Below are 144,179 nucleotides of genomic sequence, written 5' to 3'. Positions count from 1 at the left end.
CGACAGACACGTAAGCAGCAGTGACAGAGTGGGGAAGCCTTATCGGGGTGTAAAACCAGTGTTTAGCATTGGCGATGAAGAAGAATATGACACGGGTAAAAACAATACAATGTGTTCAATGTACATCCGTTAATAATCACTAAGCACCGACTTAACTGATGACATCACCAAGCATCACTATTCACGGCTCATTTAATACAAGACTACTAAACTCCAAATGCAGAAATCACAAAGAATTTGTGATTTTTTTAATATGAAATCGGACTTTTAAAAAAATCTCATTTTTCAGAATTTATTAAAAACTCAGAATCTGAAAATCCGGCATCTCAGACCTGTCGAGGTTGCATATAAGTCAATGAGAGAAGTCCCAATGATTTTTTGATGTGCGCTGGGTTTTTGACAATAGCCCGAAGTTTTCAGAGTTTTTGGGCAAAATTCTGAGTTTTCGGGTGAAAAATCTCGAAAATCGGATGAAAAGTAAAAAAAAAAAAAAATTTCTGATTTTTTTTTTCCCCCCTGCAAAATTTTTTTTCGGGAAAGTGTATTAATAAATCAGCCCAAAAAACCCGTGCGGATTTGGTCAGAGTTTTTTTTTTTTTTTTTAGAAAATATTGAGATAAATTCGGACTTTGATAAATAACCCCCTACGTGTTTGCAAATAAAACCCCTATACTGGTTAACCAAGGTATGGTAGCATTTTAGGCAGCCATATATATATATTCTGTCTGTGGCCTGAATGGACAAATACCCTACAAGAGCCAAACGTGGTGAGGACACATCTCCACGATTCCACATTTTATAGGCTAATATTGCAGGAAATTATTTTTAAGTATTAGGAAAACTTAGTTTTAAAGATTGCAAGGTAATTTCCAGTTTTTTTTTTTTTTTTAGCCCTTTCAGGGTAACTCTGTTCTGCTGCATCAGCAACTAGTTCTGCTGTTCAAGCCTCAAGGTCGGCAACTCTGTTGCTTAAAACTTAACTTTCTCTGGTTACCCTAATATACAGTAGCTTTGCGTGCATTCCACTAGGTTAGGGGCCCATTTTTAAAGGAGAACTAAACCCTAAATATGACTCTGGTTAGAAATGGCATATTTTATATAGTGAACTTATTGCACGAGGCTAAAGTTTCAGCTTGTCAATAGCAGCAATGATCCAGGACTTCAAACTTGTCACAGGGGGTCACCATCTTGGAAAGTGTCTGTGACACTCACATGCTCAGTGGGCTCTGATTGGCTGTTGAGAAGCTAAGCTTAGGGCTCGTCACTAATTATCCAGCAGCAGAAAATGAGCTTCCCTGGCTGTAATATAAGCTGATGCTACAGGTTTGCTGATTATTCAATTCTGATGCTAATTGTACTGGTTTCTGTGCTGCCATGTAGTAATTATGTGTATTAATTACTAATCAGCCTTATATTGTGACATTTCTATTCTATGTGTACTGTATATTGTGAGTGGCTCCCTAAGCTCAGTAAGTGACAGCAGCACAGAGCATGTGCAGTGAATCAGCAGAAAAGAAGATGGGGAGCTACTGGGGCATCTTTGGAGACACAGATCTTTACTGCTAAAGGGCTGTGGTTGCCTTGGGCTGGTACAGAATCACAAAACATCATGTACAACATTTCTAGCCTATTTGTTTATTTAAGCTTTAGTTTCTTTTAAAGCAAAGATTTCACTTTCGGCTATTCTTGACTGATATCTCTTCCTTCCAGATGAGGTTGATAGTTCTTCTATGTCCGACGATGACCGCAAAGAAATTGTTAACGTGCAGACATGGATAAACAAGCCTGACGTCAAACACCACTTCCCGTGTGATGAAGTGAAAGATAACGGACACCGGTTCCCAAGGTTTGTGGTGTTATGATTCCAATGTTGAACTGGAGCACTAAGGGCCCACCAACCGGAGCTCTTAAACATTGTCTTCTTGCTGAGAAAAATTCCAGTATCCCTATGTTTAAGAGATTCATGGATTAAGTGTAGCTAATTCACTTAGAATTACTGCATAATTACACATGGTAGCCATTTTCATGTGTATTGGTGAAAACGCCATTTTTAAAGGAATTGTTCTGTATAAAAATAAAAACTGGATTAATAGGCTGCATACCTCCCAACTGTCCCGTTTTCAGAGGGACAATCCCTCTTTTGACAGCTCAACCCGCAGTCCCTTGTTTGTACTGGAAAGTCCTGATTTTCTCTGCACTGAACAGTCCGAAAAAGAAACAATGTTTCTAACTTAATTGGCTTTTGGCAGAGAGCCCTGAACAGCCACAGCTGCAGATAAGATACAATTTTGATAAGATAACAGGTCCCTTGGGAGAAGTTAAGGTGGCCATACACGGGCCGATAAAAGCTGCAGACAGACCAAGTCGGCAGCTTATTGGCCCGTGTATGGGGCCCTCTGACGGGCTTCCCTGATCTATATCTGGCCGAAAGTCGTGCAGATGTCGGTCGGACGGGACTAAAAATCCCGTCGGACCACATCTGTGCGTTTATGCGGTCCTGCAATCTGACCAGCCGTTTACCCATCGTTATGATGGGCCCATGATCGGATTAGCCCAATATCGCCCACCTAAAGGTGGGCATATCGGTGACAGATCCGCTCGTTTGGCGACTTAGCAAAACTGTAATAACTGGAAAAAAAAAACACAGAAATATGTTCAAACTTTCATAACCTGCCAAATTTTGTAAAATGAACCCGGTGATTAGGGGGTGTGGCCACACAAAAAATGGGTGTGGTCAAAAACATTTCGCCACCAGGCAGTAACCAATTAGTGACTTGAGGGAGGACATATGGGGACATAACTGTTGCTTTTGAATCTGAGCTGAATGCTGAGGATCAATTGCAGTTTCTCTGAACATTTATGTCCCATGCGGGACTTCAAGTCACTGACTAACTCAGAGTTAGAGAGCTGAAAAGCAGGAAGTAGTGTTCTGGCTGTTATGTTAGACATCCAGTCACTCCAGCCTTTATACATTAGATATTTGGCTAACTAACTATATTAGATACATTTTTTTCATGTTGCACAGCCTATCTATTTACCCAGTTTTTATTTTTATACTGAACTGTTCTTTTAAGAGACAGATTAGTTATAGAGGGCAGGAAAACCAGAGGAAGCATGGTTTGGACACAGTTCATCCCGACTCTTTATAGTTGCAGCCACTTTATCCAAGAGGAATTATCCGGCACAGAAGTGCATGTGGATGCAGGAAAAACCCTTGCAGGTTTAACTAGTCAGTGGCAAGTGATGTGCAGACAAAACATTGCAGTTGAAGCATTAAAGCAAAATAAAACATGTTTCTGATATAGTTAGTTAGCCAAAAATGTAATGTATAAAGGCTGGAGTGAGTGGATGTGTAACATAGCCAGAACACTACTTCCTGCTTTTCAGCTCTCTTGGTTTACACTGACTGGTTGCCCTGGCTACCAGGCAGTAACCAATCAGAGACTTGAGGGGGGGCCACATGGGTCATATCTGTTGCTCTTGAATCTGAGCTGAATGCTGAGGATCAATTACAAACTCACTGAACAGAAATGTCCCATGTGGCCCCCCTTCAAGTCGCTGACTAACTCAGAGTTAGAGAGCTGAAAAGCAGGAAGTTGGATTCTGGCTGTTTTATTAGACATCTGTTCACTCCAGCCTTTATACATTACATTTTTGGCTAACTAACTATATTAGAAACATTTTTTATTTTGCACAGTCTATCTATTTACACAGTTTTTAGTTTCACACTGAACTATTCCTTTAAACTTGCCATGGTTTTCACTACTTTCCCTTGAACTGCCAATAAATGTTCTTTCTCAGATCAGATAGCAAAGATGGTGCTGACCCCTCTCACGCCAATCACTGGGTGTGTATCTATAGGGAAGGCTAGGGGGTGTTTTTGAGTCCTTTGTGAGAAGCAATTCATCCAGAACAGATCCTCTGACTATATTAGTGATTTGTTTCTTTACTAGGCACTAAAAAGTAGTCTTGGTTACTAGGGATGCACCGAATCCACTTTTTTGGATTCGGCCGAATATGCAAATTAGGGGTGGGAAGGGGAAAACATTTTTTACTTCCTTGTTTTCTGACAAAAAGTCACGCAATTTCCCTCCCTGCCCCTAATTTGCATATGCAAATTAGGATTCGGTTCGGCCGGGCAGAAGGATTCGGCCGAATCCTGCTGAAAAAGGCCGAATCCTGGCCGAATCCCGAACCGAATCCTGGATTCGGTGCATCCCTATTGGTTACTAACAAGCTTTGTAACGGTGCAGCTATGTATTTAATACATGTCAATGTTCATTCATTTACTTTTTTCCCCTTTCCTTAGTCACCTTTTGGTAACGGCCACCCATATGTATTGCCTGAGGGAGATTCTGTCTAAAAAGGGATTTGCCTACATACAGTCTCGGCAAGCTCTCAGCACTGTTGTGAAAATCACATCGAAGAAAAAACATCCTGAACTTATAACTTTTAAATATGGAAGCAGCAACGCCTCCGGGGTAGAAATCTCAGCAGTGGAGAGGTAATTATGACTTTCTGGTTTGTAGAGGAATCGAACACGTTTTGTGTTTCTAAGCTCAAGCAAGTCTTTTAACAAAAAATTGTTGCCTTAAAGGGATGGCTCACCTTTAAAGGGTATGTAAAGTCAAAACAATAAAATCCCATTTTTACTTTCTTTAATGAAAGAGACCTATCTCCAATATACTTTAATTAAAAAATGTGTACTGTTTTTATAAGAAACCTGACTGTATGCAGTGAAATTCTCCCTTCATTTACTGCTGTGGATAGGAATTGTCAGACGGTCCCTAACTGCTCTGCAGGGAAACAATCATACTTATGAACAGCAGGGGGAGCCCCCACCTTACTTCCCAGCCATGCAGAACTCAAGCAGCTTTGTTTGTTTCCCTGTAGAGCAGTCGGCGACTGTGTAGAGATTTGTATTGGATTTTATTTTTGCCTTTACATCCCCTTTTCTGTTTCCAACTCTAGCTGCAGGGACAAAGATCATGGAGACAAATTTAAACAGACAAACTGGGATTCTATTTGGAGGATTATTTTGCTGCAGCCACTGGTTCTGCAGAGTTGGAGAAGGTTTTTGTATTAAACAATACAAAAACAATAAAATCCACATTAGATTACATGACAACACAGGACCCAGTGCAGTCTGTATATTCTGATTATTAATCAGTCTTGTGTATCGGCTTCTGGTAGATATTATTTGACTTGTGCTGATTTGATCATTTATGACGATCCCTAAGCAGCACAGACCACACTGAGCATGTGCAGAGTCTTGGTCTTGCAAAGATGTTTAACAAAGTTACAAGATGGTGACCCCCTGTGGCCAACTTTGAAAGCATAAAACATTTGTTTGATTAGGCTTGTGGTGCAGTAGGTTCATGTTTATGTTTAGTATACAAAATACAGCATTTCTAGCCTTATTCTATTTTAGACTTTACTTCCCCTTTAAGTAAAATTTTAGTACGTCATAGAATGCCCTATTCATAGCAATTTTGCAGTTGGTCTTCGTTATGTATTTTTCTATAGTTTCATAAATTATTTGCCTTCCTCTTCTACATCTTTCCAGCTTTCAATGGGCGCGTTATCGACCCCGGCAGCCAAAAAGATTGCGCTGTAAGGTTTCAATAGCCTTGTTATTGTTACTTTTTATTTATACTTCTTATCTTTTTTTTTTTTTCATTCATTCTATCTTCAATTCATATTCCAGTCTCTCATTCACACCCCTGCCTGGTTGCTAAGGCAAACAGGACCCTAGCAACCAAATAGCTGCAAAATAATTGAAAATAAAAAACGAAAACCAATTGCAAACTGTCTTAGAATAAAGTGAACAGCCCATTCAGCCTAGTGTTCAAAAAGCTTTGACTGGTAGAGTATGTAAAAACCTGTTTGATATTTCTTATTAACCACCTGCTTTTCCTCTAGGTATTTAATCCCTAACGCCGGCGATGCTACCAAAGCCATAAAACAACAAATAATGAAAGTCCTCGATGCCTTGGAAAGCTAACAAGATCTTCATACAAAGACATATTTAAATATATATATATAACATGACTAGATGTGGCAAGCATGGGACCTTTTCTATCTGTTGGTGGGCTAATAAACCGTTTATTTAATTTCCACAAGGGATCTATTTCATAGCGATCGTTTGGCATACGTTCTTTTGTATGATCATTTTGAGACGAGAGTTCCTCAGTGGACCGTTCCACACAAATATAAAACACTTGCAAGACGGAGTGGATGATATAGTATTGATTATATGTGAGGCTAGCACACACAGGATGATCTCCGCTGCAGTATATAATCAATACCTTCTCATTAATGGGAAAACAACACTCAGGTTAGCAAACCTACAGTGACCCATGCAGGACAAATCTGCTCATCTGTCACATGAAGGACTTCTTTTGTTTACTGGACACCCTGTGTGCACTAACATCGTGTCCTTAATGGATTATGTTTGACTTGAGCCAAAATGTAACCTGATCTGAATTGTTGGGTTTGGTCCTGATAGCTCATGTTATAATTAAGAAATATGTGCAATTATTTTATTTTATTTCTTGGGAGTCTTTACATTATTCAAGGAGAACTAAAGCTTAACTATCAAAATAGGCTAGAAATGTTGTACATTATGTTTTGTGCTTCTGTACCAGCCCAAGGCAACCACAGCCCTTTAGCAGTAAAGATCTGTGTCTCCAAAGATGCCCCAGTAGCTCCCCATCTTATTTTCTGCTGATTCACTGCACATGCTCTGTGCTGCTGTCACAGCTTAGGGACCCACTCACAATATACAGTACACATAGAATAGAAATGTCACAATATAAGGCTGATTAGTAATTAATACACATAATTACTACATGGCAGCACAGAAACCAGTGCAATTGCCTTCAGAATTTAATAATCAGCAAACCTGTAGCATCAGCTTATATTACAGCCAGGGAAGCTCTTTTTCTGCTGGATAATTAGTGACGAGCCCTAAGCTTAGCTTCTCAACAGCCAATCAGAGCCCACTGAGCATGTGAGTGTCACAGACACTTTCCAAGATGGTGACCCCCTGTGACAAGTTTGAAGTCCTGGATCATTGCTGCTATTGACAAGCTCAAACTTTAGCCTCGTGCAATAAGTTCACTATATAAAATAGGACATTTTTAGCCTCATTCATTTTTAGGGTTTAGTTCTCCTTTAAGAGAGGGTTAATTGTATTAAAAGCGAAGAAGAACAGAGACACCATAGAACAGTGGCATCCTATAGGAAAATGCTTTGAAGTGATGATGACACAAAGGACTATGGGAAGCCCTTGGATAGGACAGGGGCCAGGAGTCTAATAATTCTTAACACTGTGGCCATACAGGGATAACAATTCCCATGTGCTGTTGCTCTTTGCCTTTAAAGCTTTTAAAATGATACTGACCAAAAGATACTTCAAATAAATCTATTATCTTTTTTTTTTCCCAAGTGAATAGATATTACATTTATGAGACTTACCCTTGTGTCCCTTTATGTTGGCACAGTAATGAGTATACTCTGTTCTTCTAATCAAGGGCCCCAAATAATGTAACTTTTATTAAGGGGTCCCTGAAAAAATATATAACCATGTAGTACTATAACACGGAAGAATGATTAGGAGGAAGCGAAACACTTCCAGTGGAATCCCATATGAATGCACCTTTGATTATTTATGTTTTTTGGACCTTCCATTGGCTTGTACCCCGTGCTGTTTGTCTATGTTTGTTCTAGTGTTTTTTTGGCAAAACCTGTACGATCTGATCCCTGCGCAACATTACTCACTTTTTATAAACCACTATTCTGTCATTCTTCTAGAAGCCCAAACGTGTCTCTTATTCTTTCTAGATTGAGTATAATCGCCTGAGCCCCCCATCTCTGCTGTAAATCTGTAACACCAGCCTTGTCTAAGGATGTTCTGCAAGTTGTAGTTCAGCTGCTGGAGGAGGGATGTGATTGGTCAGTCATGATAGAAAGAGATTAAGCCTATTGGCACAAGCTTGGAAGGCATTCGTGAGTTGGCTTTCTAATCAGTGATGTATAATGTACTGCAGTGTTAGTGGATATAGTGAATAAAGTACCCCCTCCTGTAAATTATAAGGATATTGTAAGTTACCGAGGAGTTTCATGACCATATAAAAGTACGAGGCCGAGTGTTTTTATACAGGTCACGGAACTCAAGGTGACTTCTAATATCCTCATATTTTGCAACAGTGGGTACTTTTATTTATTATAATTAGGGATGCATTGAATCCAGGATTCGGCCTTTTTCAGTAGCATTCAGCTGAATCCTTTTGCCAGGCCGAACCAAATCTAAAGCCTAATTTGCATATGCAAATTAGGGGTGGGGAGGGAAATTGTGTGACTGTCACAAAACAAGGAAGTAAAAAATGTTTTCCCCTTCCCACCCCTAATTTGCATATGCAAATTAGGATTTGGTTCGGTGTTCTGTCGAATCTTTCACTAAGGATTCGGGGGTTCATCCAAATCCAAAATCCCTAATTATAATACACAAGTTTCAGTGAGTCATGTGACAGAAATGACATCACTACTCACTGTTTATAACTGATGACATCACTAGTAACCGTTTATATAGTGAATAAAGTAGCCCCTGTTGTAAAATATAAGGATATTATAAGTTACCGAGGAGTTTCATGACCATATAAAAGAAACGAGGCCAAAGGCTGAGTGTTTTTATACAGGTCATTGAACTCCGAGGTAACTTCTAATATCCTCATATTTTGCAACTGGGGGTACTTTATGTATTATAATACACAAGTTTCAGTGAGTCATGTGACAGAAATGACATCAGAACTCACCGTTTATAACTGATGACATCAGAACTCACCGTTTATATAAGGATATAATTTACAAGATATTCATGGTACATTATCATTCATCTGATGGTTTGGCCTCTGCAAATGAATCTTCATTACCTGGGAGGGATTTGAAAGGGGTGGTTTACCTTCAAGTTAACTTTTAGTATATTATAGAATGGACAATTCTAAGCAAGTTTTTAACTGGTCTTCATTATTCTTTTAATAGTTTTTTTTTATTATTTGCTTTTTCCTTCTGGCTCTTTCCAGCTTGCAAATGTGGGGTCACTGACTCCATCTAAAAAAACAAATGCTCTGTAAGGCTACAAATGTATTGTTATAGCTACTTTTTATTCCTCATCTTCCTATTCAGGCCTCTCTTATTCAAATAAATGCACGGTTGCTAGGGGAATTTGGACCCTAGGAACCAGATTGCTGAAATTGCAAACTGGGAGAGCTTCCGAATAAAAAGCTAATCCATCAAAAACCACAAATAGTAAAAATTTGGTGTGAATTGCAGATGGTCTCAGAATATCACTCTCTACATCAGTGATCCCCAACCAGTAGCTCGTGAGTAACATGTTGCTCTCCATCCCCTTGGATGTTGCTCCCAGTGGCCTCAAAGCAGGAGCTTATTTTTGAATTCCAGGCTTGGAGGCAAGTTTTGGTTGTAAGAAAAGCGGGTGCACTGCCAAAAAGAACCTCAATGTAGGTTGACAATCCACATACCAAATGGCCAATCACAGCACTTATTTGGCACCCCAAGAACATTTTTCATGCTAGTGTTGCTCCCCAACTCCTTTTACTTCTGAATGTTGCTCACGGGTTCAAAAGGTTGGGGATTCCTGCTCTACATCATATTAAAGTTAACTAAAAGGTGAACATCCCCTGTAAAACACAAGTTTGTGGCAGACTCACATTAAATAAAATTGCCCCATGCGCTCCACTGAGGTCCATATTATGATTACTCCATATTTACCCTTATATTTTGTCTGTTTGTAGAAACCCATAGAAGGAAAAGGCCTTGGATACCCTATGGCTTTGTTCTTCCAAACCCAGGTTTTCTTTTGATGCCACTCTCCTAATAATCAGGAGTGTTGTACCCAGTAATCATGGAGATCACTCATAGAGGGAATATTGCTGCAATATAAAGTGGGGCTCATTTACTTACACTGGACAAATTTGCCCCTGTGTTGCGCTTTCGTCCATTCAGCTGTGGGGGAGCGCAGGAGTCGACGCACTCAATTATTGTGAAGGGGGCTGTACTCACACAGATGCATGTAAGCGGCAAATGCAGGTGGGATGCAGCATGTTGCATTTTACCTGCGTTCGACGCATACATGCGTCTGTGTGAGTACAGCCCCTTCACAATAATTGAGTGTGTCTACTCCTGCGGCTGAATGGACGAAAGCGCAGCGCAGGGGAGTGCAGGAAAAAACCCTTGTTCACCTTCAAACAACTAGTTGTTTTTAGATAGATCACCAGTAATAATGACTTTTTCCAATTAATTTCTATTCATGATTTAATATGTAATAAAAACTAGGGATGCACCGAATACACTATTTTGGATTCGGCTGAACCTCCAAATCTTTCGAGAAAGATTCAGCCAAGAACCAAATCCTAATTTGCATATGCAAATTAGGGGTGGGAAGGGAAAACATTTTTTACTTCCTTGTTTTGTGACAAAAATTCATGCAATTTCCCTTCCCTGACCCTAATTTGCATATGCTAATTAGGATTTGGTTCAGAAGGATCCGGCCGAATCCGAATCCTGCTGAAAAAGGCCGAATCCCGAACCGAATTCTGGATTCAGTACATCCCTAATAAAAACTGGCTGTATTTTGATAAGCTTGGGGCCAACAGAAGAATACATTTGAAATGGTGACAAGTTTTGCCTTTTCGCCATGGAATTTCTCCTGCTAAGCGTAGTTTGAGTCTGTGATATTTTATTAGGAAAATTACTGGTATCACTGCATTAAAATAACCTCAAGTAGCAAGAAAACATCTTTAGAGAATATAGTGATAGGTTTTCTACACAGCACCTTTATTATTTGTATTTAAAGCCTGATCACTATTTCATTATTATGTGATCTCCCTGGAAGATTTATTTTATTGCTTTAATGGCACTGCCAAAAGGTCTCAGCAAATGTGTGTTGGCCGCCATCAGTTGTAATGGTTTTAAAGCTACTAAAGTAGGATAAAGGCAAGTTTATTAACATACAGCGCAGTAGCCCACAGCAGCCAATCATTAGCTTTGAATCATACACTGCAAGGCTACTGGCACAAGATGTAGCTCCGTGGGTGGAGGAAACTGCTCAAACTTCCCTACTTTCACTTTGTATGGTCACTGCCTTCAAGCACCTTCCCCTGTAGAGATACAACTCTCCTTGTCTGACTTTGTCTGTGTCCCAGTAGCCTTAGCAACAAAAGGGTTGCCAGGCTGGTGGGTTTCTAGCCAAATTGGGCTACAAATTTAAAGCCAAGGCGGGTTTTGAAAGTACAAAATAGCCAAGGTACGGGTTTGGGCTACTTTTTGGGCCTTTTGCTGGTTTCTACTATGGAAACCAGCCAAAGTTTTTTCTTGCCCTAATGTGCCAAACCTGTGTCTCCCAATGCATGTTGGGTAATGTCGTTTTTGTTTAACAATTTGCCAACTGCCAAGTTTAATGTAAGACTACAATACCCAGCATGTAGGGTTGCCGGTAAATTAGTAATACCCTTAACAAAAGCCCTTAGCCCTCTGCTCCTTTTCTTCACCTTCTGGCCATCGTGTGACATGGCCCGCCCCTTTTTGCACCACAGCCTGCCCCTTTTTGTATCATGGCCCGCCCCTTTTTGTGTCACGGCCCGTCCCTTTTCTTCCCGCCACCCACCACTGGCCATTAAATTTTTTTTTGAAAAGGTGGCAACCCTACCAGAATGCAATGGGACTGACTTGTGTAGAAGTCGGGTGTTACCAGATTTTGGGCTCTGTACTCCTGTCACTCTTACGCAAGCATTCTCGTGTTTTCCGGTGACTTTTCTCAATTTCAGACAATTTTGGGGCAAAAATCTGCTGGCCCCCAAAATGTTCAGGTGTTTGACCAATATTTATTGAAATTGTATGTGTATTAGGGTCCCTATACCTCCTGGGCCCCCCGATGTATTTACACGAATCTGTCCCATTTCACTTCATGGAAAAATATGCAAATCACTAAAAAGGCATATTTTCACATATTTGTTTTTATAGATTTTTTTCACTGCATATATTGTGCTATTTTTGGGCTACTTTTGAAGTGCCTCTTGGCTAGTTTTGTGCTGATTTTGGCCGGTTTTGAAAATTAGATCTGGCGACCCTGTTTAGCAATTATATGGTGGCTGTGAGTTACTATAGCTCTGTAGCTGCTGTATGGCACCTTAATGAGTCCCGAGTAGCACCCTGGAAAATACTGTATCTACTAAAGGCTTTTCAGCTATGTACTGACCAGTAACAATATGTGTTTCCCGCAAGGTTAATGTCAATTCATTTTCTTGTTTTTATTTCCTGTTGTAAATAAAGATTCCTCTGATCTTCTGCAAAGTCAATGTGTTCATTTCTGAATGGTGATGGTGTGTGGGGGGTTTTGTTGGTGGATAAAGAATAAATTCCAAAGTGGATTATATTAACATATGTCCATACTAACGAGTCTATGGAACCCTTAGACACTGGTCCATAAAAATATAAAAATCCACTGGAATGCTACATGTTGCCCGTGGGCCTCCAGCTGGACTGTCCTGATGTAGGTCATTATTCTGGTGTGACCAGATTCACCTTCAGCTCAGATAAGTTGCAGGTGGACTTTTGCTCCCTGTACTATTTCATACATGTATGGTATGCCCATGTCCGTTGTCATATAGGAGCAGTTACATCTAAAAATGAAAGTATTTTAAAGGAATTAAACCAAGAATAGTCGTCCAACCAAGTTAAATTAACTCAACAAGTTATTGATGAGGCCCAAGTGCACCGCCCTGAGCCTTCAGCTATGGGAGTGGTCCAAAACCAGAACGATTTAGAGCAGCCACTCAAAAAGGCAATCTTCCACCAGGCAGTAAAAATAGGTAAAATATTTAGTATGTCAGATAAGCATAGCGATTAGTGTTACACACACTTCATAGGCCTAATAAATATTTTACCTATTTTTACTGCCTGGTGGAAGATTGCCTTTTTGAGTGGCTGCTCTAAATCGTTCTGGTTTTGGACCACTCCCCTATGACAATATAATATACTGTTGCCCTGCACTGGTATAACTGGTGTGTTTTCTTCAGAAAGACTAATATAGTTTATATAAACAAGCTGCTGTGTAGCCATGGGGGCAGCCATTCAAGCACAGGATACACAGTAGATAACAGATAAGTACTACTATAGTTTATATAAACAAGCTGCTGTGTAGCCATGGGGGCAGCCATTCAATCACAGGATACACAGTAGATAGCAGATAAGTACTACTATAGTTTATATAAACAAGCTGCTGTGTAGCCATGGGGGCAGCCATTCAAGCACAGGATACACAGTAGATAACAGATAAGTACTACTATAGTTTATATAAACAAGCTGCTGTGTAGCCATGGGGGCAGCCATTCAATCACAGGATACACAGTAGATAGCAGATAAGTACTACTATAGTTTATATAAACAAGCTGCTGTGTAGCCATGGGGGCAGCCATTCAAGCACAGGATACACAGCAGATAACAGATAAGTACTACTATAGTTTATATAAACAAGCTGCTGTGTAGCCATGGGGGCAGCCATTCAAGCACAGGATTAATTTTAAAATCTGACATGGGGCTAGACATATTGTCAGTTTCCCAGCTTTCCCCAGTCATGTGCTCTGATAAACTTCCGTCACTCTTTACTGCAAGTTGGAGTGATATCACCTCCTCCCTTTTCCCCCCCAGCAGCCAAACAAAAGAACAATGGGAAGGTAACCAGATAGCAGCTCCCTAACAAGATAACAGCTGCCTGGTAGATCTAAGAACAACACGCAATAGTAAAATCCAGGTCCCACTGAGACACATTCAGTTACATTGAGTAGGAGAAACAACAGCCTGTCAGAAAGCAGTTCCATCCTAAAGTGCTGGCTCTTTCTGAAAGCACATGACCAGGCAAAATGTCCTGTTTAATTGTAAGCTGTCTATTTTTATTTTATTTGACCGGCATTTTTTAAAGTTGTGCTCCTCTCTGCACCTAGAGAGAGAAAGAGAGCAAGCAAATGGCCAAATTATTTGTCCCTGCTTTTTGGCATTTTACGTCTTTCTCTCCCTTTCATAAATAAGTCCCAGTGGTAAGTTTTAGTAGAAGTAGTACGTTTTTTTAAGGTGAGGTTAGTGTATAAATTCTTATTTATAGTTCTAGATATTCCTTGCAGGGGGTTCTTTATGCATATTATAAATTAAATAAAATACACTTGCTGGTTCAGGAATGAAATTATAGTGAATTATTTGCAGTGTAAACAGTGCAATTTAGAAATAAAAACGACATCATAAAAATCAGGACAGAATCCCTTTAATGTTGACTTTCAGGCTGGTGCCAGGCAATTATGGGGGTTTTTTCCACCACCGAAGCGGTGGTTAAAGCACCGCAATTCCTTTTATACTGCAATCCGACTCTGCAACAAAACGCCGGCATCAATGGAAATAAGGTAAGTGAATGCATTGTCGGATGGTGTCGCAGCATTTGATCCAACGCAACACGACTGTCGGAACTCGCCGAATAGGGGGTTTGCCCCTGAGGTGAGACGAGCCTTTTTAGCTGCGATCCCCTGCGATCCAGTTTCATTCGTTCAGCCGCACGGGAGCGCAGGAGTAGACATACTGAATTCTTTTCAATGGGGCTGTATTCACAGACGCATGTAAGCACGAAACACAGGTTGGGACACAGCATGTTGCATTTTTCCTGAGTTGGGTGCTTACATGCGTCTGTGTGAGTACAGCCCCATTGAAAAGAATTCAGTATGTCTACTCCTGCGCTCCCCTGCGGCTGAACACATGAAACCGGAACACAGAGGAGTGCAGCTAAAAACACTCGTCTGTTAGAGCCCTAAGAGGCAAACTCCCTAACCGGCGAAAATTCGCCAGCGATTTGCTATGACAACGCCAATTCCCTAAAGTGCAAAGTTGCGCTAGTGTTACTTCGACAATCAAAGCAAAGATGCGCTAGCGTTGCCTAATTTTTATACGGCTGGAAATTATAAAGTTACAGCAAATACATTACACAAGTCCAGGGAACCTTAATAAAGTCAATAGAGTTGTTATATTGCCCTACACATGAGCCCACTGTATCGTTTATGTTCCATATGTTAGAAAATATATGGGGGAACCCGGTTACCCAAAAAAAAATTTACGGACCTTTGCAGACTATCACTCTGAAAAAAGAAAAAGACGCCATCGTTTTTTGGGACTTTGAAGAATTTTGCACTTAAAATTGAGGAAGCCCTATGCACTCCAATACACTTTGCCTGATCTGAGGTGGTGAAGGCAAGTCTGGTGAAAGACGTAACGTTCAGTAAAATCCGCATCTTAGTGAATTTGCGCAGTTACGTCTGTTCGCCAGAGCGAAAATTCGCCTGGCGTTAAGAGTGCGAAGCAACGCTAGTGTCTCTCTCCTTTGTTAGCGAAGTGCTGCCTGTGCCTGTTAGGAAATCGGTGAAATTCCAAAATGACATCACGTTGGCGAATTTTCGCTAGCGTTAGTCACTTTGCCCTTTCGGGAATCTGTTCCTTAATCTTTAAAAGAGACTTATTCCCAAACATTCTCTGTGCCTATTAAAGTTGGACACATACAAACAGAAATTGGCATAGAATATACAGTATGTTTGGAGCATGTGTCCACCAAAGGGGTTACAGAGATGCCTAGGAAAGTGGAAGAATACGACAGTGTGGCACTCACATATAGCGCGTTATCTAGTGCATTTTATGAAGAGCCTTGGCCCAGGGTAGAAGATTAGCAACTAGAATCACTGGGGGAAATTCAACAATTTGGCTCCCCCCCTTACTTACTTTCACCAACCCACTTCATTAAAGGGGTATGTTCACCTTTGAGTTAACTTTTAGTATCATGTAGCGTGCGATATTCTGAGACAATTTGCAATTGGTTTTCTTTTTTATTATTTGTGGTTTTAATATTATTAAGCTTTTTATTCAGCAGCTCTCCAGTTTGCAATTGCAGTAATCTGGTTGCTATGGTCCAAATTACCCAAGCAACCATTGATTTCAATAAGAGACTGTAATAGGAGAGGGCATGGATAGAAAGTGGAGTAATAAAAAGTAGAAATAACAATACATTTGTAGCCTTACAGAGCATTTGTTTTGTACATGGGGTCAGTGACCCCATTTGAAAGAGTTTTAAGAACAATGCAAATAATTTAAAAACTCTAAATAATGAAAACCAATTTAAAAGTTGCTTAGAATTAGCCATTCTATAACATACTACAAGTTAACTTAAAGGTGAATAACCCCTTTAAAGTATGCTCATGACAAACATACCATGCAGAGACTTCATTGGCATATTATTTCCACTGTTCCCCTTTAGCAGTTGATCCTTGAGTTTTTTATTTGCAGAGTAATGGTGGATGATAGGGAGCTGTTGGGGGGAGCTCAAAAAAGATTTTAAGTTAATTAGCGATAGCAACCAATCAGAATTTTGCTTTTATTTGTCTTATAGCGATTGACCAATTGAAGCAAACTGCTAAGCCACTTTGCCTCTCTGGGGTAAAACTGCACCTCTTTTGTTAATTGTTGGTAAGTTCAGAGCAGCTTTATCTGGTTAGGGGCTTAAGTGATCAGGTGTAGACATTTAGATGCAGGCGTTCCAATTGGATATGTGTATAAAAGGCAGAAGGCAGGGCATGTTGGGTACAGACTTGTGTTTTGGTTTCTGTGTAAAGAAAACAGGTAGGTTGGTTGGTGTGCTGTTGTTTGGATAGAGATATATATATATATATATAGTTAATTTAATATTGAGCTGTATGTTATGATGTTATGTAGTGTAATCAGTTGGTTTGATAAAGACTTGCTTTATTCCTTGTCAGCTTCTGTACTGAATCTTGCAAAGGGTTGTTCTGCACAAGCCTACTGAGCAACTTGCTCTATTATACTTTAAATAGATGTCACTGTTCCCAGATTAAGTTATTGTTAAGGTGCCTGAATTTTTTTTCCTTAACTTTGTGTCTAGTGGAATAATTCACTGACTTAAGTCCCACTGGTTTGGCATAGCTTCTGGGATTGTGGTTCTAGGCATCCGTACTAGTTAGCTTTGGATCAAAAGAACTATAACCCCAGAAATGAGTAATAGTTCTGTACTAGTCACATGTGCCACCTGTCCCATGCTAAAGGCAAGATCTTTTTCATATGGAGAAGTAACTCGCTGTATAATCGAGTATATGCATTGGCTAGTTGCAAAGAACTACAAGCTGCTTATCTGGCAGTCTATAGAAATGAGCTTCTACAACATCTGTCACTTATTCTTCCCCTTTCAAAGAGCGTAGGTAGTGGCACTACTGTAGTCCTCTAATTTAACCCCATAGAAACAAACCTTCCTTTCTGATTATTGTACAGGTTGTAACTGTGTAATGTAGTAGCTTCAAGTACAGTACTTGCCACAGGCTATGGAGAGTGACAAACATTATTCAGATAAGCTTTGCAGCATGTACTGGGCTCAATTGACTTGCTCTTCTTAATACTCTTGCAAATTATTTTTAGCTAGATCATTTTTTCTTTAGATTAACTGCTCTGCTTACCCTGATGGTTGGGCTTTGGTCATGGGCATTCAGTTGTGTCCAATTTTACTTTCTTCTCTCCAATATACTTTAACTAAATGTGTACCGTTTTTATAAGAAACCTGACTGTATGCAGTGAAAGTCTCCCTTCATTTACTGCTGTGGATAGGAATTGTCAGATGGTCCCTAACTGCTGAGCAGGGAAACAATCATACTTATGAACAGCAGGGGGAGCCCCCGCCTTACTTCACAGCCATGCAGAACTCAAGCAGCTTTGTTTGTTTCCCTGTTGGAACAGTCGTCGACTGTGTAGAGATTTGAATGGGATTTTATTTTTGCCTTTACTGTTTCCAGCTGCAGAGACAAAGATCATGGAGCCAGATTTAAACAGATAAACTGGGATTCTATTTGGAGGATTATTTTGCTGCAGCCACTGGTTCTGCAGAGTTGGTGAAAATTTGTATTAAACAATACAAACACTATAAAATCCACATTCTTGCTTATTAATCAGTTGCTGTATTGGCTTCTGGCAGATATTGGACTTGTGCTGTTTTGATAATTTATGAAGATCCCTAAGCAGCCCAGACCACACTGAGCATGTGCACAGTCTTGGTCTTGCAAAGATGAAGATGTTGACCCCTTACGGCCAACTTTGAAAGCCTAAATCATTTGTTTGATTAGGCTTGTGGTGCAGTAAGTTCATGTTTGTTTAGTATAAAAAATACAGCATTTTTAGCCTTATTCTACTTTAGACTTGCCCTTTAAGCAATTATGCTTAAAATTTTAAAGTTACAGAAAATGTAATTTATAATGTTGGGGTTCTTAGAAGCTGAGAGCACATTGGCTGTTTGACATTCTTTAAAACTACTATATAAACCACCCACTGCTTTGTTTGTTTTGGGGGGGGGGGGAAGTCCTTCCCCATTACCTTAGTCTCTTTACTATTGTCTTGTACCCAACAGCAAGGCAATATTGGGTCGATCTGAACGGCCCTAGGGCCGAATGATTGGGTTACAATGAAGAGAGTGGGCACAGATGGATTGAGGACTGAATCAACTAGACAATGAGATCCTCGTTCAACAAAAAACCAAACCTCTAAACATTGGCCTGATCTTATCAGGAAGACCTGTTGGAAGCTCCAATATACTGGCAGATCGGCTGCCAAATTGGTATTAAGGACAGCTAGCTAGCTTTAATCTGCCAGTGTATGACCACGTGAAACCAAACTATTCTGTGGTTACTGGGGTCACAGATGCTTGGCAGTCAGAAAGCCATGTTCTTTCTGTGGGTAGACTAGTGTTTAGAATGTCTCCTATTTGTCCTTTACACACCCTTTGGTTGTGATGGGCCCCAACTAGATACCTTCTTACTGCAAACCTGAGTTGTAGAGTATCCACTTTTAATACAACTGGTAACCATACCCGCTACCAAGAATCCCTGGTAAGACTGATACTGTTTGTGTAGGTTGTTTTACTTTGACCCAATGTTCTGTATCGGACGACTTATACAATTACATGACTCTGTAGCCCTTTGAATATTTGGTCTTAATACAACATATTGGGCCCTGTAGCTCAAATGTCTTCATGTTCTGAGGATCCAGGTGTACTCTTTTCTCGGGAACCAATTAAACTGTTTATGAACTATTTCCTGTATGCTACAAATTGTCTAGACTTAAGCCCAATTCAAAATATCTTATCATATAATTTAGAAACTTCCTTTCAGTTAGCAGTATAAACTCTAGAGCCTTTACAAAGTCTTATCTAAATGCACAAACTGACACGAATATTTAATACTATTTCAGAATATATTCAATATGTCTGGCCGTGGCAAAAAGGTGCAGAAGGCTGCTAGCGGCAAGGCCTCCAGATCAGCCAAGGCAGGTTTGCAGTTCCCAGTGGGTCGTATCCACAGGCTTCTGAGGAAGGGAAACTACGCTGTGAGAATTGGTTCTGGATCTGCCATCTACCTGGCCGCCACTCTGGAATACCTGTGTGCTGAGGTGTTGGAATTGGCAGGGAACGCTGCCAGGGACAACAAGAAACTCCGGATCATGCCAAGGCACATCCAGCTGGCAGTCAGGAATGATGATGAACTGGCCAAGCTGTTTGAGGGTGTGACCATCGCTGATGGAGGAGTCCTGCCCAACATCCAATCTGCTCTGCTGCCAAAGAAAACGGTCAAAGGCTCCTCATCTTCACAAGAACCTACAGCAGTTGAGTCCCAGGAATTTTAAGGCTGCACAGGGACTCTGATCTGTAGCGTTAATTATCTGGGGTGCATTTCTCCTAAGTCTGTCTTAATGTTATTTAACTTATAGCTTGCACTAAATCTAGATTTCTTTTTTTAATGTTAATAATAAAAATGGTTTTACCTTGCTATTCAATGTGCCTCTTCTGCAATTACTGTAATGTGTGGCTTCTTCTGGGTGTCTTGTTTCAGGTACAATACTTTAAACTCACAAGCAGTGACCAGGCTTAACATATTACTGGATATGATTTCCTACAGAATTAGCTGCAAATGATAGAGGCACAAAGTATTTGTGACATGCCACCACAGTATGAGTAATATTGCACCAACTTAAACTTTTATTGGTGGAAATAAAGCAATACTGGCTGAAGTAGTAAGTCGGATCACATCTCGCCTATGTTTAGATAAGTAGCTTATAAGAGACCTGCTTGACACTCTTTATCAACTTGACACGTGCACATGTCTCTGTAAGGAGGAGAAAAACATCCACCAAATTCAAGTAACTTTTCACTTGGTCTGCTTTATTTTGTGTAGTTTTTTTACTTGCCTCCTGACTCTTTACAGCTTTCAAATTGGTGGTTGCTAGGGTAATCTGGACACTAGCAACCAGTTTGCTGACTTTGCAAATGGGAGAGCTGCAGAATAAAAAGCTAAATAACTCAAACCACAAATAATATGAGATCCAATTGCAAATTGTCTCAGAATATCAGAATAAACTTAATACAGGGACTGCTCTGATTTGCATCTTCTGATTTTGGTTTTTGTTTGCCTCTTCTGAATTCTTTTTAATTTTTTTTTTTTATATTTTTTTTACCCTCAGGTAAAGGGAGATGCTGCAGGAGGGGGTCTGTCTCCTTCCCCTAAATCAGCAGTCAGGCAGGTTTCACTTGGGCAAAAAGGTTGAAGCTTGGGGGGGGGGGGGGACACCAATGTGTTGCTTATATAGGCAGTATGTCAAGAGCAGAAACATAACCGCTATACGGTAACTAAATTCCCAGTGAATCTTTTATTTCTAAACATTCAATTCAAAGACATGTGAAGTATTGAGGGGTTTTTGCTGCTGACACGGAGTAAAGGAACTAAATATAAAAATGAGTATGTATTCTTATAGAAACCCGGAGTGTTGGCTGTATTTTACTCAGGCTGTTTCCCCTTTGTTTTGGGTACCTAAGGTGGTCCTCCGTAAGCCGTGTGCTTGTTTCCCTATCCAGTGTCAAAGGCAAGTTTCCCAGTAGGTGTTTAAAGGAACTGTAAAAAAAATAAATTGTTAAAGCATACATTCCAACCTCCCTAAATAAAGAGGAACAAAAGTTTTTTTGACCTTGCCCATTTTTGTGACCACACCCCTACCATGTTAATTTTACAAAATTTGGTAGGTTATGAAAGTTTGAACATTTCTTTTTTTTTTTTTTAATTTTTTTTTTTTTCCAGTTTTGCTAATGATGGTGAATTGCCCTTTAAGCTGTGAGTCGAACATTTCCCAATGGACCTGTTATCTTATATTGTTACAATTACTTATTTGTTTATCTTGAAATTGTTCCAAAAGTGTCTTATCTGCACTCTTGGCTCTCTGCCAAAAGCCAATTAAGTTAGAAACTTTTTGTTTCTTTTTCTGGCAGTTCAGTGCAGAGAAAAATGGGACTTTCCAGTACAAACGAGGGAGTGTGGGTTGAGCTTTCGAGGTACTATCCCTCTAAAAACGGGACAGTTGAGAGGTATGAAGTATTGAACAAGTATCGTGCTTGAATGGCTGCTCCATGGCTACACAGCAGCTTGTTTATATAAACTACAGTAGAGTTTCTGAATCCGTGCCAGTACCAGTGCAGAGCAACAGTACATTATTTATTCATTACGTAAAAAACACTAATTTTTTTCTGTTACTGTTCCTTTAATGCCTAGTTTGGATAGATTTACCTATGTTACCTACCTGTAGGGACCCCAAAACTATTGTGCATATGACTTTTCTTTTCTGTCCATTCAGATTCTGCAAGCACCATGCCTGTGTATTGTCATAACCTAGCACAACCCCATCATATTCTATATTATCCAAGATTATTTCATAAATATATCACTCTCACTATTCCTTAATCTGCTGTTGTTCAATACCTTCATTTTCTTTGTTTTTTCTTCTTCTCTCCTTTTTCTTTATAACCCTCTCTGATGTCTCTACCTTCTTTATCTGTTTAACACTTTTCTATATCTTCTGTCTTTCTCGCCCAGCAATCTTTTCTTTTTCAAAAATAAAAAATAAATAAATATAAATATATATATATATTCTGCTTGCAAATAAAATGCAGATGTAAAATAAAATATAGTGTGTATATATATATATATATATATATATATATATATATACTATATTTTATTTTACATCTGCATTTTATTTGCAAGCAGAAGTGGAGAGGAGCAAAAGAAAGTTCTGGGATGCAAAACTCTTGCATTACCTCTGAGGGCAGGGGCGGATTATCGCCTAGGCTATTCTAGGCTTCTCACATGGGTCTCCCCAGCCTACGACCCCCTCTTCCCCCCCCCTGCTGTAACTGAGCCCTGAGCCTGGGGTAGGGGGTACAGACAGAGAGAGAGGGGCTTTACCAACACCGTAGGACAGGGGGACACATAGGGTTGCCACCTGGCCGGTAAAAATGTTGCTTGATGCCAATGTTATTTATAGGGAAAAAACGTAAAAATATAGGAAGCTATTTTTTTCCAGAAAAGGTGGCAACCCTAGACACACACAAAAGAGAGAGAGACCTCTAAAGTGGGGGAGAGACCCAGGAATAGTGAGAGAGACACCTAGGCGTAAAGAGAGAGAGACACACATGGGTGTAGAGAAGAAAGACCCAGGGTTAGAGAGAAGAGAGAGACGGGTGTAGAGAAGGAAGAAAGACCCAGGGTTAGAGAGAAGAGATAGAGAGATGGGTGAAGAGAAGAGAGACCCAGGGTTAGAGAGAAAAGAGACCCAGGCGTAGAAAGTAGGGATGCACCGAATCCACTTTTTTGGATTCGGCCGAACCCCCGAATCCTTTGTGAAAGATTCAGCTAAATACCGAACCAAATCTGATCCCTAATTTCAATATGCAAATCAGTGAGGGAGAGGGGTTTTAAGGATTTGGTTTGGCCAGGCACAAGGATTCGTCCGAATCCTGGCCAAATACCGAACTGAATCCTGGATTTGGTGCATCCCTAGTAGAAAGAGAGAGAGTTGGTCATTCTGTGCCTTTTCAATATGGCGGTCGTGGATATGTGGGGGTGGGGCCGGGCCCCTGTGGAAAGTGTGGCCTAGGGGCCTGAAGTAGTGTTAATCCGCCACTGTCTGAGGGGTTACTATTTCACAAAAAATAAAGTAAAGGGATGGCGTTCCTGTGCATCCCCCCCCCATACCTACAAAAATGGGCGTGGTCAAAAAATATCACCGCGCTACACGCACCAACTTTTTGTCCCTCTTTTTGTTTCCAGCACTGGATTTCTGGATAAGGGACCCGCCTAGTACATATTACAAAGATGATTAAATGTGCCCACTGACAGCTTCCCAGCAGCAGCTAAACCTCCTTCTTCTCTATAAGTTGTCTTTTCCAATGAATACATGTGTGGCCTTTGATCCATGGAAAAGGATCAGTGACTGACATAAACAGAACTGTGTGTGCTTGTGAGGAAAAAACTACACTGCCCAGAATCCTTTGCGGGGGCGGGGCAAAGACGAGATTTCCTGCGTGTCTATGATATAACAGGGCTAGACAGCTCAGTAGGAGACAGTATGCAAGCCGTCAGGAGTATGGCAAGTAAGTGGGGTCAAATCTGCGCTCGACTAGTTAAGGGGAAAAAACAGAAGTGAAGTGATAGAGTTTGTAATGTCTAAGGCATTAATGGGCAGTGAAAAGAAATGGAGAGATAATGGGCAGGGAATGGCTGCTTAGATTTTTAGGAATCATTTGCTAAACTTTCTACAGGTGCAAAAGTGCACGTGTAACCCATAGCAACGGACTTTAGTGAAGTCAGAAATGGCTGCTGACTATTTGTGCAACTCCTGCTGCTCTGGGTTACTCTTATGTCCCTGTGTTAGTCTTATGCCCCTGTGTTAGTCTTTTCTGTACATGTTACAAAACAAGGCATTTATTAGCTGTTGCTGAACCCTTTATGGGCCCCTCGTTGCTCACACAAACCAGGAACTTTCCAGTTACTCATATCAGCTGTGGACTATTGTGACTGGAACTAGAACTGGCCTTCAGGGCAGGAATACCCAGCATCCATAGCAGTCCACTTGTGGATCTGTAACAAACAACATCTATCAACTGCATGCTGGGAGTTGTAGTGAGATGTGAGAGACAACTTTGTGCAACAGTGTAACACTCTTTATCCTCTATTCCCTTAGTCCAGACTTTGTCACCTCTTCATCTACTCTTGCCACCTGACACCATCATGAGATCTTGCTTAAAGGAGAACTAAACCCTTAATGAAAAAAACCCTACCCTACATAGACCCCTCCCTGCTCCCCCAGCCTAGCTGTTACCCCTGGTAAATTCCCCTTTACTTACCCCTCTGTGCAGATTCTGTCCAGCAGAGTTCACGGGTGCCATCTTCCGGCACTTCTGTAATTTTCAGATCTTCTTCCTTGAGTTTCGACGCATGCGCAATTGTCGCAAAATGGAAGACGTGAAGATTACCGAAGAGAAGAAGATGGGGCCTGTGAACACCGATGCTGTGAATCCGCACCCAGGGGCGCGCCACCATTGAGGCCAACTGAGACGCTCGCCTCAGGCGGCAACGCCGGAGAGGTTTCCAAGGGTGGCAAAAAGCCACTCCTGGTACCTCTAAGAGCCGAATTTCCGGGTTTTAACCGGAAATTCGGCTTTACTAATGCGAGAGAGCGCAATTGCGCTCTCTCGCATTAGTGTTCCTGCCTCCCCTCGTGAGAGGTAAGTCGACGAGTGGGGGTGTCATTGCAGGAGTCGCCTCAGGCGGCCCTTAGGCAAGAATCGGCGCTGTCTGTACCGAGGGGTAAGTAAAGAGTTAGGGTCTTCCAGGAACTTTAAAGTGATCAACTGGTAGACCGTAGTCAATGTCTTGGGCACCCCTGCCTTAGTCCATGCACCTGATGGTTTTTCAGATCCATGCAAGGTGCCCTGTGCTTTGTCCACTGAAATCTGAGGTCTTTTTATGATCTACATTATAATCTACATCCATGAAAGAAAAAAAATATTACTTAAATATTATACTGATTAATGAGCACGTATATTGCTATGTTTTACAAGCAACTATTTATTATGTAACCTTAAAGGGATTCTGTCATGATTTTTATGATGTATTTTTCATTTTTAAATGACACTGTTTTACACTGCAAATAATTCACTCTACAATATAAAATGTCATTCCTGAACCAGCAAGTGTATTTAGTTGTAATATTGGTGTGTAGGTGCATCTCAGGTCATTTTGCCTGGTCATGTGCTTTCAGAAAGAGCCAACACTTTAGGATGGAACTGCTTTCTGGCAGGCTGTTGTTTCTCCTACTCAATGTAACTGAATGTGTCTCAGCGGGACCTGGATTTTACTATTGAGTGCTGTTCTTAGATCTACCAGGCAGCTGTTATCTTGTGTTAGTACATTTTGAATTGCACCTTCATTTTTATGGCCTTAAACGCATGTGGTGAGCTTGGGCTATTGGCAACCCCTAGTCCCATGACCACTGTTTGCATTGGCTACTAATAAACCTTACCTGTGGTTGAGTGCAGAACTGTCCTCTCACAGTCTATTAAATATTTGCTTTGGGTACTAGACAGGAATTCAGAAGTTTAGGCATGGTTAGAAGAAGTCTACTAAAGATTAACCTTAATCCGAACTTTGGTTTGTATCTTGTACTATGACCAGAAGATTATACAGAAAACTCTTTTGGATAGTGATGTGAGGGATTGGGCTAAAGCTATAAAACATCAATCCCCAATCAGAGGCTTGTGAACAACATGTCACTCATAAACCCCTTAAATGTTGCTCCCAGTGACCTCAATGCAGGTTCTTGTTTTTTTTAAGTCCTGGCTTGGAGGAAAGATTTGGTGGCATAAAAACCAAGTGCACAGCCAAACACAGCCTCCTATAGGCTTCCAGTCCACATAAGGGCTATTAAATAGCCAATCAGAGTCCTTATTTGGCACCCAGGGACATTTTTCATGCTTTTGTTGCTCCCTAACTTTTTTACATTCGAATGTGGCTCACGGGTAAAAAAAAAAAAAAAGGTTGGGGACCCTTGTTCTAAAATAGCAAGCAACTGTTTTTGTCTGAAAACCAAACATTCGGTAGTTCTTTTGAGCTGCTCAGTGCAATTAAAAAAATAATTATAATAGTAATAAAAAATATATATATATACATACATACGATGTCATTTTGGTATACTGCAGTGTCGTGGTAGTAAATGAGCTAAAGTATGTAATAATAATAATTGAGACACATTTCTGTTATATCTCTTAGTATACTTTAGCTTTATGTAAATGCATTTCTGCATTACATTGACTGGTGTTGTGTCTTTACAGAATTCAAACTCTCCTTGGTCCAGTTCCTTGTGTCTCCTGTGAAATTAGACAACCTCAACAGGGCTTGCAAGCTAATAAAAGAAGCTGCACAAAAAGGGGCTCAGATTGTTGCGCTGCCGGTCAGTATCAAGCTCAGCTCAGAGTTTGCGTTCTCAGGGCGTTGGAGTGTTTAAAGGGATTCTGTCATGATTTTTATGATGTTGCTTTTATTTCTAAATTAAACTGTTTACACTGCAAATAATTCACTCAACAATATAAAATTTAATTCCTGATCCAGCAAGTGTATTTAGTTGTAATATTGGTGTGTAGGTGCATCTCAGGTCATTTTGCCTGGTCATGTGATTTCAGAAAGAGCCAGCACTTTAGGATGGAACTGTTTTCTGGCAGGCTGTTGTTTCTCCTACTCAATGTAACTGAATGTGTCTCAGTGGGACCTGGATTTTACTATTGAGTGTTGTTCTTAGATCTACCAGGCAGTTGTTATCTTGTATTAGGGAGCTGCTATAGGGTTACCTTCCCATTGTTCTGTTGTTAGGCTGCCGGGGGGGGGGGGTGATATCACTCCAACTTGCAGTACAGCAGTAAAGAGTGACTGAAGATTATCAGACCACAAGTCACATGACTGGGGTCAGCTGAGAAACTGACAATATGTCTAGCCCCATGTCCGATTTCAAAATTAAATATAAAAAAAATCTGTTTGCTCTTTTGAGAAATGGATTTCAGTGCAGAATTCTGTTGGAGCAGCACTATTAACTGATGTGTTTTGAAAAAACCTCTAGCCAGTGCCGGGCCAGCCTGGGCAGACGCCCTAGGCAGACAGCTGGTTGGAGCGCCCCACAGTGGCGCACGCACATGAGTGAAAATCGTGTGCGCGTGCATGCGCAAGAGAATCTGTGTGCGCGCTAGTGCCGGGCCAAGCACTTACTGTGCCCAAGGCAGGACGCACCGATCACCACCCTCCCTCCTGGGAAAAAGCAGGGCAAAGTATTAAGTCCTGAGCTGGTGAGCTGTTATAGAAGGGCTGGAACACAGGTAGGCAAGCAGAAGGGGCACATGCCAGCACCCCACCACAGCTGCACCCTAGGCACGTGCCTCTTCTGCCTATCCCTAGTTCCGGACCTGCCTCTAGCTGTTCCGAATGGCTCCCTGACAGCTCCCCACAGCACCTTTTCTGGCTGGGAAATATTTGTTGTGACATATTTAATGGGAGGGGGCAAATGGGCAAATCAGAAACCTGCACTTGGACCTCAGCTTCACTTGTCAGTATGAATATGTCATCAAGTAAATGCATGCCAAGTGCTTTCTGAATGCCATTTATTCTTATGCTCATGATGTGATCCAGTGGCTACATATCACTAAAAGCACATGCGTATGTCCAGTAATGCTTATTAGTAATCCTATGGGCCTCCTAAATTGCTAATCACACCGGGAGGCCCATTTATCAAAGGTCGACTTTCGAATTCATGTGAATTTATTTTTTAACTTTCAACTTAAGGAAAAATTTGAAAGTCTAATATTCGATTGAATGGTTCCTAGCTGAAAATTCTAAATATATCCAAATGGCATTCAAATCGTACGAATCAAGTTTTCCACCGGAAAAAAAAAACTTGAATGTCAGGAACGCTATTAACATCTCCAAATGGCTCAACAGAACTCTGCCATTGACTTGTACATGAACTAGTAGGTTTTTAGGTGGTGAATATCCGAATCAGGGCTGTTTCCATGGTCAAGGCATGTTAAATCTTACATTTGAATAGGGGGATTAAAATTAGAATGTGTGAATTTTGACAAAAAAAATTGAACAATTTGAATTTACTATTCGACCCTTAATTAATCTGCCCTTCAATGTTGTCAAGTACTTCTCTGGTTCATATTATCAGTATTGAGGTTATTACATACCGTTACCATAAATCACTTCTCCGCTGCTACACAGAATAGAGTCCTGCGCAGAACCAATTTATGAGATCCGATCCCGCAGCCCGTTACCCGAACAGCAACTGCATATTTACCCATTTTGATCTGCTACTCGACCTGCAACTGCCTCATCCGCAACCCGGTCCGCAACCTGCTGACCACCATTAAACAGGAAGTGCTGTTGCTGCAAACTGGAAGTTGCATCATCAAAAGTGGGCGGGGAAGTACATTTTTAAAAGAAGAAAAATATAGAAAATATAACCATTTAGATGAGACCAGCAACCCGAAGACCCGTGACCCGCATCTATACCTGCACCCAAAAATCCTACCCTCGTCTCACAGGGTACCCCCTTTCTTTGCAGGTAACCTGCGGGTTCCCGTTCCTCTGCAGGACTATTAACACATAATACACGTTATGCTCGGCTGTACATAGTGAATCTTACATTGTATTTCTATTTTTGTTATTTATTGCAGGAGTGTTTTAATTCACCTTATGGGACAAAGTATTTCCCTGAATATGCCGAGAAGATCCCTGGTGAATCCACTGAGCTTCTGTCACAAGTAGCCAAGGAATGTGGAATTTATCTCATTGGAGGTAAGATTTGACAGGAAAGTTAGTGTTTTGGGTGGGACAGAGACAGTGGGTGAATTCCTTTTCATCCCAGACTTGTAAGGGTTTTAGAAGAGCTCACAATCTAAAGGTCATCGTACAAGTAAACCTTCTGTTTTTGTCTGTTACATTTAATTCATAATTGCACCAGTCTACATTATATAATTTATATTAACCATGGATATGATTTTTAGTGGCAAAACTGTTGTGTAAAATGCCATGACTTGAAATTTTACATTTTTCAGGGGACCAGAAAAAAATGAAAAATCAGGAAAATACATTATACATTGGTTGGACAACAAAAAAAACCCCAGTGTAAAATACAGGGAAACTTAAAATGAGGGGATGTAAAATTCTTCTGGAATCCTTTCTGCAGCCTTATTGTTCTCTATTCTTGTTATAGGTTCCATCCCTGAAGAGGATTGTGGGAAGTTATATAACACATGCGCTGTATTTGGACCTGATGGAACCTTATTAGTGAAGCACAGGAAGGTAATGACAGTTCAGTATTACATATACAGTTATTAGCCGCCGTATCACCCCCCTCCCATAGGGCCACAAAACAGGTCACATTTATTTTGGGTTGAACTTGATGAATTAAACCAGCAAACTGCAAATTTGCAATTACAGTCCCCCAGTTTAACTGTGGTAAAGTCTATGTATACTTCAGCACAAGTATTTCTCATGTCTAATAATCCTGTCTTGCATTAAAGCAGAAGGAAAGGCCTATTTCATTGGGGGTGCCAAAAGTTAGGCACCCCAAGTGATTATATATACTTACATCACACCCCTGGCCGTTGCTCCTATTAGGAGAAAACTGCACTGGTCCGGAGGTTCTTCCACCACAGGGCGATCATCTTCCTTCTTCTTCTTTCTTCAAATTTCCTTGGGCAGACGGATGTGCAGTAGAACAAAATTGCCGACTTCTTTGTTAAAGTTCGGCTTTTTGTGCTACTGCTCAAGCACACCCACAAGAAGAAAGAAGAAGAAGGAAGTCGATCGCTCGCTGAGGTAAGTGAGGGAAGTATATACTGTACAATCACTTGGGAGTGCCAAACTTTTGGCACCCCTAAGTAAACATAGCCTTTCCTTCCTTAAGATATTTGGTCCTGAGCATCCAAAAATTGGAGGGCCTAGCATTTACCATCACGGCCTTTATAATCCAGTTTCATTGTATTCATCAATGAAGGATATTTTCTTACCCATTACTGATAATACATTTGCTTTCTTTTCTGAATGTTTCCCCACAGATCCATCTATTTGACATTGATGTTCCTGGGAAAATACGCTTCCAGGAATCTGAAACACTAAGCCCTGGAGACAGCTTCTCTGTCTTTGATACCCGTAGGTACACATCTAAATGCCTGCGTCCAAATAATTGTGGGTGTGTATGCATAAGATTCAGGGGTCCCCAACCTTCTTCATCCGTGAGCAACATTCAGATGTAAAAAGACTTGGGGAGCAACACAAGTATGAAAAAAGTTCCTGGGTGTTGCCAAATAAGGGCTGTGATTGGCTATTGGTAGCCCCTATGTGGACTTGCAGTCTACAGGAGGTTCTGTTTGGCAGTACACCTGGTTTTTATGCAACCAAATCTTGCCTCCAAGCCAGGAATTGGAAAAATAGGCACCTGCTTTGAGGTCGTTGAGAGCAACATCCAAGGGGTTGGGGAGCAACGTGTTGCTCACGAGCTACTGGTTGGGGATCACTACATAACAATATATTATACTACAAAGTACATTATAGAACTAAATGGGGAGAAAAAGGGCCAGTAAGAATAGGTAGACTCCATTACTTAGACTGATGTCCAACCAGTGCCTCGTGAGTAACATGTTGCTCTCCGACCCCTTGGATGTTGCTCCCAGTGGCCTCAAAGCAGGTGCTTATTTTTCAATTCCAGGCTTGCTTGAGGCAAGTTTTGGTTGCATAAAAACCAGGTGTACTGCTATATAAAGCCTCCTGTAGGCTGCCTCTCCACCTGGGGGCTACAAAATATCCAACCACAGCACTTATTTCTCGCCCCCAGGGACTTTTCTCATGCTCGTGTTGCTCCCGAACTCTTATTCAATTTGAATGTGGCTCACGGGTAAAAAAGGTTGGGAACTCCTGACTTAGAGCATGAGAAAATTGGGGAAGGTCCATAGAGTTTACAAACCAGGATAATTACTTACACCAACTCACTATTCTGTTTTTTTAGAACATTTAAAGGCTCATTTATCAAAGGTCAAATTTCGAATTCATGTGAGTTTTTAAAAACTCCCATACATTCGAAATTCGACCAATCAAAATGTATTTAAAAAATCAAATTTTTCGAACTTGAATGAATAGATTCCTAAAACGCAAATCGAATTTTTCAGCCGCCTTGTAATATATATTACTTCTTCATGTAACTTAGGTACTGGGAGTGGGAGCTTGTGTAATTTATGATTGTAAGTGCTGCGAGCATTGAAGAGAGGCGTTGACTTTTTGGGAAATTCTGTAGTTCTGTAGTAAGGGTACTAGTCCTTACTGTTTACAGCACATACAGAAATAAGTCTGTCGCATAATGAAAAATCCTCCGTACAATGTATCACTTAACTTCCAGTTCTGGTAGAATTCGGATTAGGAGAAGATGTGGAGCACAGATCCTGCAGAGTGAGTCGCCCTATCGCCTTTTTTCAGTGTTACAGTGCCTTTAAGGCTGGGCCTTCGCAAAGTGGAAGAAACAGAAAAGTGGTGTAGTGAAACTACAATTCCCACAGTCTACTGTGCATAAAATGAATAAAGAAGAGGTGCCAGGAGGTTCTTGCAAATCAAACAGAACAGAACAAATGATCCACAGGTTACTTACAGTGTATACGAGCATTTGCAGAATATATTCACAGGCTAGGACAGTACATCAGAGCCAACTGTATATGAATACCCTGAGGATGTAGTCAAGGCAGTACAGCACCTCCAGGCAGAAATACCTCACACGTGGTCTGGATCTCACCCAGAGGGAGGAGAACCTAAAGCCTGACTCCCTATTCACTGTGTCCCTTCACTGTAGGCAAATCTTACAGCCTGGGAAGCTACTCCCTGCTACACCTCCTTGATGGAACACAGCTGCTCTTTCTCTCTTCCCTCACTGTCTCCCTCTCATAGAGAGTCTATAACATTATATTCCTGCCACTCACTAGCCTCATTCACGGGGTCCCTGCTCCCCGACTTCCAAACTAGAGGTTCAGACAGCACCTATTGGCCAATAACTGGGATACGTAAATTATAATTAGATCCATGGGCATCTGCACAGCAACTAGGGAAAGCATGAAGTTTAGGGATTTAAATCTATAGGGGCACATTAACCCTATGGGTCCCTACATTTATTCAGGAATTCCTTATTTACCTACGTGTTCCAGTGTGAAAACTGAAATATCAGTTTGCCCCATCATCTGTACTATACGCACTTTTGCTTCATGTTTGCTGACTGCTGGCCTATACAATTCTAATAAATAGAGACATTGTGTTTGTGTGATAGCTTCAACTGAAGCAGGAGGGTACATTTTCCCATGCTAAAACATTTCTTTGCTAAATAAACCTAATTATTTGGTGAGTGTATTTTTTATTAGCAAGGAAATCCAAACCTTTTATAGGAAAGCCTGTGCCGACTGGTGGGCATTTTCTAAAATGGTCAAAGACTCGTCCTTTTCTTTTTGAAGACAAACTGCCAGGACTTGATGTGTATAAAGGTGATACTGTATTGGCTAACTTTAGTTCCTTTTTCAAGCTGAATATATCAGGAATTAAAAAAAGTTTGCTATGATTAGCTTAGATAGCCAATAAAGGTATCACCTTTATACCACCTTTTTATTTGTTTGTTTTTTTGCTAACACGGTACAACAACTTTACCCGGAATAACTGTGTACCGTATATACTCGAGTATAAGCCGAGTTTTTCAGCCCCCAAAATATGCTGAAAAACTCTACCTCGGCTTATACTCGGGTCAAGCGCAAAAACGGTCGCCGGCGCCTAAGAATAGTCGCCGGCGTCCAAGAATAGTCGCCGGCGTCCAAGAATAGTCTCCAAGAATATTTTCCGGCATCCAAGAATGGTCGCCGGCATCCAAAAACGAGACGCCAGCACCTCCCATGGGAGCAGAAACCCTCAATTTTTTGATTGAAACTTACCAGAAGCTGCTGCATTTCTCACCCTAGGCTTATACTCGAGTCAATAAGCTTTCCCAGTTTTTGGAGGTAAAATTAGGTACCTCGGCTTATACTCGGGACGGCTTATACTCGAGTATATACAGTATATAAATTCTGATGTGTTCTTTGTGTTTGGTTGAAACAGCTTACTGCAAAGTTGGAGTGGGAATCTGTTACGACATCCGATTTGCTGAACTTGCCCAAATATACGCCAACAAAGGTGAGAGCTGGTATGATTTCTGCCAAACTCTGTGTGTCTGATTGTGAGTAATATGGTTGTTTGGAAAGTGACCCCACAAAGCAAGTGGCACTGTGATTCTTGTACACAGAAATGAGCAATAATATTCAGTACTTTGTGCAGTAATCGCAGACACTGCTAAAAAAATGTATAATGTTCATATCCAGCAATATGTTCTTCCATTGCATCTTTACTTTATGCTGATTGTTCTTCAAAGGAGAACTTAAATCCGTTAATCTAAAATCCCATCCCCTTCCTCCCTGTCATGTACCTTGGCATAATTTTGCAGAGTAGCGCAGCAGAGCTCTTCGGTTCTGTATCTTCGGATACTCTTCTTTTCCTTCGGCAAGCTTCGGAGCGTTCTGTGCATGCGCAGTAGGCACGAATACCTGAATGGCCCCTACTGTGCATGCGCAAAAAAGCTCCGTGCTGTCGCTCACTTCTGGGAGGAACCAGAAGATACAGAAGATGGCGACGGAGAGCTCCACTGCGCTACTCTGCATGAATATGCCAAGGTACATGACAGGGACATTTTTTCCACTAAGTTACTAAGGAGGGAGAAAGCAGTGAGGGGGGCCAATGGACGGAAGGGGGTGGAGATTTTTAATTTACGGGGGGTTTAGTTCTCTTTTAAAGCCAGGCTCTGTTTTTTTTAATACAGGCTGCCAGCTGCTGGTTTACCCTGGTGCCTTTAACATGACAACTGGACCAGCTCATTGGGAACTTCTACAGAGAGCACGGTTGGTAGGAGTGAACCCTTGTTTCCTGCTGCTGTGTGTGGGTTTTGTAAAGGAAAGTGTAGAGTAGTAATGTAGGGTCAACCTAACTGTCTCCTTGCCAACCCAAGTTCCAGAATCCTTCTCCATTATTAAAGGGGAACTATCGCAAAATTTAAAATAAGCTTCATCATACTGAAATAAGAAACTCTAAATACAATCAATTAAATATTCTGTATCGTTTCTAAATTAAGTTTATCTTCACTATTTCTTTCTCTGCATCGGTTTCTCTTCATTCTCTCTTCATGCAGCAGTTGGGTGTCAGATATTCATTGACAGTTAGATCCAATATATCTTATAGGGGGGCTTCCTTTCCTAGCAGATGAATTAGAGCTCACTCAAATAACTGATTCCAGTACAAACAAAATCTACTGCCTTTTGCACAGTTTCTGCATGTAGAGAGACATGATGTCTGGTGATTTTAATAGAGTGAGCTCTAATACATCTTCTAGGCAAAAGGAGCCTCCCTATAAGATATATTGGATCTAACTGTCAATGAATATCTGACACCCAACTGCTGCATGAAGAGAGAATGAAGAGAAACAGATGCTGAGAGAGGAATAGTGAAGATAAACATGATTATTTCAGAAACGGTACAGAATTTTAAATTGATTATATTTAGAAAACTTCTTATTTCGGTATAATGAAGCTTATATTAAATTTTCATTTTCGCGATAGTACCTGTTTAAAGGAGAATTCAATCCTAAAGCTAAAAAAACCCCTATCCCCTTACCCTACATAGACCCTCCTCCCCCCAGCCTAAGTGTTACCCCAGGCAAATGCCCCTAAATCTTTACTTACCCCTCCGTAAAAATATTCTGTCCAGCGGAATTCACGGCGCCATCTTCTTCTCTTTGGAAATTTTCTGAATGAGACCGGCGCATGTGCAGTTGGAGCAATTTTTTGCTTAGCGACAACTGCGCATGCGCCAAAACTCACAAAAATTGCAGAATTACCGGTGTCATTCCTAAGATTACCGAAACGGCTGAAGATGTCGCCCGTGAACTCTGATGCCTGATTCTGCACCGAGGGATAAGTAAAAAGTTAGGGGCATTTTCCCGGGGTAACACTGGGGCTGAGGGAGGGGGGGGTCTATGTAGGTTAGGGGGGTAGGGTTTTTTTTTTAACTTTAGGTTTGGATTCTCCTTCCTGACCTGGTTTGATGATATCACAGATAGGAGAGGATGGCACGTTGTTTTCACTGGAGGGTATTCGTTCAAGTTTGTCCAAAGTGGAGGGGCCCTGTTCTAAGTCTGATCTGACACAGTCCAATCCTGTGCCGGAGGCTAAGGTTATCTGGTGATACCTGTCCAAACCACAGTTAAACATATTGGTCCTGTTTCAGCCTAACCTTTAACTACTATACAGCTCACTACTGCAATATGTAAACATTTCTTTTTTTTCTTTTGTTTTTCCTTTTCAGAGCTCTGGACAACCAGGTTTATGTGGCAACCGCATCTCCTGCCAGGGATGAGAAGGCTTCCTATGTGGCTTGGGGCCACAGCACCATAGTTAGCCCTTGGTGAGCAAGCCTGTTTCATGTGTATAAAATCTGCCTACTTACTGTTCCACTTTTATTTAACTTTTGCATCTGTTTTTGTTTGCTTTGTATGTAAATCTGTGTATTCAGTATGTACACCCATTCATTGTACAGCACTGCGGAATATCCTGGAGCTTTATAAATCTACATTGAGACATGATTGGAGTGAAAGCGCCAGCAACATTCTCTCTAGTTCCATGAGAATAGTAATATTTGCGGACACGGAATAAAATGTTTATTTATAAGAGGTATGCTTTTGTTTGCAGGGGTGAAGTCGTTGCAAAAGCTGGTTCAGAAGAAACTGTCCTTTCTGCTGAGATTGGTACGGAGTCCTTTCATATCCTTGGTCATCTAGATACAGTATCTTACATATGTCAAGTTTATGAAATTAAAACAAAATTCATTGTTCCAGGGCTCATTTATGATGCTTTTATCTTAGGGGTTGTGAATTAAATGTAATAACAATGGACATGCTTTCATTTGGGAATTTAGTGACAGGATTAACTTTTGGTGGGGGTCATTTATCAACACTGGGCAAATTTGCCCATGGGCAGTAACCCATAGCAACCAATCAGATTGCTGCATTCATTGTTCTACTTATAGCTGGCTTTAAAAAGCTAATCACTGATTGGTTGCTATAGGTAACTGCCCATGGGCAAATTTGCCCAGTGTTGATAAATGAGCACCACTGAATTTTGTCCTGGTGTCTATATTTAAGCCCCTTTTGCAGGCCCAACCTTTGTTTAGGGCTCCCCTTAGCTCATAACAAGGTTACAAATGTACAGTATAAAGGCATCAGTGCATTTGTCATAACACATAACACTTTAGTTCCAAAAATATCCTCATATGCCCCAAATATACCTGTCATTTCCATCAAGAACCAGTTAACCCAACAGGGTGTTATTCCTCTTAGTGACAAATAAAAGGCATCGTACAGTCAGACCATCAAGCTTAGATGAATTTGTGCCCATGCTAGCTTAAATGAATGACAGATTTTACATTGATATATTATTAAACATATATGACAGCTGCCGGTGTGCTTAAAGGGAAACTGTCATGGGAAAACATGTTTTTTTTTTTTTTTCTTTTCAAAACGCACCAGAATTCTGCACTGAAATCCGATTCTCAAAAGAGCAAACTGATTTTTTTTTAGTTTTCATTTTGAAATCGGACATGGGGCTAGACATATTGTCAGTTTCCCAGCTGCCCCCAGTCATGTGACTTGTGCTCTGATAAACTTCCGTCACTCTTTACTGCTGTACTGCAAGTTGGAGTGTATCACCCCCCCCAGCAGCCTAACAACTAGTGTTGGACTGGGACACCAGGGGCCCACCCAAAAACCTTAGACTAGGGGCCCACTTTCAGTACTATTCTTCTTCTTCTTCTTCTCCTCACTCAACCTCTCCTAGTCTTTATTCTTGACATGCTATAATCTATTATTCCATCTATTTAGCCTCATATTTCTTAAAGAAATAGGTAATGGCCATGAAATATGCCAAATGTTTAGCAGCACAAAAGCCCACTGACAACTGGGCCTACCGGGAGTTTTTCCTGGTATTGAGTAGAAGAAACAACAGTCTGCCAGAAAGCAGTTCCATCCTAAAGTGCTGCTCTTTCTGAAAGCACATGACCAGGCAAAATGACCTGAGATGCACCTACACACCAATATTACAACTAAATACACTTGCTGGTTCAGGAATGACATTTTATATTGTAGAGTGAATTATTTGCAGTGTAAACAGTGTAATCTAGAAATAAAAATGACCATAAAAATCATGACAGAATCCCTTTAAGGTTGCCTGTCCCTGGTTTAGCTCTAATAAGATTACTGTGTATAATAATAGTTTCTCCACAATAACATGAGAATTATTTTTGCTTTCCCTTTGCTCTAACAGATTTACAGTATCTTGCCGAGATCCGGGAACAAATACCTATCCGTAGGCAGCGCCGCCGCGATCTTTACAATGTCGAAGAAAAGAGGAACTAAAGACTTTTTTTTTTTTTTTTTTTAAAGAAAAAAATGATTCTTATACTTCTCTTAAATTTCATGTTGAGATTTTACAATGACTACGAACAAGCCATTTGTCTAATTTCTCTGCCCATTTTGCTTAGAGCAGTGCCAACCAATGGTCACAAACCTGAGGGTAAGTTATTGTTGTACGTTGCATGTGTCTGGCCCATTTCATGCAGTTTGAATTTGTGCTCATAGAACTCATGGGAAGTCCATGCTGTTTGTATGAGAAGCTATAAATATATGTGCCAGGCCCCCTTTCTGCAACCCATAGCAGAGCTCATAAGTTATGGTTATACCTGCCTTCTTCTTGCAGTTCAGACTAGTACTCATTAAACCTCATGGGATGTTATGGTTATGTATAGCAAGTTAAGATTGTATGCATCTCGCCTACTTGCAACCTGCATTTCCAGAACATATGGTTGTATGTTTGGCAAGTTATGGTGGAAGGTTCTACTTCTGCAGCCACATCAGGGCTCATTAACCTATAAGTTACAGTTATATATGGGAAGTTATGAGTTTATGTTTATACCTCACTTCCTGCAGTCCACATCAGGGCTCACAAACTTTGTTAGAATCCCAAATCAGTGGTCAAACCTCTCATGAGATGTTCCTGCCTTGGCATTCTGAGGCAACGCAGTGAGCAATAAAAGCTCTTGGGGGCCACATATGGGACCAGATACATAGTTACAGCAGTCCCTCATTTAACTTAAAGGAGAACTAAAACCTAACTAAAGAAGTAGCTAGAAATGTTGTACATGATATTTTGTGCTTCTGTACCAGCCCAAGGCAACCACAGCCCTTTAGCAGTAAAGATCTGTGTCTCCAAAGATGCCCCAGTAGCTCCCCATCTTCTTTTCTGCTGATTCACTGCACATGCTCTGTGCTGCTGTCACTTACTGAGCTTAGGGAGCCACTCACAATATACAGTACACATAGAATAGAAATGTCACAATATAAGGCTGATTAGTAATTAATACACATAATTACTACATGGCAGCACAGAAACCAGTGCAATTAGCATCAGAATTGAATAATCAGCAAACCTGTAGCATCAGCTTATATTACAGCCAGGGAAGCTCATTTTCTGCTGGATAATTAGTGACGAGCCCTAAGCTTAGCTTCTCAACAGCCAATCAGAGCCCACTGAGCATGTGAGTGTCACAGACACTTTCCAAGATGGTGACCCCCTGTGACAAGTTTGAAGTCCTGGATCATTGCTGCTATTGACAAGCTCAAACTTTAGCCTCGTGCAATAAGTTAATAAAATATGCCATTTTTTAGGCACATTCATTTTTAGGGTTTCATTTTCCTTTAATATTACAAAATACCAAAGTTTCAAAGTCTGAAATTGTATGTAGAAAGTGTGTGATTTCTCCAGCGCTCACATCGGCTCATTGGGAATATATTTAATTGAAATTGAATCCAAGAATTTAAAATGTGTTAAGTGGAGATGCGTTACCTGCACCTTGGGATCTTGGACTTGGTGTATAGAGTATAGAGTATAGCAATAAGGGGTGGATATCAGAGGTAACGGTGTAAGAGAGGTAGTAAAGTGGCAGTTTGTAAGGCAGTGATGTAAAGGCAAATAACTGGATGTAGAAAAGTGTCTTAATGTAACATTTGTATCCTTAAATTTTGCATCATTATACAGAAACTAGAAATGACATGGTTTCAGTTAGAAGACAGATACTCAATAATGGTGGGACTTGTAGTTTAGCAACTACACTGTGTGCATCAGGTTGTCCATATTATATAGAACAGGCAACTGTAACCCCTCCAGAAGTGCTACAACTTCATCATCTAATAACACGTGTTAAAGTGCCAGTTCCTACAATCTGAAGTCTATCGGGGTGATTGGATTTGTAGTCAGGAGCATCTGAATCAGTTACTCCCTGGTGATCTAGAAATCGAGGTGTTTCTATAATAAATGTACTTGTTGTTAAGAAAATGTATTTGTTGTATAATAAAAACAAGTTTTAAATTTAGTTTTAGACCAATGTTTTCAGGTCTGTCTGGTGGTCCAGTCTCCTGTGAGGTCATGGTATTAGGATATGGTTCTGAACACTGGTCCCCAACCAGTAGCTCGTGAGTAACATGTTGCTCTCCAACTCCTTGGATGTTGCTCTCAGTGGCCTCACGCCAAGAGCTTATTTTTGAATTACTGATATGGAGGCACATTTTTGTTGCATAAAAACCGCATGTACTGCCAAACAGAGGCTTGCGTAAGTTGACAGTCAACATAGGGGCTACGAAATGGCTAATCACAGCCCTTATTTAGCACCCTAAGAACATTTTTCATGCTAGTGTTGCTCCCCAAGTCCTTTTACTTCTGAATGTTGCTCACGGGTTCAAAAAGGTTGGGGATCCCTGGTTCTGAATTTGACCAAGTGCTTGGATCAACTTTAAACCAATCAGGTCATGGGACTTGGAAGCAATTTTTTGCCAATGTATTTTAAAGCTTAGTTTAAATAAAGGATTTGGTACAGCCCTACAGTCACCCTGCTATTCACTAGTTCTTAGAGCATCTTGGACAGTATCATTCAACTCCAAGGGGCAGATTTATAAAAGGTCGGAGTGAAAATTTAAATTTGAATTTAAATTCAGATTTCAAGCTAATTTTTGTGTACTTCGACTAGCGAATAGTCCAAAATCGATTCGAATTTGAAAAAAATTTGAATTTCGAAATTTATCATGTACTGTCTCTCTAAAAATTTACTTCAACCATTCGCCATCTAAAACCTGGCGAATTGCTGTTTTAGCCTATGGGGGACCTCCTAGAACCTATTTGGAGTCAATTGATGGACTTCGAAAAATCACTTTTTTTTTTTTGGGAAAAACTTTGACTCATATTCAATCAAATGCGCTATTAATTCGTACAATTTGAATTCGATTGAAAACTGACCTATTGGCCAAAAATAACCTTCGATTTATTTTGGTTGGTCTTTTTTAATTCAAATTTCGAAATTTTTCAAATTCTAAATTCGACCCTTGATAAATCTGCCCCCCAAGTGTTACCCTAACTGGGAGTTATTTTGTGCCACCAAGTGTGACCAGCTTATGATTTTGGAAGCCTGAGCCGCTCACCATTGGGATTTTCAGAATGGTTTCCTTGAAGTTCTTCCTTCTGGTCCAAAATTTAGTCACAGCCTCCCTAACATGGTGATCAGTGTGTATCATTGCGCCCGACACTTGAAGAGGCCCATTTATCAATGGTCGAATTTCGAATTTGTGTGAGTTTTTTTTAACACTAATAAATTAGAATATACTCTTAATTCGATTGGGGCGCAAACACATGCGCAGTAGAACGAAAACCTGAACTTTAACTAAAAAGTCGCTATTTCATTCAACTGTGCGTGCGTCTGCTCCCGGAAATTTCAAGAACTAAGAAGCAGAAAGAGGATCGTTCCGTGGTGCTCACTGGTATAACCTCAGGCCGGTGCAGTTTTCTGCTGATAGGAGCACCAGCCTGGGGTTTCAGGTAAGTCAATACAATCACTTGGGGGTGCCTAACATTTGGCACCCCCAAGTTCACCAAGCCTTTCCTTCTCCTTTAAATACTGAGAAAATGTGAATTTATATATATATACTGTATAACCTTAACATAAATATTTGAATGACAAGCATTAAAGAGATCTCTACTTATCACCAACTAAAGGTCTACTGGTAGATCCCGATCTTCCTTTTGAGCACCCCTGATCTAGGACAACCTTTAGACCTTGACCTGCAGCTTCTTCCCACTGTGCCGTGGACTGAAAAATATAGCATTTCACCTGAGCAGAAACTCCTCTTTCATCCCAAACCATCCAGTGGCTGTTTTCTTAGTAACAAATCAAAATGGTGATATCCGTCTGGTGGCTCACAGGCTGCCTGTGGCCAACGGGAGGATCAGTCCTTGCCTCAAGTTGTCTGCCAGTGTTCTTATCTACAGAGGAGCAGACCCTGCGGCTGTAGGGGGGCCCAGGAGGTATAGGGGCCCCATGAGGCCCTAATTCATATACAATATCAAATATTGGTAAAACGGGTCAACTTCTAGACATTTTGGGGTGCTGAAAATAATTTTCAGTGGGGCCCAGTAATATCTAGTTACACCAATGTGAATATCAGATGGTCCGGTGGGGGAGGGGTGCTTGCAAGAAAGCGTCAGTGCCAATGCTGAGAGTAGGGGGTGCACATGAAAAAAGCCAGGTGTGTGGGTGCCTACTTTGAAATGTATCCCTGTGGCTCCTGCAAACTTCAAGGTTCCCATCACAACTGTCAGGGTGAGGATCCTCAAGTGCCAATAAATCATGCTTTTCCGGTACTTTACATATACAAATATTGGGGGTCCATACTGGTCATGCAGAAATTGGGTGTGCTTGCCAAGCTTATATTAGCACAGTAGTCCCTGCTGCCCCCATGTTCAATTATTGGGGAACCCTGCAATGCTTTTATAAATATTGAGGTTCAGCAATGAGCATAGGCGATTATCCTCCCCCAAAACTGACCAGCTGCCATATATTCTTATATAATAATACATTCTCCCATGGAAAGCCTTCTACTGGTAGCAACAACCCCCCCTCCCTGCATATATATATATTGGGGTCGCTGCTTGGTTTATACAAATAAAGGTGGTCTGTGTCTTCTTTATAAATATATGTGTCTCTGATGTTCTATACCCAAATGAGGTGCCCTCCATGTTTATATAAATATGGCGGAAAGACCTGTTCTGTATAGGGAATGGCAATAGGAGATTCTTATATTGCATAGGAATATTGTGTGGGGCCCATCACTGTGTGTGAAATTAAATAGAGGGGCTGGTGTTTAAAGTGAGAATGAGCAGAATGATATTGGCACAGAGCCTGCTTCTTGTATAACTCTAGGGTTGCCTAGAACCGCACAGTAAACCCTAAAGGTTCTCCATAAAATGCTGCAAATGTTACTTTCCCATCTGGTGCAAATGGAATAGGGGTCAGGAAATGTGATAATGTGGTTAATTAAGGTTAATAGCAGGACCTTTATCAGCTGTACCTGCAGGTGACACTTGCTCACAGCAAACAAGGCAGAAGGGGGAAACCCAATAAGAAATAACTGCAAGTAGACTAATGAAAGCAAAACTCTGATTGGCTGCTATGAGGGTTCCTACTCCAATGCAAAATGTGTGTGTGTTGATTGGCTGTTGAGGGTCAGGTGGGGTCAAGTATTTGCAATTAGCAGCAATGCAGGTATAAAAGCTCAGGTGAGTGTCTTTTGTTTGAGTGCAGTTTTTTTTTGGCTGAAGAGAAAAGACCAATATCAGGTAAGGATGTCTATGCTTATTGTAACGTGGTCCTAAATGGCGCCTATAGGCCTTATAAATATTGTAGCATCTTGGCCCCTCTCTGGCATTTACAGATGTCTGGGCCTGTGCAATGGGGAGTGTGTAGGGATTGTAGATCACAATTAATCTGTTAACTTTACTCCTAGTCCATAAACAAGAGTTTCCTCTGCAGTTTGCCCTTTAATATGTCTGGCTAATGGGGGGGGCCCTGAGTCTGGTGGATCTGTGTGCTGCTGCATTTATTGGGGTAGTTACCCTTCTCTTTGGGGTAAAGTAGCTGTGGGAAGCTTGAAATTGGTTTAGACCAGTGATCCCCAACCAGTGGCTTATGATTAACGTGCTGCTCTCCGACCCCTTGGCTGTTGCTCCCCATGGCCTCAACGCAGCTGCTTATTTTTGAATTACTGACTTGCAGGCAAGTGGGGGTTTTTTTTTTATTTTTATTTTTTTTGCATTAAAACCAGAAATACTACCAAAATGAGCATTCTGTAGGCTGCCAGTCAACATAGGGGCTACCAAATGGCCAATCACAGGCCTTATTTGGAACCCCACAGGAACAGTTTTCATGCTTGTGTTGCTCCCCAACCCTTTTTTTTTTTTTTTTTTACATCTGAATGTTGCCCACAGGTAAAAGGATGGGGACCCCCTGGTCTAGATCATACTGTTTGATTTGCAAAGTGCTGCTACAAAATAAGTAGGAGCTGCAGGTCACTATAGGTATGGCGTCTATCTGGAAATCTGTTCTCTTAAAACTCAAATAGGAACCTGCCACACTTTATATATTCTTTTTATTTATTTTTTTTTAAATCAATCCATGATTTTAGTAAGTTTGAATGCCCTTGTATGGGAAACCCCCTGGTCCCAAGTATAATAGCATGTGTTTTTTTTTTTTTTGTTTTTTTTTCCCCAATTAAATACAATGGAGAGTGACAAATCCAAATCCTTAACAGGATAAATAAGGGAAGTAATATAGATTTTTGATATTCTATTACCAAGTATCAATGTAATTAGGTTAGGGGTTTCTGTGTTATGTGGCCTCTTTATTAAATATTGGTTTGGAAGCTGGAGTTCCCCTTTAAGTAATGGGTATTTAACCGATGTAGATGCTTAAGTGAATAAATCTCAACTAGTAGAACACAATTAGCACTAGTGCAAAGGCTGTGCGGCTGCATTAATGTCTATGGAGTTTGTTACTCGGCAGAACTAAACATGGCCGTGGTTGCCAGGGCCGGAACTAGGGGTAGGCACATGCCTAGGGCACAAAGCTGGGGGTGCACCAGTCACTCAAATATCTTAATTGTTTCATATAATGATGCACTAGAACAACCCCCCTTCTAAACTCTAAGAACACTGGGGTCACTCTTGAGGACCCACATAAATGTGCTCCGTAACATTAGTATGAGATGTCTCCAAGGTTGGGTTGATGGACATACAGTAGCACCTGGCAGCCCAACCCTGAATAAGAGGCCCAAGTGTGTCTGGTTCAATAAACAATGAGATTTGTAGAGTTTCTTCAATGTTTCCTCACAGATAATTTAACAGAATGTCTGGCCGTGGCAAAAAGGTGCAGAAGGCTGCTAGCGGCAAGGCCTCCAGATCAGCCAAGGCAGGTTTGCAGTTCCCAGTGGGTCGTATCCACAGGCTTCTGAGGAAGGGAAACTACGCTGTGAGAATTGGTTCTGGATCTGCCATCTACCTGGCCGCCACTCTGGAATACCTGTGTGCTGAGGTGTTGGAATTGGCAGGGAACGCTGCCAGGGACAACAAGAAACTCCGGATCATGCCAAGGCACATCCAGCTGGCAGTCAGGAATGATGATGAACTGGCCAAGCTGTTTGAGGGTGTGACCATCGCTGATGGAGGAGTCCTGCCCAACATCCAATCTGCTCTGCTGCCAAAGAAAACGGTCAAAGGCTCCTCATCTTCACAAGAACCTACAGCAGTTGAGTCCCAGGAATTTTAAAAGACTGAACCTGTGTTTTTACACTCACATAAACCATTAAATATTGGTAACTTATTACTGTGACTTGAGTTAATCAATAACCAGTGTAAATGCTTATGTGACTTGTTGGTTATACATAGTTTTGCAAATAAAGATATATATTTTTTTTAAAACGTTTCTCTATGTTCTGCTCTATACTGCTCCCTGCTGGTATATTATCTGCATGTGCCTAGCAACGGCACTTGTTAAAGGGCAAGTAAAGTCTAAAATAGAATAAGGCTAGTAATGCTGTATTTTGTATACTGAACATGAACTTACTGCACCACAAGCCTAATCAAACAAATGATTTATGTTTTCAAAATTGGCTACAGGGGGTCACCATCTTGTAACTTTGTTAAACATCTTTGTAAGACTAAGACTGTGCACATGCTCAGTGTGGTCTGGGCTGCTTAGGGATTGTCATAAACAAAGCTGCTTGAGTTCTGCATGGCTGGGAAGTAAGGCGGGGGCTCCCCCTGCTGTTCATAAGTATGATTGTTTCCCTGCAGAGCAGTTAGGGACTGTCTGACAATTCCTATCCACAGCAGTAAATGAAGGGAGAATTTCACTGCATACAGTCAGGTTTCTTATACATTTTTTAATTAAAGTATATTTGAGAGGTTTCTTTTACATTAAAGAAAGTAAATTGGATTTATTTTTTTGACTTTACATGCCCTTTAAGTAGCAACAGCCCCAAATGGGGGGTAAATATGCCTCCCTATAAGGAATCTGTTATCACTTAAGGTAGATGTTACTGAGCTTAGGGAGCCACTCACAATATACAGTACACATAGAATAGAAATGTCACAATATAAGGCTGATTAGTAATTAATACACATAATTACTACATGGCAGCACAGAAACCAGTGCAATTAGCATCAGAATGTAATAATCGGCAAACCTGTAGCATCAGCTTATATTAGAAGGTGGCTGGTAGTGGGTGGCTAAAGAATAACTTGGGTGCAGTGAAAGGTAAAGGTGGCCATACATGGACAGATCCGCTCGTTTGGCGATGTCGCCAAACGAGCGGATCTCCCTCCGATATGCCCACCTTGAGGTGCGCAATATCGGCTGATCCGAGGGCCCAACGATCGGATCCTAACGATGCCCAAACGGGCGGTCAGATCGCGGGACCGCATCAATGAATAGATGCGGCCGCGATCCGACGGGATTTTCTGTCCCATCCGATCGAGATCTGGCCGACTTTCGGACAGATCTCGATCGGTGAAGCCCGTCGTGGGGCCCCATACACGGGCCAATAAGCTGCCGACACGGTCTGTCGGCAGCTTTATCGGCCCGTGTATGGCCACCTCTACCTACAAGGAACTGTTCTTGTCAACACACAAGTAGAAAAATGTTCTTGCCAGTACAACGGGTCCAGAGAGAGAATTTCACAGCTCAAGGTTAAATCCTTTTCCATCTTGGGGAAAGTGTCTACAACACTCACAAGTTTAGGGCTCGTCACTAATTATCCAGCAGAAAATGAGCTTCCCTGGCTGTAATATAAGCTGATGCTACAGGTTTGCTGATTATTCAATTCTGATGCTAATTGCACTGGTTTCTGTGCTGCCATGTAGTAATTATGTGTATTAATTACTAATCAGCCTTATATTGTGACATTTCTATTCTATGTGTACTGTATATTGTGAGTGGCTCCCTAAGCTCAGTAAGTGACAGCAGCACAGAGCATGTGCAGTGAATCAGCAGAAAAGAAGATGGGGAGCTACTGGGGCATCTTTGGGAGACACAGATCTTTACTGCTAAAGGGCTGTGGTTGCCTTGGGCTGGTACAGAAGCACAACACATCATGTACAACATTTCTAGCCTATGTCTTTAGTTAAAGGAGAACTAAACCACCTGTGATGTAAGTCCCAACTAGGCCTCATCCTGCACAGTCTTACCCCAGGATTCTGTACCCTATTGAAATAGCGACTGCACATGCAGAGTGAGCGCAGTGGAGCTCACAGCTGCCATCTTCTTCTTTTCGGAAATCTAAATGAGCAGTGTAATGGTGCATGTGCAGTTTGAGTAATCTTCCAGTTCGTGACAACTGCACATGTGCCGAAAGAGACAGAAATGGCCGAAGGGAAGAAGATGGCACCCGCGAGCTCCGCTGCATGTGCGGTCGTTATTTCAAGAGGGGGCAAAATCCTGGGGTAAAACTGTGTAAGGAGGGGGCCAGTGGGGACTTAACATTGCAGGGGGTTTAGTTCTCCTTTAAGCTTTAGTTCTCCTTTAAATAAAGGCTGTAATTGACACCAGTTTTTATCACAGAATGAATAAAATCACTAATTGAACTACACACTGCTATTATTTGGAACAAGCCTCAATTAATGATTCAATGACACAGAATCAGCAGAATGTCATGACTGTGGGGTCTGTTGGCTTTCTATTACTCTACTACACCTACTAGTAAATTATTTGCCATGTAGGAAATAAATTCTTACCAAAAACAGTGATCAATCAGGTTAGTGATGTTGGACTGCTATTGTTCTGAACACAACTGTAGGTGCCGCATACTATTTGACCATTATGATGTTATGTGTAGAACACTAAACTGAACCTGGCCAATCAGCTCGCAGAGTTCCAGGAACCTTTACAGAACAGGACTGAGAATAAGGAGGGTATGTGGCACCAGACTGTTCAAGACTCGCTTATTATCTTCACATTTTTATATTCATGGAGGAGTAAATGCCCCTAATGCAAAACTTTTATAGAACTAAATAAAATTTTGGAAAAGATGCTAAAATAAAAAAAATTTATACAGGCATGGGACCTGTTATCCAGAATGCTGGGGACCTTGGGTTTTCCAGATAAGGGATCATTCTGTAATTTGGATCTTCATTCCTTAAATGTACTAGAAAATCATGTAAACATTAAATAAACCCAATAGGCTGGTTTTGCCTCCAATAAGGATTAATTATATCTTAGTTGGGATCAAGTACAAGATACTGTTTTATTATTACACAGAAAAAGGAAATCATTTTTTAAAATTTTTTGGGTAAAATGGAGATGGGAGATGGCCTTTCCGTAATTTGGAGCTTTCTGGATAACGGGTTTCCGGATAACGGATCCTATACTGTACAAGTAAAAATGTGAGACAGTCAAGTACATTGTGAGTGTCGGATCATTTTCAATTCTAGATTGATAATTACATATTTTACACTTTCATTGTTATAAAATCCTCCATCATAATTTTATTTTGGAACATTCCAGCCTAATGCTAAAGACTGTAACCCAATGCATCAACCGATTTGGGACAAAAACACAAATCTCTACTGGCCAATCGGTGTCCCTTGTTGATCCCCCAGCTCATCCCAATGAGACTCTTGGGTTTCTTCCCCATCACCAACACAATATACACGTTCCAGGTGTAATATGCAGTATTTATTTGCATGGAATTTTTACAAAAAAAAAAAAGAAACCAAAAACAAAATACAGACAAAATATTATTTTAGTGCAGTCTCAAGTCTTCAGATAACAGGCAATAAGAACGAGGCAGCGGGCCGGCTCCATCTAGCACATGCTCTAGCAAATCAATGGCACTAAGGTGGGTGGGAAAGCCATGCAAATAAAACACCTGCAAGTAGATTCTCGAAGACGTATGAATAAGAACGATACGTCATCAGAAGCCCCAACCCAAGAGTTGTATATTCTAATGTCAATAGAGAAGAGTTTGGAGAAGCCCTTATGTTTCCATACGCAGAACGGCGTGAGATGCTCAGCTGCCATCTTGGATGATCGGTCAAGTTTTTACATCTAGAACTGGCAAAGTAGCGCTCAGTTGCACCTGGGGATGCACCCCCGGGATTTTATCTTTTTCAGCAGGATTCAGATTCCGCCGAACCGAATTGGCATAGGAGTGAAATCACGTGACTTTTTGTCACAAAACAAGGAAGAAAAAAAAGTTTCCCCCCTTCCCACCCCTAATTTGCATATGAAAATTAGGATTCCGGTTCGGTATTCAGCCGAATCTTTCGCAAAAGATTCTGGGGTTCGGCCAAATCAAAAATAGTGGATTGGGTGCTTCCCTAGTTCCACCCAGCTGCAGCTCTAAAAAATGGTTCAGAGTATCAACAATTCGGTAAAAAACATCGTATTTCGAAGAACCATTTCTGTGAAATGTATCTAAAGGCTTAAGAACGTTCGGGAGGATTTACATGAAGATCTCACTCAGGCCATAAAAGTTGGTGGCGAAGGAAAAGAAGAAAGTTGCCAGTAATTCATTCTCAGGCATCACAAACTAGAATTACAAATATGTAACTGGGTATGTGGACCTCTATGTAAGAACACGGGTCACCAAGTTTTTTACCCCCGTGAGCCACATTCAAATGTAAAAAGAGTTGGGGAGCAAAACAAGCATGAAAAAGTCCCCTGGGGGGTGCCAAATAAGGGCTGTGATTGGCTATTTGGTAGCCCCTATGTGGACTGACAGCCTACAGGAGACTCTACTTGGCACTATACTTTAATTAAAATGCACCAAATCCACTATTTTGGATTCGGCTGAACCCCCTCGAATCCTTCTTGAAAGATTCGTCCGAATACATATGCAAATTAGGGGTGGGAAGGGGAAAACATTTTTTACTTTCTTGTTTTGTGGCAAAGTCACGTTATTTATCTCCCCACCCCTAACTTGCATGTGCAAAATAGGATTCGGCTCGGCCGGGCAGAAGAGTTCGGCCAGGCCGGGCGGAAGGATTCGGCCGAATCCCGGATTCGGTGCATCCCTAATTAAAACTCGTCTCTGAGCCTGGAATTGAAAAATAAGCACCTGCTTTGAGGCCACTGGGGGCAACATCCAAGGGGTCGGAGAGCAACATGTTACTCACGAGCTACTGGTTGGGGATCACTGTGATAGAGCAACAGCAGAGATAATGGAATAAAATGGGGTATAAATTGAAAATATGTGACAGCAGTATCCATTTTAACAGCAGCCATTTCCACATCTTGTCTCAGTGGACAATGTGACATCCACAGAACTACAGTGAAAACCCCATGAAAGTCAAGGTAGCAGATTCCTAATAACACTATATTGCAGTGAAACTCACATAAAACCTACGTTCCCAAAATCTTTTTTTGGCTCCTCGAGGGGGTGAATGTATATCTGTGTTCTCCTAGATATTCCTGGGAAGCCCAGAAATTAGTCGAAGCTGGCTTGAAGTCAAATTCAAAGCAGGGCATTTAGGGAGAATACAAGTTTTCTGCCCCGTACTCCTGGAAGCCTTAAAGGTTCGTTAGGGGTTTTGGCTACACATCTATTTGCGGTTTTAGATATTTCACTCATAGTTGATAAACAGCAATGTGCCCAAAAAACCTTGACAAGCTAAGGGTCCCCCCTTGTCCAATATCTGGACCTGAGCTTTTTACTAGGAGTTAAAGGAGAAGCAATACCATTTTACAATTGGGGTTCCAAAAGTTACTTACCTGACACCTCCAAGATGGTGCTCCGATCAGCAGTGTACCGGCACAGGGTTCTTCTAGTGAACACCACGGAGCGATCCTCTTCCTGCTTCTTGAATTTAAAATTCCCATGGCAGACGCATGTGCAGTAGAATGAAATAGCCGACTTTTTAGTTAAAGCTCAGCTTTTTGGTTCTAATGAGCATGTGCAGCTGGGAGAAGACCAGGAGAAGTAGGAAGAGGATCTCTCAGTGGAGATCTCTACAAGAACCCCGGGCCTGCGCAGTTTTCTGCTGAAAGGAGCTCCAGCCTGGGATGTTAAGTAAGTAAAAGGAGTTACGTGGGGGTGCCTAACATTTGGGACGCCCAAGGGTAAAATGATATTTGTTCTCCTTTAAGAAGGTACTGATGAAACGTTGGCCCAAAGTGCAGGTCTACCAGTGCAGCACAGATGAAAGTACAAGTCCATGGAATAGTGGTTTGATAGGAAGGACCTGCTCTCCAGTGTTGATTAAATATTACGGAGAAGTGGATGTCATCAGAAGAGCCTGCAAATATATTAAAGTTGTCCAACTGGAGGCCTGACGTGGGGTTTAGGATATAATTGTAGGACATGAATATGACACAACCCAACCATGAAACAGTCAGGATGACAAATAATCTGGCCACTTCATGTAACACATTGAACTGTAAATAGATACTGAGAAATGTCCATTACTAAAACCAAAGCCAGTTCTTTTTATTTACTCTTTTCTACAAGAGCTTTATCCCTGGATAGAGTTGTGTGCCTGGGCCTACACGTTCTTACTGCAGCGACCCAACACCAATCGAATGTTCTTATCCAAATACAGATACACAATGCTGCCATAAAACAAGGATGGAATGGATACATTGCCTGTAAGTAGAATTAGTGCACTTTTTGGTGGATGGGACGGAGAACATTGTCTCCTAGACTCACGTATGGAAAACCTGACACTATTGGGGTTCCATTTATGTGTTAATACTAAATCTTTTCCCAGGGCAACTCAACAGGACATTATATTTTCAAACATTTTCACTTTTTGGAGTTGCTGGTCCTTTAACCGCAATGGGTCCATCATCCAAACGCTCAGTGGGCTGCACCCTCACATATTACCAGTTACTATTGCTTTCTTACTTTATGTTGCTCATTAGAAACAGAGGCCTGAGGTTCTTTTTACCCCAATCAAGTTACCCGTTATCAATTAGCTTTAAGCAAAGGCAATAGAGTTAGAATAAAGCAAAACAACTTTCCATTATGTTGGTGTGGGTTAGTACACCAGGCCGGCACTTGTTCAGTGTAAAAATAAAAACTGGGTAAATAGATAGACTGTGCAAAATAAAAAATGTATCTAATATAGTTAGTTAGGCAAAAATGTAATGTATAAAGGCTGGAGTGACTGGATGTGTAACATAATAGCCAGAACACTACTTCCTGCTTTTCAGCTCTCTTGGTTTCCACTGATTGGTTACCAGGCAGTAACCAATCAGAGACTTGAGGGGGGGCCACATGGGACATAACTGTTGCTTTTGAATCTGAGCTGAATGCTGAGGATCAATTGCAAACGTACTGAACAGCAGAGATGTGCGGGTTGGCATTTCCCCGACCCTAACCCACCTTACCTTAGCCAGCGCCTGCCCGCATCCAACTTCTGGTTTGCTCTTATAGACCTGTGCTGACCCGCCCTGTCGATGACTTCACAAAAGGGGCGGGGTAAGCAGGCGCAGCATCTATAAAAGACGACCCCAGAAGCCGGCATTTGACGGTGGTGGGCAGGGAGAGCAGCTCAACCCGCCCGCGAAGAAGAGTGCGAGGTCGGCTCCAACCCATCCGACCCTGGCTCGCACATCACTACTGAACAGTTATGTCCCATGTGACCCCCCCCTTATAATCACTGACTAACTCAGAGTTAGAGAGCTGAAAAGCAGGAAGTAGTGTTCTGGCTATTATGTTACACATCCACTCACTCCAGCCTTTATACATTACATTTTTGCCTAACTAACTATATTAGATACATTTTTTATTTTGCACAGCCTATTTATTTACCCAGTTTTTATTTTTATACTGAACAATTCCTTTAATCTCCTACAGGTTAACTCATACACTGAACTGCTAATTGAATGGGGTCTACACCGGCGGTCCCAGAAATCAATAAGGCTAAACAAATGGTGAGTCAAACTGGCTAAACCAATATCAACCAGTGATTAAAAACGGTCTCATTCAGCAGTTTGGTAAAAAAAAATGGGCAAGTCGGGACTCAACTTTACTTTACTAGCGACATGTGCAGTTTTACCCAGTATACACTGCTGTTAATTGCTTTGAGTGAGTGATAGGGCTATGGTGGGCACAGGGGTTATTATGGTATATTTTTCAAACTAGATGGATAGAAACAAAAAAAAAGCAACAAAAAAAAAACCCCTCTTTTCTATGTGGAATGGAACAACCATGGTCATTCTGTAGCGTTTCCTACCAGGTCTATAAAAGATGAGCACTTGTTTGTAGGCAGGAATTGGGCGGCACAAATAAAAGTGGAGGGGAGTGAAAAACACCACAATGCACAAGACGGGATGATGGTCCACACGGTATCATTTATAGGCAAGCATGATTCTCTGGAACATAAATTAACATTAAAAAGGAAATTACGTACAAGGAGCTCCTGTTGGGAAGAATCACGTTTGGGACACGGGTGAGAAATCTGTTGCGCCGCTCAGAAAACATTCCCCAAATCAGTGAAATCGGCAAGTTCTGAAGCCTGTAGGTATTGTGAGTGGGTCAGTACTGCGGTGCTACCAGGGGGGGGGTTCAAAGAAACGGTGGATTAAAAACGTTTCTAAATGACGGCGGAAATCAGACGCTGAATATTTTGTTTCCAAGCTCACAAATTGACAGTTTCATTGCTACAGAAAAAGAGAATCAGTTGTTTGTGACTAGTTAGAGAAGGTGAACTGAAACATGTAAAAAAAAAAATGACCAGAATATTAAAATATAAATGGAAAGAGAGGGGGGGAAAGTGCCCAACCCCGGTCAGAACAGGAAAGAAAAAAAAAAAACCCTCAGCAGTTTTATTTGCATGGCTGACAATATGTTGAGCTCTCATGCAATGATACCTGGATTCCCTCGTCATCATGGACTGCTGCAAAGGGAAACACTCGAGACAATGACTGACTCCCACAACTCCCACAACAACTAACAGAAGGAATGACAGTGGCACAAGCAGAACGACGCACTTCTGCAGCTCCGCTTCTTGCGCTCACAGCACTTTGTCTTTCCGGGAGAGAGAGAGAGAGAAAGTCTATTACAGTGTTGGGGGCTTCAACCCATATTTCCTTGCAACTTCAGTCTGGGCATAAGCTGCATCACATAGTGAGTAGAGGTGGGCCATTTCCATCTCAGACTTGGCCAGATTGATGGCTTTGTTGAACATCTCAATGGCTTTGTCCAGATTCCCCCTGAAGAGGAGAAGAGAAAAGGTGTTAAAGGAGAAGGAAAGGCTAAAAGTAAGTAAGCTTTATCAGAAAGGTCTATATAAATACACCAGTAACCCCTCAAAGTAATGCTGCTCAGAGTCCTCTGTCAAAAGAAACAGCACATTTCTTTCCTTCTATTGTGTACTCATGGGCTTCTGTATCAGACTTCCTGTTTTCAGCTTAAACCTCCAGGGCTAGGGCTTGAGCATGCTCAGTTTGCTCCTCTCTCCCCCTCCCTTTTCCCCTCTCCTTCCTGCTATAATATGAGCCCAGAGCTATGAGTGAGCAGGGAGAGACTCAGGCAGGAAGTGATGTCACACCAAGCTAATAGGGCAGCTGCTATACTAAACAAACCGAGAACTTCTATATCTGTTTACTTAAGTATGGTAAAGAATTCTGCAGAATAAATATTAGGGATGCACTGAACCCAGGATTCAGTTCGGGATTCAGTCTTTATCAGCAGTATTCGGATTCAGCCGAATCCTTCTGCCTGGCCGAACTGAATCCGAATATGCAAATCAGGGGGGTGGGGAGAAATCGCATGACTTTTTAATCACAGAACAAGGAAGGGAAAAATGTTTCCCCCATCCCACCCCTAATTTGCATATGCAAATAACGATTCAGATTCGGTATGCGGCTGAATCTTTTGCGAAGGGTTCGGGGGTTCAGCAGAATCCAAAATAGAGGATTCGGTGCATCCCTTATAAATATATAGTGTTATAGCTTGCACTATTGTGGCTAATCTATTGGCAATAAACTGCTTTGGTAGCTTTCCTTCTCCTTTAAGGCTAATAGTAAATATAAAATTGCTTCTAAATCAAAAACTGTGATCAAATACAGCTAAAAAACAGCATTATCCTTTGTCAGTTCTGCTCTTTTTAATCACCCCTGTGAGGATCACATTTTAAAGGGGTTCTTCAATTTAACTTCTAGTATGATGTAGGGAGTGATACTCTGAGAAAATTTGCAATTGGTTTTCATTTTCTATTATTTCTGGGTTTTGAGTTATTTCGCTTTTTATTCAGCAGCTCTCCAGTTTGTCATTTCAGCCATCTGGTTACTAGGGCACGAATTCCCCTAACAACCATGCGCTGATTCGAATAAGATACTGGGATATGAATAGGAGAGGCCTGAATAGAAAGATGAGTAATAACTATATATTAATAGCATTACAGAGCATTTGTTTTTAGATGGGGTCAGCGACCCCCATTTGAAAGCTTGAAAGTCAGAAGAAGACGACAAATTATTCAAAAACTTATAAATAATGAAGACCAATTGAAAAGTTACTTAAAAGCAACCATTCTATAACATACTGGTACTCAAAGTTTATTTAAAGGTGAATCACCCCTTTTAAGAACATAGGGGTCCGTTTACTAAAGTGCGGTAAATCTGACTTTAAGTTTCCGCATGTTATCGCTGAGAATATTTTTACGCCAGAATATTCGCAGAGACTAAGTTTACTAAACAGCGATGCGCTCAGAAGTCATTGTGATCACTTGCGGTAACTACGTTAATGAACCAGCTTATGTTAGCGGTAATTTTAGCGAGTTGCGAATTTTCTGGCGAAAAATTAAGCTTTTGCGAACATTTATGCTATAAAATAGTCGTTTTATGGCGTTAATTATGGCGGTTATTAAGGCAATTTTTACTGTGACATTTATGGTCAGAAATACATCTTCAGAACTTATAAACTTTATTGACTGATGATTATACCATCCAGCATTACCAGAGTAACACCAATCAAACATGTCTGCATCATATAAACCTATATATGCATCATATAAATATGTAGACTATTCACAAGTAGGTGACGACAATTAGCAGCTTGTGAACAAGAAAAATTACGGCGACTAATATATAGTAGCGGTGAATTTAAATAGCGATTATTCTAATAACTATTATACGCAACAATACTATGGAGACTATTTCTGCGACAATTAATATTTAGTCGCAATGACGTCCTGCACGTGCGCACTTCTTTAATAGTCAACAACATCTGAAGACATGGCTGGAGTCAGTTCCCTGACAACCGAGGAAGCACAGTATATGGCCAAATTCCTCCTGCGTCATGATTATGACACTCAGCCGTTAAGTACTGTGGGGGTGCACGAGGTGAAGCGCCGAATCATGCACAGACTGGTGCGCAAGATGCACCGCAAATTTCAACTAGACCTTGAAGTCCGCCAGCTGCAGCGCCTCTGGTCAGATATGAAACGGCGCAATCATGAGCTAATACAAGAGGTGCAAGAAGGTAAATGTCTAACTCTACATTTCAGTTGGTCTTCATTTTTTTTCATGGTTTTTAAATTATTTGCCTTTTTCTTCAGTCTCTTTGCAGCTTTAAAATGGGGGTCAGTGACCCCCTTCTAAAAAAATAAATGCTCTGTAAGGCTATATTTTTATTATTGCTTTTTATTGCTTATCTTTCTATTTAGGCCCTTGGACCCTATCCTGTCTCTTATTCAAATTAGTGATTTATTTTAAGGTTAACTGGTACCCTAGCAACCAGAACTTGCAAACTCGAGAGCTGCTCAAAAACCACAACAAATAATAAAAAATGAAAAACAATTGCGAAGTCTCTCAGAATATAACATGAAAGTCAAACTATCACTTTAATGTCACAACCCCCCCCCCAATTTTTTTTAAAATAATAAACCAATTAACATCATCTATTATTATTTACTCCCAGAACAAGGCCAAGAAGAGGCAGCACCAGCCGCTGAGGAGGAGGGGCAAGCCATAGAGGATCTGGAGGATCCAGAGGAGGGTTCATCTCTGCGGTGTGCAGGCACACAGACAGAAGAACCATATACACCGGTGTTGGCGGAAATACAGCAGGATATTGCCAGTCTCAAATCCACCATGGAGGAAATCAAGAGAGACATTTCAGCCTTGGCTAAGAAGAACGATTAGCTGGCTTTTTTTTTTTTTTACTTTTTTTGCCTTTATTTTTTTTAAAAATGTGAAGAAACATATTTTTGTTAACTTGCTGCTATACCTTTTATGCCTTTTAATAAAAGAATTTTCAGAGATGCCTTTGTTAAGTGTTTTACTATTTATGCATTCGTTGCTGCTATCCTACATTTTTATGCAGGGGAGATTAGTTTATTTTTCCAAAAATAACAACAGGAATTATGGGTAAAACGAGATGTTATGCGATATTTCATGTCCCTCCCATTGAGAATTTTCTGGCGAAAAAATAAGTTAACGCCACCATATAGATGGCGGTAAATTTTCACTTTCCATTCTGCACCTCCTAAATGTCACTGCTCTCTCCATGTTCCCTCACCCTCCTCACTGTCTAATTGTTTAGCCATGGGTATTAGGTGCCCCATTGTGTTGCATAACGCAAGCTTTGCATCATGCCAAAATCCTGTTTAACATTAGTGTCCAAAAAAATGGCGCCTGTGTGCTTGAGGCGATTGTGAATTCCAAGATCAACAGAAGCAAGAATTAAAACATGTATATAGTGTATGTGAAGTTCATTTTGCTTGATTTACATCATAAAATAGGATTTGGAATTATTTCTTAGGGTGACAGGTCCCCTTTAATTGAATACGGTCATAGGAAAAATGTTTTTCCCCCCCAAAACGCATCAGTTAATAGTGCTGCTCCGGCAGAATTCTGCGCTGAAATTTAATTTTGAAATCTGACATGGGGCTAGACATATTGTCAGTTTTCCAGCTGCCCCCAGTCATGTGACTTGTGCTCTGATAAACTTCAGTCACTCTTTACTGCTGTACTGCAAATTGGAGTGATATCACCCCCCTCTTCCTTTCCCCCCAGCAGCCAAACAAAAGAACAATGGGGAGGTAACCAGATAGCAGCTCCCTAACACAAGATAACAACTGCCTGGTAGATCTAAGAACATCACTCAATAGTAAAAATCCAGGTCCCACTGAGACACATTCAGTTACATTGAGTAGGAGAAACAACAGCCTGCCAGAGAGCAGTTCCATCCTAGTGTTGGCTCTTTCTGAAATCACATGACCAGGCAAAATGACCTGAGATGCACCTACACACCAATATTACAACTAAATACACTTGCTGGTTCAGGAATGAAATTTTATATTGTAGAGTAAATTATTTGCAGTGTAAACAGTGTCATCTAGAAATAAAAACGACATCAAAAAAATCAAGACAGAATCCCTTTAAGCAGCAGCAATGAAAAACTTGAATTAAAAGAACGTAAACTTACCTCTGAACCTCTATAGTCCCCATTGTTTCATAGGCAAAATCACATTTGTTATCTATTTCTATGGCCTTGCTAATAAGATCTAGACCTTTTTCCAAGTCCTGTTTCCACTGGAGCTGAAGTAAGCTGTAAACAGAAAATTTAAAAAATTAGAAAAAAATTGTTACATTGTCCGTCAGACAGCGTCCAACAGAGCTTACATTCTAAGGTCCCCATCACATTCAAACACATTTGGGTCACCTTAATCTGAACCCAATCAGTCTGTACTTTTGAGTGCGGCAGAACTGCACAGCATCTTGTGCTTAAAATGATGCTATCACACAATAAGATCTTTTATTATAATAATTTGACTACAAAAATAATTTTTTTTGTGATTTATTATACCCCGAGGATGGAAAATGACTGAATCCGAAAACCCGGCATCTCAGACCTGCTGACGTCGTATATAAGTCAATGGGAGAAGTCCCAAAGATTATCTTGATCTCTGCACTGGGTTTCGTGCAAAAATCCGAAAAAAATCGTAGTTTTTCATGATTTTTTCTTCCGGCACACAATTTTTGGGAAAATGTATTGATAAATAAAGGGAAACAACCCTTGTGGATTTGGTTGGAGTAGCTTTCAGAAATAAATGAGAAATTAAGATTTTGATAAATAACCCCCCTAATCAGTATCACCAAAAATGAAAAGTGTTTTTAAGTAATTAAAATATCATGTACTGTTGCCCTGCATTGGTAAAAATGATGTGTTTGCTTTAGAAACTCTACTATAGTTTATGAGTAGGCGGCTGTGTTGCCATGGGGGCAGCCATTGAAAGCACAGGGTACATAGCACATAACAGATGCACTCGGTAGAATACCAATGCATTCTATTACAGCATTTATCTGTTATCTGCTAAGTAACTTATGCCTTTTCTCTTTTTTTTTTCAGCGTCAATGGCTGCCCAACATGGCAACACAACGGCTTACTCAAACTATAGTCGTCCTTCCAAAGCAGTTTTACCAGTGCAGGGTAACAGTAGATGACATTTTAATTACTTTTCTTTTTTTGGTGTTTCTGTTCCTTTAATGATCTTTTAAAATTGTTTCAATTAGGTGTTCGAATTTAATAGTTAAAATGTTTCTATTTTATTATATTGACACAAGTAGTGCTATGTAAAAAAAAAAAAAACAACTATACTTAGACAAAAAGTGCACCACATGTTAATATGCCTTTGTGATAGGGGCACTTGGATCTTGTTTTACCCTCTGGGTCAATGGCCATACTAAAAGAATATCTAAAGTCCCTGCCATAAAGCAAGTTAGTTTTGCTAATGTTTGTCTAAGTGCAGTCTCCAACAACACAACGATTCAGCTCTAGAACCGCTTTGTATCTGGTCCTTAGTCCTCACTATGGCACATTTCCCAGCTTAGCTCTTATGTTATACTATACAAGCAAAGAGAAATGCACAGAAAACGAATATTTGTGTGGTGGCACTTACCCTTTATGAACATAGGTGGTGGCATTGTCAGGCTCAAGATCTATGCATTTATCATACATTTCATCAGCTTTTCCAAACTGCTGCTGATCAGTTAGTGCCTGGGGATAAAATAATTGAAGTTATGCTGTGATAGTTTGTGCATTTATTGGCACTGCCTCGGGCACCAAACAGGTAAGACTTTGCAGTCAATCCTTTTTGCAAAAGGGGGAAATAACTTATATTAACTATAAACATTCAACTTTACACCTAAGAGCAGTGATCCCCAACCAGTAGCTCGTGAGTAACATGTTGCTCCTAGTGGCCTCCAACCAGCTGCTTATTTTTGAATTCTTGGTTTAAAGGCAAGGTTTAGTTTCATAAAAACCATATGTATTGCCAGAGTCTCCTGCTGCTTGCCAGTCCACATAGAAGCTACCAATACCCAATAACAGCACTTATTTGGAAGCCTCAGGAACATTATGTGTTGCTCTCCAACATTATTTCACACTTTTGCTCATGAGTAAAAAAAAGTTGGGGACCACTGCCTAAGAGCATAAAATCATTAAGAGATCACAGAAAGTTTGACATCTCAGAAATGAAAAAACAATATAACTATGGATGCACCAAATCCACTGTTTTGGATTCGGCAAATCCTTCGTGAAAGATTCGGCTGAATACCGAACCCTAATTTGCATATGCAAATCAGTGAGGGGGAGGGGAAAAGAAAGGAATGTTTTACTTCCTTGTTTTGTGACAAAAAAGATTTAAAGGATTTGGTTCGGCCCGAATCCTGCTGAAAATCGCCAAATCCTGGCGAATACCGAAACAATGCCTGGATTCAGTGCATCCCTAGATATACCGTGTATACTCAAGTATAAGCCGAGTTTTTCAGCCCCCAAAAATATGCTGAAAAACTCTACCTCGGCTTATACTCGGGTCAAGCGCAAAAACGGTCGCCGGCGTCTAAGAATAGTCGCCGGCGTCTAAGAATAGTCGCCGGCGTCTAAGAATAGTCGCCGGCGTCTAAGAATAGTCGCCGGCGTCTAAGAATAGTCGCCGGCGTCTAAGAATAGTCGCCGGCGTCTAAGAATAGTCGCCGGCGTCTAAGAATAGTCGCCGGCGTCTAAGAATAGTCGCCGGCGTCTAAGAATAGTCGCCGGCGTCTAAGAATAGTCGCCGGCGTCTAAGAATAGTCGCCGGCGTCCAAGAATAGTCGCCGGCGTCCAAGAATAGTCGCCGGCGTCCAAGAATAGTCGCCGGCGTCCAAGAATAGTCGCCGGCGTCCAAGAATAGTCGCCGGCGTCCAAGAATAGTCGCCAGCGTCCAAGAATAGTCGCCGGTATCCAAGAATAGTCTCCAAGAATATTTGCCGGCGTCCAAGAATGGTCGCCGGCATCTAAAAACGAGACGCCGGCACCTCCGATGGGAGCAGAAACCCTCAATTTTTTGATTGAAACTTACCAGAAGCTGCTGCATTTCTCACCCTCGGCTTATACTCGAGTCAATAAGCTTTCCCAGTTTTTGGAGGTAAAATTAGGTACCTCGGTTTATACTCGGGACGGCTTATACTCGAGTATATACGGTAACCCATTTGTTAAGTCTATAGACAAGCACTTGGTTCCTCACCTGGGCATAGAGTGCATAACCTTCTGCACACTTTGGGAACTTGATAATGACATCTTCAAACCCTTGCATAGCTTCTTTGATCTGTATGGGGTTGCTGCCGGTATATGCTTTCCGATACTACAAGGCAAATGAAAGATTAAGAACAAGGAATCATTTAACAGGTGCACCATTAGGTTTTAAAAAAAAAAAACTCTGGCTTGCTCCTATACTTGCCCAAACCCATGGGTCCCACAACATTATCAAACTACACAATTGGCAGTTTGGAAACAAGACAGCTGTATCCAGATGCCAGCGGTTGTTAAAATATTTCTGTAGCTCAAAGTGCAGTTAGACAGCGGTGACCTTCTTCCTTCTATATCTCTTAGCACATGGCACTAAATCGTTATAGCTCTGTATATATTTATGGATACAAATAAAATTGTATTGACCCTAAAACTTCTACATACAAGGCCCTGAACCTACTGCTCTAATTAAAGCCATTCATTCCAGGCTAAATACAGTAGAACCCCAATTTTACGTTTTTCAGGGGACCAGGAAACAATTATGTAAAATCCTGGAAATGTGTTAAAGCGACTTTTTCTTCAAGTGCTGAAAGGATATAAGCACAGGATTGAGTTTTACTGTGAGATACAATATTTAGTGTGTTAATAACAAGGGTTAAACATTGCAGGGTTAATGTTACACTATGGGGGGCGAGTGCAAGACTCACCGTCAGTCACACACACACGCTAAAGAAACAAGTGATTGGTGCAGGACTGTATAAGGGCCACACTCATTGCAATTGACCATTTACAGGCAGAACCATGGCAGAATATACATCTGCTTAGTATTTTAAACCTCTTTATTTCACAAATAACGTTCATAGAGGGGGAAAAAAAACAAAACAGTTTTTAGGAACATCAGGACACAATTTGATGTAAAATCCAGGAAAACATGACGTAAAATCAGGGCAATGTACCCATTGAAATGAATTATAAATTGGTAAAACCATAAATAAAAAAATGTAAAATGCGGGAAAAATGAATCAGGGTACTTATAAACGAGGTTTCATTGTAGTCCGTTTTTTACCAACATGTATTAAATCTAGATTAGTTCAAAAACAAAATAACAATTACTCCTATATTGCAGAGAAAAGAAACGGCAACGTTGTTTGCTTAACCCTTTAAGTGGTCAGTGCAGCTGTGACAATGGGTCAAGTTTAGGAAAAAGCTATTGACATAGACCAACATTCCTATAAAATTATATATATTTATTGAAACGTGTGTATTATAACAAATCATGAATCCCTCGTTGTATAATGTGAGGATATTAAAAGTAACCTCAGAGATCCATAATCTGTATAAAAGAACTTGGCCTTTCAACTTGTGTCTTTATGTGGTCATGGTGTAACGTATGGTATTCCAAAACCCAGAACAAACTCCAAGGTACCGGCTCACTCTTCAGTCGCCTTTCACTTCAGGAGGAGCCCTCCGCTGCTCAGATGCCGTCAGGTCTTATCGTGAGAGGAGCAGGGAGAGAGTTCTGGGCAGGTACAGAAGGGACGGGGTAGCTGGAAGCTTATATATAACCGCCATCATACATTTCTGCTCCAAATCTTCCTGCCAACCTTATATTTGTGTTCTCACCCCTAATCACATGTCATGGCAAGGAAGGGAGATATTTACCAGTGCAAAACATTTCTGTGCTTGAGCCAACGCAGAATCTGGTCGCAGTCGGATACATTCATCAAAGTCTTCAACAGCCTCTTCTACTTGGTCTAAAAGGATTTTCAGCTAAGAATACAAACAAGGCAATTAGTCCTTTAGCTTGTGCTCAGGCATCCGCACAGACTTACATTCATATAAATGTAAAATATGTTTTGCCAAAAAGAATTTCTTATCAAGGAGGCAACATCGCTAATCTGGCGAGTTCTGGGAGTTCACATTTACTGCTCAAACGTTGGAAAGTAAAACTGTTACAGATTGAGCAGAATCTAGTGTTGTTCTGTCCCTGACGCCTGATACAACTGAGCATTATGGGAAACGTCTGGTATGTGTAACTTCATGTGCAGTGGCCTTTGAGATCAGCAGCCATGCGGTTTGTACACTTGGAGGACAAAAGGTGGGTGAATGGCACATTGGCTCTTAAAGGAGCAGTTCAGTATAAAAATTAAAACTGGGTAAATAGACAGGCTGTACAAAATGAAAAATGTTTCTAATATAGTTAGTTAGGCAAAAATGTAATGTATAAAGGCTGGAGTGACTGGATGTGTAACATAATAGCCAGAACACTACTTCCTGCTTTGCAGCTCTCTAACTCTGAGTTAGTCAGTGGCTATAAGGGTGCCCACATGGGACATAAATGTTCAGCGAGTTCGCATTTGATCAGCGGCATTCAGCTCAAATTAAAAAGCAACAGTTAAGCTGGCCATAGATGTAAAGTTATTTAAAAGATCTTTTCCTTATCGTGAGACCACGATTATCTCGAAACGATCGTTTAAATGTACGATTTGTCCATCAACTAAAAAGACCATTTCAGGTGATATTGCCAGGAAAGTAGCTGCCTGCTTGGCCCTGCAGACACAGAGATTGCACTGGGACCGATAATTTTTTTTTAACCTGCCCGATTTTCTGGCGTATGTACGATCGTTTGATTCCCACTAACTTCACGTTTCATTCCCACTAAATTCCCACAGACGGATTGGTCGGATTTCACTAAAATCAGTCCTTCGGCAAAGGAAAATCTTTGCGTCTATGGGGACCTTTATGTCCCATGTGCCTCCCCTTAAGTCACTGATTGGTTACTGCCTGGTAACCAATCAGTGGAAACCAAGAGAGCTGAAAAGCAGGAAGTAGTGTTCTGTTATGTCTAGGGATGCACTGAATCCCGGATTTGACCAAATCCTTCTGCCCAGCCGAATACGAATCCTAATTTGCAAATGAAAATTAGGGGCAGGGAGGGAAATCACATGACTTTTTGTCACAAAACAAGGAAGTAAAAAATGTTTTCCCCGTCCCACCTCTAATTTGCATAGGCAAATTAGGATTCGGCGGAATCTTTCGCAAAGGATTCGGCCGAATCCAAAATAGTGGATTTGGTGCATCCCTAGTTATGTTACACATCCACTCAGTCTCAGTATTTTGTACAGCCCATTTACCCAGTTTTTATTTTTACACTCAACAATTCCTTTAAAAGGTAAACACAATTACTTTTTGCAAGACACAAAAGTGCAGCAGCAGGTGCAAGATTCTCATTCGCACACGGATCCACACGTGCTCCTTTCTAAAGATCCAGAAGCCATGCATTGTTGGACGGTCAACAGATTTGAAAACCAACGATGTTAATCAAAATATGCCACTATTCCTGGGCCTAGCTGAATCTGTAATCAGTTTGTGTATATAGTACTCACCTGCCCTCTGTGATGATAAACATCAGCATTTTGGGGATCGATATCTGCTGCCATGTTAAAATCGTGAGTAGAAAGGACCGGCTGCTGCTGCTGCATATACATACTCCCACGCTTGATAAGGGCATTTGCACGGAGCTAGGGGGGAAAATGAAAACTGAATAAAAACACAACCTTGCTCTAAGCTGGTACAAATATGGCTTCTTAAAAGTCTTGTTCTATTAAAACTTAAGTCTCAGAAAGTTAAACCAGGCAAATATGTGATTTGATTCAACCAGTCGATCAGTGGTCAAAGTACAGGAGTTTCCCCCAAAAAGATTTAGAGATAGTATGAACACCCATTGTGTAGCATTTTTCAGTATATGATCAGTCAGTGCAGGAGAAGAAGGAGGAAAAGGTGCAAAACGTAACATTTGTACAGGTATGGCCCCTGTTACCCACAATGCTTGGGAACCGGATAAGAGATCTTACTCTATGGGGCCAATTTTCAGACAAATAGTTTTTTTTTTTTTTTCATGAATCTCAACAAATGTGTGGTTTTCCTATTTTCCTATTTCAGATTTATCAAGTGTAAAAACCACTAATGCTAAACTTTGCCAAGTAAAAAGTTGTCAAGGTGCTACAGAAGTCAATGGGAGCTGATCTTATTGGACCACTTTATTCAATTCGGAGGTTTCCGTATCGTTCAGCACTTTTCATTCGTACTTTTTATATTCGGATCTTTTAATAAATGTAACGACAATCGTGGTTTAAAGGAAAATTCAACTCTTTAACTACCCCCCTACCCTACGTAGACCCCCTACCTCCTCCCCTCAGCCTAGCTGCTAACCCGGGGAAATGCCCCAAATTTTTACCCTCGGTGCAGATTCAGGGATAGCAATTCACGGCAGTCATCTTCTGGGTCTTCGGTAATCTGAGACTGAGACCAGCGAAGCGGCGCATGCGCAGTTGGAGCAATTTCCCGGTTTGCGCCAAAATAGACAAATTTTCGAAGCACCAGAAGATGGCTGCTGTCAACTGCGATCCCTGAATCTGCATCGAGGGGTAAATAAAAAGTTAGGGGCATTTCCCCGGGGGCAGCTAGCCTGGGGGGAGGAGGGAGGGGGGTTAGGGTTTTTTTTAGTTAAGGGTTGAATTCACTATTAAGAGTTTGTAAGTTTAGTTGTGGTTTCAAAAACCTCTAAAACCACTTAAATCCAACCTTTTAGGGTCAGGGCACACAGGCAGATTCGGGGAGATTAGTCGCCCCGGCAACAATCTCTTCTTCTTCGGGCGACTAATCTCCCCAAACTGCCTCCCCTGCCGCTTAAATATAAATCCTGCCAGCGATTTACATTGTAGCCGGCGGGAAGGCAGTTCAGGGAGATTAGTCGCCCGAAGAAGAGATTGTCGCCGGGCGACTAATCTCCCCGAATCTGCCTGTGTGCCCTGACCCTAAAAGGTTGGATTTAAGTGGTCACTGACCCCATCTAAAAAAACAAACAAATTATCTGTAAGCAATGTATTGCTATTGCTAATTATTACTGCTCGTCTATTCCTCTATTCCAGTGCTGTCCAACTTCTATGGTACAGAGGGCCGGAATTTTTCTAATCTACATGGTGGAGGGCTGATAACGGAAGCCAGTGTTAGCCACTCCCTGTTTTAAGACCACACCCACTTTAAAACACACCCATGTTACCGCAAGACCATGTCCACATTAATAGCACACCAAAAAACCAAATGGTTGGTGCTCACTGCAGGGATCAGGGCCGGACTAGGGGTAGGCAGAGTAGGCAGCTGTCTAGGGCGCCATCATTGAGGGACGCACTTTTAAGGGGATTTTTTTTCAAGTGTTTATTTAATAATTTGTTTCAGTTATCATGGTCACCCAGTTGGGTGGAATCCATCTCCTTCCCATTCTCCCTCTTGCTGGCAAGTAATAGTTCCTTCTGTGCGGTGCATCGCGATATACGCGTCAATGACATCACTGATGTGTTGGGTGTCAGAGAGAGGCAGAGAGCTGGTGGGCTGCTTGGTGTGACTCTCGCTGCTCTCAGCCTTACACAGTCACTGAACTGAAGACATTCTTTCTATTACTGTAAAGTGTGAAGCTTCCTGCTGGCACAGCCAGGTACAGATTTGGGGGCCATATGTTTGCTGTTGCTGCTGGGCGCTGGTACAGGTACATAAATACTTGGGGGCAATATGATGGCTGCTGGAGGGCTGTATGATGGATGGCTGCTGAGCTTGCTGGTAAAGGTATAGGGAGCAGTAATATAAATGTCACTCATATGTGACAAAAGTTAAGTCATATAAGACATACCCATAAATCCATATGGCTCCTCCTCCCTTGTGTATAATACAGTACCCCAGCATATGATTAAACACCTTAGGGGCCCCTAACAATAATTTTCAATTTCTAACAAACCCCCAGAACAAATACCAAAGTATGACACACGGAGTATAGGGCAGACAAAGTATGACACACACAGGGAGCATAGGGAAAACAGAACAGAGCAGGAGACAGGAATCAGGACCAGTCTAATATGTACTATATACAGTGACACAGAGCTGGGGCCCCATTAGCATTTTGAATAAGGTTTGAACAGGAGAACAATGTGGGCAGTTTCAGTCTGGGTCTCAGGTGGAACAGTACAGGCTTTAGGGGTGAGAACAATAGAGGTGTCACAGGTGTGAACAATAGAGGTGTCACAGGTGTGAACAATAGAGGTGTCACAGGTGTGAACAATAGAGGTGTCACAGGTGTCAACAATAGAGGTGTCACAGGTGTAAACAATAGAGGTGTCACAGGTGTGAACAATAGAGGTGTCACAGGTGAGAACAATAGAGGTGTCACAGGTGAGAACAATAGAGGTGTCACAGGTGAGAACAATAGAGGTGTCACAGGTGAGAACAATAGAGGTGTCACAGGTGTGAACAATAGAGGTGTCACAGGTGTGAACAATAGAGGTGTCACAGGTGTGAACAATAGAGGTGTCACAGGTGTAAACAATAGAGGTGTCACAGGTGTGAACAATAGAGGTGTCACAGGTGAGAACAATAGAGGTGTCACAGGTGAGAACAATAGAGGTGTCACAGGTGTGAACAATAGAGGTGTCACAGGTGTGAACAATAGAGGTTTGGATTCGGCCGAATCCTGCTGAAAAAGGCCGAATCCTGGATTCGGTACATCCCTAGTTAATCTGGACCCTAGCATCGAAACTGCAAACTGGAGCTGCTGAATAAAAAGCTAAATAACTCATGATACAGAAATAATGAAAACCAAATGCAAGTTATCTCAGAATATCACTTTCTACATCATACTAAAAGAACGCAAACAACCCTTTTAATAAAAAGCCTCCATGTCTACAAAAATATAATTTAAACATGAAATAAAACCAATAGGATTTTTTTGCCACCAATATGGATCCATGCATCTTTGTTAGGATCGAGGTTTTAAATTACAGAGAAAATGGAAATGCATTTCTAAAAATCAATTATTTGTTTAAAATGGAGTCTATGGAAGATAATAGATTTGTAGCTTTCTGAATAACGGGTCCTATACCTGTACTAAGTTAAAACATAGCTCTGCTGCATTTCAATTCAAAAAGGGAAGAGCTTAAAATAAGAATTTTTAATTAAAACCCCTTTTAATACCACCACATCTTAGCCATTAAATTAAAATCTCCATACCTTAACATTGCATTCTTCCATGCTAATGACCTGATCCAAATCTGGCTTTGCAGCAGCAGCATTTCCAATCAGCAGGTAGAATGTGGCTCTTAGTAATAAAGCTTCAGCCATGTATTTGCCTTCTGATTCTACCTCCTTTGTGCATTCGCTGATTATTTTGTCGTAATTTTCTTCTTCCATATATTTTTTTGCTTTTAAGTACCCAGACCTTAAGGAGAAAAAAAATACAGATCAAATTCTGATTACGAAACATTTTATTGACAAAAATTTAAAAATAGATTTTTGTACTTACCGTTAAATCCTTTTCTCTTGTCCTACATTGGGGGACACAGGCACCATGGGGATGAAGATCCTGTTGCTTGGAGAAAGGACACTAAAAGGTTAAAGTGGCTCCTCCTCCTCCTGCTCTGGGCTTCATCCCCGCCTACCTCCTCAATCCTCAGTTTTCTGACCGAAGAAGAGATGACGAGCCCTACCAATTGCCCATGTGAAGAGAAGGAGCTCCTCCCCAATGCAAGCTAAGCACGGTATGAACCACCTGCTGTTTGAAATTGTTGCTATTTGAACAACAAAAATTATATAAGATATTACCTGATCAATATTAACATGAACTAATACAGGGAGGGAAGGCCTGTGTCCCCCAATGTAGGACAAGAGAAAAGGATTTAACGGTAAGTACAAAAATCTATTTTTCTCTTGCCTAGATTGGGGGACACAGGCACCATGGGGACGTCCCAAAGCTACCCATGAGGGCGGGACTTTTTACCCCTAGTGTTCAGGGAATAACCACCTGCAACACTTTCCTGCCGAAGCTCGCTTCGGCTGAGGCGATGTATGCACCTTGTAGAATTTGGAAAAGGTGTGTGTGGATGACCACACTGCAGCCCTACAGACCTGTTCTGCTGAAGCCTGGAGGCGAACCACCCAAGAAGTGCTGAGTGAAGAAGTAGAATGAGCTGAACCTGGAAGGGTGTGGTCTTACCTCGTACCTCACAGGCCTTCAAGATTGTTGACCTAATCCATCTTGTATTGGTGGCCTTAGATACCTTAAGGCTTTTCCGTGGTCCTTCTGGTAAGACAAAGAGGTTGTCTAGCTTCCTTCTACTCTTGGTAGCCCTGGTGTATGTTCTGAGAGAACGAACCACATCTACATATGTAACTGTTCCAAATATGTCTTTTGTTCAGGACAAAATGAAGAAACCACCAGGTCCTGGTTAAGATGGAACTCCTTAGGAAGAATCCTAGGTAGGTCTCAACACCGCCTTGTCCTTGTAAAAATCAAAAATGGTGGACGACAAGATAGAGCTGCTAGTTCTGAAACTAGTCTAGCCAAAGTGATGGCTAATAGAAAACTACCTGAAAAGTCAGCAGAGTTAATGGAATCGAGCCAATGGCTCGAACGGTTGCTCCTGCAATACAGAAGGTACCATATTGCGATCCCAGGGAGGGATTGTATGACGGTATGGCGGTATCATCCTCAATGCTCCCTGTAGGAAGGTCTTGATGTTGGGCAGCATTGCAAGCTGCTGCTGCTGAAAAAGGATAGATAAGGCTGATACCTGAACATTCAGTGAGCTGAGTGCCAGCCCTTATTTCTAAACCCTCCTGAAGGAATAACAATAGGCTACTTTCGTCCCAGGACTGTGGGTCTTTGGCTTTAGATTTACACCAGGATATGAATGTCCTCCATACCCTGTGGTAGATGCGTGCGAAGACGGGCTTTCTGGCCCTTAGTAAGGTCGGTATGGCCTTTTTTGGAACTCCTGATCTGGCTAGGATTATGGCTTCAAGTGTCATGCCGTTAAATCCAGCCATGGTGAACTCAGGTGGAGGATCAGTCCCTGAGATAACAGATCCATTCTGTCTGGAAGGTGGAATGGTGCGTCCACTGATGAACTTATGAGCTCTTCGAACCAAGTGTGGTGTGGCCAGTAGGGTGCCACTACAACTGTTTCTACCCTTCTTGATTACACTTGGCAGAAGTGCCAGTGGTGGGAAGACATATGCTAGGTGAAACTGCCACGGAACCACCAGTGTGTCCATGCTAGGGCCAGAGGGTCATTGCTTCTTGTGAAGAACCTCGTAAGCTTGTTGTTGTACCTGGATGCCATTAAGTCTACTTCCGGAGTGCCCCACCTTGCCAGAATCAGTTGAAAAAACCTCTGGGTGTAGGCTCCACTCTCCCTGATCTAAGGTCTCTCGGCTGAGAAAATCTGCTATCCAGTTGCCCACTCCAGGGATATGAACTGCGGAGATAGCTGGTACCGTGTTTTACACCCACAGAAGAATTTGCTGTGCCTCTGCGAGGGCAGCTTGACTCCTTGTGCCTCCTTGGTGGTTGATGTAAGCCAACGCTGTCACATTGCCTGACTGTATTCTTACAGGTAGATCTTGAAGTCTGCCTGACCATTGGAGCAATGACAGGTAGATTGCTCTTAATTCCAGGATGTTGATGGGGAGTAGTTCTTTCTGTGACCAACGTCCCTGTACGGTTAGGTCTCCCAATACTTCTCCCCAACCTTGTAGACTGGCAACTGTTGTGATGACTGTCCACTGGTGATTGGGGAAGGGTTTTCCTGACGGAAGTGTTGTTGGTCAAAGCCACCAACTGATAGAGGTTCAAACTAGATCTGATAGGGGAATCCTGCAGTTTAGGTTCGCTCAGTTCCTCCTCTGGTGTTGGAGTAAGGCTCTGCATGGCTCTGGTGTGGAGCTGCGCATATGGAATCGCAGGATGACACTATAGTCCCTAGCACTCTCATGGCAACCTTAAAGGTACCTGATCCATTTTTTGCAGAGATGGCAGGAGCCCCTGCATGGAGGTGATCTTGGATTGGGGAAGGAAGGCTCTTCCCAATGAAGAATTTAGATCAAGCCCTAAATATTCAGTACTCTGGGAAGGTATGAATCGAGAATTTTGGAAGTTTATCTGCCAACCTAACAGCATTAGTGTCTGGAGATGAGTTGTGGCCAGTGCCATGGAACGGGCCTTTACCAGTTGGTCGTCCAGGTATGGTACGACACTCACTCCCTGCAGTCGCAGGTCCTCTAGAGCCGCAGCCATGACCTTTGTGAATAGCCTTTGCGCGGAGGATAGTCTGAAGGGGAGTGCCAGGGATTGCCAATGTTCTCCTGCCACTGAAAAGTGAAGGACCCAGTGGTGGTTGGGATGTATGGGGACATGCAGGTATGCCTCTTTGATGTCGATCACCGCCCTGAAATCCTCTGTGTCCAGGGACATTAGGACTGACTGGATGGATTCCATCTTGAAGTGGTGCTTCTTTACATGGTCGTTTAGTGCCTTTAGGTCTAGCACCAGGTGAAAAGATCCATCCTTTTTGGGTACTATAAACAGGTTTAAGTAGAAACCGAAGCCCCTTTTACCTTTGAGGGACCGCCATTACTACCGCGGAGGCAGTCAGGGCGTTTGGAACCCCATGGAAAGCTGAGTGCCTGGGTTCTGTGGTAGGGAGCCTTGAGATGGAAAATCACCTCGGAGGTAGCTGAGCGAATTCTATGAGATAGAAATGATCTGTAGGACCCAGGGTTCCAGTACTCTATGCCGTCACACCTCCCGAAAGTGACTTAAGCGTCCGCCAAAGGGTTTAGCTTTCAGGGGTGGGCACCTCCTCATGCGGAGGCTGTTTTGTCCCGTGCGGGCTTAGGTGCTGCTCTGCTTCCTGACCAAGACGTGCTCTGCCTTGACTGGAATCTGGGGCGGGTCGGAGCTTGTTGCTTTTCATGTTAGGACCTCTGGCTCTGTAGCTTGAGAATTTTCCTTCTCTGTTCAGCACCAAAAAGTTGTTTTTTTTGTTTTTTGTTTTTTTTTTTTTTCCCCGAGAATGGGAGACCAAGCAGAGACCACTTCAAGGTAAGATCTGTTGACCAGTTTTTTAGCCAAAGGAAACATCTGGCTGCAATGGATTATGCCGAAGCCCATGTGACGAGCTTAGCCGCGTCCAGGACTGCTACGCAAATTTATATATTTGTGTCCGCTATCGGAGCTAGAAAGAGGTTGGGCCACCTGTTCCACCCAAACTTCCATTGACCTGGATACCCATGGGGTGGCAATAATAGGTCGGAGAGTTCTGCCTGCTGCTGTAAAAATCGACTTGCAGAAACCCTCAAGACGTTTGTTGATAGGATCGTTAAAGGAATCCGCATCGACTACTGGAATGGTGGTGGTCTTTGACAATTTAGAGACGGGTGGGTCCACTGCTGGGGTGAAGACCAAGGTCTGTAAAGTAAAAGGATAAGTTTGAGTAAAGCGATGGAAAATTGGACTCTATGGTCTGGCGTTTTCCATTGTGCTTTAACAATGTCGCCCAGCTGTTCATAGGCTGGAAAGACACAAGAAGACTTCTTTTGCCTCTTGAAAATGTTATTGGTTTGCTAAAGGTGGGGTGTGCCTGAATCAGGCTCTCGACCTCTCATTGTGATCTAGGGGTATCCTGATCCTATTCATCTGCGGATAGGATCTGTCCCTCTTCCCAATGCCTCTTCCTGTTCATCAGGCAAAACAGGTGGGGAAAGGGGAGGTCGCTTTGTGACCGACTGCTGAGTGACCGGTCTGTGAGGCTCTGTAGATAGGTGCTGTAGGACGGTATCTAGAGTCTCTGGAATTCTGGCTAGGTTTTGTAGACCCGCTAGAGATAGAGCGCACACCATTCAGAATCCAAGCTCGTTTGATTAGCCGTAGCTGTCGCAGAGCTGGCTGGTAGGGCTGTGTGGGATTGTAATTGTGCAGTGACTGCTGCAGTCTTACAGGCTTCACATATTGGCTCAGCCAAAACACTAGCAAATTTAGGTCTGCAAGTAGCCCATGCCAAATACTAAATTGCATTGGTGGTACATGCAGTTGCCTGCTTGGGAAGGGACTGGTCATCTGCCCTGCCCGTCATGGCTATACTATGTAGTGCAACCCAGTAAGTAAGATATTGGGGAATATTAGGAGAGTCCAGAGGAGTGAACCACTTCTCCCTTAGAGTGCAATCTGTGGAGACAGAGGGAAGTAGTGAAAAATCCCACAGTAGGTCCCATAGAGAGAGGGAAGTGTTAATCCCCTAGAGAAAGAGTAAGGGAAGTGTAACTACCTATTCACCAAGGTAGGAAGGAATGGTACCTTGTTCTTCTCTGTGAGAGACAGTGAGGCTGGAAACGCTCAGTACTGGAGAGAGAGATGCGGATCCAAAATGGCTGCCAGAGAGGTTTCCCGGGCTTTGGTATGGTACCTTAGTAAGATGGCGCCCGTGAGGCGCGTGTGCAGCGACTCGTGCACAATGAAATAGACGCATCGCCAGATGGTGGCGCGAAAGATCGCTGGGAATGGCACTGAGTTACCAATGCGGGGACTACTTTTAGTGCTGTTGTCCCATTATGATCTACATATATAAAAGCATTGTTAGAATTCTGTTCCATGGAAAATATGACTTAATATTGATTCATGAGAAAATGTATATTGTAACCTTAACATAAATATCAAATAAAAAGCATGAAACAGGAGGGTGATTTAGACAAACTGTGTGTTGACAGTGTCTTTATATCTACTGATGACCAGCTTAAGGTCTACTGGTAGATCCCATCTACCTTTTGGACATCCCTGGCCTAGGGAAATCTTTGTCAGAGAATAGCAGTGAAAGTGAAACTTAAATGCCTAGGAAAATCTGTGTGAGAGAATAGCAGTGAAAGTGAAACTAAATGCCTAGGAAAATCTGTGTGAGAGAATAGCAGTGAAAGTGAAAGTAAATGGCTTTCTGCAGAGCTGACAGGCAGCATGTAATGGGGGGAGGGAGGAGGGAATTGACTTACCTCCTTGTGCCAGCCAGGAATGCTCAATAAAAGATATACCCTCCGTCGTGGCTACTGGTGCAGCCTCCGGAGAGCGGGAACCAGTGCCCAGGGTAGTGTGGGGGGGGAGCTCCCCAGCCTGCAGCCTCCGTAGAGCGGGAAGGCTATAGAGCATCTTCAGATCAGAAGTCCTTGGCTGGAGGGGTTCTGGAAGAGAAACACTGACCCCTAGTAGTGGCATGATACTGAATAAATCTGTACCATTGCTCCCAGCCACGAAGTGTCCATCCTCCTTCTGAGGACACTAAAAGAAAACTGAGGATTGAGGAGGTAGGCGGGGATGAAGCCCAGAGCAGGAGGAGGAGGAGCCACTTTAACCTTTTAGTGTCCTTTCTCCAAGCAACAGGATCTTCATCCCCATGGTGCCTGTGTCCCCCAATCTAGGCAAGAGAAATATACATTTTTTATTTTAGCTGCTTACAGAAGAGCAGGAATATCAATATCACATTTAACAGGATCTGAAAGATTGTGAGACAGTAGTAGTGCAAAAGACTTTATACAATATTTTCCCAAGATCCCTTGCACTGGACCAGAGCATGCACAGTATAGTGTGTATAGTGTATAGACTTATTACTACAGGTATCCCTTATCCGGAAACCAGTTATCCAGACAGCTCCAAATTACGGAAAGACCACCTGCCATAGACTCCAAATTATCCAAATAAACCAGATTTTTAAAATGATTTCCTTTTCCCGTTTAATAATAAAACAGTAGCTTGTACTTGATCCCAACTAAGATACAATTAATCCTTATTGATTTTCTAGTAGACTTAAGGTATAAAGATGCAAATTACAAAAAGATCCGTTATACGGAAAACCCCAGGTCCTGAGCATTATAGATAATAGGTCCCATACCAATACTATATTGTGCTTAGACAGGCGCAAGGGATTCCCTGGGAAAAAAAAGAAATATCTTCAGTAAACTGGGTTGGAGAGCGTGGGTCTAGGGTCGCAGGTTAGTCATTCGATTTATGGGATGTTTAACAAACTGGCAACCCTCACTGAAACAGTTTTTTTATTTTACTTTTAGTCATACACAAATGATCCACTACAGGTATAGGATCCGTTATCTAGAAACTGGTTATCTAGAAAGCTCCGAATTACCGAAAGGCCGTCTTCCATAGACTACATTTTATCCAAATTTTTAAAAATTATTTCCCCTTTTCTCAATAATAATAAAAACAATAACAAAACAGTAACTTGTACTTGATCCCAACTAAGATATAATTAATCCTTATTGGAAGCAAAACCAGCCTATTGGGTTTTAATTCACGTTAATATGATTTTTCTAGTAGACTTAAGGTATGAAGATGTGAGTTTTCTCCGAAAGTAAAGGCCAGAAAAGATGGGAGTTTTCTCCGAAAGAAAAGGCCAGAAATGTTAATTAAAAGTTCAAAATCATTCATTAGGACATTCAGATAACCAAGGCGGTTATCTGTATGTCCTAATGAATGATTTTGAATTATTAATTAGCATTTCTGGCCTTTTCTTTCGGAGAAAACTCATCTTTTTGCTGCTTCACCCCATGGACTGGGGTGAACTGTATTTTTTCTCCTTTTATTTGCTTATTTTTTCTCCCTTTATTTGCTTATTTTTTCTTTTTGATTCAACGGTTATTGGCATTGCGCACCATATTTCTAATGTTTGATTAAGGTATAAAGATTCGAATTACAGAAAGATCCATTATCCGGAAAGCCTCAGGTCCCAAGCATTGTGGATAAAAGAGGCAGATCATCACCTGATTTGACCATCCAAGTTGTGGGCAAAACCAACAATTCACAGCAAGCTCATGTTTTGCAGGCTGACTTATCAATCTCACTTTGGGAAATCATAAGGTCCAATCCATGGGCATCTTTATTGTGGATACTGGTTATAAAGGTTTGCAGTGGTATCATTTAGCAGCTTGAATGCTACTGTACTGATATTCTTGCACAGTATCTCTCACAGGGGTAACATGAATAACACGCTTACTTTTCTTTAACCACGGCCGCTTCCCCTTCTTTGTCCTTATCTTCATCAGACTTCTCTCCCTTTTGCAGAGGTTGAGAGATTATATCGTCTGTGAAGGAGCTGAAATAGGATTTGATGAACTGGGGCGAAGGCATGAGTGGTTCCCTGTTCTGAGAGAAAAGAAAAAGATTTTAAGCAAAGAGAATGCATTCACCCTTTAAAGTGGACCTGTCACCCAGACATAAAAAGTCCTTTTCAAATTAAACATGAAATCCAAATTTTATTTATTTTTAAAATATTCATAGCTGTTGTAAACGTTTAAAAATCGCAGCTGTCAATCAAATATTGCCTGCCCCTCCTCTATGCCTTAGTTCTCCTTTAAAGGGGTGGTTCACCTTTAAGTAAACTTTTAGTATGTAATAGAATGGCCAATGCTAAGCAACTTTTCCACTGGTTTTTATTATTTATTTTTGATGTTTTATAATTATTTGTCTTTATCTTATGATTCTTTCCAGCTTTCAGATGGGCGTCGCTGACCCCATCTAAAAAGCAAATGCTCTCTAAAGCTACACACTAATTATTACTGCTACTTTTTATTGCTCATCTTTCTAGTTAAGGTCCTCTCCTATTCATATTCCAGTCTTTTATTCAAATCAATGCATGGTTGCTAGGATAATTTGGACCCTAGCTACGAGATTGTTTATAATGCTGCTGAATTAAAAGTTTAAGAACAAAAAACACAAATAATAAAAAAAATGAAAACCAATTGCAAATTGTCTCAGAATATCTCTCTCTACATCATACTAAAAGTTAACTCAAAGGTGAACAACCCCTTTAAGGGTCAGTCCACACGGGCAGATTCGGGGAGATTGGTGGCCCAATTGACAAATCGCCTGTTCTTCAGGACGACAATCTCCCTAAACTGCCTTGCCCCGGCTAAAATGAAAATTGCCTGCGGCAATGCACACGCAGCGCTTTGTTTTCCGAAGTCGCCCAAAGTTTCCTCGTGAGGCAACTTCGGAAAACGAAGCGCAGCGTGTGCATTGCCGCTGGCGATTTTCATTTTAGCCGGCAGTTCGGGAGATTGTCGCCCCGCAGAAGAGAAGATTTGTCGTTGGGGCGACTAATCTCCCCAAATCTGTTCGTGTGGACTGACCCTAAGAGCACATCAAGCTGCAGCCCTGTAACTGCTAGTATCTTACACGCATCCAGAGTAGACGTATTTCCATAAATTTACAAGTAACTACAATATCTTGCAATTGGCCGGTGACATCTCAGAACAGACAATAACAAAACATCAACATCTCAACAATACCTTGTATTTGTCTTTGGCCTTTTCCTTTCCAAGTAACTTAAGAACTTTGTCTGCAAGGAACATGCTCTGCTGGTTCTGAAAGCCCTCTAAGATGCAGACAGCAGTAACATCTGGTGTAAGGGAACAAAATGTGCAAGAATTCCACTGTTATAAATGAAATGAAGATGCACACATTTTCATTACAACTTCTCTGCTATGTTTAAAACAGACACCAAAGGGGGTGTGAAGTACAACTGCTGCCCAAACAATCGCCTATAGGTGACAATCGCTACCTAAAGGCCAGGCAAGGTGCTTTCTACTGAGCTCAATAAAAAGCTACAGATACTGTCAAAGGCACGACTTAGTAGCAGTTATCACAATGGTAAGTGTGTCGGGCCCCATACAATTGCTAATTCATTACACAGTGAACAGTTTGGGATTCTGTCATCCTCATGTTGAGTTAAGAAAGAAAAAACTTCACCTTTAGAATTTGCAAGAACTAACAAATTCAGACAGGTGAAACCTGATTGCTGAAGAGTGACACTGAAATGAGTCTTCAGCTACTGCAAGGTGACCCTATAGTAGAGCGAGTGTATAACACCGCTACAGAATATGTTGTTACTGTTCCTTTAACTAATATCTGTAAAATGACATCAAAAAATGTTTAAAGTAATAAAAATATAATGCAGTGTTTCCCTGCACTGGTAAAACTGATGTGTTTGCTTCAGAAACTCTACTATTGTTTATATACATGAGCTGTTGTGTAGCAATGGGGGCAGCCATTCAAATGAGAAAAGGTTAAGGTTACACAGCAGATAACAGATAAGCTCTGTAGAACATTATGGCGTTATCCACTATTTACCCTGTGCCATATAGCCTTTTATAAATTTCCGCCATTGCTACACAGCAGCTTGTTTATATAAACTATAGTAGTACTTATCTGTTATCTACTGTGTATCATGTGCTTGAATGGCTGCCCCCATGGCTATACAGCAGCTTGTTTATATAAACTATAGTAGTACTTATTTGTTATCTACTGTGTATCCTGTGCTTGAATGGCTGCCCTCATGGCTACACAGCAGCTTGTTAATATAAACTATAGTAGTACTTATCTGTTATCTATGGTGTATCCTGTGCTTGAATGGCTGCCCTCATGGCTACACAGCAGCTTGTTTATATAAACTATAGTAGTACTTATCTGTTATCTACTGTGTATCCTGTGCTTGAATGGCTGCCCTCATGGCTACACAGCAGCTTGTTAATATAAACTATAGTAGTACTTATCTGTTATCTATGGCGTATCCTGTGCTTGAATGGCTGCCCTCATGGCTACACAGCAGCTTGTTTATATAAACTATAGTAGTACTTATCTGTTATCTACTGTGTATCCTGTGCTTGAATGGCTGCCCTCATGGCTACACAGCAGCTTGTTAATATAAACTATAGTAGTACTTATCTGTTATCTATGGCGTATCCTGTGCTTGAATGGCTGCCCTCATGGCTACACAGCAGCTTGTTTATATAAACTATAGTAGTACTTATCTGTTATCTACTGTGTATCCTGTGCTTGAATGGCTGCCCCCGTGACTACACAGCAGCTTGTTTATATAAACTATAGTAGTACTTATCTGTTATCTACTGTGTATCCTATGCTTGAATGGCTGCCCCCATGGCTACACAGCAGCTTGTTTATATAAACTATAGTAGTACTTATCTGTTATCTACTGTGTATCCTGTGCTTGAATGGCTGCCCCCATGGCTATACAGCAGGTGATTTATATAAACTATAGTAGTGTTTCTGAAGCAAACATCAGTTTTACTAGTCCAGAGCAACAGTACATTATATTTTCATTACTTTAAATCACTTTTTTGGTGTTACTGGTCCTTTAACACTAACACTAAGTCATGCTGTCTGTGCAGGTTATGTGTGTAATTTCTCTTGGTGCTGGCAGACTGCATGTGGCAGTGTGAACTCAAACAATAAGGAAAAAAACATACCTTCCAGGCACTCTTTTTTGTTGTCAAGCTTTTCATGGGCCTTGGCACGCCTGAACAGTGCTTTCACGTATCTTGGATTTAGCTCCACTGCCTTTGTGCAGTCCTCTACTACTTCCTTCCAGTTTTGCTGCAAAGGAAATCAAGCACACCGTTCCATTATAACAATATGTCAACGTTCAAATCAACAGCACCAAGTTCCAACTGAAACTTAAAGGCGAAGGAAAGGTTAATAAACACTTTGGCTGAAAAGAAAGGCATTCTGTGTAAACACCTCCTGTGTGGTGCAAATCCTGTGTCCCGGGTTTCATTCCGTTGTAAATGCACTGCCTGCACAATCCAAGTCCCAGAGTTGGGGGACGTAGTCAAATTCAGTTATTGTTCCCACCCCGCGGGCACTGAAGAGTCGCACAGTTTTCTGTGACTCTGCGCATGTGTGTAATCGAAATCTCCCTTCCCTTCTTGCCTGACTTTCGCTTATCTTTTTTTGCATGCCTGTCCCCCCAACCAATAGGAATTTGAAGCTTCTCGTTGCTATGACAACGCTCGATTCCTTCGTGTCAGATACTGAGCTGCGGGCAGGGTTTTAGCATGCAGAGCACAGAGAGGGACTTCAGGCAGGATTAGAACACAAGCAGAGCACAAGTTGAATCCACATTTCACTGCTAAATATACTTTTGTGAGCCACAAAATAAATAATATTCATACCTATGCACATGCTCGTTAAAAATTACTGGCAGAGGCGCTTCCTTTAGTAACATGGTGGCAGTGTCCTATTAAATAGCCAGCAACTTTAAAAGATAAATATCTTTTTGAGAAAACGTAAGGGAAATCTAAAACCTAGCGATTACAGAGTACTGTATGAGGACTACTGAGTGGGACAGTATGCAAGATTTGCCTTTCCTTCTCCTTTAAGCTCTGCCAAAAGAGAACAAATGAAAACATCTTGGTGGTCCCAGTAATAGGAATAGGATCTTTTAAATAAAAAAAAAATGGCAGAAGTATTCAGAACTGCCCGTCCCTGCAGGACAAACGGGTGGATATTACTGACAGTTGACTAAAACCCATAGATGGCCAAAATACAGGCCAGAACAGAGTTTTTATTTTCTCACAAATGTCTGGGTTGGGCAACGTGCCGATACATAAGCCCAATCAAGTCATCAGTTATCCGCATTTTTTATTTGGCTAATTAAGCTTGGTCTGGCATACTGATTATTTTATAGAGGTGGTTTACCTTTAAGTTAACTTTTAGTATGTTATAGAATGGCCAAGTGTAAGCAACTTTTCAATTAATTTCTTATTGTTTCTGAATTATATGCCGTCCTCTTCTGACTCTTTTCAGTTTTCAAATGAGGGTCACTGACCCCATCTAAAAAACAAATGCTCAAGTTGGAACAGGGCAATGGGCAGAGATCATTTTATTAAGAGAGTATGTTGATCCGTTATCTGGGGCCTATGGCAATAGTCGGCAGTTAAGGTGACAGTTGTGACTGACTGAATGATATACCTCGTACACACAGTCGATTGATTTTGTTTATTATTTCTCCTTATTTCTTTCTTTTTCTTTTCTTCCTTCTCTTTTTCTTTTCTTTATTGTATCTTTACCCTTGTAAAGCAATGTACTGTACCATACATTCATGTGTTGTGCATTACGATGTTATTGTAAACAATCATATGGGAAAAGTGAAAAATGGTTAAAATAAAAAGAAAGTTGACAAAAAAACAAAAAACAAACAAATGCTCTGTAAGGCTACAAATGTATTGTTATTGCTATTTTCAATTGGCCTTGTTTTTTTTTTTTATAGTTTTTGAATTCTATGCCTTCCTCTTCTGACTCTTTTCAGCTTTCAAATGAGGGTCACTAAATCCCCCATCTAAAAAAGAAATGCTCTGTAAGGCTACAAATGTATTGTTATTGCTACTTTGTATTACTTATCTTTCTATTCCGACCCTCTCCTATTCATATTCCAGTCTCTTGTTCAAATCAGTGCATGGTTGCTAGGCTCATTTGGACCCTAGCAACCAGAGAGCTGAAATTGCAAACTGGAGAACTGCTGAATAAAAAGCTAAATAACACAAAAAAACAGAAAAAATAAAAAATGAAAACCAATTGCAAATGGTCTCAGAATATCATTCTCACCATCATACTAAAAGTTCTCAAAGGTGAACTACCCATTAAAGCTGCTACGTGCACAAATAATCCAGCAATTTAACCAGAAATCAAAATGCATGGAAAATCTTGAAGTGTGCAGACATTATGCAGAGAGGCAAAACAAAAGGGCCTTGCAGTTCTGATTTTAGGACAGAAATAGAACACACAGCAGTGGATGGCCAGGCCCAGACTGGATTAAAATTAAGCATAATTAAGACTTGTCGATTACACAGAGGCTAAAATTCACTCTACAGCAGAGACACTTCTAACGATCTAGCAGAGACAATTAGGGGCGTTAAAGAATGTACTGTCCGACTAATAGACTGATCCCGTCCCCGCCTTTTTCTGTACTACAAGTTGTAGTGTAATGAAACATCACACGTTGAAACTAGTAAGCTGCTCTAATTTACTATTTGTACTTACCGACTGCTCATGCGCTGCTGCTCTGTTCTGATAGAAAGTAGACAAATCGCTCTTGTTATGGGCAGGGCAGAGGCTGATGGCTTCTGTGTAACACTGGATGGCCTGTTCATATTTGCTGGCCTTAAAGTATTTATTTCCTTTGTTCTTTGCTGCTTGGGCTTTTTCAATTGGGCTCTGATAAAACAAAGAGGAGACAGATTAGGCATAACATTAAAAAAGGGCTACCTATTTCAGAATTCCTTCTGAAAAATTGCTTAAAAGGATTCTGTCATTTTTGTGTTGTTGTTTTTATTTCTAAATGACACCGTTTACACTGCAAATAATTCACTCTACAATATAAAATTTCATTCCTGAACCAGCAAGTGTATTTAGTTGTAATATTGGTGTGTAGGTGCATCTCAGTATACAAAAATTGGGAGTCCACCTCTGATTTAAACTTAGTTAAGCCCAAGGGACTCGCCCCAGTTCACAGGCGATAAACATATAGTAAATTCCTTTTATCCAAAGATAGCTGTCCCAAGGCTTTCTTTTCCATAAAAAATTCCTTTATTTAAATTAGCATTAAAAATTCACTGTTTACACTGCAAATAATACAATATAAAATTTCATTCCTGAACCAGCAAGTGTATTTTTTTAGTTGTAATATTGGTCTGTAGGTGCATCTCAGGTCATTTTGCCTGGTCATGTGATTTCAGAAAGAGCCAGCACTTTAGGATGGAACTGCTTTCTGGCAGGCTGTTGTTTCTCCTACTCAATGTAACTGAATGTGTCTCAGTGGGACCTGGATTTTACTATTGAGTGTTGTTCTTAGATCTACCAGGCAGCTGTTATCTTGTGCTGCTATCTAGTTACCTTCCCATTGTTCTGTTGTTAGGCTGCTGGGGAGGGAGAGATATCACTCCAACTTGCAGTACAGCAGTAAAGAGTGACTGAAGTTTATTAGAGCACCAGTCACATGACTGTGGGCAGCTGGGAAACTGACAAGCCCCATGTCAGGTTTCAAAACTGAATATAGAAAAATGTTTGCTCTTTTGAAAAACAGATTTCAGTGCTGGAGCAGCACTATTAACTGATGCATTTAAAAAAAAATGTTTTTTTTTCCATGACAGTATCCCTTAAAGCTATGCTGCCTGCACTTACAGAGCCCATTAAAAGCAAATGGTACTTTTTAATAAGAACAAAATTCACTGTTTAGGGAGCCTAGCAATAGCAAAGTGCTGCTTTAGCACTCAAAAAAAAAACAGAGTAATAGGGAAAGGTGGGCGATGACAAAAAACAGGAAAAAAGTCCGTCCTTCAATCAGATCACTATTTGTGCATTTGCTAATTATTATCATCCACTGGGAACATCTACATCGAGCACTCTAGCAGTAATAACAGGAATTAAATATTCAATACAAAGATAGCTGCCTGACGTGATGTTTATACTTTGTTTACAGTTCTCACTCACATAAGGGACAGTTTGTATCAGAATTTCATTGTCTCATAGTGCAAACAGACTAAATGTAGAACTCACATTCGACAGAAGACCAGGTAGAAATGGTAATGGTCCAAAATAGTAAATAAAGTGAGTTAGATGCAGCACTTTCCCAGCAATCTAAATGACTTAGTGAAAGCTGCCATGTTTCTTTGCTGGCCACAAGCCAATGATGGTGGGTTCTTTCCTGGTTGAAAGTTAGTGTGAGAAGTAGGGATGCACTGAATCCAGGATTCGGATCGTTATTCGGCTATTTGTAGCAGGACTTGGATTCGGCCTTTTGTGTCTTGTGACTTTTCGTCACAAAATAAGGAAGTAAAAATTTTTTTTAGCCGCACTCTTTTTTTCCCTCCCCCTCCCCCATTTGCATATGCAAATTAGGGTTCGGATTCGGTTTGGTATTCGGCCGAATCTTTCACAAAGGATTCTGGGGTTCGGCCGAATCCAAAAAAGTGTATTCGGTGCATCCCTAGTGAGAAGTCACATTGTATTAAATAGTTACATAGTTAAATTGGGTTGAAAAAAGACAAAGTCCATCAAGTTCAACCCCATCAAAATGAAAACCCAGCATCCATACATACACTCTTCCCTACTTTTAATTAAAATTCTATATACCCATATCTATACTAACTATAGAGTTTAGTATCACAATAGCCTTTGTATTATGTCTGTCCAAGAAATCATCCAAGTCCCTCTTATAGTCATTAACTGAATCAGCATCACAACATCACCCGGCAGTGCATTCCCAATTCTTTATATTATACTGAGCAAAACATGTGTAGGTGAACACATGGAGTGGCATGCACCCATCTGAAAAAGATAAGGACAAGTGAGGAGCTGGGCTAACAAAGAAAGTGTATGTCTTCCCTCCCTCTAACCAGTTTAGTTGCACTTAGTCTCTGCACTCTCTCCAGCTCATTTATATCCCTCTTAAGGACTGGAGTCCAAAACTGCCCCCATACTCCAGATGAGGCCTCACCAGGGACCTATAAAGAGACAGAATTATGTTTCATCCCTTGAGTTAATGCCCTTTTTTATACAAGAACTTTATTTGCTTTAGTAGCCACAGAATGACACTGCCCAGAATTAGACAACGTGTTATCTACAAAGACCCCTAGATCCTAGTTTAGACATTACAGGTCACAGATCACCCCAGGATACTTGCTACTGAACTACAAGGGCCAATGCAGCAGTTTATCACACCTCCCAACATTTTGGAAATCTCACGGGGCCGAATTCAGGATTCAGGGCAGCAAAGGTGAGCTATGAGAGTATGAACTACAATACAAAAAGCAGCCTGGCTACTGATTCTGTAACCTCTGTCTGGGAGAAGTGGGTTGTGTCAATCTGTAGATAAGACAAATAGAGACTTTGGAATCAGCACAACGAAGCTTTGTGTGTTTGTTTAAATGTTTCACATGTCTCAAATTAATCTTATCTGCACAGTCTCGGTTTGGCTGTACCAATGCACAATTAGACTGATAATTCCTGGATTCTTTATTGTTCAGCCTAAGGGTAAGGACACACCTGGCGATTCGGGGAGATTTAGTCGCCTGGCGACTAATCGCCTCGTCTTTGCGGCAATTCGTATTCCGAAGTTTCCTCGTGAGGCAACGTCAGAATACGAAGTGCCGCGTGTGTCATGCCGCAGGCGACTTTTCTTTATATCCAGCGCAAGACAGAGGGAAGGTGTTCGGGGAGGTTAATCACCGCAAAGACGAGGCGATTAGTCGCCAGGTGACTAAATCTCCCCGAATCGCCAAGTGTGCCCTTAACCTAAAGAGTCACCATAGAACAAGGTCTCGCTTCTGATTACACTGAATACACTTCCTTATTAACTCTATTCAGTGTCGGACTGGGACACCAGGGGCCCACCCAAAAACCTTTTTGGGCCCACCAATTAATCTTAGACCAGGGACCATTCTCAATACTATTATTCTTCCTCTCCTCAACCTCTATTCTCCTAGTCTCTTTCTTTTACATACTATTCTAATCTATTATTCCATCTATTTAGCTTCTTTGTTCTCATAGAATTTGGGAATAGCCATGAAATAGGCCAAATATTTAGCAGCATGAGGGCCACCGACACCTTGGCCCACCAGGACTTTTCCTGGTATCCCGGTGGGCCAGTCCGACATTGACACTATTGTATCTTATGAGGAGAGGACATAACCATGCAGTAGTATTGTTACAGCGCTGCTGTAAAGTGAGTGAATGATCACAGCTTAGTGAAAGTGAAAGCTGAACTGGAGAGCTGCTGTCAGTCAAGGGCACAAGGTACAAGGTACGGTCTTATTATGACAGAGAAAAAGGAAATTTTTTTTTAAAAATTTGGATTATTTGGATAAAATGAAGTCTATGGGAGTCATTCCATCATTTGGAGCTTTCTGGATAACGGGTTTCCAGATAATGGATCCCATACTTGTATCATAAAAGTATGACATTTGTTTCATTTACAGTGATGTCTTGTTACAGAGGTGCAATTCTGGCAAAAATTCATGTGGACTTAGAAAACAGAGGTTGTCCTGGCTTTTCCCTCATTGCCCTGGGAAGAGGCACAGTAGCCCCAGACCTCAATATCAACAAAGCAATCCCATACAGTCTTGGTTGTTACTTGTATAGTAAGAAAATCTGGAGAGACAGGTTTGCTTTTACTCGGAGTAACATTCTTCAGCATTCGGCTCTGCTACAAAGGGAAAACAAACAAACAAAAGGTCCCCAAACACAACAGGAGGATTGTGAAAAGAATGTTCTATTTAAAGGCAATATATACAGATGACAGATTTTGAATTCAGTGGCTTCCTCAAACTATCCTTTACAGCTTTCACGGTGCAGCAAGTGTGAGAATATATAATCAATGACTATCGTAGTATCGTTAATAAAGAGACATGCTGTTGGCTGCAGAGTGAATTTGTTGGGGGTCATGTCCAGACTGTGATTTAGAAGTTACAAGTTCTCAAAGGCCCAAACAGCCCCCCACCAGCCCAATAAATAGTGACTGTCTCAATGGCATCTTACAGAGCCCCTTTGCCATTTGCCAGAATCCAGTTTGCCAGTCAGGGCCTGCTGGGAGTTGTATTCTAGCACAAGTACAGCGTTACACTGGCTAAAAGCCAAAGCAGTTTGGAATTCTGCTGGTCAGAACACTGAGAATCTGTGATTGGCCACAGGGGGTCACCATCTTGTAACTTTCGTATACATCTTTGCAAGACCAAGACTGTGCACATGCTCAGTGTGGTCTGGGCTGCTTAGGGATCGTCATAAATTATCAAAACAGCACAAGTCAAATAATATCTGCCAGAAGCCGATACAGCAAGACTGATTAATAATCAGAATATACAGACTGCACTGGGTCCTGTGTTGTCATGTAATCTAATGTGGATTTTATAGTTTTTGTATTGTTTAATAAAAACTTTCTCCAACTCTGCAGAACCAGTGGCTGCAGCAAAATAATCCTCCAAATAGAATCCCAGTTTATCTGTTTAAATCTGGCTCCATGATCTTTGTCCGTGCAGCTGGAGTTGGAAACAGTAAAGGGGATGTAAAGGCAAAAATAAAATCCAATACAAATCTTTACACAGTCGCTGACTGCTCTACAGGGAAACAAACAAAGCTGCTTGAGTTCTGCATGGCTGGGAAGTAAGGCGGGGGCTCCCCCTGCTGTTCATAAGTATGATTGTTTGTCTGACAATTCCTATCCACAGCTGTAAATGAAGGGAGAATTTCACTGCATAGTCAGGGTTCTTATAAAAATGGTACACATTTTTTATTTAATGTATATTGGTGATAATTAAACATTTTCAATAAATCAACCCAAAACACTCCTTTTTAAAGGAGACATATAGGCTAAATGAAAAAAACAAACCTAATTTTGTAGGCAATTATAAGTAATATATGGTGTTGCTTTTACATGGTGCCACACATGTATATTATCTTTAAAAATAGCCCCTTTATTGGAGCTGCCTATAGATGTTCTCTGGTCCCTGTATCAGGTCAGCCTAGCTGCTGATTGGTTCTTGTCCTACACTGCAGTGAGCTGAGAGCCGCCGGCTCACCTGCACAGCCTGGAAAAGGAGGCTGCAGGAAGTAGAACAGATAGGCGGGACTAGTCGGGTTTTTTGCAAACATTTTCAATAAATTAACCCAAAACACTCCTTTTTAAAGGCGGCATATAGGATAAATGACAAATTTTGTAGGCAATTATAAGTAATATATGGTGTTGCTTTTACATGGTGCTAAAAAATATTATCTTTAAAAATAGCCCCTTTATTGGAGCTCCCTATAGATGTTCTCTGGTCCCTGTCTGTTTCAAATGGAGTGGGCGTGTCCTAACGGTCCCTGCCAGAAGCACAGTAGGAGGGGGACAGCCAATCACAGCCCTGCAGTCACACAAGCACAGACAGGCTTCAGTTCCCTATCAGGTCCTGCTAGCTGCTGATTGGTTCCTGTCCTACACTGCTTGATAAAAGGCCATTTGAGGCCTGAAACGTCGCTGTGATGCCCAGAAGGCTGTAATAAAGGCATTTTTATCTTATAAAGATTGAGTGGTGCTGTTCAATTACAAATTCCTGTCCTACACTGCTGCCAGCTCCCCTGCACAGCCTGGGAATTCAGGGAGCAGGAAGTAGAAGGGATTAGTAGGGTTTTTGCAGAAATATTTAATAAATCAGCCTGAAACACTACTTTTTAAAGCACAATTCTTCTGAGTATAACACACTGGTGCATTATTATTTTTTTTACACAAAATGTCTCACTTAAAGCAGCATTTCGTCTTTATTTAAAAGGAGTATAAAGCACTGGCACTTGTTTTATTACATAACACGTCTCCCTTAATTATATGTGGGAAAATGGAACTGCTATGGAAAGCAGCGTGTGACTGCACTGCTGGTTCTGACTTCTGTAGCACAACCATTCCTTTCCTAATGATCATCTGATGGACATGTAGAGTGTCAAGGAGAGGAGAATGAAGCTTTGTATGACGAGGCAATGATGTCGATTTGGTGTAGTTGCCCTTGCAGGTGCCACTGGGAGGGGGAGGGGAGACAAGGCAGTACGGGGAGCGGAGGGGATCAGAAATACGGGGAGCGGAGGGGATCAGAAATACGGGGAGCGGAGGGGATCAGAAATACAGGGAGCGGAGGGGATCAGAAATACAGGGAGCGGAGGGGATCAGAAATAGGGGGAGCGGAGGGGATCAGAAATACGGGGAGCGGAGGGGATCAGAAATACGGGGAGCGGAGGGGATCAGAAATACGGGGAGCGGAGGGGATCAGAAATACGGGGAGCGGAGGGGATCAGAAAGCTGGTGCTTGTGGCTGATGTATGGGTTAGAAGGGGCGGGTAGATGAATGGAAGTGATGATTCCTGAGCTCGAGGTCACAAAGGGCAGACACAACCCCACGCTGCTGCTCATTGTGACTGGAGGCGCCTTTCCCTTCACATTCCCTTACCAGCTCCTGCGGGGCATCCTGTGGATTATTAGAGCCGCCTTCTGACGGCACCGGACTGGCGCTTCCTTCCGGAGTCCTTCTCTGCTTGTCGCTTTTCGCCGCCTTGTGTCGCCTCCACAGATACACGGCCCCGGCGCCCACCAACAGCGGAGCCCCTACCGCCAGAGCCAGCTTCCAGTGAGGGATCCCGGGACTGCCTTGTGGCTCCACAGGCTTAGAGGCAGCCATTATCTCCCTGTCCTGCTCTGGCTAACACGGCGAAAGACACGGGGAGGCGGAGCAGCGGAAACGTGGTGCAGGCTGGGTGATGACGCAAAACTACTTCCGGTCCGACCGTAGTAGATTAACGTGGAGGCTGCTGCGGCCTCTGCTGTTGGGTCCGTGTCCCTGCAGGCAGCGTGGAGCGTAGAGATATGAGGCAATAGAGCGATGGCAGCAAAGCCTGGGGCGCCGACACTTATCTGTGTAGATCATAGTATTATTATCCTTATAGGAATATGTGCAGCAACGTCACTCTTGTCTTTGGCGCCATTAATATATCGGGTTTCTGGGCTGGACTTTTCCCTCTGTGGAACTGAAGAAACGTAAGATTTATGTGAGACCAGAGACTGCACGTGTCTGACTATAAGGACTTTGAAAGGTCACGTGTGGATTATTGGCGGGTCTTGTTTTTCTTACAGTGCAGGAAGGTTTTATCTCAAAGAAATAATATATATAGATATATATATATATATAGTGTAACAATAGAGTGATGTAGAATAATCCCTAAAACTGCAGCACTCCTCCCCACATAATCAATGGTCAGTCCCATCATGTTATAGCAAAGCTACAGATTAATGATGTGCTGATCAGGAAGACTCAACCAGCACCTGACCCTAATCTTCAAAGCCATAACCCAACCCTAACCTGCAAAACCAAAACCTGAGCATCACCCGCAAAACCATAACCCAACCCTAACCCCCAAAACCATAACCCAACCCTAACCCCCAAAACCATAACCCAACCCTAACCCCCAAAACCATAACCCGACCCTAACCTGCAAAACCATAACCTGAGCCTCACCCACAAAACCATAACCTGAGCCTCACCCGCAAAACAATAACCCGACCGTAACCCGCAAATCCATAACCCGATCCTAACCTGCAAAACCATAACCCAACCCTAACCCGCAAAACCATAACCTGAGCCTAACCTTCAAAACCATAACCTGAGCCTAACCTTCAAAACCATAACCCAACCCTAACCCCCAAAACCATAACCCAACCCTAACCCCCAAAACCATAACCCGACCCTAACCTGCAAAACCATAACCTGAGCCTCACCCGCAAAACCATAACCCAACCCTAACCCCCAAAACCATAACCCGACCCTAACCTGCAAAACCATAACCTGAGCCTCACCCGCAAAACCATAACCCAACCCTAACCCCCAAAACCATAACCCGACCCTAACCTGCAAAACCATAACCTGAGCCTCACCCACAAAACCATAACCTGAGCCTCACCCACAAAACCATAACCTGAGCCTCACCCACAAAACCATAACCTGAGCCTCACCCACAAAACCATAACCTGAGCCTCACCCGCAAAACAATAACCCGACCGTAACCCGCAAATCCATAACCCGATCCTAACCTGCAAAACCATAACCCAACCCTAACCCGCAAAACCATAACCTGAGCCTAACCTTCAAAACCATAACCTGAGCCTAACCTTCAAAACCATAACCCAACCTTAACCTGCAAAACCCTAACCTGTCCCACACCCAACCCACCCTCATGGATCAGTGGTGTAAGTCACAAAAAGCTCAGAAAACACAGCCACTATAGTATTGTAGTAGCCCAGTGGGACCCACACCTGCCATGGAAACCGAAATTCTGCCCAATCCAGTTTGTCAGCCCAAACATCATTACTGAAGATATAGAGAAACCCTGGGGTAGCAGCCATTTAAGGCATGATATACAGTACCTATCCTTGTATATACAGTACCTATCCTTGTATATACAGTACCTATCCTTGTATATACAGTACCTATCATAGTATTATTATCCTTATAGGAATCTCTCCTTTAATTCATTCGGCAGCAGTGACATGACTCTTGTCTTTGGCGCCATTGATATATCGGGTTTCTGGGCTGGACTTTTCCCTCTGTGGAACTGACCAACATATTTGGACTTGGTTAGTGAGGTCTGACAATTGTGGCTCCTCATGAAGTGAAGAAACCTAAACTTTATGTGAGACCAGAGACTGCACGTGTCTGACTATAAGGACTTTGAAAGGTCACGTGTGGATTATTGGCGGGTCTTGTTTTTCTAACAGTGCAGGAAGGTTTTATCTCAGAAATAACATATATATATATATATATATATATATATATATATATATATATATATATATATATATATATATACATATACAGCACAAAACACAATGTACAACATTTCTTTAGTTAAGCTTTAGTTCTGCTTTAACCTGGCCCTTGGGCCGTTCTGGCAAATGCCCAGTGGGCTGCTCCGTTTATGGAAGTGGAAGCGCCGAAGCTGAGCAGGATCTTGCCTACCAATGTTTTTTTTTCTATTTTATTTATTTTTTTAACTTGGGGGGGGGGTACTGGCTGCCAATGTTGCACATTTATATATGGGCTTCTTTGATTTTTTTGTCAGGGCTGATTTTTACTCCCAGTCAGGGTTAGAATGTGTGTGGCTATGGGCTGTTCAACTACATTCTGATATTCCAAAATAAGCATAGTATTCTCTGATCTCCATAGCATTGTGCACCTTGAAGAGGTGATCTGCAGACAGATTAGTCCATGTATAAGTTGTGCCTAATTAGCTACTAAAGCAGCAAAGTGGCTTGTGTCAGAGGATGATGAGTTCAGGGCTCACAATGCACAATCCCACAACTATGTCCTGTATCAGACGTTCAATGCTTGTCCTTAAATCCCAGGGAGCCGCAGTACATTAGTAAACAATTGTATACATCATTAAATTAACAACATATTTACAATGTTTGAAAGTGGAAATATTACTGGCATAAAGGCATATATTTTTTCCATAAGAAAATGCTTGTAACTTTCAATTACCGTAGATAATTACTCAAATATAGATCCGCTAAAACTGTACTTTTTGTTGAGTCTGTATTTATTCAATCTAACAATAAGTGTGAAATAAATAGGGGTAAGTTCTCCTAAGAGTCTCCCCCTCCCTCCACTCGTCACCTAGCCACCATGACAGCCCCCCAAAAGGCAAGTCACATAAACCCTCTCCACTTAATTTGTGATGCACAGGACAGAGAAATTACACAGGAGAGGCGCCCCCCCAGATTTGCACCCTAGGCATATGCCTACTCAACCTAACCAGTAGGGATGCACCGAATCCACTTTTTTGGAATTGGCCGATCCCCCGAATCCTTAGCGAAAGATTTGGCCGAATACCGAACAAAATCCGAACCCTAATTTGCATATGCAAATTAGGGGTGGGAAGGGGAAAACATTTTTTACTTCCTTGTTTTCTGACAAAAAGTCACGCAAATGCCCTCCCCGCCCCTAATTTGCATATGCAAATTAGGATTTGGTTCGGCTGGGTAGAAGGATTCGGCCGAATCTGAATCCTGCTGAAAAAGGCCGAATCCTGGCCGAATCTCGAATCGAATCCTGGATTCGGTGCATCCCTACTACTCAGCAGGTGGCGCTGTTGTAAAAAAATTCATTCATATTAACAGTACATGTATCCTTTCATATCTTGGAATTAAAACAAAAGATAATGATGGGACATTGCAAAAGTGCTTAGAATAGCCCCCTCATCAATTTTACATTCACTTATTTTTAAGGTTTAATTATCCTTTTAAGGTTGGGCTCATGTCTAGGGCATAAGAGGACCTCTTCTGTCTTTATTATGGCTCATTGGACATGTGTTTGAAAAAGTGGCCACTTCAAACATATGCACCAACATTACTAATAAAGACTAATAAACTAATAAAGACATCCATACGACTTTTAGGTACCCGTCCTTTTCAAATTAACCTAAGCACAAGAGTGCTAGCAAAGTTTCACTAGGCAGAAATTAATGGTAGCAAAAATTTGCTAGGAAATGCTCTCCCAGCCGAAGTAACGCTAGGAACAATTCGCCAGTGTTCGGCTGCTGAGACGCAACTTCGCATTTTAGTGAATTAGCGTAGTGATAATGAATTTGCGCCAGGTGGATTGTGGCGAAGCAGTCGCTGGCGAAAATTCGCCCTATAGTGAATTTGCACCTTGTGTCTTTTTAATTCTACCCCTGATCTTTGGACTTCCCTTACAGAACTGGACGGCATTAGTTTAAAGACAGAATTTTTCATTCAAAACTGGAAAGGTGCCAAAAAAGATATTGTCATGTGCCCAACAAACAACCAAAAGACTAGTCATTCAGCAAATATCTTGAGTATCAAAGGAACTGTGTTAAAGGAACAGTAACATCAACAAATGAAAGTGCTTTATCATAATTAAAATACAATAAACTGTTGCTCTGCACTGGTAAAACGGGAGTGTTTGCTTCGTTTTCCGAAATCGTCTGAAAGTTGCCTCACAAGGAAACTAAGGGCGACTTCGGAAAACAAAGCGCTCCAATTCAATTCTAGCTGGCGGGAAGGCTTTTTGGGTTGATTAGTCGCCCAAAGAAGATGTGATTAGTGGCCGGGGGATTAAATCTCCCCGAACCTTCACGTGTGTGTCTCCGCCCCTCAAGGATCAGGTTATATAGCAGATAACAGATGCATTCTGCAGAATACCATTGTATTTAATTACAGAGCTTATCTGCTATCTGCTAAATAACCTGTGCCTTTTTAATTTTTCAGCCTAAATGGCTGCCCCTATGGCTACACAGCAGCCTATTCATATAAACCAGAGTAGACTTTCTAAAGCAAACACATACCTTTTACCAATGCGGGGCAACAGTACATTATATTTAAATTACTCTAAAAACGCTTTTATTTTTTTAGTGTTACTGTTCCTTTAAGACTGGCGTTTGATCGTTTATAGTGGCTAGTCTTGCCATGCAGACAGACAAAAGTCAGATTTTCAGATATCAGTAGGGCAGACTGTGGAGCAGGACCCTAATATATTAGTATAGGGCTCCATGATTATTGACCCTCTATTCTGCATTAGTGTATTCCATTTCACTCCTGGATAAATATAGCATCTTTATGTTGGTGTTTCTTTTATTTTTCATCAATGGGGTATAATTATTTTTCTTATGAGACCCAGAAACATTTTAGAATCCATCATGCTACTTCTGTTCCTGATTGTAATATTCCGCATTTACACTACGAAAAGTCTAAAGTAAAAAAGATCTCTCGTTTGAATAGCATTTAAATAGAATTCTAACAATTATAATGAGTCATTCTTACTGGGATTCTCCTTCGTATGAGTATGAAGGTAAACACTTTCACAGATTTTAAATGCATGTAATCTTGTTAAAGCATTAAGCAGATTAAGGGACCTTTCTAGTGACATGCCAAGCCAAGCATCTGCAATGCCTACTAAAGTGATCTGGCCATTTACAATCCATTTAGTGAAAGCCAATACAAAGCATTTCATATGTGCTGCCATGTGAAAAACATGCACATTTTCTCTCTTTGACTGGCATATTCTGAGCACGGGGAAAACCAATAATCTGTTTAAATGATGGATTTTTTTTTCTTTTAGGGTCATGGCACACGCTCAGATTCGGCTTCGTTTTCCGAAGTTGACTCACAAGGAAACTTCGGGTGACTTCGGAAAACAAATCGCTCCTAGTGCCATCCCCAGCCATCGATTTACATTCTAGCTGGCGGGAGGCAGTTCGGAGAGATTAGTCGCCCCGAAGAAGAGGAGATTTGTCGCTGGGCAACTAATCTCCCCGAATCTGAGCGTGTGCCCTGAGCCCTTTTCAGCAAGATTAGGATTCTGCCGAATCCAAGAGCATGGGAATCTAAAATAGAATGCAAAAGGAAGCGCACACGGGGAGGCACATTTATCAAAGGTCGAATTTCGACTTCATGTGAGTTTTTAAAAACTCCCATAAATTCGACCAATTGAAATTTATTAAGAAATGTAATTTTTTGAACTTGGATTAATGGAATCGACCCGAAACTCGAATCGAATTCGTTTTGAATTTTAAAAACTCGATTCGAGTTTATTCTCCGATAAATACTTGGATGTCAAGAAGGCTGCAAACAACTTAAAATTCATCCCTGGACCTCTCCCATTGACTTAAACAGCAATTCGGCAGGTTTTTGGTTGCGAATAGTCGAATTTGAGTTCTTATTTAATTAAAGGCTGTAAATCTGCCCCTATAAATTCAGGTCTGTCTCCATATACAGTAGCTGCATTATAGACTGTGGCTCTTGGATACATGTACGTTATACAGTCATATGGAAAAGTTTGGGAACCCTTCTTAATTCTTTGGAGTTTTGAATATCATTGGCTGAGGTTTCAAAGTAGCAACTTCCTTTTAATATATAACATGCCTTATGGAAACAGTAGTATTTCAGCAGTGACATAAAGTTTATTGGATTAACAGAAAATATGCAATATGCATCATAACAAAATTTGACAGGTGCATACGTTTGGGAACCCCAACAGAGATATTACATCAATACTGAGTTAAACTCCTTTTGCAAATGTAACAGCCTCTAGACGCCTCCTATAGTCTTTGATGAGTGTCTGGATTCCGGATGTGGGTATTATTGACCATTCCTCCATAAAAAATCTCTCCAGTTCAGTTAAATTTGATGGCTGCCGAGCATGGACAGTCTGCTTCAAATCATCCCATAGATTTTCCATGATATTCAAGTCAGGGGACTGTGACGGCCATTCCAGAATATTGTACTTCTCCCTCTGCATAAATGTCTTTGTAGATTTCCAAGTGTGTTTCGGGTCATTGTCTTGTTGGAATATCCAACCCTGCGTAACTTTAACTTTGTGACTGATGCTTGAACATTATCCTGAAGAATTTGTTGATATTGGGTTGAATTAATCTGACCCTTGACTTTAACAAGGGCCCCAGTAGTCCCTGAACTAGTCACACAGCCCCACAGCATGATGGGACCTCCACCAAATGTGACAGTCGGTAGCAGGTGTTTTTCTTGGAATGCGGTGTTCTTCTTCTGCCATGCAAAGCGCTTTTTGTTATGACCAAATAACTCAATTTATGTCTCATCAGATCCAAAATGACTGTGGCTTGTCTAAATGAGCTTTTACATACAACAAGCGACTCTGTGTTTGTGTGAGTGCAGAAAGGGCTTCTTTCTCATCCCCCTGCCATACACATGTTCTTTGTGCAAATTGTGCTGAATTGTAGAACGATGTACAGATACACCATCTGCAGCAAGATGTTCTTGCAGGTCTTTGGAGGTGATCTTTGGGTTGTCTATAACCATTCTCACAATCCTCCTCATATGCCGCTCCTGTATTTTTCTTGGCCTGTCAGACCTGGGTTTTACAGCAACTGTGCCTGTGGCCTTCCATTTCCTGATTACATTCCTTACAGTTGAAACTGACAGTTTAAACCTCTGAGATAGCTTTTTGTAGCCTTCCCCTAAACCATGATACTGAACAATCTTTGTTTTCAGATCTTTTGAGAGTTGCTTTGAGGATCCCATGCTGTCACTCTTCAGAGGAGAGTCAAACAGAAGCACAACTTGCAATTGGCCACCTTAAATACCTTTTCTCATGATTGAACACACCTGTCATCCTATGAAATTCAAGGCTTAACGAGCTAATCCAACCAATTTGGTGTTGCCACTAATCAGTATTGAGCAGTTACATGCATTCAAATTAGCAAAATTACAAGGGTGCTCCACATTTTTGCACAGCCAGTTTTTCACATTTGATTTAATTTCCTAAAACTGAATACTGCTTCACTAAAAATCTTTGTTCAGAAAACACCCCAGTACTTATCAATGTTAAAAAAAAAATTTTCTCTCTTGAAACACCTTTTTCTCTGCAAAAAACTTGGGCATTTGATGCTTTAAAAAAGTCATGTGCCCAAAAAATATGAATATAAAACTTTGGCATCTAAAAGCAACCGAGTTCATGTACAAGTCATTGGAGCCGTCGATTGGAAATTCAAGTTGTTTTTTTTTTTTTCAAATGCAAGATTTTCCATTGAAAATTCCAGGTATTCACATTTTCATTCACTTTTTCTGTATTCATAGTTTAAATAAGCAAACATCTGGATTTTGAAAAAAATCTGTAAAAAGTAAAAAAAATAAACATAACACATAGAGGAGATCCTGACCCCTCTGCTGCCCTGAGATGTCTTGCTGCTGCCACCCCCCTTCCATCTACCCCTGTGCTCAGCTCTTAGAGTTACCTGGAGCTGCATTTTTGCCACCCCTGGTAACCATCCCCCAAAAACTTAATTCAGCCATAGACTTTTAGAGATAGCTGAGGTTTGAAGTTAAACACCAAATTTGAACCACAGGTGGGACATTCCTACTATACATGTGGGATCTTGTAAAACCTGTTTTGCCCAGTGCCCCACAATGACAAAGATGACCCTAATGCTTAGGATCTATAACGTTAAAGGGATAGTTTATCCCGTTTTTATCATCAGTGAACAGGGCTTGTGCTGCCTACTATTCTAATAGGAAATAGTAGTGGTTTTTGTTATTTCTTGCATGAAACAGGGCAAAATATGAAATTAAATGTAAGGTCACATTATTCGAGGCAGAACAATCCTATTGGGTTTATTTAATGTCTAAATTATTTTTTATGGAAAAAAAGGAATGCGTTGCCGCTCTGACTCACCGCATACATCGATAGGTGAAGACTGGTGGCTTGTAAGTAGTTGGGTGCTGGAATCCTTCGGCGTCCCAGGCCGTACACATTAAGAGAGCGGAAAAGAAGATGGTTCTGCACACCAGCATTTTTAAAAATCTTTTCCGCTCTCTAAATAATTTTTTAGTAGACTTAAGGTATGAAGATGAAAATTATGGAAAGCAGGATAACGGGTCCCATACCTGAAATGGAAGACTGTCACGTACACGTCCCTAAATTCAGAACAAGTGCTAAGCTCCCTGGTCACGACTCAATCTTCCGCCTGTAGCAGCCGCCTTTGGCCTTGGGAGGAGCCCTCAGCTACTCAGATGCCGCCAGGTCTTAATGTGAGAGGAGCAAAGCAAGTGTTCTGAACGAGCAACGGGCATGTGCATGTCCAAGGTTTTGGATGGAAGGCAACAGTTCAGGGAGTAGATGAAAAGCGTAGTCAGGCAGGCCAGGGTCGGTACAGGCCGAGTTCAAGCAAGGTCAATCAGGCCGGGTCGGTACTGGCAGCGTTCAAAAAATAGTCAGAATGACACCCATATACTAATGAATTAGACCTAACAACGGGCACAGACAGACACAATGATGTCACGTGCATGGCACGTAAAACCCAGAAGTGCACGCCGCGCGCACCCTAGGAATCACCGGGGGAAAGAGGCAGAGGAAGCACGCTACTGGTGTACCCGTCGGCCCTCTAGACTACCGGGGTATGTTACAAGACATTTAGTGAGTAGGGGTACTGTACAGCTTGAATGTAGAAGAGCTTTGGGACAGACAATGGCATGTCGTTATGGAGGGAGTAACAGGCTGGAAAATAGACTTAAGGCAATGGGTCAGGATCTGGAAATCTAAGGTGACAGGTAACAAAATACTTCCCCTAACAAAATACTTTACATTCATTTTACTTTAATGCTGAATGCTGGTTCAGCCAAATTAGAAGTCAAAAATGGTATCCAGACAGCAAAAGAAGTAATTATACGAGAGATATTTCACTCAACTGGTTGCATAATTATCCCATTGATTTGCAGCTTTTGCTGAATAGAGAAAAAGACATTTATTTTAGACTTGAAACAATTTAGGAGGCCTAAGTAACTAGAACACGAACAGGAGAAGACATTTCATCTGCATCTCATTATCACTCTATTAATGTTACATTAAAAGCACTTTCTTTTTAGAAACCTGCCTGTTTTTTTTAAATGGAATTTGGTTTATAGAAACCAACTGTCATAGAAACCAACTGTAAACTTGTGCCTTTGTAAACTGTATTAACTCTCTACGTACAAAATCTATGGCGCTGACATGAAATAAACATAAAGGGTAATTTAAGACCTGCAAGTGTATTTGTGGTCACATGACTGACTACTAGTACATGGAATAGTGTATAGTGGCCTTAAGTACATTGTCATTTCTTTATTTTAATTACCCCCAGATGATAGAAAAAGGAAGGGTTTAGTGGAAAATGCACAATATTTAAAGGGCATGTTAAGGCAAAAAATAAAATCCCATTTTTACTTTCTTCAATAAAAAAGAAACCTATCTCCAATATACTTTAATTAAAAAAATGTGTACCTTTTTTATAAGAAACATGACTGTATGCAGTGATCCCTTCATTTACTCCTGTGGATAGGAATTGTCAGACAGTCCCTAACTGCTCTGCAGGGAAACAATCATACTTATGAACATCAGTGGAGCCCCCTCCTTACTTCCCAGCCATGCAGAACTCAAGCAGCTTTGTTTGTTTCCCTGTAGAGCAGTCGGTGATTGTGTAGAGATTTGTATTTTATTTTTGCCTTTACATCCCCTTTACTGTTTCGAACTCCAGCTGCAGGGACAAAGATCATGGAGCCAGATTTAAACAGATAAACTGGGATTCTTTTTGGAGGATTATTTTGCTGCAGCCACTGGTTCTGCAGAGTTGGAGAAAGTTTATATTAAACAATACAAAAACTATAAAATCCACATTAGATTACATGACAACACAGGACCCAGTGCAGTCTGTATATTCTGATTATTAATCAGTCTTGCTGTATCGGCTTCTGGCAGATATTATTTGACTTGTGCTGTTTTGATAATTTATGACGATCCCTAAGCAGCCCAGACCACACCGAGCATGTGCACAGTCTTGGTCTTGCAAAGATGTTTAACAAAGTTACAGCTATTAGTCTGGGGTATTTGTACATGAAATTGCTATTTTGCCATTGAAGCAGTGAATGGGGAGGTGCTAGAACTTATAATAGGCTTGGAGTGCCTGTGCTCACTGATTCTTACTATATAATGCATTTTTATACCCACTTTGTTTTATTGTATATTGTGTTTGGCCTGCCAGTATTCTCTATATCCTACTGCTTGTGGTGCCATTGTCCATTGCTCTCTATGTCTGTATTTGGTGTGCCAGTGCCCTTTGCTTCTGTGCCTGAACTTCTCTATGTATAATAAAATATAATAATATTCTTCGGAGATCAGTACCTACTGCTCCTTTCTATGTTTTTTGAGTACCCCACAGTCTCTGCATGTAATGTACTTTAGGTGCCAGAATCTTTTCCCCCATAATGTGCTTGTAGTGCAGCAATTACAGCTCTCAGTTAAAATTGTACATATCGTGTTAATACCTGCTGCCTGCTGTTGCAGACTTTTTGCAAATTTTGCCCCTACTTCTATGGTATGATTTTTTGAAAATTCAGTGAAAACTGAAATGTGGGTGGCATCCAAAGGGAGTGACCAAAAGGGGGAGTGACCAAAAGGGGAATGGTCAAAATTTTGTCTTGCGATGTGTGCGCGCCGCTTTTCCCACCCCCCCCCACCAAAAACCATCTTCTGCTGCCTATGGAAGCCAGAGTCGCTTGTTGTATGCAAAAGCTCATTTAGACAAGCCACAGTCAAAACAAAGTGCTTTGGACTAATGAGACAAAAATTTAGTTATTTGGTCATAACAAAAAGCACTTTGCATGGCGGAAGAAGAACACCGCATTCCAAGAAAAACACCTGCTACCTACTGTCACATTTGGTGGAGGTCCCATCATGCTGTGGGGCTGTGTGGCTAGTTCAGGGACTGGGCCCATGTTAAAGTCAAGGGTCGGATGAATTCAACCCAATGTCAACAAATTCTTCAGGATAATGTTCAGGCATCAGTCACAATGTTGAAGTTACGCAGGGGTTGGATATTCCAACAAGACAATGACCCTAAACTCACTTGGAAATCTACAAAGACATTTATGCAGAGGGACAAGTACAATATTCTGGAATGGCCGTCATGGAAAATCTAAGGGATGATTTGAAGCAGACTGTCCATGCTCGACAGCCATCAAATTTAACTGAACTGGAGAGATTTTGTAAGGACAAATGGTCAATAATACCTCCATCCAGAATCCAGATACAAAAGGGCTGCAGGTCAAACAAAAGACACAAAATGACTTTTAAGAGAAGTAAATCACGAGAGCAGAAAGATAGATGCTATAAAATGGGTAAAACTCCTAGAAAGAGAAATGGTTCCCTCACTGATTAGATATTGATTTGCCTTCTTTCATTGTGTTACCCCTGATAAATCAAACAAGTCAGATCCATCCTGTTCTATTGCCCCTTGATGTGTATGTGCCGTGTTCTACACTGATGTATCGGCATTAACCCCGCGCAGGCTGTTATTCTGTGCACTTACAGGATCTCTCATTCTTTATTTATGTTCAGTGGGAATTGCACTGTAACTGCTTTGTTCACACTGGATGAGAAATCCTGGTATTTTAGGCATATTTCACCTCTGGGGAATCAGCGATTATTGCAACTGCTTCGTTTCAGCAAGTCTGACTTTATGTTCTGAAGGACAACTGTCAGTCATATATACAATATGTGGCCTGACAATAATTCATCTGCCCAATTGACTTTTGTTCCAAACGCATTGAAACCTTCAGGGTTTTCATGATTAGATCTTCTATTACTATTTTCAGGGCAAAGTCCATGCTTGGGGCACTGTGTATATGAGAAAAAAAAAAAAGTCCCCGAGACTGAAGGGCTGCTCTTCTGGCAATCGCACAGCAGGGGGCAGTAGTGTCATGTGCAAATTTTCCTTGTCAAACTGCAGTACTATAATAATATTACTCCTTCTTAAGAGATTTAATTTTTCTCTAATACTCTAAGAACTATCATGTGTTTGATTGGGAAAGCAGTAAATCATTTGTTTGGAAGATTTGGAAAAGCAAAGTGAAGTAGAGTTAATAAAATCACTCAATGTAATCCATCCACACCTGTGCCTGCTGCACATCGGGTCTGTGCCCTGTAAGTAATAGGAGACCCCTGTATAAAGTCCTCTAGAAATGTCCCTATGCTGCATCAGACTGGTGGGAAGGGGTCCAGGGCCCACCAGGGCTGCCATTTTAGGGGCCCTCACCCTGTCTCCCTGCCCCAAATGCAACCCCACGGGCATACCGCCCCAATCTGCAACCCCTCTATCCCTTCCTGGTGCTAACGCAATCGGGTGCCAGGCAGAAGGTCAGAGGTCAGCGCACAAGGTATCAAATGGGAAGTGGACCTGTCTTGATGAGGCCCACTGGGTTTTTTCCTGGTGTCCCACTGGCCAGTCGAACACAGTCCCCAGATCGGATTTGTGGAAAGGCCACAAAGGCCTGAGCCTAGGGCAGCAGGAATTTAGGGGTGACATGCTGCCCAACCACATCCACATTGTTTGGGTAGCACTGAATATGGGCAGAAGATACTATAGGTTTTTATATTTCCCATGTGGCAATCTCCAGTGCTCGAGACCCAATGATGAAAATTTGCGCATGTGCACAAATGAAGGGGAGGGGACGGGGGAGACAAATGGCAGCAGGCCTAGGGATGCCCGCTATGTAAATTCAGCCCTGAATGTCCCTATTGCAGTTAGTAAGGACAAGGCACCCATCAGAGCTACACTATCAAGTCTGGACTGGGAGCAGGGCTGTATTTATATTAAGGCACATGAGGACCTGTGCCTTGGGGGGCGTCGGACCTAAATAAAGACCGACGTGGGTGTCAAATTAGGCCCTGGCATTCCCAGTACATTGAGGCTCAAACAGCCCCCACCAGCCCACGAAATAGTTATTTTCTATGACATCTTACAGAAGCCCCTCTGGGATTTGCCAGAACCCACAGATTGCCAGTCTGGGAATGTACACTTCGCACCCAGCCCCAGATGCAAAAGTAGCCGACTCCCAACGCAAGCCTCTTGAACCTTTTCTGTAATAGAATTTACAGCACTGGCAGCCAACCAGACATAGGCTGGTAGGTGAATAATTAATTAATAATGTGATCACTATTTCACTTCTATTTCAATCACTGGGGTTGTTACATCAAATAACCATGTAATGACTAACCCGTTGCCACTCTCAGATCATTCTGTTGGGTCCTAACTCTGTTGTCTTACCCTAAACCAGGATGTTCCCTATAATGTCCAGGTTAAGTCAGGATATTTGGGGTGCATAACGTGAAAAATACAAAGGTTAGATCATTGGAAGTAGTATCTATCTGTCCTTTGCTATCCTCTGCACTGCTGGTTCTGGCCACATGTACCACTGAAACAATGTTGCAGTACAATAATGCAGCAATCTGTTCAGCCTACAACCAATACTTGCAATTTTCAAAATACCCTGTATGCTCTGTAATTAAAAGGGATTCAGCATTACAATAACTTTTAAATATGTTATAGCGTGGCCATTTCTTAGCAACCTTTCAGTTGGTCTTTATTTTTAATATTAAGTGCAACCGTGCCGGATATTCGTACACCGGCACAAGTGCGTGGAAACTTTGCATTCTCATGGCCACAGAAGGCATCCGTCATTATGAGAAGGAAAGAAACCATTTACTGCACACAGGGAAAATCATTACAAGCCTGAGAATAAAGATGAGGTGAGCACAGCAGCCAGGTGAATGCATCCCAATCATTTGCTCTGTCCTGCTGGGACATTCTCTGGTTTAAACCCAAGTATAAATCTGTTATAAATTGTTTGATCTGAGTTTCTGGGGAAATCGTATTGTTTATGTAACCCCTTTTTGACCACCCCCAGCGCCAAAGGTTATACATGGTACTATTTCTTACCGAAGGAGCTCCTGAGTCCTCTTTGCTAGGTGAAAGGGTACTGGGAAAACTCTTCTCTGGCAGTGCCTCCACCTAATGGGATCCGGGAATACACCTGCAGGTGGCCCCATTAGGAAAACATTCAATACACACATTTGCTTTATAAAAATATCAACTTTATACAAGGAAGTGCAGATTAATTGGGAAATAAACTGTAAAAGTACACATATGCATGTCAAAGCATGACCCACTACCCTGGTGTGCCAGTCCTATCCTGGTAATTCCCTACCAGGCAAAGTCCTGCACAACTCCTTTGGTGACAAAGAGTCTCTGTCCCTTTTCCCAACAAGAGCACAAATGGTCGCAGGTAGCACTACTTTCCCAAATACCTTTTGCACCGGACAAGGTACTGGCTCCCACGTGGCAGGCACACAAACAGCCTGTGACACAATAGAAACCCCGCTGGATCCTTTCCCTTTCCTCTACTCTCCCCAGGCAGAATCACCTGAGGGCTCACACACAGAGCTGGCAGGCTCACACAAAGTGGAAACAGGCATCCACGGCAATGAGAATCTTTATACAAGAAATGCAGCTTTGATGAATCCGTAGCTGAAATGTAGCTCCCAGCACTCTATAGTCTATAGTGCGAGAAATTTCCACATTCAGTTTTGGAAAATCCGGAGCTTCAGACCCTCCTGATCGAGCTCCCAGGCATGGGGTCGTCTACCCCAGCCTCAGAGGACTCCTGCCTGTGCATCTTGGCTGCTGAATTCCTCTCTCCTCCAAGAAGAAACATCGAGCAGTAAGAAAGCAGAAATCTGTAATGACTGGTGCAGCAGCGGCACCTTGCGGTATCCTCCGGTATCTGCCCTGCTGCACCCACAATGCTGTGGCCCCAGCCCCTGGGAAACCCCATAGTTCAGCCATGTGGCTCTCTGTGGGGAATTAACCATTCAGGTCCCTACATTTATATAACAAATTCAAGGTATATATCTGCAATAAAGAAAATGTTAATATAAAAGCAACGTTCACTTTTATGTTCACTTTTAGCACGTTACAGAGGTAACTATACCAAGCAGCTTTACAGTTGGGCTTCATTATTTTTATTCATTTTAGATCCTTTGTTATTCATATTCCATGTCATTTTCAATGCTACTCCCTGTAATTACTACCTAGCAACTTGATAGCTTAAATACCAAGCGTAAGAGCCACAGAACAAAAATTTAAACATTTCGAACACCTAAAATTATTGTTTTTTTGGTGGCAACATATTTCACAGTGCTTTACACTTATATAGACACCAGACCCTGCCCCAGTGGCGCTTACTGTCTAATTCCAAATTTGCACACACACTTGGTTCAGTTTTATAAATAAACCATGAGCCTGCCTGTAGGAGAAGAAACTGAAGCAAGGACAGGGAGGTCATATAAACTCTTAGATCCATTACTAGAATTGAACCTAGGACCCCAGCACTGCAAGCCAGCAGCACTATAACCATTGTACCACCACTGAATGGTTCCTATGGGTCTCTGAAAACTCAACAAGCAAACGCTGTGTGTGGCTATAAAGCCCCTTTATATCTCTATGTTTAAATGTTCATATTCAAACCCATTTGGGTTTGGGTTATTACTCATCTTTCCATCCAGGCCTCTCCTATTCATATTCCAGTCTCTCATTCAAATCAATGCATGGTTGCTAGGGTAATTTTCACACTAGCAACCAGATTGCTGAAATAGTTAACTGGAGAGCTGCTGAGAAAAGAGCTAAATAACTAGTATCTAGTACAATGAATTCAAAGGCAAATGGACATTTAGGGAGTTATTTCTTAAACCTGAATGCCAAAAACTCAAAAAATTCAAGGTTTTTTAACTATAAAATCAGAATTTCTAGTGGAAAAATAATCGATACTTTCAAAATGTATTATGCCCCGAGGATGTAAAAAGTCTGAAAATACTCCACCTTCAACCTGTCGAGGTCCAGTAGGAGTCAACGGCAGAGGTCCTATTTGCAATTTGAAGATTTTATGGTCTACTCTGGGTTTCGTAAGATAATCGGAACATTTCGGGCTTTTCCAATATTACGAATAATTCAGACTTTTCGGGCGTGAAATCAGAAAAACTTGGATTTTTTTGTGCGACAAAAAAAGTCATGTGTTTTGTGCAACAATCCCAAAAAGTTTTGGTTTTACCGGATCCGAGTTAATGGTAAATCGTGGATTTTAGTTTGGTCGGACTTTTTTTATTTAAAATATCGAAAAAGTTCGGATTTTGATAAATAACGCACTTAGAGTTTTTTCTTGAAAGAGGAGATTCCCAGTATAGGGTCCGAATTATGGAAAGGCTGTCTTCCATTCACTCCATTTTATCCAAGTAATCCAAATTTTTAAAATTGATTTCCTTTCTTTCTGTAATAATAAAACAGTACCTTTTAGTTGATCTAAACTAAGATATAATTAATCTTTATTGGAGGCAAATCCAGCCTATTGGGTTTATTTCATGTTTATGCAGTATGATTTTCTAGTAGACGGTATGAAGATCCAAATTATGGAAAGATCTGGTATCTTGCAAACCCCAGGTCCCGTGCATTCTGGATAACAGGTCCCATACCTGTACACAACTTTAGAACAACACATGATCTTACACAGTGTATCTGCATGGTGTATCACCGTTATGAATAGGCATCATAGTTTCCTTACACAGTAAACGCACACACAGCCTGTACATGTGTTTTCAAGCAAAAAGCAGAATATTAAAGAATATTTTCAGGTTCCCCAGTGGTTGAACATCATCTGTGTCAGGGTTTTTTATTATAGGAAGTTAAACTGTTCACAATTTGGTGACCTTTTCTACTTTCTGAAGTATTGTTGGCACATCAACCTTTCCGACTGCAAGTGAGCAGTATGTACAAGACAATAACAGGACATTTTGCCCTTTATAAGAAACAAAAACACCAAGCCAGCTATACAGAATGTAGTCAGCCAGACCAGTGAAGCCAGATCCTCAACTTGTCCTGGTCCAGTTCCATACCCTGCTACTGTCCCTTAGTTCTGATTAAACACAGATGCCACCAGCATACCCCAAAATAAATACTTATAAGCAGGGTCGGACTGGACCAGTGGAAAACCTGGAAAAAACCCAGTGGGCCCAGGACGGCCCAGACCTGCTCCTCCAGCTGCCCCGAAAAAAACACATTCGTGCACCGTGGACAGGAATTGGAGGTCGAGAGGGGGCCCCGGGGACTGGCAGGAGGGTCCTTCCTTTTGCAGCCCCGGTGGGCCGCCAAGGCTCCAGTCTGACGCTGCTCATAAGTCCATTCAACATTTTGGGGGTTATTTATCAAAATCCAAAATATCTCATTATTTTCTGAAATATATTCTGTCCAAATCTGCTCAGGTTAATAAATTCCAGTGCTGGAAAAAACTCGTACGAAAATCCGAATCGTATGGAATTTGTTGATTTTTTTCAGATTTTTGCCCGAAAAACACGAAATTTTAGGATTATTGCATGAAACCCAGTGAAGATCAGCATATCTTTGAGACTTCTCCCACTGACTTATATACAACCTTGGCACGTCTGAGATGCAGGCTTTTTGGATTCTGACTTTTTCCATCCGCAGGGTATAATAAATGCCAAAAAATTCGAGGGTTTTTTTTTCACAAATTTTTCTCAAATTTTTGGCATTCAGACTATAATAAATAACCCCCTTAATCTCCCCTCTCTTTAAGACTAATCTATTTTAAAGGGATACTGTCATGGAAAAACATGTTTTTTTCAAAACACATCAGTTAATAGTGCTGCTCCAGCAGAATTCTGCACTGAAATCCATTTTTCAAAAGAGCAAACAGATTGTGTTATATTCAATTTTGAAATCTGACATGGGGCTAGACATATTGAGAAATTTCCCAGCTGCACCCAGTCATGTGACTTGTGCTCTGATAAACTTCACTCTTTACTGCTGTACTGCAAGTTGGAGTGATATCACCCCCTCCCTTCCCCCCCAGCAGCCTAACAACAGAACAATGGGAAGGTAACCAGATAGCAGCAACCTAACACAATGTAACAGCTGCCTGGAAGATCTAAGAACAAAACTCAATAGTAAAAGCCAAGTAACACAATGTAACAGCTGCCTGGAAGATCTAAGAACAAAACTCAATAGTAAAAGCCAAGTAACACAATGTAACAGCTGCCTGGAAGATCTAAGAACAAAACTCAAAAGTAAAAGCCAAGTCCCACAGAGAAATAACAGCCTGCCAGAATGTAGTTCCATCCTAAAGTGCAGGCACAAGTCACATGACTGGGCGCAGCTGGGAAACTGACAATATGTTTAGCTCCATGTCAGATTTCAAAATTGAATATAAAAAAATCTGTTTGCTCTTTTGAGAAATGGATTTCAGTGCAGAATTCTGCTGGAGCAGCACTATTAAGTGATGCTTTTTGGAAAAAACATGTTTTCCCATGACAGTATCACTTTAAAGATTGGTTTAAATTGCTCTTCTCCCCGTGCAACTGCTGTGCAGATTACATCCACGGCAGAACACATTTAGGCTGCTACAATGGTCAATTTGAATTATTCACTTACAGTACGTTTGGTTCATTCTTCCAGCAGGTGCAGTGACGAACATCCAGTTTTAACCTACTGTGACATTGTCAGATCTGGTTCTTTTGAAGAATCAAAAGCTGCGCCGCTATAAATATACATGGGATACTTGAACATTTATTTTTAGAATATGGCTATTAGAGATTATGAACGATACCGTTGTGACTTAGATTTCAGCAAGAAAAAGAGAGAAGGACAAAAAGGGAAAGAGAAAAATGTGCGAGTGAATGTATATTTTTGGCACGATACTCACTGAGCTCAAAGAGGGTCTGGAGCTGTAATTTACCCCACGCGAAAACGCAGGGTTTCCAATTATTTTTTCCAGCGGTGAATGGATCGAGAGCAGCATAAAAATTCAGTACAAAAAGAGCTCAGCGGGCGTCTCACGTTATCAATATAACTGTGTAAATTAAACAAATGTAAAATGTATATTTGCCATGTAATTGTACAGAAACTGATATTCCTGCTAAACTAATGATGCCCAATACTTATTTACGACAACATAAACAGTTGATTTAATTGGTTACCTGGAAAGATTATTTTTGCTGCTGTAAAATGAACGTATGAAGAAATTACAGCTTATATTATAGACATTTCTCTCACCTTCTGTTTCATGTATCATACACATAGGGGCAGATTTAACAAGGGTCGAATTTCGAATTGAAAAAACTTCGAAATTCGATTTCAAAAAGACCAACCGAAGTGGGTCGAAGAGGTCCGTATTCGGCCGAATCCTAATCGTACAATCAAAGGAATAGCACATTCGATTGAATTCAATTCAAAGTTTTCCCCCCAAAAAGGTACCAAATAGGTACTAGGAGGTCCCCCATAGGCTAAAATGGAACTTCATGGCAAATGGTCGAAGTCGAACTTTTAAAGAGACAGTACATCATAAATTTCGAATTTCGAAGTTTTTTTCAAATTCGAATCGAATTTGAACTGTTCTCTAGTCGAAGTACACAAAAAATAGCTCGAAATTCAGGGTTTTTAACTTCAAAAATTCACCTCAACCTTTGATAAATCTGCCCTATAATGTGGCATGTTAGGATGAAAAGATAACTATAGGGGTCATTTACAAATGCAAGTGCAGAGTGCAAAATATAATTTTGGATGCAAATCAATATGTTTTTTGCCTGTAATGCAGTATTTTTTTCCATACAAATCTGGTGTAATTGCTGCCATGCTCCGAGCTGTGTCTGCCGCAACTGCAGTTGCATTTTTACACAAATCAGGTGTGAGTTGCATGTAGTGTTTTTAGACTATGGGCACACAGGCTGTTGTAAGCTTGCGATATTTTGCAGACTGAGAGAAGCAGATTTGCTCAGTGCCCCATCTCCATTGATTTGAATTTGATCAGCCTGTGTGCACTCACGCACAGTGGAGCTGAAGCTGAGGTCGGCCCAATTACATAGGCTGAAAACAACAGCCTGTGTGTTAATAGCCGCAGAGTGAGAATTAAATTTAAAACAGACCACCTATTAATACAAACCACTGTGAGAACTGTGATCCAGGGTGGTGTTAGATACAGGGGGGCAAATTCACTAAGATTCGTAGTTGCGCCAGGCGTAACTTCGCCGCACTTCGCCACACTTCGCCAGGCGTAGTTTCGCCAGCGCTTCGCAAAGTCACTAAAATCCGAAGTTGCGCTCAGGGGTAGCGTAAGGTTGCGAAGTTGCGCTAGCGTTGATTTCGCTAAGTGAAGCGAAGTTACGCTAGCGAAGGCTAATTTGCATACGGCGCCAAATTCAAATTTCAATGGAGGAATACGTATCAGCACTACAAATGGCTAGAAAACCTTCAAAACCTCAAATAAAATTTTTATTTTGCCCTACACATGTGCCCACTGTCTAGGTAAGTTGCCATGAGTCAGGAAATGTAGGGGGGAAGGAGGGGAGCCCCAAAAAATTTTTCGATCTTTTTCAGCCTATCACCCATTATGTAGAAAACACGCCAGCGTTTTTTGGGACTTAGAAAAAATGTTGACTTTTTTTGAAGCAATCCCTATCTACTCTATTGCGCTTCGCCAGGTCTGAGGTGGTGAAGGAAGTCTGGCGTAAAAGGTAGCGTTCAGTACACTGCGCGCGTTAGTGAATTTGCGTAGTTAAATCGCTAGCGAAACTTCGCCAGGCGTAAGGGTGCGAAGTAACACTAGCGAAACTACGCCAGCGTTCGTTAGTGAATTTGCGCAGTAACGAAAATGCCAAACGCTAGCGAAGTAACGCTAGCGTTCGGCGCTTAGTGAATTTGCCCCACGGTTCCCAAGTAGGGTTGCCACCTGCCCGGTTTTGACTCGAACATCCAGTTTTTTTTTCGTGCCGTGACCGGCTCCCGCCGCCGTGACCCTCCCCCGCCGCATCATGGACCCACCCCATTATGTTGCGGCTCCACCCCTGCACGGAGTTCCATGGCACAGAAGGTGGCAACCATATTCTCAAGCATCCGTAGGTGCAGTTGCACACCATTTATCAGAAGAGGCAGACTGAACAAGTGGTGGAGTTCAGGTGCCCCATGCAGTGCTGGGCCAAGTTGGCCAGGTGCCCTAGGCAACCCGGTAGACTACGTTGCCCCCAACCGATCGTGCAGATGAAGCGCCACTCACTTGCAGACGAAATTAGCTGCTGCAGCTTCTCGTTACAACGCTCTGAACTAGGGGAAGGCTTGAGAAGAGGTACGTTCCTGGTGCCCCTCTACCTTTGCGCCCTAGGCATGTGCCTCTTCTGATTACCCCTAGTTCTGGCTCTGGCCCAGGTACAACTCCCCCCTACCCTGTGAATACCTTTTTCCTGAAAGATGCGAGACGGTCAGGGCCAGGAGGGGTGTCAGGGAGTGGCATTTGGAGTGGGTCTGGGCCAGTGGGGCCCATCGGGTTTTTTCCAGGTGTCCCACTACCCCAGTCCGACCCTGTTTTCCTGTCCCACCAGAAATAAGCTAAAATGCACTAATATATGCTTGTAATCATGTCCTACCTTCTGCACATTGCTCATAGGTGTCTTGTAATCCTTTATGCACCTAACACATGGGTAGTGTTGTCTTCACACTTCTACTTAGCATAAATAAATACATTTCAGCATCTGAAAAGACATAAAAAATCCCTATTCCCAGTTCACTATTTAGTCATTCAACCTCTGCTAACATATTCATAATACAATCGAATAATTTTGCTGCCGAGTCTTTCTGCACAATGCTTTGCTCTAATTTGACATGTTTACATTGATTTAACATTATTAGAGAAATTACCAGGGAATGTGGATAATAATGAACACTTCCTTGGCTGATCTTTCTACAAGCACTCTCGCATCGCTGAGGACCCTGACTGAAATCTTTGTTAAGACAAAACTAATTAAATCTGTTCCTCTAGAGCAGAGGGTTTACATTTTGGTGATGGATGATTTTCTCTCGGAAGGCTGTCATCTTGTAAAAGGGTATTACAGAGCAGCAGTCATTCCTTTTTTAACTGTTTGCAAAAACAAAGGTTAAATGCCGACTCCCAAATAACATCACATTCAGTTTACCACCTCAGATTGGTGAGATAACGCATTGAGCATTATGTCTCATGATATAGTGTATACACGGAAGATGAGACAGTCTGTCTGCCATGATCCTCACAAGCAGAGAATGAAAATGTATCTGTCAGTTAAAGGACAAGGAAAGTCTGAAATAGAATAAGGCTAGAAATGCTGTATTTTGTATACTAAACATAAACATGAACTTGCACCACAAGCCTAATCAAACAAATGATTTATGCTTTCAAAGTTGGCCACAGGGGGTCACCATCTTGTAACTTTGTTAAACATCTTTGCAAGACTAAGACTGTGCACATGCTCAGTGTGGTCTGGGCTGCTTAGGGATCGTCATAAACAAAGCTGCTTGAGTTCTGCATGGCTGGGAAGTAAGGCGGGGGCTCCCCCTGCTGTACATAAGTATGATTGTTTCCCTGCAGAGTAGTTAGGGACCATCTGACAATTCCTATACACAGCAGTAAATGAAGGGAGAATCTCACTGCATACAGTCAGGTCTATTATACAAATTGTACACATTTTTTAATTAAAGTATATTGGAGATAGGTTTCTTTTTCATTAAAGAAAGTAAAAATGGGATTTTAATTTTTTTGACTTTACATGCCCTTTAAGGCATTTTGCCATTTTGCCAAACAAGTGGGATCCTGACACTGACAATTGGGGGGTGTAATGGCATCGTACATGTAGAGCTGTAGGAACAAAGCTGAAGTGGTTTCTTCTATACCAAGGCAATTGCTGATAATGTCCATTCATTTTAAAAAATTTGGATTATTTGGATAAAATAGAGTCTATGGGGGACAGCCTTTACGTTATTCAGAGCTTTCTGGATAACGGCTCCCACACCTGTATATTCCTTGTTTCTCGCCTTATTGTCAGTTCTGAGCAACTTGCTAGAAACACTGTACATCTTATTGTGACTTCAGTTTCCCAGCAAATTTGCATCTCTTTAATACTCTTTCCAGGGTCGAACTGGGGGGGCCTGGGGCCCACCGGGACTGCAGTCCAGGGCCCCCCGTCCCCCTACTGTGTGCGCCACCTCCTTGGCACTCATGCACCCCCGGCACATATGCACACAAGGCGCCCCATCGCCACATGCATGCGCACACTGCACTACGCGTCGCAAACAGGAGAGGGGTCTGGCCCGGCAGGGACCCGCTGGGCCAGTCCGACACTGACGCTTTCTGCAAAATTTCTTCATTTTACTAAAAAAGAGATGGAAAGGTTGAGATGTTTAATATTACTCCTTGTTTTCTTTCTTTTTTTTTTTTTTTTTAAAGAATACTTCTGCAATAGAGAGATTTTATAACCAATGGTAATGAGAAAAAAAAGCAATATTTTTATGATGAATGCTTATGCCGTGATATTTAGCAACTTAATGAACTCTAGTTTTGGTCAATTCATTACAATAATGTATTATTTTAGTGTCACTAAGGTAAGAAAAGTAATGATTTTATGTGTTGATAATTGATTAGAAGGGTGGCATCTCTGATTGCTTCTATAGTAAAAGTCTCCATGGTATTTGCATATAACTATTTTCTTCTGCAGTTTCAGTAACTATGTCGTGTAATGATTTAGCAGTACGGAATGCATTATAGGACATCGTGAGAGGAAATAGTTATCCTGCATGCGCTGTCCTAAGCAAGAGGAATGCGACATGGCATGCTTTTTTACTCACCCAACCTCCAAAGCTGATGTCACACTTTGCACCTCCCTCCTTAGCCGTCAGCTCTTGCTCCTCACTCCTCCCTCACCAGCCATCCGTCCTGGATCCTCGCTTCTCACTCCTACCTCGTCAGCCATGCATCCTGGGTCCTCGTTCCTCACTCCTCCCTCCTCAGCCATCTGTCCTGGGTCCTAGCTTCTCCCTCCTCAGTCATCAGCTCTTGCTACTCACTCCTCAGGGTGTTCATATTCAGCCCTGCGCCCTTATTTTAGTTACTTGTTCTTGCAAATTTGTTTTAGCCAATAGGCGTTTTAGGTTTTTTTAATTGCAGCAGTCAAATTCGAGGCTGAGGAAGGAGAAATTAGGACCCAGGATGGATGGCTGAGGAGTGAGGAGCAAGGACCCAGGTCGGATGGCTGAGGAGGGAGGAGTGAGGTGTGTCGTCTGCTTTGAGGAGGGGTGAGTGGAAAAGCAGGCGATGTTGCATTCCTCTAGCATAGGAGATTGCATAAAGGACATGGATTTGCCCTGACAATGTCCTAATATGCGTTCCATACAGGGGATATAGAATATGTGTGAGGGGGAATTACAGCATGTCATGAGGAATAGGCTGCTTTAAGGCACTACAGGTATGGGATCTGTTATCCAGAATGATTGCACAGAATTGTTTCCCTGCAGTGAACTTTGTCCCTTGATTTACTAGATCTCCATAGGGAAATAATAAAACTTTATTTTCATTTCAACATGTTTATTGGTTGAGATAGTACGAGATAGTAAGATACAAGTGTAAAGGTTCCATATGACAGATTTTACATCTTTAAAAGCAAACAACAAATGACTTCAAAGTTACAGCATGAATTTCAAATTCCAAATTTAGAAACAACACAAATTAATTAATGAATAGAATAAAACAATACCGGCCCTTAGATGGAAATGAAAAGAAAATACTCCTGGAATTGTTTTAAGTTAAACATTTTAACATATTTGTTTAGATGTTAAATAAACCCTAAATTGAGCAGTAACCTCTTCTTCGACCCATCAAATAAATCGGAATATTTAAACCAGAGACAATAAAAAGAATGGGAGGGTTTGTTTGTTTGTCAAATCGTAAAGCTTCCTGCAAAAACAATTGGCTCATCGAGGACAGAACTTCTTTTAAAGTAGGAACTATCCTAAACCAGTAAATAGAAATACGTTTTCTCGTGGCATTAATGAAAAGATTTAATAAATTTAGTAATTCCTTATCTTTTTGTAAGCCTAGATTAATGAAGCCTATGTCACCATCTATTAAATCTAGTACAGCAAAAATAGAGCACATCGTGATTTCTCTTTCTAAATTGAGAGAGAGAAATGATTCTAATTTCCCCCATAATTGAGATATTAAAGGACATGACCAGAAGCGTGTCTACATTTTGGGCAGAAAGAAATGTTCTTAGAGTCCTCGGCTCTTTTGTAACAGCAACTGAAGCCTGTATGAATTAACTTAAAATGTTGCAGTCTCCAATTTTCAGCTCCTCGCCTGTTGTTATAATTCTTTAGAGATTTAATAAGCTGCCCCGATGTAATAGTAAAATTCAAAAACTCGGACCATTTTCTAGCCGAAAGCTGTAAAGGGTTTTCCAACTTAAAGGATAAGTAAACCTTAAAAATAAGTGAATGTAAAATTGATGAGGAAGCTATTAAAAGTACTTTTACAGTGTGCATTCATTATTTTTTTTTCTTTTTAATTTCAAAATATTAAAGGTTACATGTTCTGTTAACACCAATTGATTTTATTGCACCAGTGCCACCTGCTGGTCATTTTCTGACCAGTCTGACCACCAAGTAGTCAAGGAGTTTATTAAGAGGAAGAAAGAGGCCTGGTCTGATGATTTTCTGGTTTGAGAAAGGTTTCTAATTTTTTTTCTCACCAGAAGAGCACCAGAGCAGCCTCTTTCTTTTTCCTGACAACGTCCTTCACTGCTGTGTCATAGCTCCGCCCCGCCTGGTCACAGCTCATCCCTCCACGTCTCGGCCCTGCCCAGTCTCCACCAAGTGAAAAGGTGGCAACCCTAACTGTATACTCTATAGAAACCCAACAATATGTTTCTGGAAATATCTAGTAATGACTGTCTGTTGTAATGTAGGTGGGCTTTGGCCTTGCTGTGTACATGACCGTGTGTTTCCCTTTTGTTTTTCAGGGCTCCAGCCATGTGCACTCCACCTTAAAGGAGAAGGAAAGGCTAAAATTAAGTAAGCATTATGAGAAAGGTCTATATAAATACACCAGTAAACCTTTTCTAATGCTGCTCTGAGTCCTCTGTCAAAAGAAACACAACATTTCTTTCCTTCTATTGTGTACTCATGGGCTTCTGTATCAGACTTCCTGTTTTCAGCTTAAACCTCCAGGGCTAGGGCTTGAGCATGCTCAGTTTGCTCCTCTCCCCCTCCCTCCTCCCATCCCTGTTGTAATCTGAGCTCAGAGCTGTTAGTGAGCAGGGAGAGACTCGGCAGGAAGTGATGTCACACCAAACTTATATGGCAGCTTCTATCCTAAACAAACAGAGACAGTGTCTAGAGCTGTTTACTCAGGTATGGTAAAGCATTCTGCAGAATAAATATAGCGTTCTAGCTTGCACTATTGTGGCTAATCTATTGGCAATAAACTGTCTTGGAGCTTTCCTTCTCCTTTAATAAAGAGTTTAGGAAAACCCAGAACATCTCTACTCAAGTCCTTTTGTGTATCTTCCTGTGTGTCTATATACTGAGTGAGTGTGGGGACCTGGTGTGACAAGGCAGGTTACACTTGACCCAACTGAACTGTGCCCTATTGTTTTGCAATGATACATAAAAATAGAATCACAGCAATTTATAGTTATACAGTAACTGAGTCTATAGCACAGTTTTATGACTAAGTCTATGAAAGACATTGCTATAGTTTTATCTCTATGGGAGCAGCATTTACTGACATCAGTGACGCTGGTATAAAGAACAGTAAAGCAAAAGCACAGGCTGTCAAATGCGTTCTTATAACTGAACAGAAAATAACAAGGAATCTTTATACAAACTATAAATGTATGGAATGACACTGTTAATGAGTCAGTCTCGTTATCTGTCTATCTTCTACAGTGGTGGTCTCATATTTCTAATCATCAACATATTGCCTCAGTCACACTAGAATTTTGACTTCTAGGTAGGCCCAGATTTGTGGTGAGGCCACAAAGGCCCGGGCCAAGGGCGATTCCAGGGGCAGCATGGCGTCCAGCTGCATCATTTTCCTAATTTTCCTGCGCGCAATAGAAACTGCACATTTACTTGCCTGCGCGAGCAGTCCTCGGTTCCGAAAGTGACAGGGAAAGCGTGCGTGTAAAGTGGGTGCGCATGCGCACATATACACCTGGGGCGGGGGGAGCAGATGGTTTGCTTTTGGCGTGGGACCGTCGATAATAGAAATCCGGCCCTACTTCTATGATTCTAGGAGCCCTGAGTAAATGACTTTATAGTATCTGATAGCACCATGGAATAAATTTGGGATCACCGCCGTTTGCAGCATCCAAAGGTATTGGCGTCTGTAATGCGCTCCGGGAGACTGGCGCACATTCCTACCTTTAGATGCGCATGCTCGTTTCTTACTAGGAGCCCGAGGAACCCAGGGACCGGCGCATCTAAAGGTAGGAATGCGCGCCAGTCTCCCGGAGCCCATTACAGTTCGCCTTTAAATTTCAAATTTGCGCCTTGCTTGATGTCAGCGCGTCCGTCGACATTACATCGCATCATTAATGTCCATGCGCATAGACACGCATGCGCGTTTCTTACGAGGAGCCCGAGGAACCCTGGGACTGGCACGTCTAAAGGTAGGAATGCACACCGGTCTCCCAGAGCGCATTACATCGTATTTTTGTTATTGCATTAATCACTGGCATGTGGCTTGGTCAGTGCCATTACTTTAAGCTGGCCATAGACGCAACGAGCGTGTGTGGAGAGTCCCGGCATTTTTCGTCCGTCGGAGATCGGTCGTTTGGTCGATCGGACAGGTTAGAAAATTTCTGTCGCCTGCCAATAATATCTCTGCGTGTATTGCCGATCGTACGATTTTCAGAGGGAGACTGTCACTAGTGTTGTCAGACATAAGTATCGTACGATTGCTGTCAGGGGCAGAACATTGGATGATCTGTTCTTATTTGATCGGAATGGTAAGACTTTGATCTGAATGGTTAGTGGAGGGTCGGGAGATGGGAAAGTCCGATCGTACGATGATTCGTACGATCGGATCTTTGCGTCTATGGCCAGCTTTAGCCAGCTGATTATTGCATCTGCCCAAAGCAGTGTGTTTGCAGGGATCTGTTGAACATGACACTTTTGTAGACTATTTACTTAATGTCTTTTACTTGAAGCCCAGTGTTAGTTATCCAGTGTGACAAGCTGGCGGCTTGACCACGTAACTTTTAGGGGGATTAGTCAATGGTGAGCAGGCAGCATAGGAGAAAGGAGCAGAAAGACAGGGACACACAGCTTCTTCAAGGAAAACAGAGATTTATTTTCCAACTTTACACAAACACAGTATTGTCCACAGACACAGGGGTGACCATTTTATCATTCAAACAAATAATAAAATAAAAACCTAGCCCATTGGGCACTACCTTCACACCTTGAAGCAGTCCCTGACTAGGCTGGGCCCCTTGTGGACTACCAGCAAACAAAACAATTGTTGTGGCTCACCCCTGTACTCACAGTCTTGGAGTGAACCTTTAGCCTCCTGGCTTTTCTTCAATGTCCCACACAGACAACAACTCTGGCTCTTAGACACAGCCACGGACTCCCTCTGCTTCTGGCAGGATCAGGCGGCACTCCCAGCTCCTCTGGGAGTTCTTCACACAGCCAGGTCTCCTACCTGCTGTGCCCTGTTGAGAGACACACTCTCCTATTCCAATTAACTTTAAATAGTCTTTCCACAGGACAGCTTTCCTGTGGAAGGTGAACTCCAATCTCTGGACTGGCTCTATGGAATGGAGTCCCTGACTACTAAAGTCTTTAAACAGAGCGCTGATTCTCTGTTTCATAACTCCCTTCCTGGAGCCTATCTCAGTCCCTGGGGCGAAATTAAAGGCTAGAGTGACCTTTTTCCTCCTTTTCCTAGTCACTCTACCACACCAGTTATGATGATTTTAGGATTGAACACTCATTTTCTGCCCTAGATATTCTTGCAACCATTGTAAGAATTTCTTAGTAAAATTGGCAGATGTTGTAAAGCCTTTGTAACCTCAAACGCTATCATTGTAGATCCAGGGTTCCAAGGACTCCATAAAAGTTTCTCCACTTTTTCACCATAAAACATTGGAGAATACTTGCATATGCTTTATCAGTTTCGGTGTAATCCCTAATATAGAGTAATGTGTATGGATACAAGTGCATCGTGTTTAGATGTGTTCACTTATTGCATATCTTAAAAAACAATAACATTATGAGGATTTCCTACAACCCAATAAATGGGATATACAGTTCAATCAGAAATTGGCTTTGAGAGAAAAATTAACATGTGTGCATGCATGCGCTGGATCTCTGGGGCGCTCCCTATAATGCGGCTGGTGCCCTAGGCTCTGGCTTTTGTGGCCTCGCCACAAATCCGGGCCTGCCTTTTACATGTATAATGGGTGCGTGTGTTTTATGACCCAAAAAGCAGCTCTCTATCTTCAGCTGCTGTGGATGAAATAACAAATAAAAATGTAATAGCTTTTAGCATCAAGCCCAGACTTCATGGCCACATGCATAATACATTGCAAGTTTATTATTGACTAGTTATGGGTTTATGAATATTCATTGCAATAAATTGCAAAAGCAATTAACAGAAGAAAAAAAAATCCAGTTTGGTTACATTCCAAAATATATTAAGAGGCAACTATTATTGCTTCTCATTCCAACTTTTTAAATACTTTATGCCAAATCAAAATGATGAAGCAACTTAAAGATACTTCCAATGACAAGTTCAGTTCTACATCTAATAAACATAATGCCTAGCAACTATCTCAGAAACAATATTGTATAGTCCACTATATCAGTGTTTTTTTTGGATTTTTTTTTTACCTTCATGCCCTCCTTTAAAATGATGTTTTGCTACCTCAAGTTAATGCCACTTTTATATGCAAGACAATACTAGTTGCTTTGGTAGCCACTGATAAACACTGCCTAGAGTTACACAGCTTGTTATCCACAAAAATCCCCCAATGTATTCTTAATAATTAAGGAGGCTCCCTGCACACTATCATTTAGTTTATAAATATACAACTTGTTGTGGCTAAATGCACAGAAAGGAAAATAAAATCTAGTTTTTAATTGGTGATGCCACCTAAACAATTTACTAGATTACAAATGAGTAAATTAAACCAAAACCAACAACCTAACTACCAAATCAGACTCAGTGAATTTTTGCAAGATTCGTAACTGTTACAATCATACAACAAGGAATGAAAACTATGTTTTATGGACACATCCGACTATAAGAAAATTATAATTGTGACAAGCCTAGAATATGGGGTTTGAAGCTAGAATCAATTTGGTTTCAGAATATTGACCATGTTTCAGTAAATCTTTAGATGGGGTTCTGCTGATTAAAGGAACAGTAACGTCAAAAAATAAAAGTGTTTTAAAGTAATGAAAATATAATGCAGTGTTGCTCTGCATTGATAAAACTGGTGTGTTTGCTTTAGAAACACTACTATTGTTTATATAAATAAGATTCTGTGTAGCAATGGGGGCAGCCATTCCAAGGAGAAAAGGCTCAAGTTACACAGCAGATAGCAAATAAGCTCTGTCTGTCTAATGGTGTTATCTGTTATCCATTAGTTAACCTGTGCCATATAGTCGTTTTTCAATTTCTGCCATTGCTACACAGCAGCTTGTTTATACGAACTATAGTAGTGTTTCTGAAGCAAACAGATCAGTTTTACCAGTGCAGGGCAACACTACATGATATTTTCATTACTTTAAAACACTTAAATTTTTTGATGTTACTGTTCCTTTAAATCCTTATTGCTTCTTGTCAGCAGAGTTGATTTAAAACTGACCTGCAAATCTGTTAAAGAACGAAAGGATTCAGCCAATTTAAGAATAATAATTTCTTAGTAGCGGCTGTAAACAATAAAATTAGACTGAGCAATTAATCACTTAGGGGTTTGGGTCACCCCTTCGGATGGAGTCCTGGAGAATCCAAATGTAGTAGTGCAAATTTTGGCCTTAATTTAATATGGAGCTTAAATTTGAGACGGAAAAACTTCTCCAAGGTTAACCATACCCTGTATACATTAGGACAACTCCAAAAGTAGTGAAATAAGTCTACTGTTTGTTGTTTACATTTCGGACAGAAGGGCTGGGAGCCCACGCTCGATGTCCTTTTATACAATTTTCCATAGCCCAAGTGGACCAATTTAAAGTGCTGTATTATATAAATATATTCCAGTTTATAATTACTAATGGAATGTGAGAGGTGGAAAGGAGTGATTGCTGATTGTAAATAACCCGACCACTTTTCTGCCGCTTTTTTTAAGAGGATGTTTGTGCTTATTACCAGAAGACCAACGTTTTTGAGTAATGAGATCAATGCTCATTAAGTCAGTATTTTCAATAAAATCATTAATTGACTTTGCTAACCAGTGTTTCTGAAGACCAAAATATTCTTAATGAACATGTACTTGGAGATGTATTTTTCCACAATTATCAGCAGAAATTAAGACAGTGCTTTTAATGTCAGCCTCAAGGTCACTAATAAGTACAGTATGTTAAAAAGCAAAGGACCAAGGACAGAGCCCTGCGGCAACAGTGGTCCAATTAGAAAATGGTCCATTCACCACTCTCTGCAGTCTTTCCAAGGTGCAAGTACCCTTGTGAATTGTGGTTAAATGAGCACAAGTTTTCACTTGATCCTGAGCTTTGCATGATCACTTGCATGTGTATATGAAGCTATATCTTTCATTATATTAAGGGTTATAATAGGGATGTGAACAGGGTTATTTACTTAATCTGAGACCATAATTAATGACAAACTTGTAGTTTATGAAAATTACCTATTAGTAGTGATGCACAGAATCCACTATTTTAGGATTTTGGTTGAATTCCCAAAATTGGATTTGGTTTTGCCAGGCACTCGGATTTGTCCAAATCCTTACAAAAAGGCAGAATCTTGGCCAAATCCCGAACCGAACCGAATCCTGAACCGAATCCTAAATTTAGTGCATCCCTACCTATTAGTGTTGTTGTTTTTTTTGTTGGTTTGTCCCAGATACACAAGTTTCCCTATATACAGTTTCATTTATGTTCTGTTATTTATACATCGCTAATACATTTACACAGCGATATACAGATATTTTAGATCAGTCCCTTCCCCACTGGAGCTTACACTCTAAGGGGCCGATCCACTAACTTCGAGTGAAGGATTTGAAGGTAAAAAACTTCGAATTTCGAAGTTTTTTTTGGGCTACTTCGACCATCGAATGGGCTACTTCGACCTTCGACTACGACTTCGAATCGAAGGATTCGAAGTAAAAATCGTTCGACTATTCGACCATTCGATAGTCGAAGTACTGTCTCTTTAAAAAAAACTACGACCCCCTAGTTCGCCATCTAAAAGCTACCGAAGTCAATGTTAGCCTATGGGGAAGGTCCCCATAGGCTTGGCTAATTTTTTTTAGATCGAAGGATACTCAAAATAACGAAGGATATTCGAAGGATATTCCTTCGATCGTTGGATTTAAATCCTTTGAATCGTTCGATTTGAAGGATTTAATCGTTCGATCGAAGGAATTATCGTTCGATCGAACTATCTGCGCTAAATCCTTCGACTTCGATATTCGAAGTCGAAGGATTTTAATTCCCAGTCGAATATCGAGGGTTAATTAACCCTCGATATTCGACCCTTGGTGAATCGGCCTCTAAGGTCCTGATTACATTCACATGCATTGGGCCAAATTTATCAGAAGACATCAGCTATAACTGTTGTGTTGTGTCACATTCATCACATTACTATTTAAATTTTTTACAGGTATGGGATCCATTATCCGGAAACCCATTATCCAGAAAGCTCAGATCTAGGGAAAGGCCATCTCCCATAGACTCCATTTTATTGAAATTATCCACATTTTTCAAATTTATTTCCTTTTTTCTCTGTAATAATACAACAATACCTTGTACTTGATCCCAACTAAGATATAATTAATCCTTATTGGAAGCAGGATCAGCCTGTTGGATCTATTTAATGATTTTCTAGTAGACTTAAGGAATAAAGATCCAAATTGTGGAAAGATCCATTATCCAGAAAGCCCCAGGTCCCGAGCATTCTGGATAACAGGTCCCACACCTATATAAATATAGCAGAGTTGATTTAAAAGGGACCTGTAAATCTGTTAAAGAATGAAAGGATTCAGCCAATTTAAGAATAATAATTTCTTAGTAGCGGCTGTAAACAATAAAATTAGACTGAGCAATTAATCACTTAGGGGTTTGGGTCACCCCTTCGGATGGAGTCCTGGAGAATCCAAATGTAGTAGTGCAAATTTTGGCCTTAATTTAATATGGAGCTTAAATTTGAGACTGAAAAACTTCTCCAAGGTTAACCATACCCTGTATACATTAGGACAACTCCAAAAGTAGTGAAATAAGTCTACTGTTTGTTGTTTACATTTCGGACAGAAGGGCTGGGAGCCCACGCTCGATGTGCTTTTATACAATTTTCCATAGCCCAAGTGGACCAATTTAAAGTGTTGTACTCTCCATATAATTGATGGAATGTGAGAGTTGGGAAGGAGTGATTGCTGTTTGTAAATAACCCGATCACTTTTCTGCCGCTTTTTTTAAGAGGATGTTTGTGCTTATTACCAGAAGACCAACGTTTTTGAGTAATGAGATCAATGCTCATTAAGTCAGTATTTTCAATAAAATCATTAATTGACTTTGCTAACCAGTGTTTCTGAAGACCAAAATATTCTTAATGAACATGTACTTGGAGATGTATTTTTCCACAATTATCAGCAGAAATTAAGACAGTGCTTTTAATGTCAGCCTCAAGGTCACTAATAAGTACAGTATGTTAAAAAGCAAAGGACCAAGGACAGAGCCCTGCGGCAACAGTGGTCCAATTAGAAAATGGTCCATTCACCACTCTCTGCAGTCTTTCCAAGGTGCAAGTACCCTTGTGAATTGTGGTTAAATGAGCACAAGTTTTCACTTGATCCTGAGCTTTGCATGATCACTTGCATGTGTATATGAAGCTATATCTTTCATTATATTAAGGGTTATAATAGGGATGTGAACAGGGTTATTTACTTAATCTGAGACCATAATTAATGACAAACTAGTGTAGTTTATGAAAATTACCTATTAGTAGTGATGCACAGAATCCACTATTTTAGGATTTTGGCTGAATTCCCAAAATTGGATTTGGTTTTGCCAGGCACTCGGATTTGTCCAAATCCTTACAAAAAGGCAGAATCTTGGCCAAATCCCGAACCGAACCGAATCCTGAACCGAATCCTAAATTTAGTGCATCCCTACCTATTAGTGTTGTTGTTTTCTTTGTTGGTTTGTCCCAGATACAAAAGTTTCCCTATATACAGTTTCATTTATGTTCTGTTATTTATACATCGCTAATACATTTACACAGCGATATACAGATATTTTAGATCAGTCCCTTCCCCACTGGAGCTTACACTCTAAGGGGCCGATCCACTAACTTCGAGTGAAGGATTTGAAGGTAAAAAACTTCGAATTTCGAAGTTTTTTTTGGGCTACTTCGACCATCGAATGGGCTACTTCGACCTTCGACTACGACTTTGAATCGAAAGATTCGAAGTAAAAATCGTTCGACTATTCGACCATTCGATAGTCGAAGTACTGTCTCTTTAAAAAAAACTACGACCCCCTAGTTCGCCATCTAAAAGCTACCGAAGTCAATGTTAGCCTATGGGAAAGGTCCCCATAGGCTTGGCTAACTTTTTTTGATCGAAGGATATTCAAAATATCGAAGGATATTCTAAGGATATTCCTTCGATCATTGGATTTAAATCCTTCGAATCGTTCGATTCGAAGGATTTAATCGTTCGATTGAAGGAATTATCCTTCGATCGTTTGATCGAAACTATCTGCGCTAAATCCTTCGACTTCGATATTCGAAGTCAAAGGATTTTAATTCCCAGTCGAATATCGAGGGTTAATTAACCCTCGATATTCGACCCTTGGTGAATCGGCCTCTAAGATCCTGATAACATTCACATGCATTGGGCCAAATTTATCAGAAGACATCAGCTATAACTGTTGTTTAGTGGTGTCGCATTCATCACATTACTATTTAGATTTTTTACAGGTATGGGATCCATTATCCGGAAACCCATTATCCAGAAAGCTCCGAACTAGGGAAAGGCCGTCTCCCATAGACTCCATTTTATTGAAATTATCCACATTTTTCAAATTTATTTCCTTTTTTCTCTGTAATAATACAACAGTACCTTGTACTTGATCCCAACTAAGATATAATTAATCCTTATTGGAAGCAGAATCAGCCTGTTGGATTTATTTAATGATTTTCTAGTAAACTTAAGGATTAAAGATCCACATTGTGGAAAGATCCATTATCCAGAAAGCTCCAGGTCCCGAGCATTCTGGATAACAGGTCCCGAGCATTCTGGATAACAGGTCCCACGCCTGTATAAATATACTACAGTATGTCACCCCAAAGTTCCATAATGTGTATGTATTCCATAAACTGTCATTACTAATATCCTAATCTTTTACATAGAGGGTAAATTATATCCTGTATTTTTGTCACTTTCTGATAACAAGGGAAAACAATATCTTATGTATCACTTTACATTTGTATTATAATGAAACTTTAGTCAGCAGACCTACAACAGCGTAAAGTCCAATCACAACTGGGCTCCATTTTATTTCATAGCAACTGTTTTTACGGCTTTATATGTAATAACGTTTTTAACACAGAAGAAACGAAAAATTTAAACAGAAACCTGCCACATTAAACAGCTGTTCTGCATGAAGCAAGCAGACTCTATCTGACAATACCAGTTAGTGAGCGATGCTTATAACGCAGTAGAACAGCTGTAGAATTCATTTAACGGCGCAGAAATGATATTTGGAATCACTCGATGGAACTGGCATGAGATATTGTACAAGAAAGCTTGGGATCCTCGCTTGGAGCTTAGGGATATGGTCCTCTAGGTTATTTGCTGTGTGCATTTTGATCTGTGTCACTGGGAAGTGTTACCACATCCAATCATTAAAGGTCAAGTTTGGCTAACAAGGACACATTTGTGTAATATTTGTTCTACCAACAAATGTATAATAAATATATATATATATTTTACACATATCTTTTTTATATTCCATAGGCGTTCCACTCATCTTGGGGCAAACAGAAGCTCAATAACACAGGTGATCAGAGTTTTATCTTGGGGAAAAAGATATTTGCTATTGCTATTATTTTATTTAATTGGGGTTTTAGCAGTCCATAACTGAGCGAACAAAAGGCGCATCACTGAGATGCCTATTGGCTTAGTAGCCACAGGGAAAAAAAATTTCACTGGCACACGTGGCAAATACAAGCAGGGTCAAGCCCTTGCAGTTCATCATTGAGCACCGGGCTTATAGTATTTTGAAGGCCAGGGCGTGCGGGTTTGGATTTTGTTGGATTAGTACCTACAGACCTCGTGCAGTATTTGTATCCTTACACTGTGTGATATTGTGGTACCAGGGTATTTTGCTATGATGAGGGCAAGAGAACAAAGCAGGGCTGGAACTAGGGGTAGGCAAAAGAGGCACGTGCCTAGAGCACAAGGGTGGAGGGGCGTCAAGCACATATCTTTTCAGCTGTTTCCGCTAATTTGGACCCTTGTGTCCCCCTCCTGTGGCAACAAGTCCTGTATCTTTTCGGTTCATTTTCTCATGCACTTGTCCGCGCATGCACACGCGAGCTTTTTCATGCATGCACATGAGGAGGGGGCAACATAGACTTGACCCGACACTGGAATAAAGTGTTTATTCCTACATGCAGAGCACCTTGGAAAATAATTCAGCTTTTTTCCCCTCTGCGTTCATCTCCATAGCACATCACATATGTTTGGAACATGAATGCAAGTGCATTCATTAGCAATGTCTCAAGAAAGGTCCTCCTGCTGGGACCAAAATGTTGATAACCACCATAAGTCCCATGAGTGCTGCAATTTTTATTGTGTGGATACACTGGATGCACCTGGGCTATTGTTTTTTGTTTGGGAGTGCGTTACTACTACACTAGGTACACTGTATATATATATATATATATTAACATATTTAAAAGGAGTTCTATACAGACTAATGTGTTGAATTCAATGATCTTCCCTTTCTTGGCTTCATTGATGACTCACGGAAAATATATAAAAGCTGACAAGAAAAGCAAACAGTTCCTCGGATACAAGTCCCCTTGTGTGTGCCCTTCTGAACGACAGGCAAAGACAAGAAAAGTGACATAAAAGTGAGATAAAATTCTGAATTTGCCAAGAGCCAACATTGGGGTGTACAAAGGTTAAAGATAATTAGAAATATTGGAAGAATTAAATAAGAGAGAGGGTAAGAGAGTTTGTAAGACTTATATAAGGTGAACAGGCACAGTCCATTCAGGTATGACATCTATTTTCTGCAAAGACATTATCCATAAAGCTCTAAAACACAGCAATGACATTTAGGGGCAGATTTACTAAGCCTCGGGTGAGTATTCGAACTTCAAAAAGTTCGAATTTCTAAGTAAATTTTTGGATGCTTCGACCATCGAATTGGACTTCAACTTCGATTCGAACATTAAAAAATCGTTCGGCTATTCGATCATTCGATAGTCGAAGTACTGTCTCTTTAAAAAAAACTTTGACCCCCTTGTTCGCCATCTAAAAGTTACCGAAGTCAATGTTAGCCTATGGGGAAGGTCCCCATAGGCTTGCCTAACTTTTTTTGATCGAAGGATATTCCTTCGATCGTTGGATTTAAATCGTTCGATTCGAAGGATTTTATCGTTTGATCGAAGGAATAATCCTTCGATCGTTCGATCATACTATCTGCGCTAAATTCTTCGACTTCGATATTCGAAGTCGAAGGATTTCAATTCCCAGTCGAATATCGAGGGTTAATTAACCCTCGATATTCGACCCTTAGTGAATCAGCCCCTATCTAAAGAAACTTTTATTTTTTTCATGGGCCTAATTCAGCTGCTATTTTCAAATGCAAGACCCGAACTGAGCAGAGGTAAAGCAAAGCTTAAATATTAAAAATAAATAATTTATGAAATGATTGAAAAGGTTTAGGAGGTTGGAGAAATATACCCGTACCCTATCAAATTATTATAATCTTATAAACAAATATCTAAAATGTGTTGTTTTTCTATATTTCTTAAAAGCTCTAAAAATCTAAGCCTGATTAAGTTTAAAAAACACTGAATCCTCTGATGCAAAAATATGCCAAGCAAAAGTAATCGTGGTCCTATAGAAGTCAATAGTTTACGCTATTTTTCAACCTATCACCCTGAAAATGGAAAAGACGCTAGCGTTTTTTGGGACTTTTTCAACTATTTTTTGAGTTAGTCCTATCTACTCTATTGCACTTCGCCTGGTCTGCGGTGGTGAAGGCAAGTCTGGCCCAAGAGGTAACATTCAGTAAAATCCACATCTTAGTGAATTTGCATAGTTACGTCCATTCGCAAAAATTCACCAGGCGTTAGGGAGCGAAGTCCATCTCCTTCGCTAGCGAAGTTACGCCAACGACTGTTAGTAAATCGGTGAAGTAGCGAAATGACGTCACGCTGGTGAATTGGTGTTTGTCACTTTGCCTTTTTAGTAAATTTGCCTCTTAGGCTTCCTGATTTCCAGCTTATTGATCACAGTCTTATTGATTTAATGAGGACCTATCTTGTTTTGATTGTGGTTAAATATTCTGAATATTGCACCTTGTGTAAAAGTTATTTAAGGCATGTTTATGTATTAGGAATAGTTTTTTTTTATTAAAAGGTAAAATAAAGCCATCCTGGCAAATTGTAGTTTTTGTACCAGGACACAGCCCACCCGCATCATCCCTAGAACTACAGAGCTGCCCAGCAGTGTTGACCCCACACTTAGCTGTGTCACTTCCATCTCCAGCATCCGTCTTGCTGATCAGTGAGCACGTGCACATTGGAACTAAACTGGGATCTTGTGTTACTGCAAATGTTCCTTAGTCAGATAAATACTGGGAATGGATATGTCATTAATTGTGTGTTCTGCCTTATTGGCCTTTTTAAGTGGCAGGAATTCCCTTCTCTAAAAGGCAGAATCATTAGTATGAGGCAAATGTAGAGTTGAGAGTCATCTGATGACAAAAGGCAATGGGGCATGTTTACTAACATTGGAGATAAATATCTGGAGAAATTTCTGGAGATGTTGCCCATGGCAACCAATCAGCAATTAGATTTAAACAGCCACAGCCAAGTTAGAAAACAAAAGCAAAGATCTGATTGGTTGCTATGGGCAACATCTCCAGAAATCTCTCCAGATATTTATCTCCAATGTTAGTAAACATGCCCCAAAATCTGTTCAAATTCATAGAAGGGTAGATAAAGGTTTGTGAATATGGAAGGAAATCCAACAATTCTATCTCCAGTTCTATTTTGTCTCAGCATTATCACTTTTGTAAATTCCCTACAATGTGTCAAATAAAAACAACAGATGAAAGAAATCATAAAATATAAAGCAAAATATGAACCAAAACATGAAACATAACAGGAAATATAAAACAAGACATGAAATACATTGCAAAACATGAAATAAAACTTAAAGGGGTGGTTCACGTTTAAGTTAATTTTCAGTATGTTATAGAATGGCTAATTCTAAGCAACTTTTCAATTGGTCTTCATTATTTATTTTATATAGCTTTTTATTTATTTGCCTCTTTCTTCTGAATCATTCTAGCTTTTAAATAGGGGTCATTGACCCTGTCTTTAAAACAAATGCCCTGTAAGGCTACAATTGTATTGTTGTTGCTACTTTTCATTACTTATCTTTCTATTCGGCCTCTCCTATTCATATTCCAGTCTCTTATTCAAATAAATGCATGGTTGCTAGGGACATTTGGACCCTAGCAACCAGATGGCTGAAATTGCAAACTGGAGAGCTGCTGAATCAAATGCTAAATACCTCAAAAGCCACAAATAATAAAAAATGAAAACCAACTGCAAATAATCTCAGAATATCACTCTATACATCATACTAAAAGTTAATGTGATGTAAACAATCCCTTTAACATATGGCACAAAACATGAAACCATAAAACAAACCAAATATATCGCAGAAGGTAAAACAATGTGAAACAGGAAAAACATGAAACAAAAATGTAAAAAAAATGAAAACCTGATCATGTGACATAAATGGGGAGGTCACATGATCTCATTAATTCTTCGTGAAGTCACAAAGCTGAACTGCTAATCATGTGACATGAATGGGGAGGTCACATGATCTCATTAATTCTTCATGAGGTCACAAAGCTGACACAAGAATGGTAGATGACCTGTAGTAACCCCAATCTCATTTATACTTTATGAGGTCACAAAGCTGATCATGTGACAAGAATGGTAGATGACCTGTAGTAACCCCGATCTCATTCTTATTCTTTATGAGGTCACAAAGTTGAACAGCTGATCATGTGACATGAATGGGGAGGTCACATGATCTCATTAATTCTTCATGAAGTCTGTTAGAAAATGCCCTTATAAGGTCACAAAGCTCAACACCTGATCATGTGACATGAATGGTAGATGACTTGTAGTCTGTACCTATATATATAGAGCAAACAAACCAACCAAAACCATATTTGATTAGTCAACCAGAGAACTGTTTACTTGTAAACAGAAAAACTTTTTTAGATTTTTGAGAACACATTTTACATCATGTTTCGCAAGATAACGAACTGTTTATCAAAGATAAAAATGGTAAGAGAAGTGTGTGGAAAAATTAAAACCATATACAATAGGGAACAAAGAGCCACATTTACTAAGAATGAGTTAACATGTGCAGACTGTGGAAAGCCACTGCTGCAAAAGCAGAAACTGAGAAAAAGAACATGTTTTTTTGACAAAAAGAGAGAGATAATACAAATAACAACAAAAACTAGTGAGAAAACTCAGACTACTGAGTATAAAGAAAATAGGGAATTAGAAAGTAGGGGAAAAAGGGCCACATTTGCTAAGAATGTGTTTACTCGCGCAAACTGGAAAAAGCCACTGCTGCAAATGCAGAAACGTAGCATAAGAACATGTTCCCTTAACAAAAAGAGAAAGACAAAAGAAATAACAACGAAATCGAATGAGAAAACTCAGGATGCGGAAAAATCAGAAAACACTGAGACTACTGAGTATAAAGTTGTTGAGAAAAGTAAAAACGTAGGGAATACTGAAAGATTTGAGAAAACCAGAAAAGAAAACACCGAAGAGACGGTGAAAAAAACTGAAGCGAAAAGAAAAGGGGTGCAAAATACTGAATTGACTGTGGTAGAAACACACACTGAGGAGGAAAAAAAGCAGATGGAAAACATAGAAAGCAGTGAGGAAACTAAGGATAAAGTCAACTCGGAAAGCAGTGAGAATGATGAGTATGAGGATTGCTTAGAAAACATTGAGAAAAGTGAAGAGGAAAAGTGGAGAACGGAAAAAAAGCAGAAGGAAAACACAGAAAGCAGTGAGGAAACTAAGGATGAAATCAACTCAGAAAGCAGTGAGAATGATGAGTATGAGGATTGCTTAGAAAACATTGAGAAAAGTGAAGAGGAAAAGTGGAGAACTGAAAAAAAGCAGAAGGAAAACACAGAAAGCAGTGAGGAAACTAAGGATGAAATCAACTCAGAAAGCAGTGAGAATGATGAGTATGAGGATTGCTTAGAAAACATTGAGAAAATTGAAGAGGAAAAGTGGAGAACTGAAAAGGAAAATGCTGACGAGACTATGATAGAAACACACACTGAAGAGAAACCAAACCAGACACTATTTGGATGGATTGTGTGTGCCTTTCATGAGATGTCCAAGCAAATAGGCATGATGCTGAATATCTGCCAAATAAAAAGTAAAAACATTGAAGAAATCAGAGAAACAACAAGTACAAGTATACAACGTGTGGTAAATAAATATTGGCCTATATTACGGAGAGACCGAACATTACATGAAATTTGTAAGGACCAACCCATTTTTTCATATAAAAGAGGTACGAACATTGCAGACAAATTAGTGAAATCCGATATATTAAAATTAAAATCAGACACGAGGTTCCTTGGTCCACCAAACTATGGGACATTCCCTTGCCTTAACTGCAGTAATTGCAACGCAATTATAAAGGGTCCTTTTGTAAGACATCCCTTAAAAGGAAATAAAATTGCTATTAAACATTACAGCACATGCAATACAGAGTCTGTAGTATATGGGCTTAAATGCCCCTGTGGCAAAATATACGTTGGCCAGACTAAGAGGAAAGTGCGGGTTAGAATTGGAGAACATAAACGCTCCATTACGAATTACAACCCCACTGATGTTAAAACTCACACCCCAGTGGGTAAGCACTTCCATGACTATAGACATAACAGTGCCAGTCTAAGGTGGCAAGTACTTGAGGAGGTGAAAATACCGAAACGGGGTGGTGATAGAAAAATGTTACTATTACAAACTGAAGCCAAGTGGATAGATAGACTTAATGCAATGGAACCATGGGGATTGAACGATGCCTTTAGTATTAAATGATTTTTGTAATACGACTATGTTACTACTATAAGCTTGTCTCTTTTCTGCAGAGTTGAACTGCAACATTGTATTTACGTCAGTTAAAGATATTCTATATCTACAAAGGGTAGGAAACCACTACTTCCTTTTGAAACAATGTATACACTGTATTGTGACAATTATGTAATTACTATGTATACTTTTACACTAATGTGGTAAAAAGGTGTGTTTTTGGAGTAGGCCACAAGATGGCAGTACTCTTTAAGATGTATTGGATAATATTATGGTCTGGCCAGAGGGTGGAGCTGACATCACATGATGGGGTTTGGGGATGTATTTATTCTTTTGGTTTTTTGCACTGTGTAATAAGCACCTGATGAAGAGTCCTTGGACTCGAAACATGTTGTGTATATTGAAATAAACAATACAATCAGAGAAATCAGTGAGGAAATGGAGAATGAAGTATACTCAGAAAAAACTAAGAAAAGCGGAGAAGAAATGCATATAACTGAAATAGAAAGTGATGAAGAGATTGTGATAGAATTACACTTCTGAAGAGAAAACAAACAAGACGCCATTTGCACAGATTACTCAGATTACAGAAACACGTAAAGCGAAGGACACAATAAATCTTCATTTTGTTTTGTCTATTTGGTGGAAGACTGCCTTCATCTGAGTGAGGAAATATTTTACTGTGTGGATCCTCTCTATGTTTTACTAGTTTTTTTGTAACTGCTTCAGAAGAAACTAGAGAAAGATGAGCAAGAAAGTGAGGAAGAAAACCCACATTGTGGTGGGAAACTAAAGAAAGGAGAACACAAAGCAATAAGCACTCTAGAAAGAAAATGAAACGTGTTGCCTATAATCTGTGCATCTATTATGTGACTGGAATTGGAGGAGAAGGGACTGGAGGGCACCGGGCAATTACAAGCTTCTTCATGAATATTTGCTGATACTCAAATGAAAAAGGGATCTTTTTGAGCTGCTTTGGGAGAAATTCATGAAAGAATGAGTAAAAACTCACAAAGTGTGAGAAAATATAACAAGAGAAGTGTGTTGGTTACACACATAAGGGGTAACTAAAAAGGGCAGAAGCTGAGCAGATATTTGAGCTACTTTGGGCGAATCTCAAGAAAGATGAGGAAAACTCTTTAAAGTACTGAGATAAATGGGTATGAGGGACTGGAGGGACTGGAGGGCCTGGGACAATTATGAGCTTCTTGCAATTTTATATTCTTATTTGTGTGAATTGTTTTCCTCTTTGCAACTTTTATCTGTCTGTCTGAGAATTAAATAAAGCAATTAAAGCTCAATGCATTGTGTCTCTCTCCATTACTTAGGGACAGATTTATCAAGGGTTGAATAGTCAATTTGAATTCGAATTTTAATCCCCCTATTCAAATGTAAATTCTAATGTGAGATTTATCAATCCTCAACCATGGAAACAGTCCTAATTCCAATATTCGCCGCCTAAAACCTGCCGAGTTCATGTACAAGTCAATGGCAGATGTCCATTGAGTCATTTGGAGATGTTAATAGCCTTCCTGACATTCAAGTTTTTTCAGAAGAAAAACTTGATTTGTACAAATTGAATACGAAACCATTAGATTGAATACTACCCATTCAAATTTTTTCCTAACCTCCCAGTCGAATTGTGAATATATTAGAATTAAAAAAAAAACTCCCATGAATTCAAAATCCAACCTTTGATATATGGGCCTCCCAATGTTTGATTTAATGAAAATAATTATCTTATGTCCTGCGCAGTAGGCAACACAGGTATTTACATGGGTTTTTTGGTAGTTGCTGGGGGTAATTGTTTTCAGTTGGCTTAATACATAACATTAAAATCATATGATATTTGGTACATGTACGGAGGGTGGAACTACAATGCCCACAAATATCAATGTATTCTGGATATTGGTCGGTTTGTTGATCAGGCAGATTTGAAAATGGAATTTGCCAATTTAGCATGTCGACCAGCATACGATCTACTGAAAGCTGAGGAACTGAAGAGGCATCGGAGTTGCTACTGTTCAATCACTTGGACTGACAGCCTAAATAGACTGATCAGTAGACAAGGCACCAATCAGCATGTGTTGGTTAGCTGTCTGAAATCTGATTGGTTGCTATGGATTGCTAGATGTGGGCATACATAAGACTTTAAATCTTCCAATAAAGCACAATACATTAGTTAGAGTCCTGCATCGGGTCAGGTACGCACTGAGGAATACCCAACCTCTGGCAGGATTGTGGGTGGAAAATCATGAGCTACAGATGAAGCCAGAACGGATTGTACATCTAACGCGCTGTAGCTCATCAAGATAAACGCGCTGGTCGCGTTAAGTGCAGGGAAACACGCTGTGCCGACGTTTAGAAATCATTAGAGTGAAAATGAAAAGAGGCGCAATTCCAGTAATGAACACCAGGTGGCGCCTGAACAACTTTTCCATTCTAAGCGCAAGGTATTTCTTTAGCTGCCGACCGGCTTCAGTGAGTCCCAGTGCAGAACGATCGTGACATGCTCTCAATGTGAGCTACAGAAAGGGGGCTCTTCAGGTGCTCACAAACAGAATAAAAATCATTTGAATAGAAGTGTGATTATGTGCACATTACTAGGAAAGAAGATCTGCAGAGTATAAGTGCTGAGGAAGTAAAAAAAAAAAAGTAATAAATTAAAAAAGAATTAAAAAATATATAAATAAATAATCAAAAGTAAGTCCCAATGCCTCTTCCATCCACCCCTGAGCTTAATTTTCCCCATTACTATGCCCTGATTATTATTTTTTTTTTAATGTGTGAATTACATCACAGATAAAGTAAAGTCTTAAACATGCACTTATCAGTAGTATTGTGGTGGTGCATTTGGTTAGGTGTTTGCTGTTGCTGCCAAAGGTACTGGGTTCAATACCCATCTATACCCAAAGTCCAACAATTTTCTGTAATTGATATTTAAAATTATACTGTACATTTTACAACATATTAGGCTCAATCATGTATATTAAAGAAAATAAGGAATGAAAATTCTAATTAGAGAAATGAATAAAATTAAAGGCAGAAAAGGGAATTGAACTCATATGACTTCATGACCTCTTACTTTAAATGCAAACACCTAAACCATTTGGCCACCAGTAATTTGGCTAATGTTCAGTAGTCAAAACTATCCCTTATCTGTGATGTACTGAAAAGCAGAAGCTGCAGCATCAACTAAATATCAATATACATATGAAGGGCAAAATTGCCACAATACCTGGAAAAACTTAATCCACACGTAAATGAAGAGAAGCTTAATGTGCTGCTAATACCTGGCCAACTACAGTGTGTATGTGGAAATGCTGCTGCTGACATTTTAAAAATTACTGCTGCTACTCTTGGTGTTTTATTCCTCTATAGGGACAGGTGACTCTGCCTTTTTTTACCGAAAATTCGCAAAACAGTGGGTAAAGCATTGCATTCTTGCAAGTGACTTTTTCCAAACTGCATGACTTTATTTACTGTATATTACAGTTTATGAACATTGAATCATGGCAAAATATTTCACCCATCGTTTTTCTCAACTACTGTTTCATAAAATGTTTAATACACTCCACTGCGTCTGTCAGTAAACAGCAGAGCGTAGGTAGACCAAGTAACATAACTAGAGGGGGGTGAGTCCTAGTGCAGCCGGGCCGGGGTTGCCACCTTGCCAGTATTTTACTGGCCTGGCCGGTAAAAATGATGGTTGATCCCAATGGTATTAATAAGGAAAAAAGATAAATATATAGGAAGGCCGGTATTTTTTTCTGGAAAAGATGGCAACCCTATCCCCACCCCCCCTCCGTACGATATTTTCTGCCAGGAAATTAGCGGTGCACGAGCCGCCGGGGGGCCCTGAGGGGGTGATGGCCCTGGCCAGGCCCGGACTGGCAAACTGTGGGTTCTGGCAAAAGCCAGAGGGGCTGCTATAAGATCCCATAGAAAGTCAGTATTTAGTGGGCTGGTGGGGCTGTTTGGGCCTCTATGTGGGCTGATTGGGCCTCTGTGTACCTGAAATGCCAGGGCCTATTTTAATTCTCAGTCCGCACCTGGCCCTGGCCCGATTGCACCCCCTGCTCCCCCGGTAGTTGCACCACTAGGTTGACCAAAAAACATGAAAGCAGTTATTTTCAGGCTGACGTCCACTCTGCTGTATGTTTCTCTACACAAGCACAAGCTGTGCAGATGAAAAGAGCTGGGGCAGGGAGCTCCATTGCTTCTCTTAGCTTGCAAACTGCAAAAAATATGCAGCCAGGAAGCAGCAGAGCTAACGCTCCATGTGCGATCCATAACTGATGAGTGCCTCAATGTGCTAAACTCAGTGGCAGGTAATGAAAGTGTGAGACCATTCAAATGAAAATCTAGAAGGCCTCTCCACAAATCAGGGGTCTGTGTTCCCTTGCTCTTAGTGTGTTCCCATTGGCACAAAGCAGAGCAGCAGGAATGGGGCTGTTGATAATACCTGCCCAACCCCCTCTCCACTGTGTCTCAGTGTCCTGCTAGGAAGTGTAAAGTGTAATTAACATTTGTTAAGGGGGAAACATATAGTAGCTGCTGGCTTTCTGATTGTTGGGATTACCTGTGAGAGGAGTAGGGGATGGTTTAGAGCTAAGTGATCTCGTTACAGTTTCAGACAAGTATGTGAGGAGTCTCAGCAATGGTCCTGTCATTTAAAGTACACAGAGGCCCAAGCAGCCCAGTAAATAATAACTGTCTATGGGAAATTACAGCAGCCCCTCTGGCATTTGGCAGAACTCATAGATCGCCATTCGAGGCCGCTGGGTGACATCTGTCATTAGCCTACTACTTTTTTCAGTGTAGCGGGGGCAAATATGGGAATAATATGTTTACAGGTAAGATGGAAGGCTCCAGTGGTACTTTTGCGAGTTTCGTAAAGATTGAGTGAAAATTTGTTCTAAGTCTGTCTCAGTCTCCGGGACTCCTTGGAGGTGAATTTTGACTCTTCTGGACCTATTTTATAAGTCTTTGAAAAGGCATAAAAGATTTAAGGGTTTCATGATCAGTATGCACGGCTGTCACTAATCTCTCAGTGTGGTCCTCTAGGGCACTCATCAGTTATGGATCGCACATGGAGCGTTAGCTCTGCTGCTTCCTGGCTGCATATTTTTTGCAGTTTGCAAGCTAAGAGAAGCAATGGAGCTCCCTGCCCCAGCTCTTTTCATCTGCACAGCTTGTGCTTGTGTAGAGAAACATACAGCAGAGTGGACGTCAGCCTGAAAATAACTGCTTTCATGTTTTTTGGTCAACCTAGTGGTGCAACTACCGGGGGAGCAGGGGGTGCAATCGGGCCAGGGCCAGGTGCGGACTGAGAATTAAAATAGGCCCTGGCATTTCAGGTACACAGAGGCCCAATCAGCCCACATAGAGGCCCAAACAGCCCCACCAGCCCACTAAATACTGACTTTCTATGGGATCTTATAGCAGCCCCTCTGGCTTTTGCCAGAACCCACAGTTTGCCAGTCCGGGCCTGGCCAGGGCCATCACCCCCTCAGGGCCCCCCGGCGGCTCGTGCACCGCTAATTTCCTGGCAGAAAATATCGTACGGAGGGGGGGTGGGGATAGGGTTGCCATCTTTTCCAGAAAAAAATACCGGCCTTCCTATATATTTATCTTTTTTCCTTATTAATACCATTGGGATCAACCATCATTTTTACCGGCCAGGCCAGTAAAATACTGGCAAGGTGGCAACCCCGGCCCGGCTGCACTAGGACTCACCCCCCCCTCTAGTTATGTTACTTGGTCTACCTACGCTCTGCTGTTTACTGACAGACGCAGTGGAGTGTATTAAACATTTTATGAAACAGTAGTTGAGAAAAACGATGGGTGAAATATTTTGCCATGATACAATGTTCATAAACTGTAATATACAGTAAATAAAGTCATGCAGTTTGGAAAAAGTCACTTGCAAGAATGCAATGCTTTACCCACTGTTTTGCGAATTTTTGGTAAAAAAAGGCAGAGTCACCTGTCCCTATAGAGGAATAAAACACCAAGAGTAGCAGCAGTAATTTTTAAAATGTCAGCAGCAGCATTTCCACATACACACTGTAGTTGGCCAGGTATTAGCAGCACATTAAGCTTCTCTTCATTTACGTGTGGATTAAGTTTTTCCAGGTATTGTGGCAATTTTGCCCTTCATATGTATATTGATATTTAGTTGATGCTGCAGCTTCTGCTTTTCAGTACATCACAGATAAGGGATAGTTTTGACTACTGAACATTAGCCAAATTACTGGTGGCCAAATGGTTTAGGTGTTTGCATTTAAAGTAAGAGGCCATGAAGTCATATGAGTTCAATTCCCTTTTCTGCCTTTAATTTTATTCATTTCTCTAATTAGAATTTTCATTCCTTATTGTCTTTAATATACATGATTGAGCCTAATATGTTGTAAAATGTACAGTATAATTTTAAATATCAATTACAGAAAATTGTTGGACTTCGGGTATAGATGGGTATTGAACCCAGTACCTTTGGCAGCAAAAGCAAACACCTAACCAAATGCACCACCACAATACTACTGATAAGTGCATGTTTAAGACTTTACTTTATCTGTGATGTAATTCACACATTAAAAAAAAAAATAATAATCAGGGCATAGTAATGGGGAAAATTAAGCTCAGAGGCATTGGGACTTACTTTTGATTATTTATTTATATATTTTTTTAATTTATTAAAAAAATTTTTTTACTTCCTCAGCACTTATACTCTGCAGATCTTCTTTCCTAGTAATGTGCACATAATCACACTTCTATTCAAATGATTTTTATTCTGTTTGTGAGCACCTGAAGAGCCCCCTTTCTGTAGCTCACATTGAGAGCATGTCACGATCGTTCTGCACTGGGACTCACTGAAGCCGGTCGGCAGCTAAAGAAATACCTTGCGCTTGGCGCCCTCTAGTGGCCATAGCTGGAACTGCATGCAGGTAACTGCGATAAATGCGACGGGACATTTTAAGATATCGCACTTGCTGGCAATTAACTAACGTTACAGCGCGCCAGATGTACAATCCGTTCTGGCTTCATCTGTAACTTTAATGCCGGTAGGTTATATGAGAGGCATATGAGAAGCTTGTGGAAGACCTTTCTAAGCATTGATTCCGGTTAAGGCATAGGCAATGGCACTAAATACTTGCAAATATCAGGAAACGTTTGACCCAGAGGAAATCAGATTGTCAGGAGTGCTCCTTTCTGGAACGCTTTGCTTCTGGTCCGTCAATTTTTATGCGAGTCACCACAGTTTTCTGGATTAATTCGGCAACTCAGCGGTAAAATGCTGAAAGTCACCGCAAATTTGTGTCTGACTAATTTATTCTCCCAGCATAGAAGACAAATGGTACGGAGCACACGGTGGTCCAGGAGTAAAATTCTGTATATTAAATATCCATTAAACCGTCATTACATGGATGTCATAACCCCACACTTGACGCGTTTCGTGGCATCTCGCCACTTCCTCAGAAGCATGGGGAATCCCCACCCCCAACACCGTTTATAAAACCAAATTTGCCCCACCTATTAAAAACATTTAAACATTTAACCCACTAAAGGTATCTTAAATTACTCCTATTGGTGATACCTGGTATCAGTCTTATAACTCGATTAACCAGGTTGAAGCTAATCTATAGGTCAAATGGAGAATGCCACTAACACAGAAAAAATATATACAAAAGTATAGATAAACTTATCAACATGTAATTAATGTGCACCAAAGTACCAAGTGATCTAATGCCCTTAACCACGATGAAAAAATACAATATATTATCATACTTAAAGGTACCGCACTTGTCATGTAAATCTCCTATTTGGCATATAATATAGGGGGAGAATAAACAAAATTTACAATATACAATGTACAACGTGCAACCAAGAACTGTATCCATACTCAATATATCAAACCACCATATCCTATATAAAAGTATCTTGGTGAACTAATACATTAATGAAATAAAAAATGCACTAGTTGCAAAAACAAGATAACTCCCAATCCCTGTTTAAGCCCCCATGATATTCAGTAATTTTTAATTGATAAATCCAATAGGCCTCCAACCTCCAAAGTTTTCGATCCAGATCCCCCTTCCTCACATCTCTAGGGGGTTTATCTATAATTTGAAAGGTCAGACATTCTACACCCTGATGTTTTTCAATCACATGTTTGGCAATGGCCGATTTCAAATCTGCTCGATCAATCGCTGACATATGTTCTGAAATGCGGGTACTTGCCATTCTAATGGTTTTGCCCACATACTGAGCACCGCATCCACATGTAGCCAAATAAATAACTCCTTTTGACATGCAATTGAAATATTGTTTAATATCATGGGAACAACCTGTCACTGAGCTATGGAACTCCTTGGAAACGTGTATCAATAAACATGTCTTGCACCTAGTCCGTCCACATTTGTAAACACCCTTATATTTTAGCCAGGCCTTTGTGTCACCATTTCCCTTGGAAGAGAATAAACTTCTTGATACATGAGAAGCCAAATTATTCCCTTTCTTATACAAGAAGGATGGCGTTTTGTCTAGAATATTACAAAGTACAGGATCTTGTAGGAGTACCCCCCAATATTTGTTAATACTCCTCCTAATGGAGTGGGAGGCACGACTATAAGTGGTACAAAAGCGGACACCTGACTGTCCTGTATGATCCAATGTCTTACTATGTATTTGTTTAAATTTGGCTTTGGGATGCAAAAGTTTCCCCGGCCAGCTAACACTGCTTTTTCATAGGCCATTTTGATGTCTTGGACACTGTAACCCCTCTTCGCAAAACAATCCCACAACAACATGGCTTGTTCACGAAAGGCATCCCATGAGGAGCAAATACGACGCAGCCTAAGATATTGCCCCACAGGGATGCCCCTCAGGCACGGCCCTCGATGGTTGCTCCGTGCATGAAGCAATCTGTTGTGGGTAATCGCCTTGCAGAATAATTTGGTAGTGATTTCTCCTTCCTGACTATGAAAGACAACATCCAGAAATGGAATCTCAGTCTCGTTCATTTCATACGTGAATTGAATTCCCCTAAGTGTCTGGTTACAATACGACACAAAAGCAGCAAACGAGGATTCATCCCCATCCCACACGCCTATGCTATCATCGATATACCTATAAAATAATCTGGTGTCTATGCGGGTTCTGGTCTCCAAAAATGAAGAACCTCTCCCACCATCCCATTACCAAATTTGCGTAAGTGCGTGAGAATGATGCCCCCATTGCGGCCCATTTTGTTGCAAATAAAACTGCCCATTGAACAGAAAGTAATTAGAGTGAAGCAAAACATCTATCGCCTCCATGATAAATTCATTCTGTGTCTGTGGGAAACTTAGAGTTGCTGTCAGCCAGAAACGTATAGCCTCTAAACCAATATCATGTTCAATTGAGGAGTTAAGAGAGACTACATCCATGGAAAACCACCTGTAGCCTGGTCTCCATACTAGATTGGCCATTTTATTTAAACACATAGTTGTATCCCTTAAATATGTGGGTAATTGAAAGACCAACTTATCCATATATTTGGACAGGTTCTCAGTGAGGGAACATATGCTTGCCACTATCGGGCGCCCCTTAACATTTTCCAAAGATTTGTGCACTTTAGGCAATACATGAAATATTGGGATGGTTGGATTTTTACAATGGATATATTCAAACTCACTCTGACTAATCACACCCAAACTATGTGCTGAAGATAAAAGGACCAACAACTTATGTTGAAAAACCTTAGTTGGGTCTGAGTCTAAGGCCCTATATGTTGTGGTGTCCTTTAATTGTCTCGTTATTTCTAATTCATAGGTACTGGCATCAAGGACAACCACTGATCCACCTTTATCTGCACTTTTCACTACTATATTGTTATTACGGCTGAGGGTTTTCAGGGCTTCATGTTCACCTTTACTCAAATTCTTAGGCCTATATAGACGCTTACCACAGTATTTCATACTTTGTCAAATTTTGGTTTGGAAGCCGAAGTTCCCCTTTAAGTTAAAAAAGTAAATAATTTTATTAATTTAAGAAAAATAGGGATATAAATTTAAGATTACAAATATTATTGAGAAAAAATCTGAAATTTGTAAAATGTTTAATATATACATGAACAATCCCAACTTGGCCTGTCTTTCCTAATAGCTAAGATTTTCCATACCTTTTACCAGCTTAGTTGCCCTTCTCTGGACCCTCTCTAATACAGTAATGTCCTGTTTGAGTGATGGAGACCAAAACTACAGTGTATTCTAGATGGGGCCTTACCAGTGCTCTATACAGTGGAAGAATCACCCGCTCCTACTGTGAACCAATGCCCCTTTTAATACAGCTCAAGACCTTATTTGCCCTTGATGCTGCTGACTGGCATTGCTTGCTACAGCCAAGTTTATCATCTACAAGGACTCCAAGCTCTGTCTCCATTATGGATTTGCCTAGTGCAGTCCCATTAAAGGTATAAGTGGCTTGGATATTTTTACTTCCCAGGTGCATGACTTTACATTTATCAACATTGAATATCAGCTCATGTAGGTTCGCTCTATCCTACTCTTGAACGCTCCAATCCATAACTGGGGCACAACATCAGGACAACAGACAGTCCTTTCTGGCTAGGCTGCCTAACACCCAATCCTAAAGTGAGCCGATACCAACCTCCAAACTTCAGTTCAGCATTGGCACATGTGCATTAAAAAAAAGATTGAGCTTGGGGCAAGATGATGGTGGCCTGCTTACTATCTGCCATGTACCAAAAAAAGGCAGTGTAAAAAGGTAATATATGACAGCTTTTCATTGGTCCTCAGAGTGATCAATCATAAATTCAATTCATGTATATATACAGTATATATATATATATATATATATATATAGTGCACTCATTTGTATATCTCAAAGAACATAGGAGCACACCGGTTGTTTTGAAAATATTGAAAAAAATATTAATTTTATGTATCCATTTAAAAACAGGCTAACGTTTCGGTCTCCATCTGAGTTAAACAGAGGAGATTCTCATCATCTGTAAAGACATCTCGAATTTCCATCTGTGAACTATGAAATCTCTTTCTGACAGACTTTGGTTTGTTCTTTCCACTCTCAGTCCCACGTATAACCACGAAAGCCCATTTCTTCTTCTGTCCCAGATGGTCCAACCCTTCTCATGGTTTCTTCCTTACATTGTTCATCTTCTCTATATTACAAGTCATACGTTGAGCAAATGTTATCAATTTCTGAAGTTCGTCAATTTTCTCATCTATGTGGAATCCAAAGTGACTGACTTATAGTGATATTTTCTCTAAGGCCATAGTAACCATCCAACATTTGCACTCAAACAGGCTATGTTAGTGCTGTCCAGCACATGTGCATCTGCCCCCCCCAATTGTGTGGCCCCCCAAATCAAAGTCTGGTGACTGTGTAAGCATTAAAAGGTATCAGTACTAATATTTACTGGCCCCGCACACCAGACTCAGATTTTTAATTCCTGCATTGTTCACACCTTTAATCACCCCTACATTGTTCACACCTATAATATTAGAAATATTGGAAGAATTAAATAAAAAAAGGAGAAAACACAATAAAAATGTATCTTTCTGGATTGTGGGTAAGAGAGTTTGTAAGACTTATATAAAGAGTTGAGGTGAACAGGCACAGTCCATTCAGGTATGACATCTATTTTCTGCAAAGACATTATCCATAAAGCTCTAAAACACAGCAATGACATTTAGGGGCAGAAGCCTCGGGTGAGTATTCGAATTTCAAAAAGTTCGAATTTCTAAGTCAATTTTTGGATGCTTTGACCATCGAATTGGACTTCAATTCAAACAATAAAAAATCGTTCGACTATTGGACCATTCGATAGTCGAAAGTACTGTCTCTTTAAAAATCCTTCGAATGCAATACTTCGCAAAGTTAATCCTAACCGAATTGCATTATAAGCCTATGGGGGCCTTCTACAAGCATTTTCTAAGTTTTTGGCATTGAATAAAAATCCTTTGATCGATCGCTGAAAATCTTCAAATTGTTCGATCGAACGATTTTTATACGATCGGTCGATTGCTTATTTTAGCGCTAAATCCTTCTTATTCGATATTTGAATTCTGAAGGATTTCAATTCGATGGTCGAATTCGAGGGTTTTAAACCCCTCGAAATTCGACCCATGATAAAAAAACCCTTATTATAGTGTCTTGCGTGAACAA

At 41.0% G+C, this 144,179-nt stretch overlaps 5 protein-coding genes across 6 annotated transcripts in view; 4 read left to right on the top strand and 1 right to left on the bottom strand.

Annotated features, from left to right (window-relative positions):
• Positions 1–6,119, top strand: part of tbc1d23.S (TBC1 domain family member 23 S homeolog) — a gene marked incomplete in the record, with an annotated part of 42,521 nt that extends 36,402 nt beyond the window's left edge. The window contains 4 exon segments of the mRNA NM_001091381.1: positions 7–95; positions 1,711–1,846; positions 4,310–4,504; positions 5,923–6,119. Of these exon segments, the coding sequence (NP_001084850.1) occupies positions 7–95; positions 1,711–1,846; positions 4,310–4,504; positions 5,923–6,004 (502 nt within the window).
• A 10,494-nt stretch (positions 6,120–16,613) lies between these two features.
• Positions 16,614–19,929, top strand: h2ac1.S (H2A clustered histone 1 S homeolog). 2 transcript variants are annotated; one of them, XM_018248281.2, is made up of 2 exons: positions 16,614–16,722; positions 19,348–19,929. In XM_018248281.2, exon 2 carries the CDS (start codon positions 19,360–19,362, stop codon positions 19,777–19,779), a length of 420 nt encoding a protein of 139 aa, XP_018103770.1. In that variant the 5' UTR covers positions 16,614–16,722; positions 19,348–19,359; the 3' UTR covers positions 19,780–19,929.
• Positions 19,930–23,431: 3,502 nt separating this feature from the next.
• Positions 23,432–39,551, top strand: nit2.S (nitrilase family member 2 S homeolog). The gene is made up of 10 exons (XM_018248505.2): positions 23,432–23,572; positions 26,312–26,430; positions 28,700–28,820; positions 29,239–29,327; positions 30,086–30,179; positions 33,144–33,218; positions 33,898–33,976; positions 35,436–35,534; positions 35,819–35,874; positions 37,448–39,551. The coding sequence occupies exons 1-10, from the start codon at positions 23,548–23,550 to the stop codon at positions 37,537–37,539; spliced, it is 849 nt and encodes a 282-aa protein (XP_018103994.1). The 5' UTR covers positions 23,432–23,547; the 3' UTR covers positions 37,540–39,551.
• Positions 39,552–42,706: 3,155 nt separating this feature from the next.
• Positions 42,707–44,972, top strand: LOC108709196 (late histone H2A.L3). The gene is made up of 2 exons (XM_018248827.2): positions 42,707–42,841; positions 44,393–44,972. The coding sequence occupies exon 2, from the start codon at positions 44,406–44,408 to the stop codon at positions 44,823–44,825; it is 420 nt and encodes a 139-aa protein (XP_018104316.1). The 5' UTR covers positions 42,707–42,841; positions 44,393–44,405; the 3' UTR covers positions 44,826–44,972.
• Positions 44,973–52,830: 7,858 nt separating this feature from the next.
• tomm70.S (to translocase of outer mitochondrial membrane 70 S homeolog) lies at positions 52,831–88,918 on the bottom strand. The gene is given in 12 exon segments (NM_001089655.1): positions 52,831–53,711; positions 57,928–58,050; positions 59,402–59,499; positions 61,007–61,123; positions 62,671–62,778; positions 64,395–64,529; positions 68,065–68,272; positions 75,882–76,030; positions 77,176–77,285; positions 79,153–79,279; positions 81,725–81,898; positions 88,651–88,918. Coding segments are annotated over 12 exon segments (1,731 nt in total). The 5' UTR covers positions 88,879–88,918; the 3' UTR covers positions 52,831–53,557.
• Between the last annotated feature and the right edge of the window lie 55,261 nt (positions 88,919–144,179).

This window comes from Xenopus laevis, chromosome 2S (genome assembly GCF_017654675.1).
Source record: "Xenopus laevis strain J_2021 chromosome 2S, Xenopus_laevis_v10.1, whole genome shotgun sequence".
In the NCBI taxonomy this organism is placed as follows: domain Eukaryota; kingdom Metazoa; phylum Chordata; class Amphibia; order Anura; family Pipidae; genus Xenopus; species Xenopus laevis.
This window is presented reverse-complemented; position numbering and strand designations above follow the sequence as displayed.

What these genes read in the sequence shown, in the direction of transcription:
- h2ac1.S (XM_018248281.2), top strand. Translation starts at nt 19,360, where the DNA reads ATGTCTGGCCGTGGCAAAAAGGTGCAGAAGGCTGCTAGCGGCAAGGCC.
- nit2.S (XM_018248505.2), top strand. Translation starts at nt 23,548, where the DNA reads ATGCAAGCCGTCAGGAGTATGGCAA. An exon ending in CTTCTCTGTCTTTGATACCC is followed by an intron (nt 30,180 to 33,143) that starts GTAGGTACACAT and finishes TGGTTGAAACAG; the next exon opens with CTTACTGCAAAGTTGGAGTG. An exon ending in GAACTTCTACAGAGAGCACG is followed by an intron (nt 33,977 to 35,435) that starts GTTGGTAGGAGT and finishes TTTCCTTTTCAG; the next exon opens with AGCTCTGGACAACCAGGTTT.
- LOC108709196 (XM_018248827.2), top strand. Translation starts at nt 44,406, where the DNA reads ATGTCTGGCCGTGGCAAAAAGGTGCAGAAGGCTGCTAGCGGCAAGGCC.